This window comes from Monodelphis domestica, chromosome 6, assembly GCF_027887165.1.
Source record: "Monodelphis domestica isolate mMonDom1 chromosome 6, mMonDom1.pri, whole genome shotgun sequence".
Classification (NCBI taxonomy): Eukaryota; Metazoa; Chordata; class Mammalia; order Didelphimorphia; family Didelphidae; genus Monodelphis; species Monodelphis domestica.
The window spans coordinates 235,597-366,627 of NC_077232.1; the positions used below are offsets into that span (position 1 = coordinate 235,597).

A 131,031-nucleotide genomic window follows, 5' to 3' on the forward strand; every position below is an offset into this window, starting at 1 on the left:
AATTTGTGTGGAAGAACAAAAGGGAACGGGGAGGGTGGCCTGGCAGGGCCACATCTTAAACTGGACCAGGAAGCAGCGACCGTCAAAACCATCTGGTAGCGGCTAAGAGACAGAAGGGCAGCTCAATGGCTAGACGAGGGGCGAATGACCTCAGCAACCTGGGGTTGATAAACCCAAAGAGCCTGGCTTTGCGGCTCAGCCAAAAGCTGCAAAACCCAATGGGAGTAGTTCGGTAGAGACCACCATCTCTCGCCTTATGCCAAGATGGGCTCAAAGGAGTGTATAATTTAGACAAAGGGCAACACGCTAAGTAAATTGGGGAAACAGTCATTGGGCTGCCAGGTCTGTGGAGAATGGAAGAACTGATGACCAAACACGAGAGAGCATGACAAGAATGAGGGTTCGCACAAACAAAACCAATGTCAGATTAGAAAGGAAACAGCACGCGGGGACTGACTCTCCCACAGGGGTCTCATTTCTCAAATCCATCAAAAACGAACTCAAATGTGCTGGAATCCAACTGACAAATGGTCCAAGGACAGGAATGTGCCATTTTCCAATGAAGAAATCAAAGCTACCAATAACAGTTTGTTCCAAAGCAATCTTGATTGGAGAAATGCAAAGGAAAACAGCGCTTGAGCAAGGGCCTCCCTGGGCAGATGATATGACAGTGAAGTGCTGGGGGGATGCGGCAAGATTGGCCCATTAAGCCATTGCTGTGGAGCTGGGAACTGGTCCAGCCACTGCGGAGGGCAATGTGGAACTCTGCCCAAAGGCCTATAAAACTGGGCAGACCTTTGATGCCCCGACTGGGTCTGGGGGGCTACTTATACCAAAACTGAGAGCAAAGAATCGGAAATCGAGGCATTGCGGTCTACGATGGTCATGGAACAGTGTGCTAGAAGAAACGAGGATTTCAGAAAAGCAGGAAAGATGGACATGAACTGCTGCCAGCAGAAGTGGGACATTGTCCACAGTCACAGTAATAGTCTGTGAACTGTGACAGACTTAGCTACTGTCAGCAAGACAATGATCAGGATAGCTGGAGGGCCTTGGGCCGAGGGGGGCTCCCACCTCCAGAGAGTGCGATGTCGGAGTCGGGATCAGGTCAAAGCAGCCCATTTTTCACTTTAGTTTATTTGGGGTCTTGGGTTTGAGTCGAGTATGCTCTTCCGACCAAGGCCGATAATATACGTAGATAACCCAGATCAAACCACTTACCATCTCCAAGAGGCAGGGAGAGACAATTCAGACCTTATCATTTCAGAAAATATTCTGTGGGAAATGGTTAGTGCATGGAACTGGGAGACGAAATCTCTTCTTAAAAAGGGGGCTTGGCGACTGCAGGGACTGACCTTGCTGTCTCGGATGTCCAGCCTGTTTCAGCCACCATCACGGCCCTGCAACAGATTGTTCTCATCCACTCATTCCATGGGGTAAGTGTTCATGTCACGTGGCTGCTATACACGCTAGGTGCAAGCTGGGTGGCAGGTGGACCCCAAAGGAGACCGAGTAGCCCAGAAAAGGGCACAGCAAGCCCACCCACTAGAGCTACTGATCTTCCCCCCCCAGGAAGTGATTTCCAATGGATTCCTCCCTCCTCATCCCTGACATGGAAGATCCCTTTGGACTGAACACCACGGGGGAAGTCACGTGACCCTTGAGTGGCCCCCTCCCTCCTTCTTCCTATCCCCCGCCCATGGCAGCTGCTCACCCCTCCTTCTCCCTTGCTCCCAGGCCCCAGGCCCTCCCTCATCCAGCACCTTTGCCTGGCTGCCCCTTGGTTTGGTCTCTGCTCCCCTCCTTCTGGGGAGATCTGTTAGGTGAGGGTGAAGTGGCTGCCTGCCTGCAGGTGGGCAAATGGCGAAGGCAGCTCCGAAGCAGAGAGGAAAGGGTCCATCTGCTGCCAGGACTGGCTGGGGATGGAGGGTGGACGTGCCCTCTGCACACTCCAATTCCCGCCACTTCCTTGGGTCAGCTTTGGAAGCCACTGCCTACTGAGCAAGCCCTGGGAATGCAGCCTGGGAAAAAGGCCAGCCGCCCTCCAGGAGCTCCACGTCAATGGCCAAAGGGGCAAGTAAGGAAAGAACACCAAGACACGCGAGTGCGGCCACGTCGGAACCCCGGGCTTGGTCGCAGCCCTCAGAGCGGGAAGTCAGGCTGCACAAAGAGCCCCCTCCTGCCTCTGGCCGCTCTTGCAGCAGACTCCCAGCCACGGCATCCCCAGCAGTTCCCACCACAGGCGCTGAAGGAAATGCTTTGGACTAATGTTCTGGGAGGAGGCCAGCCAGCGCCTCCCTGGAAGAACTCTGGCTGCCCCCTCAAGCCTCCAAAGGGCTTTTCCAGGCCAAGAAAAGAAAGGTGGCGAACCCCAGAGCCCTCCCTGCCCTGGAGCCCATCAAGGCCAGGCTGCTGCCCCAAGCGGGGTTCGAGGGAAACGAGAAGCCTTCCAGCCACTGGGCAGAGCCAGCCAAACATGCAGGCTGGGAAGGTGGAAGCTGCGTGCCAGGAACGGGGATGTCCGATGCCTGTGGGCTCCTTGGCAAAGGTGGCCTGCCACGTCCTTACCCAAGAGGAAACTTACCAGCGTCACACAGCTGGAGTGAGCGCCAGGGCTGGCAGGCTAATCGCCGCAGCTCCACCTGGCCACCCTCCGAGGGAGCCCGGAAGTCACATCCCTCGAGCTGGGCTTGGGCCACTGGAGAAAGCCACGGCTGCTCCAGAGCCGCCGAGGTGGGGGCAGTACCAGAGGGGAGAAGGGGCCCATTGGCCAGAGGCCCCACAAGGCCACCCCCAATACGCCACTGTTCCCGGGGCGCTCTTCGTGAAGGCAGCACCCCGGGGTGAGGATGGATTGGCTGCTCCCTCCTTCAGAGCCCTCACAGGCCCCTGCCCTCCCCCCCACAAGGCTTCCCGTCCTGACTCCCGCTGGCTTGGAGGCCCCTCCGTTACTCCCAGCCTGGGTAGTCCCTCCGCCCATGCTAGGGTTTCTGTGATCTTCCATCATCAATGATCAATCCACATTTATTAAGAGCCTACTGTGTGCCCAGCCCTGGGCCTTAGTTGCCGAGGCGAGTGCTATTGTCCCCATTTTGCAGATCCAGAAAGTGAGGCTGAAAGTGACTTGCTCAGGGCCAGCGAGTTAATGATCTGGGCAGGATTGGAACCCAGACCTTGACTCCGAATCTCATCCTACCTTGGAATAAAGCCTAAAAATGCTGAGATCCCAGGACAGGGCCAGTTCCTCCAAGGGGTGGTCTTCTACCTTCCTCCCTCCAGATGGCCCCGGCCTTGCCCAGTCCTTCCCCAGCCCTCAAGGACTTAGCTTTTGCCCATCCTCTCTGCCTCCCCTCTGACCCCGCCCCTGCTGGTTCTCCACATCCTGCCGCCTGGGGGTCTCCCACAAGGCTCTGCCCAGCCCCATCCTCACCTTGCTGGGTCAGCCTGCTCTCTCCTCCCTGATGCCCAATGTCTGCATCTCTAGGGAGGGGAAAGGAAGGAAACCAGCATTTATTGGGAGCCTACTATGTGCCAGGCATATTCTCCGGTCTTCCCAGCCACCCGTTTTCTTCCAGTTGAGGAAACTGAGGCAGCACGGTGGGTCACACAGAAAGTGCCTGAGGCTGCATTTGAGCCCAAGTTTTCCCGACACTGCCACGCTTGCAATCGCCCAGGTCATGAATCTCAGTGTGGTCTCTTCCCCGTGTCTCCTCCTGGTCCATCGCCCTTCCTCAATCGGGCCTCCACCCAGCTCTCCCAGAGCTCTAGGCTAGTTTCTGCCTCTCTCCCCTCAAAGCAGAAATGGTCAAGAGCAGCACTTAGGAGTTACCACCTCCATGTCTTTGCCCAGGCCCTGCCCCTCCCTGACACACAAGTGCTTTGACTTACTTTGGACAAATTCTGCCTGCCTTGATTGTGCCCCATTTTGCTCCTGCTCTGTCCCTCCCTCCGCCGCTTCCCCCCTCCATCTCCCTGCCAGCCAGGACACATCTGTGGGAATCCCTCCAATCCCCGGAGCTCACCGATCCCTTCTCCCTCCCACTTCAACCCCCCCCCCCCCCAGAGGGACAACTTTTGGTCCTGGCCTCCCTATCTCCCCTCTGGCCCTTCCTCTGGTTCCACAGCAGCCTCGCCTTTACTGAACAGCGGCTGCATTCAAGGCTCCAAACCCCTGTTCTGGGGCCTCACTGCAGCCTCCCGGAGGCCAGGCCCGGCTGCCCCCTTCATCTTTGCCTCCCAGGGTGAAGCAGCCCTTGGGCTTTCCAAGGACAAGCCCTTTGGTCTCCTCCAGCAGACCTCCCTTATCTTTGGTCTTCTCTGCTGCCTCAGCCATCTCCGCTGGGCCTTCTCCCTAGCCTCCCTCCTGGGCTGGGTGCTGCCCCAGCCTGCACACCTCCAACTGCCCTTCTGCCATCTTGAACCGGAGGACCAGAAGCTGCCAGCCATTGGGCAAGAGGGACACTGAACTCTCCTTTCCCCTCTTCCTAACCTGCCTATCCTCATTGACAGCAACCCTGCCGGGCTCTCCAATGGCCCCTCCATCCGTCCTGTCCCGGGGCTTTCCCCAGGCCCTCGTCCCTCCTCTGCCACTGCCCTGCCCTGAAGCCTGGCCTCCTGCCTCCAGGCCTGACCAAGTCACCTGGCGCTCCAGAAGCTCCCCTGGCTCCTTATCGCCTCCAGGATCACCCCGACTTTCGTGGCCTCCACCCTCCACCTCTCCAGTCTTGTGGCATCGGGCAGATTGGCCTGCCTGGGTCCCCTGCTCCACAACTCCGTGCCCGTGTCTCTGTCTCCTTTTCTCAGCCCCCCCAGCGCACCCCCACTTAGCACCGAGACTCATTCTACCCCCAGTGCCAAGCACAGAGCCCCAGAGGGGGAGGTACTTGTTGGGGCTCCCAAGCGCAGCCCATCTCAATCTCCACCTGGGGCAACCCTCCTCTTCCTTCCGTCCAGGCTGCGCCCCTCCCACTGGGCCTTCATTGTCTTCATCTTTGTATGCCGCTGCGGCCACCGCGGGGCTCAGGCTAGGGACAGATCTCCAGGCGGAAACCGCAGGCCCAGCACAGGGTAGGGACTAAGCCACGTGGGCAGGACTGCATCCAGTTACCTGCCCGACATGGGGCGGACCACTGCTGGCGGGACTTGGGACTCGGCAGCCCAGCGCTCCTCCACACACGGGCTCCGTTCCCTGCTGATGCAACACGCCAAAATGCGGGTCCTGTTCCCCGAATCCCGGGCATGCTGAGCGGGAGCGGTCGAGCACCGAGCGGAGGCTTCTTGCCCCGCCGTGCTTGGAAAGGCCGATGGGGAGCGCTCAGCAACCAGCAACCTCCATCCTCCATCCTCCATCCTCCATCCTCCATCCTCCATCCTCCTCCCTCCTCCCTGGTCCATCCTCAGCATCCCTCCCGTCGCCCGCAGCCACCGCCCCTCAGGCCCTCCGGGGAGAGACCATCTGTGACGAGGGGGAAATCTCCTATGCCACCCTGCCTCTGGGCCGGCCGACTCCTAGGCCCGCCGCCGCGTAGGTGCGCAGCCACACGGATGTAGTCAGCATCTCCTCTGCCCGCAAGGCCCAGGACCGGGGGCACGAGGTCCGAGCCACGAGAGGCCGCGCTGCCAGACCTCCCCCCGCATCCAGTAGTCAATGGTTCCGTCCGCCAGGTGGATGTTTGCGCGTTGGCGTGGAGATGAACGCTAGGTGCAGCCTAACGTCCGCGGGCTCCGCCCCCGTGAGCCGATCATTGGCTGCTCTGGAGATGACGGCCGGTGATTGGCCGAGCGCCGGCCGCCGGCCCTTGGCCCGTTTCACGGTGGGTAGCATCGCAGCGCGGCCGCCGCTATTGCTGCCGCCGCTGCCGCCGCTGCTGCTCCCGCCGCTCTCGGTCCTACTCCGGCTGCGGCTCCCACTGCGAGAAAGCGGCTCGGGCCGCCGGGGCTAAGGGCGCGCAGCTGGGCCCGCCTGGGGAAGCCCCATCCCGGGCAGCTACGAAGGACAAAGGCGGGGAGTGAAGAGGAGGAGGAGAAAGAGAAGGGGGGAGAGAGGAAGAAGAGGGGGAGGAAAAGGGGGAGAATAGAGGAGAGGGAGAAAGGGGAGGAGAAATCGAGGAGGAGGAGGAGGGGGCGCCATGCCCTGGCCCCTTGCCAGAGCCCTCGGCCCGCTGCGCGAAGCCCAAGCCCGAGCCCGGGCCCTGGGCCGCGGGCGCTGAAGTGGCTGTGGGTCCGGCTGTTCCCAGAGGGAGCGCTGGCTCCGGCCAGTCCAGCCTTGCAAGGCCTGGCCCTGCCCAGCCAAGGCTATTCCAGCCCTGCCCAGGGCCCGGGAAGCATGAAGCTGGGGGTGCCCGTGGCCCGAGGCCGCTAAGGACAGCAGGACCAGAAGGCAGGGAGGGCAGGAGAATAGGCCGGCAGGCCTGGGGAGCCCTGGGTGGGCCAGCTCAGACCCCAGACCTGACCATGCTGCGGTTCCCAGTGAAGAAGCTTCGCAAGCAATTCCGCCTGCTGCTGCTCCTCGTGCTGCTCACCTGTGCTGCGTGGCTCACCTACCTGCACCTGAGCCTCGTTCGCCAGGGCCGAGCCCTGCGGCTTCGCCTCAGTGGGGGCTCCGGCCCAGGTAGGGTCCCCTAGCTGCCTCAGTTTCCTCTCCACATCTCCCCCCCCAGGCGGTTTCTCTCCCTTGCTCCAAGATCTTCAGAGGCTCCCCACTCCCCAACCTCCAGCTGTGAACGCTGTCCAGCAGTTCCACGCTCCTGGCTGCCCCATCCAGGCTGGGGTTGTCCACTGGGTGCTGGGGAGAAGGGGCCTGGCCCTCTCTTCAGCAGGCATTGGAAATGAAATTCCAACCATTCCCCCTCCCAGAATGCCAAGCCCCTCAGACCACGGGGAGGGTTCCTTTCCTGCCCTGGGTGCACTGTGGAGGGGAGCCTGTGTTTGGGTGGGTGGGTGGGGCCAACATGGGAGCCGGCAGATGGGGGAGGGGAGGGGGCACTGTTATTGCTGGTTGGCTCTTCCCTTCCGTAGGTTGTGGAGTGGAGACTGAGGCTCCGAGGCTGGGGAGGGCAGGACTAGGGACTTCCCTCAGCAGTGTCTAGAACCTGGCCCTCCCCTTAGTGCATTTGGGGCCCCTCGGCCATCCCTCCATCCCCTCCCCTACTCAGTTTCCTTCCAAGGGCTGGGGCTGTGCCCTCCTCTCTCTCACACACGCACAGAGCATCCCCTCCTTGGAGAGCCCCCTCCTAAAATCCAGGGTTCCAATGACAAGAGTCTAGCCCAGTTCTGGCCTGGGAGCTGGGGGTGGCAGAGGTTCCTGGAGTCGTTCTGGGGGCATCGGGGAAAGGGGGGGGGCAACTGCCACCTGGGCAAGAGACAGATGTGTGCAGGGAGGGAGGCCCCTTACGCCCCCAGCTGCAGAGTTCAGACCTCCCAGTAGAGGCCAGAGGGAGCCATGGAAGGTTTCTGAGCAGTGACCTGCTTAAGGAAGATAATGCGGGACGGAGGTGAGGAGATCACAAAGGTGAGATTCCAGTGGTCCAGGAGCTAGTGAGAGACGGCAACCTGTATTTTTCTCACACTTGGGGCCCCTGAGCCCCCCTCCCCTAGCAGGCAGTCTGTGTGAGCGTGACTTAAGGGCCCCGCAGGAGAACGGGGGTGGGAAGGCGTAGAACCCGGGGATCGAGTTTCTCAGAAGCCTGGGGAAGTCAAAACCTCAGTGTCTGCTCGTTGCTCCCCCGGAAACCAACCTGGGGAACTGCTGAATCAGACAGAGAGAAAGCAAGATGGACCCCAAGACCAGCCCCTGGACTCCTACCATCCATCCCAACCTCTCCCTCCCATCAGACACTCCGCGTCGCACACAGGGTGCCGTGGAGGAGACACTTGGCCCAGGGCCTGGAGATGGGAGGTTCCCCAGAGACCAGATGGGGTCTCTACAGGCCTAGCAGGAGGAGGCCTTGAATGCCAGAATTCGGAGTGAGTGTTCTATCCCGAAGGTAGCGAGATCCAGTGTAGCTCTTTGGTCAGAAGCACCTTAGTTGTGTGCAGGTTGGGCCTGAGGCACGACTGAAGGCTGAAGCCCAAGTCAGAGGCTCAGCCAGGAGACAAAGGCCCCAGCTAGGCTGGCAGCCCCGCCAGTGACGGTCCCCAAAGGGGCTGAGGAGAGGCCGGAGCCAAAGGAAGTGTGGCCACGTCGCTGCTCAGTGGCCTGCCCTCCCTCGTGGCTATGAAGTTCTGGGATGCTGCCACTCCCGTGGCCAACCTGGATGGCCAGGCGGAATTCTGGGAAGCTGGAAAGGGGGCAGGGGAGGGCACAGGACAGGGTGCCTGCTGGGTGTGGCACGTGCCAAGTTTGAGGTGCAAAGTGGTGTCTAAGCGGAGGGCCCAGGCATGACGCTAGTGTGGGGCCATCTTCAGGCAGTAGCCAGCCAGGTTGGCATGCAGTGCTGGGCTGCTCCCCTCGATGGCATGGACACACATACCCCCGGGGGGATCTCTCTCCCCCTCTGGACCTCCTGGGCCTGGGCCTGGAGAGCCCCCTAGCTGGGCTTGGACCCACCAGATTCACCGGAGCCCAGGGAGCCTCTCCCTTTGCCCAGAAGCTCTCAAGCCACCGAGGCCTCTGGTTTCCTGAGAAGTTTTAGTGGTTGAAGCTCTGTGGGAGCCAGGAGTAGCTGAGGGGGCTCCATCCTCTGGCCACCTGTCCCTGCCCAAGTGCAGCTCTCAGAGCCCAGGCCACCCCTGGAGGGTCCAGGGCCGATGGCGGGGGGGGGGGGGACCTCCGTGGCACCAGCTGGAGCCTCCACGTTCTGTGGAATGAGCAGCTTTGTGATTGGGCCAGGGTCACCCTGGCGGTCAGGGCTGGAGATGAGCCCCTGCCCTTTGGCTCTCGTTGGCTCTGCAGAGTCAGGGCCTGCCCTCCCTCCGGCTCTTAAAGCCCCCTCCTCACCAGCAAGCCTGTCTTCTCCCTGAGCACCACTGGGGGGGGCCAGCCCTTTCCCCCTCAGTGGTTCCTTTAGAAGCTCCTTCCTGGCATTCCTCTTCCCCGGACTGTCTCTCCTTGGGATCTGCCGGGCCCACATCTCTGCTTCTTCTTTGGGCGCTTTGGCCAGGCCCTTGAGTGGAACCACCGTGCCCCTCGCCTCGGCCTAGAGACAAGCTGCTGCTTTGGGCCAAGCCCGCCATCGTCACGCCCATCCCATCCTGTCCGGCTCCCCAGCGCTTGGCTATTGCCCCTGCCGCCCGGGGGTCTCTTGGGCAATAGGAAGAAGCCTTGCCTTGGGCTGCAGGCCTTGGCCCCTGGTGCCCCCCCCCCCGAGACTCGCCTCCCCACGGGGTCCCTGTGGTCGTCTCCTTTGCAGCGAAAGTCTTTGCCCAACCCCCCCCCCCCCATCTCCCCGTTCAGCTTCACGGCCCGAAGCTTCCATGTGCAGACCTGCAGGCAGGCACGGCCAGCCTCTCGCTGTCAGCTCCTACCTCCCTGCTCCCCGGCAGGGCTGTCCCACACTGGGGGAGACCGTTGGGAGAGCCCCCCGCAACGTCCCCTCCGTGTGCTGCCCTCTTAGATGGAGAGAAGCTGAGTGAAGTCACCGATGCCGGGAAGGGGGTGGGGGGACCCCAGGCCGTGTCCCCCCCAAAGAGAGGAGAGGACTCCAGCGAGAGTCACGAGGAAGAGCAGCTGGTAAGTGATCCCGAGGCTCCGGGTGCTGCCTCTGTCCCGTCTCCCCCCTGAGCCGAGCTCCCTTCCGCAGGCCGAGGGGCGGGAGCCGAGCACTTTCTGTGGCCTGAACCTCACCCGGCGGGCCCCAGCGTGGCAGGAGGAGGTGAGCGAGCGTGGCCCGGGGCAGGGGCTTGGAGGGGGCCGAGCTCACCGCAGCCTGCGGGGTGACAGGCCCGTGGGCTTCTCTCGCACACAGTACAGGGGGAAGGCCAACCTGCACGTGTTTGAGGACTGGTGTGGGGGCGCCGTGGGGAGCCTGAGGAAGAATCTCCATTTCCCACTCTTTCCCCACGTGAGTGCGCTGGGGGGATGAGGGGAGGCAGGACCCCCGGAAGAGGGAGTCACTGGCTGCCCTCCCCTCCCCCCAGACCCGCACCACCGTGAAGAAGCTGGCCGTGTCCCCCAAGTGGAAGAATTACGGCCTCCGGATTTTTGGCTACATCCATCCCAGCAGAGACGGTAGGGCGGGCGCGGAGCCGGGAGGGAGGCCTGGGCCAGAGGAGCCCCCCGCGCCCCGGTAGTAGAGTGTGTGCCCCCTGCCTGGTCCCCAGGTGATGTCCAGTTCTCTGTGGCCTCCGACGATAACTCCGAGTTCTGGCTGAGCCCGGACGAGAGCCCGGCGGGCGCCCAGCTGGTGGCCTACGTGGGCAAGGTACGGCCCGGAAGCCTTTGCCAGCAGGCCCAGCTGAGGGGGGAGGGCCCTGCAGGGGAGAAGACTGGTAACCACCGCCTTCCCTTGTGCCCCACCCCCACCCCAGACCGGCTCCGAGTGGACAGCGCCCGGAGAATTCACCAAATTCAGCTCGCAAGTGTCCAAGCCAAAGCGGTGGGTGACTGTGGGCCCCCCTCCCCCAGCCTGCCCAGGCCAGGCGCACAGACCTCTGGGAATGGGCGCCCCCTCCTGGGCCGAGGCCCCGGGTCCTCATCATCCCTCCCGGGGATGCCACGTCCTGGGGGGAGCCTGTGAAATGCGAGCGCTGATCCCCCCCCAGGCTCTCCTCCTCGCGACGCTATTACTTCGAGCTGCTCCACAAGCAGGATGACCAGGGCTCGGACCACGTGGAAGTGGGGGTGAGTACTGAGCCCCGAGACCGAGGCCGAGGCCGAGGCCCGCCGCTGCCCGGCTCTGACTCGGGGCCGTTCGTTCCCTTCCTCCCCAGTGGCGAGTTTTCCTTCCAGGCCTGAAGTTCGAAGTCATTGACTCCTCCCACATCTCCCTCTACGCAGGTTTGAGGGGGCGGGGCGGGGCGGGGCTGGGGGCGGGGCGGACCCGGCACAGATTGCTGGCCTGGGGAGATGCGCCACCTCCAGGGTCCTTCCTCCGCCCTCCCCAGACGAGGCAGCCCTGAAGATGGATCACGTGACCCACATCCCCCAGTCCCTGGCCAGCCACGTGGCCCGCCCCGGGCCGCAGCCCAAGGAGCTGGGAGCGGACATGCTGAGGCCCGACGCCAGGGACACCTTCTTCCTCAGTGAGGAGGGCGGGGCGGGGGCGGGGCTGGAGGGCCGCTGCTGGGCCAGGCGGCTCATGGGGGCCTCCCTCCGCCCGGCAGCCCCGAGGATCGAGCCATCCCGCCTGGAGAACGTGCTGGCCCCCTGTGCCTACGCCCCCACCTATGTGGTCAAAGACTTCCCCATCGCGCGCTACCAGGGCCTGCAGTTTGTAAGTGGCGCCCCCGCCCGCCCCGCCCCGCCCCGGGCCCAGGCGCGCCCTGTGACCCGGGGCCTCTGTGACCCTCCCTCCAGGTCTACCTGTCCTTCGTGTACCCCAACGACTTCACGCGACTCACGCACATGGAGACGAGCAACAAATGCTTCTACCGCGAGTCCCCGCTATACCTGGAGAGGTGGTACGGGGGCGGGGCGGGGCAAAGGGAGGGGCTTCTCCCGTGGGCTGACCCCACCCCCTCCCTGCGGCTCCAGGTTCGGATTTTACAAATATATGAAGATGGACGATGGCGAGGAGGAGGAGGAGGAGGAGGAAGAGGAGGAGGCCGGGCGCCGGGCCTTCCTGTTCCTTGATCCGGACAGTGAGTGTGCCAGCCTCTTGGTCAGGCAGGGCCCCCCTCTCCCCTCAGCAGGGCGCCGCTGGGCTCTACTGGCTCTTGGACAGCTCCTGGATCATCAGTCCCTTTCCCCTAGGTTTCCTGGAGGAGGAGGAAGAGGAGGAAGCAGAGAGCCCAGAGCCCACGGGAGCCCGCCCCTCCCCAAGCAGGACCACTCCGGACCACCGAGGAACCCCAAGCAGCAGCCCCACCGCCCGTCCCAGGAGGGAGACCCGGCTGATGCGCGCCCTGAGCTGGGCCCCCACTGCCCCGGCCACACCCCGGAATGGTGCTGCAGCCCAGGCCACTCCCCTGTTTCTGGGCCGGCCACTGCCAGCCAGGTCTTCTGCACAGGGGGCTGCCCCCCGGGCACTGAGGAAGCCACAGAAAGTGTATGTGACAAGAGTCCGCCCAGGACAGCGCCGGCCCCCTCGGACGAAGCCCCCACGGCCCCGGCCCTGGCTAGCCCACGGTCCCTGGCAGCCCCCCCTGCCTGGCATCTTTCTGTACCCCCGGCCCCTTCAGAGGGTGCATCTGCGGGCCCTTCGCCAGCCTCCAGGCCGCAGAGCCCCGACTGTCAGCGCCACCCCAGCTCGGGCTCGTAGGACCCACAATTCTCTCAGGAGGCCGTCCAGAGCCAGCTTCACCCAGCAGGCCCTGGACCTGACCACTGGGCTCACAAGCCCCACCTCAAATGGCTCCTCGGAGGGCGGTGAGCCAGTCACCTCTTTCCTGCACGTGTCTGAGGTGGCCCAGGCCAGGCCTCAGGGGGAAAAGCTGGGGGCGGGGGAGGCTGGGGGAGGCCCAGAGGAGACAGCCACGTCCCAGGACAGTGAGGAGGAGGAGGAGGAGGAGGCGGAGGCGGGGGCCCAGCCCAGGGGCCTCTGGCCTGAGGATGCCATCAACTGGCAACGGACCTTCAGCGTGGGTGCTATGGACTTTGAGCTGCTCCGCTCAGACTGGAATGACCTTCGATGCAACGTGTCGGGGAACCTCCAGCTGCCCGAGGCCGAGGCCGTGGACGTTGTGGCCCAGTACATGGAGCGCCTCAACACCCTGCACGAGGGGTACCTGGGGCTGGCGGGAGGGCTGGGAGAAATAGCTCAGCAGTAGGACGGGAGGATCACCTTCCAGTGGTGAGACTGAGGCTGGGTGCTGAGGGGGGGACAGCTGGTGCGGATCATCTCCAGAGCCCTCTTGGGAGCTGGCCAGCTCCTGGGACTAAGAGAGGGCAGGCCGCATGCCTGGGGGGAGGGGAGTCGGGAAGAGGACGGACTGCGGCTCCATCAGCATTGATTGACTGCCGACTGTATGCTGGGTCCTGAGCTAGAAGGAGCCAGAAGGCACAGGGTGGGGGGACTCTGGCTGCACTCAGAGTTAAAACGGTCCTGGAGGGAAGAGGGAGCCACCAAGGGTTTCAGAGCAGCACAGTGACCCCTCTTCCTTGGGAAAATGATCTTCACTGCTGGACCCATTAGGGAGCTGTCCCAGGTGATGGGTGCTGCTGGCAGGAGTAGAGAGATGAGGAGGCACAGTGGGGGTGAGAAGCGAAGAACAGAAAAGTGACCCCCCCCTTCTCTCCCCCTCCCCAGTCCTCCTAGTTCCGCCCTTCAGGGCCAAAGTAAATTGGGCTCACCCCCAGGGAAGGGGCGCCTCCAGCCTCTCTCTGAGCTCTGGGGCACCCGGAGAGCTGTCGTCCTGTAGCCCAGGGTCAGAGGCGGAACCCGCTTCCCAAAGGTGCTGCCTCATGGCTGGGTCCACTGCGCTGGCCCCTTGGCCTCCCCGTGCCATCCTTCCATCCTGGCTTCTCCTGCAGATCCCTCGAGGCTCCCCCTTTCTCCAACCCCTCCTCGGCCCCGCCCCCGTCTCTCTCCGCCTCCCTCTTGTGGCCAGAACCCTTCCGAGGGACACCCAGGAGAGGCGCCTCCATTCCCCGTCTTTTGGGCCAGCGAGGTGGGGGCGCGCCAGCCTCAAACGCTTCAGGGTCGTCCACTCCGCACCGAGGCCTTATTAGCCCTGCCCGTCTGGCCACGGATCAGCCTCCTGGGCTCCATGTTGGGGGGGGGGGTCCTCTGCTCGCCTCTCTGGGCCATTTGGATTCGGGGCCCCCCCTCAGTCAAAGGCACTCGGGCTCTGCCCCCGTCTGGCGCTCTTCTCCCACCTCCTCCCTCTGCGGAAACCCCGTCGCCTCCTGCCTGGCAAGGTCGGTCGGTTGGTCGGTTTCCCTACCGCTCGCCACACTTGGCCCCGCGGGGCGCTCTCTCCTTACCGTCATCAAATAGGCAATCTCTTCCGCTGGCCCGGGGAGTGCCTGCGGCCGAGGGCGGGCATTTTCCCCGGCCGCCTCTGAAGGCATGGCTCCTCCAGTGGCGCCGCGGCCGGCCCGGAACTAGCGGGCTTCTGCAGAGCCGTTGGCGCGCGCGCGGTGGCCTCCCCGTTGGGGCGCAGGGTCAGGGCAGGGCGCGCGCTGACAGACCCCCTCCCCCATCCCCCGTCTGCAGGCGCTTCTCGCTGCTGCGCATCGTGAACGTGGAGAAGCGGCGGGACTCCGCGCGGGGCAGCCGCTACCTGCTCGAGCTGGAGCTGCAGGAGCGGGGCGGCCGCGGGCGCCTCCGGCTCTCCGAGTACGTCTTCTTGCGGCTGCCGCGGGCGCGGCCCGGACCCGACGGGGATGCCGAGGGCGACGGCGACAGCGATGGGGACGGGGACGGGGAGGCCCCGGGCCAGACGCCGTCCGGGGCCCCGAGCCGCTCCCCCGAGCCGCTGCTCTGCCGGCCCGTGCGGCTGGCCTGGCGCCAGGACGTGATGGTGCACTTCGTGGTGCCAGGTGCTGGGGGGCTCGGGGGTCGGGCCGGGAGGGGGGGCGCCTGGCGCCGCGCTCACCCGCGCCTGTGGCCCCCCGGCAGTGAAGAACCAGGCGCGCTGGGTGAGCCGCTTCCTCGGGGACATGGCCTCGCTCCACGCGCTCACGGGAGACGCCCATTTCAGCGTGGTCCTGGTGGACTTCGACAGCGACGACATGGACGTGGAGCGCGCGCTGCGGGCGGCGCGGCTGCCCCGGTAACGAGCCCCAGCGGGTCCTGGGCGCCCCTCCCCCCGGCCCCGCCCCGCGCCTCCCTGACGGCCCCCTCCCCGCAGGTACCAGTACCTCAAGCGCACCGGGAACTTCGAGCGCGCCTCCGGGCTCCAGGCGGGCGTGGACGCCATCGAGGTGACCGGGCTGGGGCGGGCCGGGCTGGGGCGGGCCGGGACGGGAGGGGCGCAGGGCCTGGCCGGGGATCAGCCCTCCCTGTGTCCCAGGACGGCAGCAGCATCGTATTTCTGTGCGACCTGCACATCCACTTCCCGCCCAACATCCTGGACGGCATCCGCAAACACTGCGTGGAGGGCAAGCTCGCCTTCGCGCCCGTGGTCATGCGCCTCAGCTGCGGGAGCTCCCCGGGAGACCCCCATGGTAGGCCCCGCAGCCCCACCCCCAACCCCCTGCCCTCCCACGGCCCCTCGCGGCCTCCCCACGGCCCCTCTCTGGCTCCCCCTGCCCGCAGGCTACTGGGAGGTGAACGGCTTCGGGCTCTTTGGCATCTACAAGTCGGACTTCGACCGCGTCGGAGGCATGAACACCGAGGAGTTCCGCGACCGCTGGGGCGGCGAGGACTGGGAGCTGCTGGACAGGTGGGCGGTCGCGTCCCGCCCCCTCCCCTCTGCGTCGGGCCCCGCCCCCGGCTGGGCGGCTTCCGGACTCCACTTGGCCCCTCCTCTCCCCACAGGGTCCTGCAGGCCGGCCTGGAGGTCGAGCGGCTCCGGCTCCGGAACTTCTACCACCACTACCACTCCAAGCGGGGCATGTGGGATGCCAGGAGCAAGAGGGGCCCCCGGGCCTGAGCGCAGGCCCCCTCAGGGAAGCTCTTCTCTCCGAGGGGAGGAGCGAGGCCCCGCCCGCCAGCCGTGCGGGCCACGTGGGAGCTCCGGCCCCGCCCCGCCCCCCACACTGTGCGAGCTGATTTCTGTGAAATTGTGTCCTAGAGGCGAAGCGGCCCTTTGAGTTTTTTATTGCGAATTAAAGAGACGCCGTTTTTTTTCCTGACGTGGCCTCTCCGCCCCAGTCCTTTGTGTGTGGCCAGGAGGGGCCTGGCGAGGGACTGAGGTCCCGGACATGGGGAGGAAGGCGTGGTGGGGGAGCGCTGGCCCCGCCCCCTTAGCGCGCACCCAGGCTGGTGAAGGGAGGGGAGGGGAGCAGCTCCGCCCCCCTCCCTCCGCCTTTTTAGTAACACTTGGAGGCAGGGTGGGCGGCCCGAGGCCCCTAGGTTTGCCAGCACCGGTGCAGGCTGTGAGATTCGGATCTAGAAAAGAAAGCAGGTGTAGTCCAACAGCTCCCGCCCGGCCTGCCGCAGGCAAGGATCTGGCTCCAAGTGTGGAACAGCTCCCCAGGCAGATCTGTGGGGAGGGGCAGGGCTGGGGGGGAGTGAGGGACATCCCTGGGTGGAAGATGGAGCATTTTACCTACCAACATCACAAGGGGTTGCACGGACGCAGCCAATGCAGGCGCCATTAGAAGGGGAGCCACCAGCTGGGAAGCAGGGTTTCTAACCAAGGCCTTGATTGTCACAACCACAAAGAACTCGGGCAAATGTACGTGAATCCAAGGGATCAGAACAGGTGCTTTTCAGCCCTCGAAGAGATCAGAGTCGGCTACAGTCAAAGGAAATGCAAACTAAAACAACTGTGCGGCCCACCTGACACCCAGCACATGGGCCATGAGGGTTCACTGCAGGAGGGAGGTGACAAAGTTGGGCCACTGAGGCACTGCTGCATCCAGCCATCCTGGAGGCAATTGGGAATTGCCCAAAGGGCTAGAAAACAATGCAGACCCTTTGGGCTGGGGCTGGGCTCTTTTTAAGCAGGGGAGAGACCTACTTGCCCCCCAATCTTTCCAGCTGCTCTTTCTGTGGTGGCAGAGGACTGGAAGTCAAGGGGACGTCCACCCGTTGGGGAATGGCTGGCCAACTGTGGTACGATGGTTGTGCTGCCTCCGAAAGGGCTGGCCAGACCTCCGTGAACGGATGCCGAACCAGGAAAACACTCTGCAGTACCCATCCACTGTGAGAGGCTTGGCTTCTTTCTGCCATCCACCGACCCAGGGCCAGCGGGGGGACGAGGCTGACCACAGCAGGCGATTGTTCGCTCGCTTGTTTGGCTTTTAGCCGCTCACTCGCACAAATGAACAATATGGAGCCAAAAGAAGCTTCAGTCAATTGAAAAAAGAAAAGCCAGAAGCGTGGTTATCCCGAAGGGGCCCTGAGTGCTCGCTGAGCCAGGTGTCATGGCGGGCTGCCAGAATGGAGGCTTATGGACTCTCGGATTTCACTGGCTCGGGGATCCTCCAGTGACCTCCCTCCAACCGTGGGGAGTCACCTAGAACCCGAGCAGCTTGTCTAGGACCACACAGACAATGCGGCTGGTGGAGGAGAGGGAGGACTCGTATCACAATCGTCCAGCGATTGCTATATACATTTATAACTTGAGAAGGAGAAGGGAGCCGGAGGAAAATGGGTGATAAATGAAGACTCAAAGACAAGTTAGAAGTTATGGGGAGCAGCGCGAGCTCCTGATAATGTTTTCCTTGAAGGAAAACATGACAACCAAGAGAACACGTGGAAGTAGGAATTCCGAGATAGAAAGCGCGTGGCCAAGAGTGGCGCGAGGACAGATAAGGAGAGACAGCAGGGAGAACTCCAAGGCTGCAGGGATCAAGAGGAGGAGCAGCGCGCCTCACCCCAGCCTTTATTGTGGACTGGGAGGTGATCAGTGGACACGGAACACGGCACGCGGGTCTTAACATGGTTGAATGACAAGATCAAAGCGGTGGGGATCCCCGACATGCGCTTTTCAGAGGAGCGAGGTCCGACCAGGTGAGGGCTCAGCTCAGTGTCTGGCGGCCCAGGGATTCTCTTGCCCTTGGACTGTAGCTTCTCATACAAAGAGTGCTAACTGATCTGCCCAAGCATCTGATAAGTGAATATATGTAATACAATAGCAACGCATCAACCACACTTCCAGATGCCAACGTGCCTGGTATGCCCCCACTCGCATTCAATTCTATCTGGTTCTCAGAGCAGCAGTTTCTTGGCTGTGCCAGGCCGCTGGGCAAGACGGGACCCAGCCGTGCGAATCACACGTGTGGCCTCGCTGTCACCATGGATTCAGCCAGTAAACCGTAGGGAGCCAAATCTTTACCAGAGGCCAAACTCTTTCCCACAATTGCCGAGACCTGGAGATGAGCAAGCAGACCCGAGAACGAGGTTTTTAGACCGACAGGCAGACAAACAGACAGATGTATGCACACGTGCACACACACACACACACACACAGTACATATACCGGGGGAGGGGGGAAGGCCAACTATTCAGTCTCCAGACTTCATGGAGAGATGAGGCCAGGAGGGTAAAGCCCCACAAGGACAGGCCGGGTCCCCTCCCTCCACCCTTGGGTCTTCTGGGAGGTGGGAGGGGTGATCTTCCACTTCAGCTACTAACAGCAGTTATTGGAACCCTGTGGAAAGACCCTAAAAGAACCCCCAAAGGAAAGGCACTGGTCCTGGCGCCATTTCTATTGGAACCTCCTGTAAAGAACTGGAGGGAGACAATGGTGGCAGCGCCCATAAGCAGCATCAGCCTCGCTTTCTCGGTTTCTCCAGATATCCAGAATTGGTGGAATGTTTCCTCTGGGCCAGACACCATGCAAACACCAGGGATACACAAGGCTAGCCCAGGCTCCCTCTCCCAAGGAGCTGCCCACCTTGATCTAGAGCCTTAGAGACTGGGCAGCACTTGACCCAGAATAACTCATTTGCTCCCAGGAAGAACCCTCACGTTTCCCCTCACTATGAATCTGGGGTAAACTCTCCCTTAAAACAGCATCATGAGGAGGAGGTCACAGAAGATCCGAGGAGGGAAACTTGCTTGGAGCTGACCTCTGCTGCTCACCGTTTGCCTGTGGTCACCATGGCCCTCTACTTCTGAAGGAGGGGAAATACCAGATAGTTCTGTGTTTCTGGTGGAACACTGCCAGGGAACAATATGGAGAGTGGCACTGGTGGTCAGTCACAGGGGATGAGGGGCCCTGGTCACAGTACCAAAGCATGGAGGAGTACCAACACATGAAGCTGCAGAGGATCAGAGGTCCTTCTTTGGTAAAGACCAGGAGAGAAGTGGCCATCCCCCTCCTGGGATCATACCACCTTGGAAACAGGAGAAACTGGCAGATCCCCAGAACTCACTCTGAAAGCAGCAGCACAAAAGCCCAAGGCTTGGCACAGCACCCTTCCACCTCCAGGTGAGTCAAGCCCTACATTACTATAAAGTCCAAAGTTGACAAGTAGGCTGGGAAAATAAACAACTGACAAAAAGAGAACTTGTTCATAAAACGTTGCTGTGGTGGCAAGGAAGAACAAGACAGTGTAAAAATTGCTACAAGCAAAACCTGGAAGAAAAATGCTCATTGGGCCCAAGTCCAGCAAGAATTCCTGGAAGCATTAGTGGCGGTGTAATGTCCCTGAACAACTTGCAGGGATCCAGGAGAAAAAAACACCATTCATAAGCAAAGGAGAAACTATGGGAGTGGAAACACCGAGAAAAAGCAACTGCCTGAATACAGAGGTTGAGGGGACATGACAGAGGAGAGACTCTAAATGAACACTCTAATGCAAATACTATCAACAAAGCAATGGGTTCAAATCAAGAAAACATCTAATGCCCAGTGGACTTACGCGTCGGCTATGGGGGGTGGGGGGGGGAGGAAAAGAAAATGATCTATGTCTTTAACGAATAATGCTTGGAAATGATCAAATAAAATATATTTTTAAAAAAAAGAATTCCTGGAAGCTTTAAATAAAGAGATTAAGAAGGGTAGATGAAAAACTGGGGAAAGAAATGAGGGTGATGCATAAGAGAAAATTATAAAAAAGATAATTAACAGTCTGGTAAACAAGGCATAAAAAATGCTGAAGAAAATAACATCTTAAAAACCCGAATTGGCTAAAGAGAAAAAGAGGCACAAAATCTCATGGAAGAAGTTAATTTCCTAAAAGTTAGAATTGGGCAAATGGAAGTTAATGATTCCATGAGACATCAAGAAACAATAAAACAAACTTAAAAGACTGAAAAAATAGAAGAAAATGGGAAATATCTCATTAGAAAAACAACTAATCTGGAAAACAGATTGAGGAGAGGAATTTAAAAATTGGTGGGCTCCCTGAAAGCCATGATTAAAGAATCTAGATATCATATATCAAGGAAAAACTTCCCTGATATCTTGTAACCAGAGAATAAAATTAAACTTTAAAGAATTCACCAATCACCTCCTGAAAGAGATCACCAAATGAAAACTCCCAGGACTATTAGAGTTAAATTCCAGAGTTTCCAAGACAAAGAGAAAATACTCCAAGCTGTCAGAAAGAAACCAATTCAGTGTTGTGGAGCCATGGTATTTAGTGAAACAGAGGACTTTTCAAGCATTCCTAATGAAAAGACCAGAGTTGAATGGAAAACTAGAAAAGCCTAAAATGATAAACAGGAAAGAGAAATCATAAAGAAATCTATGATAAAGATCAACTGTTTGCATTCCCATATGGGCAGATGATATATGGAACGCTTAAGAACTTTATCATTATCAGGGCAGTTCAAAAGAGTCTACATAGACAGAGGGCATGAGTAGGAATTGATTATGTTGGAATCAACTCCCCAAAGGAAATGAAGGGCTGCCAAAGAGGTCTGCATTAAGAGAAGGGAGAAGGGACATATTGACTGAGGACATTCTCTTGCATAAAAAAGACATGCAAGGAAGAGTGTTAACACTAGAGGGGAAATGTGGGGGTTGGGGTGGCATGGCAAGAAGCTTGAGCCTCACTCTTATTGTAATTGACTCAATCAATAGAGAAACACACACAAAAAATAGGACTTGGCCAATAGAGAAACAGAAGGGAAAGAGAATAAAAGAAGGGGTTAGAAATGAAGGGGGCGTCACGTTTTGGAGGAAAATTGACTTTCAAGGAGGGACAGGACGAACTGAAAATAACGGGATGGAGTTAGTTGTGCTAGTCAGTGCTGTAAGTGTGAAAGTGAATGCGATGAGCTCATCCATCAAACAGAAGCAGATTACAGAATGGATTAGAGACCAGAATCTACCTGTATATTGTCTCCAAGAGACACACACAGGCTGGAGCAGAATCTCCTATGCTCCCATTGAAGTAAAAAGGTAGGTGGGGGGCAGCAATCATGACCTTAGACAAAGCAAAAGCCCAAACAGACCTAATTTAAGGAGATAATTGGAGCAACTACATTGGGCTGAATGATGAAGTCATCTCAACCATTTTTATAGAAAGCTCCCCTGATTTAGTTTTTCTTTCTTTTTTAAACTCTCACCTTCTTGCAGAGTGAAAGGAGCAGAACCAGGAGAACGTTGTACACAGAGCCGGATACACTGCAGTACAATCGAATGTAGTGGACTTCTCTACTAGCAGCAATGCAAAGATCCAAGACAATCCCGAAGGACTTAGGAGAAAGAATGTATTCATATCCAGAGGAAGAACTGTGGGAGCGGAAAGTCAATAGAAAAACATAGGATCAACCGTGTGGTTCGATGGGGAAGTATTGAGGTTTGGCTTTGAAAAGATCACTCTCCTGCAAATATGAATAGCCTGGAGATGGGTTTTGAGCAACGATCCATGCATACAGTGTGCAGTGAACCTTCCATGACCTCATGGGAAAGAGTTCCTCTTCCCAGGTGTTTGTGCCATACTATTCCTGCTGAGTGCCAAAACATAGAGTTCTCAGTTCAAGGCTGCATAAACAGTTCCAAGAACTCCCAAGAGCAGGAAACTCCCCTGTTCCCTCTCTGGGGAGGGGAGGTTGTTCCTCTGAGGAGAGCTTTAAATCTTGGGGGCTGCACACAAATGTTCATTATCCCTCTTTGATAATGCTCCAGGCTTTCTTTCTTGGACTCCTAAGCATCCCCTATCATGACTCCAAAGATGTCCCTGGCAACAGTGGAATTCCTTGTCAGCTCCGGGAGGGGGAGGGAAAGATCATGAATCATGGAACCATGGGAAAATATGCTCAATTTATTCATAAAAAAGTAAAAATAAACTGTTCTCCTCTGTCCCAGGGTCCCTTCTAAGACAGGAGAGGGGCAAGGGCTGGGCAGTTGGGGTGAAGCGATTTGTCTAGGGGCACACAGCTGGGAAGTATCTGAGGCCAGATTGGAACCCAGGTCCTCTTGACTCCAGGCCTGGGGCTCTATCCACTGTGCTACCTAGCTGCTCCTGGAGCTCCTTGTTCAAGTACATGCCGAGTGCATGACTGCATGGGCTTGGTTAAAGTAAGAGTCATTCCCGACTGGTACACAGTGGGCAGGCAGCAGCGGGCACTTGGCTTTATCTTCTTTGTTTTTATTTTAGAGAAGTGAGTTATGTGGGCACAAACTGATTCCCGACACAGTGGCAGAGACTTGGGCCAGAAAAGCAAGGCTGACTGCCAGCCTGATGTTGCAGGGGAGTAGGAGTGGGAAAGCCAAAGGCTACTCCTGACCTTAAGCCTGAGGAAGCTTCTTGGGCTGCTAGAAGCCAGCCAGGAATGGAGTGATCCATCCATCAAGGGGCTCCTTCTCCGCCTGATCATCCTGCTTGCCCCAGAGGAGATGGGACATACTGACCCTGTAGGACTGCGCTGTCCGCCCTCTGACAGTCTGAGCTCCCACCTCACCCCTGCAGGAGGGACCCATGCTGAGGAGATCCGGGGACCAGAGAGGCCACTGGCAAGGTCGCCCACCCAAGGAACAGGGAAGAGCCACTGTGGAGCCCTAAGGAGTGATGGGGACCAGGCCAGAAGACAGACATAGGGAAGGACCCAAAGGAACCCATTAAAGTGGAGTGAGGAGCACCCGACATCTCTGGCCACCCTGACAGTAAGGACAGCCAAGGCATGGACGGCCCACGAATGAGCGACGACGCTCCAAAGGCTGCAGGACCAAAGTGTTCTCCACTTCCAGACAGAACCGGTGGGCCCTGAGTGAGAATTCAGGGAGAATTTGCTCACCTTCTTGCTTGCTTGCTTTTGGGGGGAAACATGGCTAATTCGAAAGTGTTTGCATGATTTCACTTATGTGACTGACATCACGATGGGGGGAAGGGGGAGAAGAAAGGGAGAGAGAAAGAGGGGGAAGGAGGGAGAGGGGGAAAGGCTGAGGGGAGAGGGAGAGAGTTAAGACTGTGACACTTAAGTACCTTTCTGGTGCCACATGTTAACGTATTATAGACCAAGAGAATGCAACAGTTCAGTTCCCCGCCAGGTGGCACTCCATCCCAACCACCAGATCCTGGCTGAGTCGAGTCTTCCTGCACATTTGTTAAGGCCTTTCCTCGAAGGCTGCAATAACCCCACTGCGCACCAGAGGGCGCGCCGCAGCTTCAAGCTCTGGGTCTCCGCGGTCCAGAATGGGTCACTCACAGAATGAGGAGGAGCCCGTCCCCTCCCCCTCCCCCTCCCCCTCCCGAGTGCCCACTCTCCGTGGATCCAGAGCCTTGGCGGGCGGGCGGGTTACTGAACACGCGGAAAACCGGGCGTGGAAAGCAGGCCAGGTGTTCCGTAGGAAGACATCGGACGGGCGCGTCTCCCCAAGCTCCTCCGGTCTGCCCTCCTCCCCGGCTCTCGGAGGCGGAGGGACGGCCACTTCAGCTCCCTCTCGGGATCGCGGCTGGAAGGCGGGAAAGCCGAGAGAGGAAGAAGAGGAAGAGAGTTCGCGCCCCCCGTCCAGCTCGCCAGGCCCGGGGCTGGGAAGTCTGGACCCAGCATGCTCCGGGAGCCCCTCGCCTCCTCGGGTCCGCCTCGCGGAAGCCTGGAGGACCCGAGCCCGGGGTAGAGAGCCCCTTGCCAGCTGCCACCCCCGGCAGTCAGACTAGGGCAGCCGCCCTGCCGTGTGCAAGCGGGCTGCACCTCTGGCGGCTCCGAGACCTCCTCTCGCCTCTTCCCGACTTCTCGTCAGCCCACAGCCGAGAGGGGAACCGGGAAAGGCCGAGCGTGAGCGGCGTCCAAGGCGGACGTCCCCAGATCTGACGGACGGCTCCTTGGGCGGAGCCAGAGATAAACCTTCCGAGCTGCGCCCGGAGCCCGCTCAGCTGTGGCGCAGACTGACGACCTCCTCCTGCCTGTGGCCCGGTGGCTGTTGTCGGGCTGCGACGCCGCACGCTGGGCAGATCCAGTCCGTCGCTCACGTGTTCCATTAGCCTGCTGGAACCCGCTTTCTTTTCTCTTTCCCAAACTGCAACCCTAAAGAATGCAGAGGCGGATCGAATCCTCCGTCCCCTGCCTAATTTGGAGTTATTCTGCACCGCTCTTCCCACTCTCCTGCGCGCCGCCGCTGCTTCCTCGGTGCCCTTCCCTTCTCTTCTGTGCAGGAAGAAGTTTCTCCGATTCGCTTAGCTTTCCTTCCTCCTCCTCCTCCCTCTTTCCTTTTTTCGTCCTTTTCCTTTCCTTCCCTCCCCCCTCTCTCTTCTCTCTCTCTATCTGTTTTCAATTTCAAATGAGTTTGTTATGGTGTGACTCTGCCGAGCACTGAGGCGAGCCCCGGGTTTCCAGGCAGTGACGTCCAACATAGTTCCTGTGCTGCTCAGGTCCCGGTTTCTGACTCTGCGTCACTCCTCCTAGTTGGAAGTTCATAATTTAGTTAGTCGTTGAACAAGCTGCACTTCAACCTTGTAGTGAGCGAGTGTGCCCTGGCTCCCTCTCCAAGAGCCAGGCAGGCTACATTGCCCCCACCGTTTGGGTTCACAGCCCCCCTCCAGCACTTTGGTCTGTGGGGTCATAGCCTGGTTCCTGCCGGAGGAGTGTCCCGCCGGGGACCCTCATGATCTCTCCCAAAGATGCCCTTGGGATATTGACTTTGGAATGGCTGCCAAGCCCAGCCTCCATTCAGACTCTGGGATTCCAGGGTCTCCAGGCCTTTCAAAAATCTCCAGGCAGGAGATGCCACTCCTCACCTGGAACACAAAAGAGCCACAACCATCACCAAAGGCCAAGGACGTCTGTTTTTAGGGTCCCAGTCATCTCCCTGAGAACCCCAGAGGAGAACAGAGGCAAAAGAGGAGGGAGCGGATGCTGACTGAATGCATCCAAGACAAATCAGAAGAGCTCCACCTCACGGAGGGGAGAAAGGGGGCCGCAGAAAATCTTTGCATGCTCCAGGGTGTCCCCCCAAAGTTCATCATCATGACTGTCTCAGAACCAAGCTCCCTAGAACCCTCCCCTTGGACATGTTGCATCAGCTGAGCAAGCCAGTAGGTGCCAGACCCCCATCATATAGCTATCACATGCCTAGAGAGCTGGGCCTGGAGGTCAAATGTCCCCAGAGTGACTCTGACCAGAATAACTGTCTGCCTCAGTTTCCTCATCTATAAAACATGGATAAAATGCACCCACCTCCCAAGGTGGTTATAAGGAAAAAATGAGATAATACTTGTAAAGTGCTTAGCATAGAGCCTGGCACATAGTAGCCACTAGAGAAATGTTAGCTCTCTTCATCACCATCTGTTCAGCCATCCTTCCATTGTCTAAGAAGCAACCTAAGTCCAAGCTCTTTACTTTTCTTTCCCCTCCCTCCTCAGCATTAAGGTTTTTTTTTTTCACTCATGATTATTCTTTCTCTCTGGGATTATCCTTGATCTTAACCTCCCCCCACCATCCCCACTTGGTTCCCTGTTGATTTGTGTGTGTGTTTGTGCACACAACTCTCCTTGGAGAGTTTTTTTCTGATAAGAGTGAGAGGTTCATCTGATGGCTCCACACTGGCATCCTCTGAGACTCAGGCATCCCATCAATGAGAGACATAAGTTCACTCCCTTCTTCCTCCTTTCGGTTCTTGTTCTTGCTATTCCATTCCCTTCTCTTTCCTCTTTTCAAACCCTCAGAAGTAACCCACATCTAGCTCTGCCCATTTCTCATTTAACTCCCTCAATACCTTTTATTATCCTCAGTATCTACCTCAATTGCATTAAGGTTTCAATGTTAGCACCACATCACTATATAGCTCCTTCCAACTGCTCACATTTCTCTTCCTAGGTTTCTAAAGTTGTGTTTGGGTTTGAGAGTTCCTGCCCAGCTCTTGGCTTTTCACTGGCTATGCCTGGAAGGCTGCTGTTGCATTAAAGATCCATTTTTCCCCCTTAAAGATTAACATCAGCCTTTCAAGATGAGCTATAATCTTGGTTTCTAGCCCGATTTTTCATCTTTTTTTTTTTTTTGGAAGATTATATTCCAGCATCTCCTTGCATTTCAAGCAGAAGCTGCCAGGTCTTGAGTGATCTGGAGTGTAGTTGCTTGGTATATGACCACCTTCTTTCTGGATATTTGCACTCTTTTTTCTTGGACACAAAGACTTTTGGATTTGGGCTACAACATTCTTGTGACTGTTCATTATGGTGGATTCTATCTAGCTCTACTTTGCCCTCTATTTATTTAGTAAGTCTGATCTAATAGATCCATCCAATAGGCAGTTTTCATTTACTGCTTCTTGACTCATTTTCTAGGTTTGTTGTTTGTTTTTGTTATTTATATATATATATATATATATATATATATATATATATATATATATATATATATATATGCACCAGATGGCTTACATTCTCTCCTATTATTTTTTAGTCTTTTGATTTTGGCAGAATCTTTTTTGCAATCTTGAGAAATCATTGATTTCTGTTTGGTTTGTTCTGGTTTTTGTTTCTTTCATTTCATCCATTTCTTGGGTCAGATTTTCCACCTTCTTTCTTCTGAAGGTCCGATGTCCATGTGGGTTTTCTTTGATTTCTTTTCCACATTCCTGTGAAAAATCCATTCTGTGGTCAGCCACTGTCCTTCTTCTGAAGGTTATCTGGGCCTACGAAACTTCTTTTCTCAGACTGGCCATTGTTTTCTTTGCTGGCTGTAGTTCTGGGATAGGCTGGGCTTTGGGGCAGATGGCTCAGTCAGCTCTCAATGGTACACTGGTTCCTAGGCTGAACTTCCACCTCCTGGCATCAGGGCCCCCTGGATCCTTGAGCTTCAGGCATTGGATCTTGTGGTTCTCTCAGCCCCTCTGCACAGTGTTAGGAATCCTAGCCTGCCCTGGGCTTGAGGGGTGTCTGGCACCATACTGGTGGTTGAAACACATAAAAGTGTTCTAAATCTCTTATAATCAGAGAAATGCAAATCAAAAGAACTCTGAGGTATCCCCTCACACAGAAGATTAGCTAACATGACAGCAAAGGAAATTAATAATAAGTAAATAAATAAATAATAATAAATTAATACATGTTAGAGGGGATATAGGAAAATTGTGACACTAATGCATAGCTGGTGGAGTTGTGAATGGATCCAACCATTCTGGAGGGCAATTTGGAACTATGCCCAAAGGGCGCTAAAAGACTGTCTTCCCTTTGATCCAGCCACAGCACTGCTGGGTTTGTACCCCAAAGAGATCAGAAGGAAAAAGACTTGTACAAGAACATTCAAAGCTGCGCTCAGTGGTGGCAAAAAATTAGAAAATGAGGGGCTGCCCTTCAATTGGGGAATGGCTGGACATTATGGTGTCTGGTGGGGAGGGAATACTATTGTGCTCAAAGGAATGAGGAACTGGAGGGATTCCACAAGAACTGGGATGACCTCCAGGAGAAGGTTGTACACAGAGACTGATACATTGTAGCACAATCCAGTGTAACTGACTTCTCTACTGGGACTCAGGAGAAAGAATGTATCCACACCTGGAGAAAGAACTGTGGGAGCAGAAAGTCAGAAGGAAAACACCTGCTTGATCACATGGTTGGTGGGGATAGGATTGGGGATGCAGACTGTAAACAATCATCCTAGTGCAAATATCAATGGTATGGAAGTTGGTCTGGATCACTGACTGACACATGTAAAACCCAGTGGAATTGCGGGTTGACCATGGGGGGGGGGGGAGAGAATGTGAATCATGTAACCATGGAAAAATATTCTAAAAAAAGAAAAGAAAACCCCGAGAGCTAGCTGTGTGCTGTTAGACAAGCCGCTAAGCTTCCATCATCTTTCTCAGTATCCTCAACTACAAAACAGAGATCATCAATCATACCCACCACGCCAGCTCGTTCTGAGGACCTGACTGGATCTTGACAAAGTGCCTCGTGCACAGTAGGCTCTAGAGAAACACTTATTCCCTTCTCTGCCCAACATTGACATTGGCAGCGCTTCTGGGGGTGGCACACGCCACACACTGTAGTTTCTTTTCAAAAAACCACCTTTCCCTTCCATCACAGAATCATACTGGATATTGGTTGCAAGGAAGAAGAGCAGCAAGGACTGGGCAATGGAAGTTAAATGACGAGTCCAGGGTCACACAGCTAGGAAGTATTTGAGGTCACATCTGAACTCAGAACCTCCCATGTCTAGGCCTGGCATTCAACCCACTGAGTCACCTAGCCACCTTCTCACTGTAGTTTCTCAGGCCTTCTCTGGGGAGAACTGCAGCATTAGCAGGCCACACGGACTGGGGCCCACCTCCCTCCTGGCCCTTCTCCCGCCCCAGTGCGTCGTCACATTCTTTGCTAAAATCCTGGCAACAAGAACCCTGGTGTCTCCCTGTTGCTCTGCCAGTCTGGTGAGCTTGTCAGGAAGGGAAATGTGGCTCAGCTGGCAGGACCTGTTCTCGCCAGCGCCTTGCTGTGGCTGCCACCTGCCCGCCCGGCCATGGTATTTCCCAAATGTCACCCTCTCCTAATGTCTTCTGCAGTGGTGGTGGCTGTTGGGCTCAGACTTCCTGCAGGGCAGTTCCCGCCCGCATCTCTTACCCACACGCCAGTGAGGGGCTGGCCGGAGGCCCTCCTCCCAGCACTGCCCCCCCCACCGGGCACTCTCATTTCCCCTTCCTTCGGTCTGCTCAGGCCCCGTGGGGTGGGGGGTCCCCAGGGCCAACCATCCCTTCCCTGGCAGGCCCCAGCTTTCCCAGATGGGGGTGGGAGGAGGCCTAATCCAGGAGCAGGTAGGATCCACCCAAGGGAGGCTGGCACGATTCAGACAGTGGGGCCAGGCTGTGGTTCTCCCAGAGAGTTCAGAGCCGCACAAACTTGTCTCCAACACTTTTTCCACCAGAAATACAAAGTCTCTGATGGAAGCAACTGGTTGAATCAGCAGCAAGGAAGGGGAAGGCAAAGGGCGTTTCCCGACTGCTGGATCCACCTTGGTCCCACCCAATCGATTCCCCCCAGTCCAAGCAACTAGAGAGCCCTGGATTCGAGGCTGGGCCCGCTTCGGGAGAGGAGCTGCAGCCAGCCGAGGATGGACAAAGGGATGATGAGCAGATTTCGGAAGGACAATGTAGGTCCTCCCCCACCTGGCCCTCCCCCTCCCCCTCCCCCTCCCCTAGAGCTTTCACTCCATTCTGAGATGGGGGGGGGGGGGGGCAGCCCATCGCTCTGCTGCCAGGAAAGATCAAAGTGCTCCTGCCAGGCCAGTCTGGGCCCAGGTGGGGCCTGGCGGGCATCCCTGGTGGACAGCTGAGGAAGCTCCGTCCAGCCCCAGGCTGGGGGGCATCTGCCAGGGCCGAGGGGCAACGAGGTCAGACGGCTGGGGAGGCCTGCGGGGTTGGGAGATCAGGCTGGCCGCCCTGGCAGCGGGGTTCCTGCCAGCTCTGCTCCACTCCCATAGTGGGGACTCCATTTCCCAGATGAGGAAACTGAGTCTGGGAGAATCTGAGACTGCCTGAGCCTAACGGCTGCAGCCTTCACACATCATTGGACCTCAGAGGGCAGATTAATCTAGGATCTGGGCCTCTCTGCAGGCAGCCTGACCCCCAAAGTGGGAAGGAGCAGCCCAGGGAATTTCTGGGGCCTGCCTGGGCTCCGCCTGCCCAGCCCAGCCCCAGCTAGTGTGGACTTGTGCTCCGCTGCTCCCTGAGTCAGCCTCCCGCTCCTCCCACCCATGCCCACGTCACACCCAGCAGCAGAGCTGGCACCAGCCTCAGTTTGGAGGTGAGGCCTGGGGCTGGGCCAAGAGGCCTCTTGGAGAGAATTCCAGAGCCCCCAAACCTGCCCAGGCCTGTCTCTGTCTGTGTCTCCCTTTTGCTGTCTCTCTCTGTGTCTCTGTCTATCTCTCCCTGTCTCTGTCTCTCTCCCTTTTGCTGTCTCTCTCTGTGTCTCTGTCTATCTCTCCCTGTCTCTGTCTCTCTCCCTTTTGCTGTCTCTCTCTGTGTCTCTGTCTATCTCTCCCTGTCTCTGTCTGTGTCTCCCTTTTGCTGTCTCTCTCTGTGTCTCTGTCTCTATCTCTCCCTGTCTCTGTCTGTGTCTCCCTTTTGCTGTCTCTCTCTGTGTCTGTCTCTATCTCTCCCTGTCTCTGTCTGTGTCTCCCTTTTGCTGTCTCTCTCTGTGTCTCTGTCTATCTCTCCCTGTCTCTGTCTCTCTCCCTTTTGCTGTCTCTCTCTGTGTCTCTGTCTATCTCTCCCTGTCTCTGTCTCTCTCCCTTTTGCTGTCTCTCTCTGTGTCTGTCTCTATCTCTCCCTGTCTCTGTCTCTCTCCCTTTTGCTGTCTCTCTCTGTGTCTGTCTCTATCTCTCCCTGTCTCTGTCTCTCTCCCTTTTGCTGTCTCTCTCCCTGTCTCTGTCTCTCTCCCTTTTGCTGTCTCTCTCTGTGTCTCTGTCTCTCTCCCTTTTCCTGTCTCTCTCTGTGTCTCTGTCTAGCTCTGTCACACAGCCTGAGGAGGAAAGCCCGCGGGGCTGTCTAAGATGGCCGCCCCCTGTCGGACAGAGGGTGGCAGCCGTACCAGCCCAGGACATGGGGGGGGGGGGGGAGGGTCCCAAAGGAGAAGGAGGAGAGAGCCGCAGCGCCCACCCTGAGCCTCTGGCCAGCACTTCCCTGCAGGTGCCGCCAGGCCGGTGCCCAGACAGGGGGCGGAGGCCACTTTGACCCTGAGCTCCCTCCTGCTAAGCCCCGAGGGAAGCGTCGACTCCCTGCCCACCGCGGCCGCCTCTAATAAGCGGGCACCTCCCAGCCGGCCGTCGGGCTTCCGGAAGTGTCCCGCCCCTCCCCCCAGAGGCCGGGCTGTCAGCAGGAATTCCACCTTAAGGCGGGGAGGGCTCCCCCTCCCTCCCCCCAGGTGTCCCCGCCCCCAGGTGAGCTCAGGCCTGGGCGGGCCCTGCTGGCCGTCTCCCAGCCTCCGTGGGCTCCCGGGCAGGCGCGGCCGGCTGGCAGGGACCGAGCCAGAGGAGGAGGCGGCCATGCGGGACGGGGAGCCCCTCTGAGCCCCGCGGCCGTCACCATGCAGGACGGTAACTTCCTGCTGTCGGCCCTGCAGCCCGAGGCCGGGGTCTGCTCCCTGGCGCTGCCGTCGGACCTGCAGCTGGACCAGAGGAACAAGGAGGCCCTGGAGACGGAGCGAGAGCGGCTGAAGGTGGCCCGGGTGCAGGAGCAGGTCCGGGCCAGGATGCTCCAGCTGGGCCAGCCCTCGAGGATCAACGGCGCCCTGCCCGACTCTGCGGACGGCGCCCGAGGTACCAGCTGCTGCCCGCCTGCCGCCGGGGAGGGGGGGCTCGGCTCCGGGGCCGAATGAGGCGGGCCGCAGCAGGCTGGACGCCTCCACTCCGGGCTCGCTCTCCGCCTCAGCCAGGGGCGGGGTGGGGGGATGGAGCTCCCGGGGGTCCCTGCGCCCCCCCCCCCCAGCCCCAGCCAGGCTTAGGAGGCTCCGCCCCCAGGGGGCGGGGCCTGGCCGGCTCCGCTCAGCCTTCTGGAGGAGATGCGGCCAGGAGTGGTCCCTGGGGCTGCCCCCTGCCCCACGGGGATGCCCTTGCTGGGCCGCCATGGGGGGGGGGGGCGGCGGCACCCGGCAACGGCCTCCGGCCCAAGCTGGGCCCCGGTCTCTGACCTCGTCTGCCCGCCCTCTTCCCCGTCCCCGTTCACGCGGGCACGCCCAGAGGCAGGTGAGGAACAGGTCTTTACAGGAAGTCCCGGCCCCGGGACCGCTCCCTGCCCTGGGAAGGAGGCCCCTCCCGCTGCCGGCGGCCCTCTCTGGGGCCCGCGGAGCCCTCAGCTCGGGAACTTCCACGCTAGGCAGCCTGGGAAAGCCGGGGGCCTGGGCCGTCGGGCACCTCCTCCTGCCCTAATGGGGTGACCTCCTCCCTAGGGGGGAGGAAAGAGGCGCCCAAATATGGGCATTAATTACAGTTTGTAAAACGCATCGGGGTGGCCCCCCGGCAGCCCCGCCAATTAGGCGGGCGGCTCCCCTTTGGGGGGAGCCTCTCTGGCGTCAAGGGGTTAATCTCCCCACCCAGGAAGCCTCATTAACCTGGGCTGGCGGGGCCTGCGGCCTGGGAAGGCCCGTGTGAGCTGTCTCTGAGCAGGCAGCAGGGGGATGCCCGGTGGGCCCTGTAAGTGCTCCACCCCCAGGCAGGGCAAGGGCTCCCTGCCACCACCCAGGCATCTCATTAGACCACCAAGTGTTTGGGAAGTCCGTGGCATGTGCCAAGCACTGGGCCAGCCCCCTCCCCTTGGAGGCTTGGAGAAGGAGCCGGACCAAGGTGCTGTGGTCAGAAAGGGCTCTCAATGCCAGCTGTGTGTGTGTGGGGGGGGGGGGGCTTCTGGCCACAGACTCAAGCCACAGCGAGGTGCCCTACGGAAAGGAAGCTTCTGGGGATCCCAGGAGAGGAGGGCCTGGCTGCTGGCCTGGGGCCTCTCCACACGCCTGGCTCAGGTGGGGGCCGGCCTCACAGATAGGATCTCCCAAGATGGAGCCCACATGAGCCTCGTCACTCCAGGGTAGGCCAGGTAGAAAAGGGCTGGCCCCTTTCTCTGCCACTGAACATTCCCACATGCCATGGACTGGGTCACTGGAGTAGTCTGCCATTTCCTTCTGAAGCTTGTTTTGACAGAAGAGGAAACTGAGGCAAACAGGGTACAGGGACTTGGCCAGGGTCACACAGCTAGGAAGTGCCTGAGCCTAGACTGGAACTCACAAAGATAAGTCTTCCTGACCTGTTCCCTGTGGCACCCCCTAGCTGCCCCTTGGGGCTCAAGGCCCTTCACCATCCAGGTAGCCCTCTGGACGTGCTCCAGGGGTTCAACATCCTCTCCAAAAGGAAGCCAGCTGCAGGAACAGTGAACCTGGGGACCACGAATGGCCCACGTGGTTTTTAACCTTCGTGTTGGCGAGCCTTTGCATCTTTCCCTCTCGAGTTTGAGCAGCTGCCGAGGAGGTCTTCTCTATCCTGGCCCCGTCCCCCCAGTCCTGGGAGGTTTGCTAGTTGGATGCACCGGCCCTCTGTGCCTTTGCTCGGAGGCCCTCCACCCTGACACAAAGCCGTGGAAGAACCCACTGATTGTTTCCCTTTCCACAAACTAGGTGAACCCTTCCAACAGCCTGGAAATGAGCTCAGTGCTGGCTTGAGCCATGACGATTCTTCTGCTTCCCTTTCTGTCTGTTGCCCAACTGTCTCTTCCACAATCTTTTCTGGAATCTGTCCAGGAAGCCAAGTCCAGTTAGCCTACAGACTCCAGGGGCTCCCCTTTTGGGATAAGCAAACCTGCATTTGTCCTTCTGCAGTGCAGGGCCCCCTCCTTTAGGAAGTCTTCCGTGATCTTCCAAAAGTCACTGACACTGGCTCATCCAGGGCAGGAAGAGGCTGTGTCCTTACTGTCTTGGGGAGAACTCCCGGGCAGCCCTTTTTGGTTAGCTGGCACTGCTCCATCCACCCTCCATCCACCACGAGCAAAGGTCTCGTCCCTTCTTTTTTCTCCCAAGGGAGCTTAAATCAAAACAAAGCCTTCCGTCGTCTTGGCAGCCTCAGCTCATGCTGAGATTTGGCACACCTCCTGCCATTTGTGTAGGACACGGGAGTTCCACACTCTCCAGTTTGCCCACTCTCATTGCTGTCTTCTGGACAAACTCTTGACATCCCCAGTTTCTCTCCTCGTTGGAATTTCTTTTTGGATCTTCAGAATTTCATTCCTGGTCACTTTCCCCCCTCCAATGACTTGCTTAGCACAGTACCTCACACAGGGCAGTGGGTAAATGCAAGGTGACTGTCTGCAGCCAGGGAGCTCCTCGGGGATAGGGACCGCCTTTTCCCTTTCTTTCTATCCCCAACCTTTCCACAGTAGCTGGGCACTTTGTAAATGCTCACTAACTCCTGACTTGATTTCCCCATTGTGTTTTAGCCCCAGACTCCCTCCCATCTGTTCTTCTCTCAGAAACCTGGGGAGATCGTAGCTGCCCCTCTCTGCAGGGACTCTAGGAAAAGTGGGCCACTCTCTCCATCTGTCCCGGGAAAGTCATCTCTCGGTGTGGCCGCTTTTGGAAGGGCGGAAGGAAAGGCTTTGGATGAAGAGGGGCGCCAGTGTTGAGTTCGGCAGGAAGCTCTTAGAGGTGGGGTGCTGAGGGGGGGCATTCCAGGGATGGCGACCCCCTCAGAAAAGGGGCAGAAGGGAATAGGAGAGGCCTGAGGATGTGCTGCTGCTCCCTGCTCCCCCTGGGAGAAATCACTTCGTTCCCTCCATATGTTTCCTCTTGTGCACGGTAGCAGGTTGAGACCACGGGGCCCTGAACATCCTTCCAGCTCCAGCTCCAGCTCCAGCTCTAGCTCTAGCCGTGCTAAAAGGGAATGGGAGGCAAGGGGAGCCACGTGAAGTAATCCAGGAGACTTTGAGCTGGGCCAGGCCCAGGGGGCTGCATTCTTCCTGGAGGAATTGGGTTGGGGCAGGGAGGGGGGAGTGTGGTCAGACCCACGCCTTGGGAAAATTCCAGCGTTGACCGGTGAGGGAGGGATTGGAGAGGGGAGACAAGGAGGAGCCACGTCAGAATCTGTGCAACAGTCCAGCTGTGAGGTGATGGGAACCAGCAAGACTTGGCAACGATGACATCTGAGGTGTGAGGGAGAGGAGAAGAAGGAAGGTGGCCCAGAAGGACGGTGGCATCAGTCTAGGGAACAGTGGCTTTAGGGAGGAAATAGGGTTCTGCTACGGATGTGCTGGATTCAAGATTAGAGTCAGGAGCTGGTCTGCAAGGAGGGAAGGGATGTGAGGAAGCGGAAGCAGGCGATTAACTGGAGTCCGTCAGAAAGGGAAGAAGGATCCGAGCTGAAGGCTGGCGTAGAGGGCTGGTAGGGAAGGAGCTGGCATGAAGGGGAGCTCCTGAAGGAGAGAGGCAGGAGGCGAACCGCTGGGCTGGGCTACGGTGTGGAAGGGATCGGGCTGGTGGCCTCCATTTTCTCAGCAAAATATCTAACAATCGAGGTCCTTGAGGGCTTGGAGGGGCTTAGAAGCTTGAAGAGCTGCCCCAGAGGCATTCAGCAGCACCCATGGGGGGAGGAGGAAGAAGGCTGTCCATGGGTGGTGGAGTTGGGCCAGGTGCGAATGGCTCAAGTTCCCCAGGGCCAGACCCTTAGGGGGAGAAGACCTCCGAGAGTTGGGCTGGCCAAGCTGAGGGCAAGACTGTGCAGGGCCCAGGGGAGAGGTGCCCCCCATGGCACAATGTGGCCCCAGCAATGAGCCTGAGTTGAAGCTGAGGGTGCCAGAGGGCACGTCCTCGGGCACCCAGAGGAAGAGGGAAAGGGCATTAGGCGCATACTGGAAGAAAGGGAGGCCACTGGGACCATCCGTGCTACTGCGAGTGTGGCTGGCAGAGAGCGAGCGGAGCTCCTGCTGGGGGTGATCGGGAAGAGGACGGTCTCCCCACACTGCCCCCCCTGCTGCTGCCAGCCTGTGGGGTCACACACTCCCCAGAGCACAAGTGAGGACAGAAAGAGAGGAGCAGGGGGCAGCTGGGTGGCTCAGTGGATAGAGAGCCAGGCCTGGAGGCAGGAGGTCCTGGATGCCAATCACATGCTTCCTAGCTGGGTGACCCTGGACAAGTCCCTTCACCCCCATTGCTCAGCTCTTCCTGCTCTTGTGCCTTGGAACCTGTACAAAGTATTGATCCTAAGAAGGAAGGGAAGGGCTCTTAGCAAGGAAGAAGGGAGCACTGGGAGAGAAGGAGATGGGGGGGACCATGGGACACCCCAGAGGACGAGGGGCTTGGCCAAGGGAACCAGAGTGGCGTGGGGGGAGGGGCAGCCCAAGTAGCAGAGAAGCAGGGCCCTGTGGCAAAGGATGAGGACCTCAGAGGAAGGGGCTCTGTGGGCAAAGATGCCAGCCTGGGCATCGCAGCCGCTCGAAGTGGTAAGCCATTGGTGCCAGTTAGTTCCTTTGCTTCCTCCCAAGCCAGCGGGGGCCAACGGCCTCCATCCCCCTGGGCTCAGGTGCCGCCTGGCAGGTTGGGCAGGGCTGAGGGTGGCGCCTGGAGAAGGCAGTCAAGGGAGGCCCCATTTCAGTGGGCTAAGGGGAGGGAGGGGCATCTCAGGCCTCGGACCAGCCTGGCAAGGGTTGAGGGAGAGGAGCTGGGAGAGGTAGGTTGGGACCAGACTAGGTGGGTGGAGGGCCTTGAATGCCAAACCAAGGAATCTTATTATGAGATTTTTAATCCAAGTGGTGGCAGCCGGCCAGCCTCGGGCTGTAGGGAATCGCTGGCTGCCTGGAGCTCCAGGCAGGTGCCCCTTCGGTTCACTGCCTGCCAGGGTGGGTGTGGGGGGGGACCTCCTTGGGAGGGAGAGGAGGGAGCTGAGGGTGACTCGGGGGTGGGGGTGGGGGCATGACCAGTGGGCCCCACTGGGTGCTGAGGGTGCCAGGCAATGGCTGCCCAGAGCCCAGGGGAGGTGTGTGCCTACCTGTCTGCCCCTCCCCCGCAGGTGTCTCCAGGACTCAGTTCCACACCCTGCAGCCCGCCTCGTCGGCCGGCTTCAGCTCGCGCTCCCAGGGCCTGAGCATGGACAAGAGCTCGGTAAGCCTTTCCTCGGGGGCTGGGGGGAGGGCTGCCGCGGCCCGGCCCCGCCCCGCCCCGCCTCACCTCCTCCCTCCCCCCGCCCCTGTCCTGCAGACTTTCCGGCCCATCTCCAAGCCCGCCTTTGGGGCGCCCGCCTGGTCCTCGCGCTCCGCCGTGGACCTGAGCTGCGGCCGGAGAGCCAGCTCGGTGCACAACGGAGGGGGCACCTATGGGTCCGCGAGCTACCTGGGCGCCCAGCCGGCCGCGCTGCCAGCAGCCCCCAGGCCCGTCTCCTACCACGAGCGCGCGGGCCCCGGCTCCAGGGCCGACTACGACACCCTCAGCCTGCGCTCTCTCCGCCTGGTGCCCGGCGGCCCAGCCGGAGGCCTGGACGACCGCTACAGCGTGGTGTCCGAGCAGCTGGAGCCGCCGGCCGGAGCGGCCTACCGGGCCTTCGCTTACGAGCGCCAGGCGAGCTCCGCCCCCAGCCGGACGGGGGGCCTGGATTGGGCCGACGCCGCCGCCGACGGGCCCCCGGGCCGGCCCATCCGCGCCCCGGCTATGCGGACCCTGCAGCGCTTCCAGAGCAGCCACCGAAGCCGGGGGACGGCGTCATCCGTGGGAGCCGGCGGGGGGCTGGAGCACGTGGCCCGAGCCCCGTCGGTGCGCAGCCTCAGCCTGGCCGACTCCGGCCACCTGCCGGACGTGCGGGGCCTGGACAGCTATGGGGGGCACCGGACTCTGCAGCGGCTGAGCAGCGGGTGAGCCCCGGGAGGGAGCCGGGGGTGCGGGGGAGCCTGGGGCCGCCCCTCCCCTCCGCACGCTCACGCCCCGCCCCGCCCCGCCAGGTTCGACGACATCGACCTCCCCTCGGCTGTCAAGTACCTCATGGCCTCGGACCCCAACCTGCAGGTGCTGGGCGCCGCCTACATCCAGCACAAGTGCTACAGCGACGCGGCCGCCAAGAAACAGGTGCGGGCGGGGCGGGCGGGGCGGGGAGGGGGCCGGCCGGAGCCAGGCCCTAACCGGCGGTGCTCCGTGCCCAGGCCCGCAGCCTCCAGGCCGTGCCCAAGCTGGTGAGGCTCTTCAACCACGCCAACCAGGAGGTGCAGAGGCACGCCACGGGGGCCACTCGGAACCTCATCTACGATAACGCCGACAACAAGCTGGCGCTGGTGGAGGAGAACGGCATCTTCGAGCTCCTGAGGACGCTGCGGGAGCAGGACGACGAGCTGCGCAAGAACGTCACCGGTCAGCCCCGCCCCGCCCCGCCCCGCCCCGCCCCCAAACTGCCGGCCCCGGGAGTGACCCCGGCCCTTCCTCTGCCCGCAGGAATTCTCTGGAACCTGTCATCCAGCGACCACCTGAAGGACCGCCTGGCCCGAGACACCCTGGAGCAGCTGACGGACCTGGTGCTGAGCCCGCTGTCGGGCAGCGGGGGGCCGCCCCTCATCCAGCAGAACGCCTCGGAGGCCGAGATCTTCTACAACGCCACGGGCTTCCTCAGGTGCGGGGCGGGGCGGGGCGGGGCGGGGCCCAGCGCAGGGGGCGGGGCTCAGGCGGCAGAACTGCCCCTGAGAGAGCCCCATTTCCTTGTCCCAGGAACCTGAGCTCCGCCTCGCAGGCCACGCGGCAGAGGATGCGCGAGTGCCACGGCCTGGTGGATGCCCTGGTCACCTACATCCATCATGCGCTGGACGTGGGCAAGTGTGAGGACAAGGTCAGCGGGGCCTGCGTCAGGGAGGGCCCGCCCCGCCCCCGTCCCCGTCCAGCCCCGCCCCCTCCAGCCCTGCCCCTGGCTGTGAGCTCCTAACCCTCCCCATCCCCCAGAGCGTGGAGAATGCTGTGTGTGTACTCCGGAACCTGTCCTACCGCCTCTACGATGAGATGCCGCCATCCGCGCTGCAGAGGCTGGAGGGCCGAGGCCGCGGGGAAGCCGGGGCCGGGAGGCCCGGGGAGGTCGTCGGCTGCTTCACCCCCCAGAGCAGGAAGCTGCGGGAGGTGGGTCGGGAGGGTTCTCCTCACCGGGGAAAGTGAGGCAGGTAGAAAGAAGTCTGAGGAGCCCGGGCAGGACCAAGGTGTAGTCCGGGGGGGCTGGGGCGGGGCTTCCCGGGCTCACGGCCCCTCGTGTGCCCCCAGCTGCCCCTGGCCACGGATGCTCTGACCTTCGCTGAGGTCTCCAAGGACCCTAAGGGGCTCGAGTGGCTCTGGAGCCCCCAGATTGTGGGGCTCTACAACCGGCTCCTTCAGCGGTGTGAGCTGAACAGACACACGACTGAGGCTTCGGCCGGAGCCTTGCAGAACATCACCGCTGGAGACCGGAGGGTGAGGCCCGGGGGGATCCGATGGCAGGGAGCACGGGAGCCGCGGGCCGCGAGCGCCCCCTGGCGGAGTGCAGGACCTCCTGCCCTGGGGGGAGCGCAGCCCGCAGAGCCCTCAACCCTTCCTTGCCCCTCAGTGGGCAGGTGTGCTGAGCCGCCTAGCCCTGGAGCAGGAGCGCATCTTGAACCCCTTGTTGGACCGAGTTCGGACAGCCGATCATCACCAGCTGCGCTCCCTCACTGGCCTCATCCGGAACCTGTCACGGAACGCTCGGAACAAGGATGAGATGTGTGAGTCTCCTGGGATTTCCCGTTGGGGGGGCCTCCTCACTCTGGGCAACGGGGTGGGGGGGCAGCCCCTCTGACTTGTGCCCTCTGGTCCTGAGGGAGGTAGCCACCAAGGTGGTCAGTCACCTGATCGAGAAGCTGCCGGGGAGCGTGGGAGAAAAGCCGCCTCCCGCCGACGTGCTGGTCAACATCATCGCGGTGCTCAACAACCTGGTGGTGGCCAGCCCCATCGCGGCCCGGGACCTCCTCTACTTTGATGGTCTCCGAAAGCTCGTCTACATCAAGAAGAGGCAGGATGGGTGAGTACCAGCCCCCAGCGGAGGAGCGGAAGACCGGAGCTTCGGGGGCTTCTGGGACTAACTCCCGGCACCCTCCCCAACAGGCCCGACAGTGAGAAGGCCTCCCGGGCTGCCTCCAGCCTTCTGGCCAACATGTGGCAGTACAGCAAACTCCACCGGGATTTCCGGGCGGTACGTGAGCACGTGCTGAGCACGCTGAACTCTAGCCAAGACGAGGGAGGAACAGGGAGGGGGCAGGATGCCGCTGTTGGGCCCCATTAACTCATCCTTCTCCGTATTGCAGAAAGGCTATCGGAAGGAGGATTTCCTGGGTCCATAAACAATCGGAAGACGAAGAGTTCTATTGGGGGGCAGCGTTAATGAATGCCCCCCCCAAGCTGCAAGGGACTATCTTGGCTTGGCTCTGCCCTTGCCTCGTGGCTCCTGGCCAGGTCTGGCCTCTTGGCCCCTGGCACTGCCATTTTGGGTGGAGCATGGAAGCAGGCTGACTGCTTACAGGATGGGCAGGGGGGGGCAGGCACCAAGAACAGGTCCTGGCTTCAGGGTGAGCCTGGCTATCGGGACGGGGCAAGAGCCCCTGGCTTCTGGGTGTTGGGATGCTTGGGAATCCTTTGGTGTTTCAGGGTCCCCCAGGGCCCCGGCCAGTGCTTGCTAAAGGAAGTGGCTGGAAGCAGCCAGACAAGCACACACACATCACAGCGGGCTGAAGGGCCGGGGGGGGGGGGGAGCACAATAAAGGAGGCATTGCTCTGCTAGCTGTTTGCTTTGCATTCTCTGGGACTCACCAGAAGAAGCTGGGCTTGGTGAGGGCCCCCCATGAGACGCGGCCCCTAGCGATCCCCCTGAAGTCAGAGCTACCACCGTGGGGCTCTGCTCTAGCGAGATGTGGTGGTTACCCCCCCCCCCCCGCCACACACACACACACACACACACACACACACACACACACACACACGCTCGCTCACAAAGGATGAACAGAGCTCTGGACAAGCAGGGAGAGGGGCCGCAGAGCTCGACTCCCCACCCCCACCTCAAGCAAGAGCTGGTGCTCAAGTCCAAAGAGGGGAACGTTCACTTTATTGTGAGAAAACAGGAACAGGAGGGAGTCCTGGGTTCGAGGACCCCAGACCGAACCATCCTGTGGTTCTCGGTGGCCCCACGCCCAGGCACGGAACCTGGGGGATTCCCGATTTCAAGCTGGAAGGCCAATCTCATTCTACAGCACAAGAAACGGAGGCAGCAGCGTGCTTGGGAGGGAGGAGGTCCTGGGAAGTCCTGGGCGGCCTACACGTCGTCTTCAGTTACCAGGCAGTAGAAGTCAGTCCGGGCGCCATAGTTGCGAGAGCCCAGGTCAGAGACATCGAGTTCATTCCGCTGCGATTCCCCACGAGGAGCCGGGAGGCCCGGCAGCTGGGGGCCTGGGTTCAGGCGTGGCGGGGGGACGTCTTTAAAGATGGGCCCCCTGACACCTGTGGAGAGGCGAGGTCAAGGAGACAAGCCGGCCCGGGCCGGGAGAGAGGAGGCCCGGCAGCAGGCTGGGCCAGGGCCTGCTTCCTGCCTTGGAGGGCCTCCCCGGCCAGGTGGGCCAGGGCGACCGCGCACTCGCGCCCGCGACATCGGGTGCACCAAGACCTGGCGCGGAAGAGACTCCTCCCGTCCAAAGGGCCCAGCAGGGGCTCTCACCCAGGTCTCCCTCGGGGTCGGGGTCCGGGTCGGGGCCGGGCCTGCCCTCCAGGAAGCCGCCGTGGAGGGTCAGCATAGGGTCCTTGTCCTCCTGCAGCTGGGTCTGCGGATCGCCCCTCAGGGCCCTGTAGTGCACCTTGCGTGGCAGGGCCAGGCGCAGCTCCTTCCAAAAGTCAGAGGAGGGCGTCTGCAGGGGCACAGGCGGCCTCAGATATTGGCGAGCCTTGGCCTCGGAGGGCTTGAGCGACTGGCCCAGGGTCACACCGCCAGGAGGGGTCTGAAGCCAGATCCGAGACCAAAGCCAGGGGGTGAGGGAGTTCCCGAGGCACTCCCAAGTGTGGAGGCCAAATGGTACGTCACAGGGTCCAAGGACGGCCCGTGGCCTCCATCGCCGCCTCCCCGGCCTGCTCTGCCTCTCACTGTCCAGGGAGCCCCCCCCCCCAGCCTCACCCCGGAAGGACCGGGTGCCCCTCCCCCCCTACCACAGAGCCCGGCCTCCACAGCAGCAGGGTCACGAGGTGTCGGTGCTGCCGAAGCAGGCGGAGAGCAGGGTGGGAGGGGCTCCGGCTCTGGCCCTCGAAGGCGATGAAGATGGGCTTTCGGGACAGCTCGAGGAGTCTCCACAGGCCTTCCCTGCAGCGGCCAGAGGGAGGGGCGGGCGTTCAGGTGGGGAGGTCCGAGAGGCCGCCCGCCCGCTCAGAGCTCTCCCAGCCCGCCGGTACCAGTACCTGAAGGTGTGTCGGCACCAGGCCTGGGCCAGGAAGGTGTCTGAGAGAACCACGATGAGGCGCCGGCAGCGGCTAAGATTCATGATCAGATCCGCGGAGGGTTCTGGGGGGCGAGAGGAGAGGAGAGCCTGGCAGGGAGGCGGAGAAGTGCCTCAGGGGAGCCCATCCCAGAAGGCCCTGGGCGGAAGGAGGGGCCTCCCTGCGCAGCCCCTTCTGCTCTGGTACCCGAGTTGGGGAGGACATCTCTGTCGTCAAGGAGGAGCTTGTAGCCATGGCGATTCTCCAGCTGAGGTTTCAGGATGAAGTTCACAAACTTCCTGTCCTCGGGAGAGCAGGTGTAAGAGATGTAGGCGTCGTAGAGCTTCCCGTCTGGGTATGGCAGGGAGGAGGGGAGGAGAGGGAGGGGGGAAGGGGGAGAGGGAGGGGGGAGGAAGGAGGTGAGGGAGGAGGAGAGGAAGGGAGGGGGGAGAGGGAGGAGGGAAGGGGAGAGGGAAGAGGGAGGGGGAGAGAGGGAGGGAGGGGGGAGGGAGGAGGAGGGAGAGAGGGAGGAAGAAACAAGTATCTATTAAATGTTTTCTACAGACACTGTGGCTAAGCACTTTACAGATATTACTTCATTATCGGATCCTTGCAACAACCCTGGGAGACCGGTGCTTTCACACTTAAGGAAACTGAGGCAGACAAAGGTGAAGCGATGGGCTCAGAGCCACGCAGCTGGTAGGGGTCTGAGACTGGAACTCGGAGCTTCCTGCCTCCCACCCCCCAGTTCCGCCCCGCCCCCGCTCACCGTTCATCTCCACGTCCCCATACTTGTCTCGGTACCAGAGCAGCACCCGGAGGCGACATCTCACGTAGAGCAGAGCAGCCAGCAGCAAGACGAGCAGGACCAGCAGGGAGGCCAGAACAGCCAGGATGTGGCCTGCAGGGTCTGCGGAGGGGGACAAGGGGCCGTCCTGGAGCCGGGCGCTTCCAAGGCGGTGCTGGGTGGGCCCTCGGGCGCCAGCCCCCCTACCTGTCTTCTGCAGCGTGAAGGTGGCGCTGAGATTGCGCAGGGAGCAGCTCAAGGCGCCATAGTCCTGGGCGCTCGTCAAGTTGGCCTCCAGGACGCTGGACACGAAGCCTTGGGACGCGTTGGCTCCGCCCCTGAGGACACCCATGGGAGGGGCCAGGTAGGGAGGGTCCTGGCTCCTCCCTGACGTTCTGCCTCCATCCCAGGGGCCTCCCCTCCCTCCAGCCCCAATCCAGGCTGGGCTGCCTCTCCCTGGGGCTGGGGGAGGCTCAGCATTCTTACCAGAAGACCTCCCGGATGTCATAGAGGCTGTGGTTCCCCAGCAGGTGGCCGTCCTTCAGCCACTGGACGGTGGGGGGGCAGCGGGCCTCGAAGGCCACCGAGAACGTGCAGTTCAGCGTGACGGAGCTGCCCAGGGCTGGCGCCAGAACCTGATCCTGCCCAGGGCTGAGGGCGGTGGGGGCCGCCGTGCAGAGATCTGTGGGGAAGAGGCCGGCATGAGGCCAGGGACAGCCTTGGAGACCCCGCTCCGTGGCCCCTCTCTCCCGTGGCCCGTTGGTGACACGGTCACAAGCCTGGGCCCCTGGTCCAAGCCCCACCTGCCTGCTGCCACGGGCCAAAGGGCGCTGGGAAGCCCCCCCCCCCCCCCAGCCTGGCCCTCCGGAGGCCGCAGGAGGAGTTTCCTCCCTTCCTCAGGAAGTGGGGCGGCCCAGGCCTACCTGCCATGGCTGCCGGCTCTGCCCGGGGAAGGAAGGCGGCCAGTCAGACCCTGCAGAGGCAGAGGAGCGGACGCTGCACCCAGGGGAAGGGAGCCAGCGGCCGCCTGGGCCTGACCTCTGCCCCTTCCGGAAGGCGGGCGGCGGGCGGGCGGGGGAGCCCTTGGGTGGGCTGGATCTCGCCTCTCCCTCTGGCTTCCTGGCTCCCCGCTCACATCCTCTCCTCGGGTGAAACCCCACCCAGACACTGTTAGCCCCTGGCGGGCCCCACGGAGCCCCGAGGCCCGGCGCCCCCCACCCCTGCGGCTCCCTGGGGCGCGGCGGGGGAAGGGCGGCTCCGGACGGAATCCACAGGCCGCTTTCCTGTTTGGGCCCAGATCCGGCTGGGTCCGGCGCGGGCGGGAAGCTCCCGAGGAGGCACCCCTCCCCCTCCCTCCCCCTCCCCCAGGCCCAGGGCCTCGGCCCGACGGCTCGGCTCCTCACCCCCCGGGCCGGGGGCAGACCTGACTCCCGAAGTCCGTCTCATGGCTCTCCCGGCTCCCTCTTCCCGGGGCGGGCAGTTCACTCCCTCCTCACCTGGACAGGTGCGCAGCAGAGGCGGCGGCGCGGTAGCGGCGGCGGCAGGTGCGGCTCCGCCCTCCCCCGGGCCCAGAGAGGGGAGGGGCAGGCTCCAGGCGGACCTGCCCCTCCCCCCGCCCCCAGAGGAGGGGGGATCCTCCGGCCGGCCTGGGGCTCCGCGAAGCCAGAGCAGCTCCTCCATTGGTGCCGGCTCTGCCTTCTCTGGGGAGGCCGGCCCGGGCGGCCCCGCCCCTAGGGAGAGGGTCAGGTGACGTATCCAGGGTCACCCAGCCAGGAAGTGGCTCCCAGAGAGATGGGCTGTGAGTGGTGGCGGGTTGTTGGGATCCCCGGCGTCTGCTGTGTACTGCGCTCCCTCCCCTTCTCGGGCTCCCGTGGTTCCCTATTACCCCCAGGAGAAAAGCCGGTCTCCCGCCTCCCCGCGCCCAGCAGGCCACGTCCCCGAGAGGCAGCACAATCGGCCGTCCGGAAGCTAAAACCACGCCTTCCTTCGAGGCCTGGTTCTGGGGAGCCCCGCCCGCCCAGTAGCCCCTGGCCGAGTCAATTCCCCTCGGCCTCAATGTTCCCTTCTGCCAAACAGGAAGAATCGCTAAGGCCGGGAGGCAGGCGGGACGTCCTAGTTGGAAAGTGCTTTGGGGCGCTCCCTCAGCTTCCCCCCTCATTTGCATAGGGCTCTCCTCATTGGTGGAGATCGATGACTCGGAGCTCGGCACCTCGCGGCACCCCCCCCCCCGGACGGCGCCGCCTAGAGCCCGAAGACCCGCTTCACCGAAGGGACCTCGTCCGTGCCCCTTGGGCTCGGCGGGCCAAGGATCCTGGGGCGCTTTGCCATTGCCTGCGGCGGCTAAGTGGTCCAGGGACTTGCCCGGCCTATCAGGGCGCCACCTAGCGGCTCATTCGCTCTCGAGAAGCCGGAAGTCTTGCTCCCGGGAGTTTAGAAGCAAAATGGTGCCGCTCGGCATTCCGGGAGCCCAGCGAGGGCCTGTCCCCGGCCTCTTCCTGCGCCGCTTCGATGCCCTCCAGAAGCCGAGGCCGACTCCCGGCCAGCCCCCCCTCCCCGGTCTGCGGCCCGAGTGGGCCCCAAGCCCAGCAGAGGGAGTGGGGCCAGTGGCCGAGGCCTTGCCCCACTGCCGCTGCGCATCTCCGTGGGGGGAGGGGGGAAGGTGCCGACCCTGCTCTGGCTGCACCCAAGGGTGCCCTTCGTGGGGCCTCCACGCCCTCCTCATTCTCGCACTCAGACCCGAGCTTTAAAAAATGGCTTTATTATGGGATGCAGAACAGGGAGAAGAGGGTTGGCACCCAGGGACCCCTCGGAGGGAGGGGTGCCCCATTTCCCAGGCCCCCAGCTGGGCACCCGCACCGGGCAGAGGCCGCTTTGGGCACCCTTAGGTGCGTCCAACCCTCCTTCCGGCCTCTACACGTCTGTGACTCTGGAGCTGAGGCTGTGGAGAACAGAGAAGAGGGGAGGGAAGGGGGAGGCTGAGGGGGGCTCGCACATTGGGGCACCCCCACCCCGAGGGAGGGGCCAGAGGGGGGGTCACCTACCGCAGTTTCTCACAGAGATTCTCAAATTTGTCCTCCAGGACTGTGTTTTTCACTGACTGGGGCACATCCGGGACAAACCAGGCAGCCACGAGCTTCCCGCACAGGGCCACGTGCTGAGGGTGGGAGGGGTGGGTCAGGGTGTGTCGGGGCGCCCCCCCCCCCGCGCCCCCGCCCCCAGCCTGCCTCACCTCAAAGAGGATGAGGAAGGCCAGCCTGCAGGCCAGGAGGAACCAGAAGTGCGCCGAGTGCTTGTATTCCACCTGGTCTCGGTAGTCCCGGTACCTGGGAGAGAGGCGGTCTGAGGGGGCCAGGAGCCCCGCCCCGCGCACACCCCCTCCGGGCCCTGGCCCTGGTGCTGACCTACCTGCACTGGGTCACGTTCTCCCGCCCCAGGCTCGGAACCGGGTCCTGGTAGTCGGCGGTGTGGAACACGGACAGGCTGTGGTTCACGTACCCGGTCAGACAGCTGCGGGGGGGGGGGGGGGCCGGTCATTTCCTGCTGGGCTCCGCGTCCCCCCCAGCAAGCCGCGCCCCGCCCGCCCGCCCGGCCCGCTCACTCGGCCGTGGCGTTGGCCGGCCGGCTGCAGGGCCCGTACAGGTGCCTGTACACGAGCCGCGGGATGAACTCGGACGTGAAGGAGATGATCATCCCGTTGGCGATGACCGCCAGCACCCCGATGGCCTCGAGCACCAGCAGCCAGGTCCCTGCGGGGGGCGGGGGGCGGGCGGCCGGGTGAGGGGCGGCTCGGCCCCCGCCCCCGCCCGCCCCCCCGCGGAGCCGGCCGCACCGATGTCCTTGGCCTTCCGCGGCACCAGGCGGCGCTGCAGCCGCACCATCTTGATGGCGTCCAGGCGGATCTCTATGAGGTTGCTGAAGAGCGCCAGGAGCGGGGCCAGCGGGAAGGCGGCCACGAAGATGGTGGTGAAGCCGTACTGGATCACTGCGCGCCCGGGCGAAGCTGCTCAGCTCGGCCTCCGCGGCTGCTCTGGCCCCCCCAGCCCCCCCCCCAGCGCCAGGCGCCCCTGAGCGAGCCCCGCCCCCCGCCCCGCCCCCACGCACTCATCTCCATGAATTCGTCAAACAGGCTGAAGACGTTGACTTGGTTGAGGCAGTAGTTGTGCAGCCACTGCTCCAGGCTCGGCTCTGCCGGCCTCCTGGCCTGGGGACACTCTCGGACCCTCCTGAGGCGGACCTTCAGCCACCTGGGGGGCGGGTCAGGCGTCGGGCCGCGCCGGAGGGCCCCAGGGAGGGGGGGGCGGGGGGGCACTCACGGGCTCAGGTACTCCACGCAGTTGCTGAGGGTCTGCTTCAGGCCCATGATGACGGCCATTTGTACAAACAAGTCCATCATGCAGCCGCTCGGGTGGCACTGGCAGAGGCAGGGGGCGGCCCTCAGGGGGAGCAGCTCTCCTCGCTCGGCCCTTTGTTCTCCATCGCCCGAGCCCACCGAGAGCCCCTCCACCAGGGAGCCCTCCTGGACTGCCTTTAATGGACAGACACTGAATCTCCCTCCAGGGCCCCCTTGGGGAGGAGGCCGGGCCCACACTGACCTCTTCCAGCCTCCACTGGCCACCGATCCGGACCTGGTTCCCCGGGTGCCCGTTTATCCTGGAGATGGGGGGGGGGCAGAGGAGGGACTGAGGAGGGGGAAGGGCCCCCACAGGGCCCCTGGAGAGCAGCGGCGGCAGCAAAGATGGCCGGAAGGCCCCTCCCCGCACCCAGGACGCCTCACCTGCCCAGGAAGAAGGCGATGTAGAAGAGGGAAGAGAAGTGGGCGAAGAACTGGAACGTGAAGAACTTGATGGTGAAGTTGCTCTCCCGCTCCGAGAACGTCCGCGGCTTCTCTGGGAGGAAGAGGAGGAGCCCGGCCGAGGGAGGCCTGAGGACCGACCCCCAAGCCTCGGGGCCGCAGCCCCCCCCCTCCTTGTCCCCCCCAGCTCACCGAAGTCGCACAGCTTCAGAGCCACCATTCTGTTCACCTGGGGAAGGGCGGGTGGGCTCAGCCTGGGCCCACCCCCACCCCGCCAGGCCCCCAAGTCCGGGAGCAGCTCCCCTCCCCCTCCAGGTGGGCCACCTTGGTCATGATGACGATGGTGACGTAATGCACCAGGGCTCCGGTGACCACCACGGCCGTAGTCAGCTGCCGCTCCAGGAAGGGCAGGGCCGAGTGGCTGAACAGGAAGGTGGCCATGACCCGGTAGACCACGAGGGCGTGGGCCACGCCGATCAGCAGGCAGATCTGGGGGGCGGCAAGATGAGCCCCGCCCAGCGCCCCCCCCCCCGCAGGCCCCCCGCCCCGCCCAGCGCCCCCCCCCGCCCCGCCCCCCCCCGCCCCGCCCCGCCGGTACCATGAGCAGGGAGAAGACGAGGATGGCGCCGCTGTGCAGGTAGGAGTGCTGGTGCTTCTGCAGCTGGTGGCCGGGGTTGTTGATCAGCTCCAAGGCCAGCTCCTCCTGGGGGTGGGCAGACGGACAGAGGGACTGGCGGTGCCCCCCCAGGAGCTGCGGGGGGGCAGGGGCGGGGGCGGGGCCTCACCTGGTCCTCGTCCCAGCCGTAGAGCTTCCAGCTGGAGGCCGTCCGCGCCCGCTCCCGCTTCCAGAACTCCAGAAACACGGTGGCTGGGGGGGAGGAGGGGCGTGAGCGGGCGGGGCCGGGCGGGGCCGGGCGGAGCCCCCCCACCCGCAGGGCGCTGGCTCACCCCACAGGGCCATGAAGATGGCGAAGACCACGGTGCCCTCGTTGTCGAAGAGGTGGGTGAGCTGCGGGAAAGAGGCACCGAGCCGCTGGCGGGCCCTCGAGCCCAGGCTGGCAGCCGCCCCACGTGCCCGGGCAGGGGCCCCCGCCGGTACCTTGGCGAAGGTGCAGATCTCGGACAGCCTCCAGTACTGGCGCTGATGGTCTTGCAGCGGGCACATGATGACCTCTCTGGCCTCACAGACCTCTTTGCTGGGGGGGGGCAGGGGGGGAGAGGCTGAGGGTCCTGCCCCGCCCACCCTGACGCCCCACCCGTCCCCTCCCTTCTGCCCGCCTCCTTCCCCACCTGATCTGGCTGGCGTCGAAGAGGGAGAAGCCGCTGAGGAAGACGAGGAGGCCGGCGCCGGCCGCGGGCACCAGCATCACCGTGTACCAGCCCAGCCAGGCGAAGTACAAGGCCACCTTCTCCCCGAAGTAGGCCCTGCGGGCACGCCGGGAGGCGGGGCCTCAGCGGCGTGCCCGCCCCCCCCCCCCGCCCCCGCCGAGCCCCCTCCCCCGTACCTGATCTTGTCGATGGGCTGTTTGTGGAAGAGGCCCCTCCAGCGCGCCCAGTGATTCTGCAGCAGCTCTGCCCTCTGGACACACGAGTGGTGCCCGTCGGCCCGTGCCCGTGCCGCGCCCCACCCCCACCCCGGGCCTCCCCGGCCTGCCTACCTCGTGGAGAGGAAACATAGCCTCGAACACGTCGTCCCTCATCAGATCGTCGAACTTCTCTACGAGAGACGGCCGGGCTCAGGGGGCACCCGGGGGACCCGCCTGCCCCCCCCCCACCGAGCCCGCCTGGGAGCGAGGGGGCCGGGGCACCGCTTACCCCCATCCACCTCCTTCTTCCGCAGGATGAAGTAGACGATGCGGATTCTGAAAGAGAGGAGTCCGGGCAAAGGGCCGGAGGGGGGAGATGCAGGGCGCTGCCGCAGCCGCCCCCCCTCCCCCCCAGCCTCCCGGTGTCTCCCAGGGGCAGCTCACCGGTCGGCGGTGGGGTACGCGGGTCCCCGCAGCGCTGCCTGGGCCGAGGAGCAGCCGGCCTCCTTCAGCAGCAGCCTGTATCGGCGGAAGATGCTGCCGGGCGCCCTGAGGCCGTAGAACAGCTTCTTCCTGTCCTCGATCTCCTGGGGAGGCGGCAGGGTGGGTCCCCCGCCCCGGCGCCCCCCCTCCCCCCCTCCCGGCCTTGGAGCCCAACCTTGATGGTGAAGCCCGAGTGCTTGAGCTCCTGCAGGAAGCGCTTCCGGCGATAGGCCCGGCCGGGGTTGCTCTTCTCAAGGTCCGACACCAGGACCAAGTCCCAGGCCTCTGAGGCCTGCCGGAGGGAGAAAGAAGGGGAGCGCGCATCCAGTAAGCACCTGCTGCCTGCCTCACGCCAGCCCTGGGGAAACGGAGGCGGCTGGAAACGGACTCGAACTCGCGGCTGCCCTTTCCTGCCACTCTATAAACGAGGAAGCAAGTCCGGGCCTGGCCGCCTCCGGCCCCCTCCACGCCCCGGACGAGGACGCCCAGCTCAGAACTTGCCTGGAGCTGCCCAAACTCCTCCAGCGGGAAACTGTCGGACTCGGACATGGTCTGGGCCTCCTCCTCAGCCCCCTTGGGAGACAGAGCGAGTGTGTGAACACTGATTAAGCGCCTGCTGTGTGCAGGCCCCGAGCCCAGGGCGAGGACGCAGAGGAAGGCCAGGCCAGGCCTCCAGGAGCTCCCGGCCTAAGGGCCGAGCCTGGGAGAGGCTGGAGGCTGCGGGGTGGACGGCGCGGGGCCCGCCGGAGCCCCGGCATTCACGTGGTTCCTTGGGGAGGGAGGACGAGGCCAGCTGGGAGGCCGCCAGTGGCTGAGGGTCAGGGAAGGGGAAGAGGCCTGGCCCGACGTGCCACGGATTCGAGGTGGAGGGAACTGGGGGCGACGCTGGGCTGGGCCTGCACACAGCCAGGGACTCGGGCAGAAAAGGTTCCGGGGAGGAGGCCGAGCCTGAGCCGGGAGGAGTGAGCCCCCTGCAGACGGAGGCACAGCCACGAGGGCGCCCGAGGCCCAAAGGACCTCAAGCGTGCAAGGGCGGAGCCAGCCTCGGCCACCACCAGGCTGCCGACCTCCCGCCTCCTCCCTCCGTGGGTCCCCCGGCCAGCAGGTGCCAACCTTTCCCGGAACTCGGAGAGCAGGTTAAGCCGCCCTCCAATCTCCCAGCAGCCTCGCCTCCACGCCCAGGCCGGCCCCTCCCCTGGCCTTTGTTCCCGGGGCTCCCGAGGGGCCGCCTCTGCCTCCGTCGCGCCCGTCGGGGAGCTCCCGGGGCCTCCCACGGCCACCCGGGTAGGTGCTGGGCTTCTCGCCTGGCCGAGCCTGGAAGCGCTCCCAGCATCCTCTGCCCGCCCTGGGCGGTGGGGCCGCAAGTTTCGGTTGCATCATCTCATCTCTGGGCCGTGATCGCTCGCTCGCTCGACACCTCCCTACTGAGCCCGACTCCCCGTGCAGAGCTTCCCTCCTCGGACCTCCCGCGGCCCCCCCTCTCCGAGGAGACCCCCAACCCTCCCTCTCCCCCCACGGGAGGCCACGTGCCGCCAGCTCCCTCCTCCTCCCCGCCTCCGTCCCTGGCCTTCTGCCTGCTCTGGTGGTCCTCTTCCTCCTCCACGTGGGGGAAGCCCTGGAGGAGCCTCCTGCCCCGGCCGGCTCTCTCCATCCTGAGCTCCCCAGAGCGACCCCGGCACGGGCCACGGCTGTCCCCTCCCGGACGTCCCCTTCTCTGGAGAGCATCCCCTCCCCGTGCTGCCCGGCCTGGGGGGCTGCCTGGCCTGGGGGGCTGCCTGGCCTGGGGGGCTGCCCTGGCCTGGGGGGGGCTGCCCTGGCCTGGGGGGCTGCCCTGGCCTGGGGGGGGGCTGCCCTGGCCTGGGGGGCTGCCCTGGCCTGGGGGGCTGCCTGGCCTGGGGGGCTACCCTGGCCTGGGGGGCTGCCCTGGCCTGGGGGGCTGCCTGGCCTGGGGGGCTGCCCTGGCCTGGGGGGCTGCCTGGCCTGGGGGGCTACCCTGGCCTGGGGGGGCTGCCCCAGCTGGGAGAGCTACCCTGGCCTGGGGGGCTGCCCTGGCCTGGGGGGCTGCCTGACCTGGGGGGCTACCCTGGCCTGGGGGGCTGCCCTGGCCTGGGGGGCTGCCTGGCCTGGGGGGCTGCCCTGGCCTGGGGGGCTGCCCTGGCCTGGGGGGCTGCCTGGCCTGGGGGGCTGCCCCGGCCCCTCTTCTCTCCTCCCTCTCCGCATCATCATCATCATTAAAATCCTGACCTTCTGAGCATCGCTATATGGATTGCTTCCAAGGCAGGAGGGCCGGAAGGGCTGGGCAGTGGGAGTCAAGTGACTTATCCAGGGTCACCCGGAGGAGGTGTCCGAGGCCTGGCTTCCCATCCTTTCTCCCCAAAGCCTCTGCTCTGCAGCTTTCCCCAGTGGTGTGGAGGCCCCGCCCCCCTCTAAGCCACGTGGGTCTAAAATGGTGGCCTCCCCATTCATCCCGGCACTAAGGGCACCTACTACGCGCCAGGCACTGTGCTGGGCCCCTCATCCCAAGGGGGGGCGCTACCTATTTCTATCCTCATTTGACAGGTAGGGAGACTGAGGCAAATAGAGTTCAGGGAATATCCGGCGCGGATTTGGAACTCGGGTCTGCCTGCTCTGGCCCATCCCCCATTGGGCCCCTCCCAAGTCCAGGATCCCTGGCCCCTGGCCCCGCCCAGGCCCTTCCCTCCAGCCTTTCCCTGCTCCCCACCTTCCATTGGCCCTCCTCCGGGGAGCCAGGCAGGGGCCGGGGCTGCCCCCCATGGAGAACAGGCAGGCCAAGCAGGAAGGAGGCTGGGGGGGCGCTCTTTCCTTTCCAGGCCCAGGAGCCCCCCCATTGGAGTGGGGGAGGGTGCCCAAGCTCTGCTCTGCCCCCTCCCCCCACCAGCCAAGGGCGGGGGGGGGGGGGGGGGGCGCCCGCCCTTGGATCACCTGGCAGGATTCTCACCACAGCCCTGATTATCCCCAGTTAACAGGTGAAGAAACTGAGGCAGACAGGCTGAAGTGCTGCTAGAGGAGCATCTCGGGCTTCCTTGCTGCAGGCTCCCGGTACGGGGAGGCCCTTCTGCCCAGGCCGGCCTCACCTGCATGATGGGGGCCTCCTCAGGTGCTTCTGGAGCTCCGAGCTGGGACTTCCGTGTGAGCCTCCCTCCCTCCCAGGAGCCCCAGGCACGAGGGGAGGGGCGGGGACAAGGGGAGGGGCGGCCCCCCTCAGCCCCGCCCTCCCCAGAGAAGGCACCTGCCCCGCGGGGGCGGGAATGTGAGGAATGCAGTGCTTGGATGCGCCCATTGCACAGGCCCCCAAACTGAGGCTGAGCCTGGAGCTGGAATCCACCAGCACCGAATTCAAGTCCCTCCACAGACACCCACTGGCGGAGATGCAGGACTTATTTGCCACTTCCTTCTCCAGCCCATTTTACAGAGGAGGAAACTAAGGCAAACGGAGCTGTGCCTTGGCCAGGGTCTGCAGCTGACTGAGGCCCACTTCTAGCCGCACTGTGAAGCCCAGCCCTTAGGAGGCGCTACAGCCACGCTGGGAGGACCGGCTTTCCCCGGGGGCCTCCCAGGCTCCCTCCCGGTGCCTTTCCTGCCCCGGAACACGCTTAGAACACGCTTAGGCCCCAATTCTTTCCTCCGTCCCCCAGAAGGACATTCCGCAAGCGGGTTGTAAAGGACCTACTATGTGCCGGGCAGCCCCAGCCACGGGGCCGGCGTACCAGGCAGAGGGCAGCCGGAGCCGGAGCGGCCAGCAGGGGCCGAGGAAGGCGGCCTCCGCCAGCCGGGCCAAAGCGCCTTCCCCGGCTCCCCCCAGACCCCAGCAGAGCCAGGAGGGTTCTGGCCTCAAAGGGAGGCCAGAGAGACCGCGGGCGAGGGCGGTCCTGGCTGGAGGGACCCCTCCCCCGGCTTCTCGCAGGGCTTGGCACAGTGCCCGGCATGTTCTACGCCCCGTCCGTCATGTCCCCTTTGGGATATTCATGGCAGTGACACTAGGGTGGTTCAAATGAGGAAACTGAGGCAAACAGAGTCAGTGACTGGCCCAGGGTCACCCAGCTAGGAAGTGTCTGAGCCTGAATTTGAACTCGGGTCTTCTTGACTCCAGGCAACATCGGGACCATTTTACACAGGAGCAGACGGTGGTTGGTCCAGTCCCTCCGCCTGCCCAGCTCTGTGCCCCTTCCTCCGTGAAGCCTGCCACGATCTCCCCGCCCAGTTGTCGGCCATCTCCCTCCTCTGGTCGGCCAGCCTCTTCTCCCCCCTGCCTGCACAGGGCTGTCTCTAGAACGCAATCCCCGAGAGGACAGGCACCGCCCCGTGCCCAGCACAGAGCCTGGCACCCCGGGACTCATCATTGGCACCCAGTGGGCTCCTGAGGCGCCCCCCAGCAGGCGGCCTGTAGACCCAAGTCTTTTGCAAAGGCCCCATAAAAGGATAAAAAGTATGGGCAGGAGACATTCTTCTGAGAGGCCCACCCCCGCCCCATGGCATCCTGGGACAGTGAGCCCAGAGGCAGACACGGAGGTAACCACGGGATGTCGGAGTCCTCTGCTGCGCCCTCACGCCCGGGCGGCTCTAGCTCGCTTCCCTCCCAGTTCCATCCCCCCGAAGGAGGCCGAGTCCCTCCTCTGGATCCGTGCGAGGCCCCCAAAAGCTACACTTTTCGACTTTTAATGGTATTTCATTTCCCCAAATCACGTGCCCAAACAGGCTGTCCCTGTCTCTTCCTGATCTTGAGCTCCAGATTCGAGATGGTGCGGGAGGGCAACGGCGTGAGCAGCACACGCGGCTCATCCTGAATCTGGCTGCACCACTGAGAGGAGCGAGGCCATCCCCCGCGCGTGGCTGCCCAGGAGTGCCGTGGCGCCATCCCACAGGCTGGTTCTTCTCGCTTCACTTTGCCTCCTCCATCCAGGCTTTTCCGAAATCAGCCTCTCCGTCATTTCTAGAAGCACAGCCACGGGCCACGGTTCGTGTGGCCGCCCCTCCGTTTCCGATTCGTTGCCAGCACAAAAAGCTGCCAGATCTATACTTGTCCAAACAGGCCCTTTTCCCTTTTTCTTTGATCTCTTTGGTCCAGCCCCAGTAGAGGGATTGCCCAATCAAAGGGATGCACAGCTTTGGAGCCCTTGGGGCGCAGGTCCAAATTGCTCACCAGAATGGTTGGCTGGGTTCCCAACTCCACCAACAATGCACCAGCATCCCAATCTTCCTCAAATTTCCTCCAACATTTCTCATTTGCCTTTTCTGTCACATGGGCCAATCATAAGGCGGTCAGAGTGATTTAGAACCTCTTTTTCTCACAACTACAGCCAGCTTTGATCTCTTCAGAAAACTGCCGTTCAGATCCTTTGACCATTTATCAATTGGAAAATGCCAGATTTTTCTAAATTTGACTCAGGTGGTCACCTGTTTGAGAAAGGAGGCCTGGAGCAGAGATACTTGCTGTACAATGCCACCCCCCTTCTGCTTCCCTTCCCTTCCCTTGTTTCAATTTGAGTCAAACCGGTCCATTGGACATCCTCTAATGCTCTCCATCTCTTCTTTGGTCTTAAATTCCTTCCTGCTTCCGGGATCACACAGGGAAACCGTTCTGGGTTCCCCTGTTTGCTTATGGTAGCACCTTTCATGTCTACATCCTGTACCCAAGTTGTCCTTCTCTTGGGACTGTCCTTGGGTGCCTGTGGAGAGGGGGAGGGGAGCAGCCCAGCCCCATGGCCCTCTGGCTAGTACTGAACTCTGAGCTGGGGCATCACGGAGAGGGCCCTGTGTGCCTCTCTGGCAGGTGTGCTGTAGGTTCACCACCACAGGCTCATCCCAGCAATTCCTTGAACTTCTCATCGGGCTGAATTTTCTTATCATCACCAGACCTGAGACTTTGGAGGAAGGGGCCCAGGGTGGTGGTGTCTTTCCAGGGAAGGGAGCTGTCACCCTGGAGGGTCTGAGGAATTACTCTGGCCCAGGGGCCCGGAACAACTCTGCAAGCCTCCCCTCTCTCCTGGCCAACTTCCCTGGGGCAGGCCCTCATCACCTCCAGTCTGATCTATAGGAAGGGCATCCTGGGGGTCGGCTTGCCTCAGCTCTCCCTCCTTCCCCCCCCTCACTCCCTAGCACCCCCCAGGAACAAGGGCTGGGCCTGCCCCCTCCTCCCTCCCTGGGCTCCCAAGGCCCTCCAGCCCCGCCCCATGCCAGGATCCCTTGCCCTCAGAGCCTTCGTAGTTTACCCTGCCGGCATCTCAGCAGGTGGCGCCCCCTGCAGACGGCTCTGCTCCCCTCCCACCCGCAACCCTTCAGCCAGTCTTTCCAGAGCTGCTGGGGCCCTGCTCCTGCCTGGGGCGGCTTGAGGCTCTCCCCGGCTCCACCCTCTCTCTGTCCCCTTCCTGGCCCGCCTGCTGCTGCTGCTGCTGCTGCTGCTGCTGCTGCTGCCTCCTAGCATCCCTGGGCACACTGGAGCCCTTCGGGTCCCCCCTCCCCCTTGGGGTCCAAGAGCAGCGGAAGCCCCGCTGGTGGCGGCAGCGCCACCTGCAGACGCGACACTCCCCATGCCAAGGGATTAAAAGCAAGCAGCAGTTTAATGAGAGCCCCCCGGGCGGCCCCAGGTGGTCAGTGGCCTCGGGTGGTGAGTGAGCAGCCTGGCAGGCCTGCCCGCAGGGCGCTTCCAGGGTGGGGGGTGGGGGCCGCTCTCTGTGAGCTCCCTAAGCCAGGGTGGTGTGGGGGGGAGTCACGGTCAGAGGCGGGGGGGTCACGGTTAAAGGAGGCAGGTTCAAGGTTAGGGGGGGCAGGTTCACGGTTAAGGAACTAAAGCCCTGGGGGCAGGGAGGCGGGGACACGGTCAAGGAGGGCGGGGAGATCGTCAGAGGGGGCGGGGTCACGGTCATGGGGGGCGGGGTCACGGGGGCCAAATCATGGGAGGTCAGATCGATGGGGGGCGGAGTCACGACGAAGGGGGGCACGTTCACATTCAGGGGGGGCGGGGTCAAGGTGAAGGGGGCCACGTAGAGGGTGTCCTTGGGCGAGCCCGGAGGGGGCGGGGAGAAGGTGAAGGTGGGAGGGGTCACGGTCAGGGGCGGTGGGACGAAGGTATAGGGCGGTGGCGTTACGGTGAAGGGAGGAGGGGTCACGGTAAAGGGCGGCGGGGTCACGGTCAGGGGCGGCGAGGACGCGGGCGAGGGCGGGGGCGGCGAGATTAGAGTGGCCGGGGTCGCCGCGGCGGCCCGGATAGTCGAGGCCGAGCCGACGAGAGCCGCCTGGCTCTGGCTCTGGGGTTCTTGGGGCCTGGGGAACTTCTTCCAGGAGTGGACGCGGTATGTGGAGGCGGAGGGCTTCGGGGTCACGATCAGGGTTTTGAGGGTCGGGCGGAGGAAGTTGGAGGTCAGCTGTTGTTCGGAGGTGTTAGGCGGAGGCTGCGGGACCTGGTGCCCGGCGCTCGGGCCGGCGATGCCCGACTGCTGGGAGCGGTCGTGGGCCCTAGAGGACAGCTGCCGCGAGCGCGTCGTCGCGGGGGAGCTGATGATCATCCCGGCGGCGACCGCGGGGCCTGGACGTTACCCTGGCAACCGATACTCCGCGGGGTTCCGGAAGTGCTCGGAACTCCGAATCCCAGGATGCCGTGAGGCCCGGCGGCTGCGCGAGGGGCGGGGCGCAAATGAGCTTCCCAGCGGGCTGGGCGTTGGAGGCGGGACCAAGGGTTACCTTGGCAACCGAGCCGCGTCTCCCCGGCCCACGGCTGGAGACGACAAGCTTCGACGCGCCGTGCGGCCTGGGAGCCGCGTCCAGTAACATGCGCCGGCCCTCCCTGCGTGTAGGGCGGGGCCTACGTGCGGGGCGGGACGGGGGCGGGGCGCACCGGGCGGCCTGAGCCGGAGCCTGAGGCGAGCTGAGCCCAGCTCCGCGAACGCCATGCGTAGGGCCGAGCGCCGGGGGGCCCCGGGCCCGGGGCCGCAGGGCAAGGCCTTGCTGGAGGAGCCACCGGCGGAGCCCGGGCCCGGGGCTGGGGCTGGAGCTGGAGACCGGGCCGAGGCCGGGACCGGGGGCCGGCGCAGCACCGAGTCCGAAGTCTACGACGACGGCACCAATACCTTCTTCTGGTGAGCGCGGGTGGGCGGGCGCGCGGCCGTCTGCGCGGGCGTGGACACGGGGAGCGCGCGCCCCCGAGCCGGCCTGGCCCCTCCCTCGACCACCCGCCGGGGAGAAGTCGGGAGCCCCTTACGCGTCTGACCCCGTGACCCCCGTTGACCCCTGCAGCGGCGTTGGGTGGCCTTCCCCCTGACCTTTCTTTGACTCTGGCAGTGCCCGCGCTGGCCCTGGGCCTCCCGGGGGCCTCGGCTGAGGGAGTCAGGGGAAGGCTTCTCGCAGAAGGTCAGTCCGCTGGCCTTGATTAAGTGCCTTCTCCTCCGTGCCGAGCCCTGGGCACAAAGTAAAGTAATGAACTGCGCCTGTCCTCGGGAGCCCCGAGGCCCCCTGGGTCTGCTACGGGCCAAGGAGAGGGGATTCGGGAGGCAGGGGAGGCCCCGGCGTCTCGAGGGATCAGGAGCTAGGGGCCTCGGAGAGCCTGGAAGCAGAGGGCAGCCCGAGAAGCCAGGAGAGCTGGTGGTGGGACGGCCAGGAAGTCAGGGTCACTGGATCCAGTGGAGACCAGTGGGAGAGGCCTAAGAAGGCTAGAAAGGGAGGGCTTCCAATGCTCCTCGAGCCTGAGAGCTGTAGTGGCAGTGGCTACGGGATGGGCCCCACCTGTATCAACTGGATACCCGAATGGAGGATGAACCCCCAAGCAGGCCCGAGGGGATGAGGGCCAGCACCACTGGGGTCTCTTTGAGGGGAGAAGGGACAGAGGGGAAATGGACCAGAGGTGCAGCGCAGGGGAAATGGACCAGAGGTGCAGCGCAGGGGAAATGGACCTGAGGTGCAGCGCAGGGGAAATGGACCAGAGGTGCAGGCAGGGGAAATGGACCAGAGGTGCAGCGCAGGGGAAATGGACCAGAGGTGCAGCGCAGGGGAAATGGACCAGAGGTGCAGCGCAGGGGAAATGGACCAGAGGTGCAGCGCAGGGGAAATGGACCAGAGGTGCAGCGCAGGGGAAATGGACCAGAGGTGCAGCGCAGGGGAAATGGACCAGAGGTGCAGCGCAGGGGAAATGGACCAGAGGTGCAGCGCAGGGGAAATGGACCAGAGGTGCAGCGCAAGGGAAATCCCCAGATGCTCCAGACAAAATGGACAGCCTCGGCACTAGAGTGAGAGAGAATGGAGAATCCAAGATGACTCCTAGGTTGGGAGCCTGAGGGACTGGCAGGCCCCATGTTCCCTGGACAGTAATAGGGAAGGTGGCACTCCCAGCTTAGCACTCCAGGGTGCTGCCCAAGCCTGGATCACCAGTACACACTGGTTGCCCTAGCTCAGGACCACTAAACAGCTATGGGATTACATGTGTCATCTCCAGTCTAGAAGGGAAGAAGCTGGCCTCAGAGAGGTCGATGATGATGGTGGTGACTTGGCCCCCACTGCTGCCCTGGGAAATGGGGGCTAAGAGCTCCATTTTATAGGAAGGGAATCTAAGGCACAATAGTGAAGGGCCTTATCCTGTATCCCAGAGCTGGTAGTGCCTGGCTTTGATTCGCACCCAGGTCTTTCTGGCCCTCTGCCCCAAGTGTGCCCAGAGCTGTGCCCAAGCAGATGACCCCACATCTCCCCACCCACTTCATGAGTGTGAGGGGACGGAGCCGAGCGCCTAGAGTCACTCCACAGTTTAACCAGCTACTAGAGGAGAGCCCTGTGGTTAGTCCCTATCCTGCCTTGGGCACTTGCTGTGGCCAGATCTCAGTCTCCTCATCTGTAAAGTGGGAATAAGAGTTTTCTCTGCCTCCTGGGGAGTAAGGAGCCTCATATTAGGCAGTGGCTGGAAAAGCCTGCTGTGGGATGGCAAGCAGGTGTTCTTGTTGACTGGATTTGGAATCAGACCCTGAGGGGGCCTCCCCAACGGCCCTGCTGCTCCCCTCACTCCATCCCTCTCTGTGAAGTCTTGCCAAAGGGCTCCTCCGGACCCCGGGAGCCTTCTTAGGCTCGGGGCACTCCCCACGTCTGCCTGGGTACTCTTGGGGCAAGTCTTATGTGAGAAGCATCCAGACCGGCTGGGCAGAGATGGGGGAGCCTCGCCCTCCTTTCCGGAGGGTTTCCTTGGGGTGCCTGAGCAAATGCTGACCAGGCACCTTCTCGGTGGAGAAGGGCTTGGGAAGGCTGGCAGGCCTGGGAGGCAAAGGTCACTCTGGGCCGTTTCTCCAGGGCCATCTCCCTGTGATGAGAGGGTGGGGGTTGGGCAGTCGTGAGGGGAGAAACAGGAGTTTGGGAGAGGGGCACGACGGGCCTCAATCACCTGGAGGAGAAGGAGAAAGGGCGGCACCACTGGAGACACTGGGTGAAGAAGCGGCTGGGCGGCCATGTTCTGGGGGGGGCGGCCTGGGAGACCCCCCAGGAGGCCCCGCCCAGCTTTGTGCCCTCTGAGCCCCGGAGGAAGGATGACAAAGCGCTGCTTCTTGTTGGGGTTGCCCTGGAGAGACATTCCCCCTCCCTTCCCCAGGGAACTCGAGCTGACCCGTTCGGGCGGGCACACGGCCTATCTGCCTGTCTATCTGTCCATGGAGGCTGAGCCTGCCGTTGGCCGGCTTTCTGGGGCCCCAGCCGAGGCCGCCGGGGGAGCCTCTCGCCTGCTGGGCTGGTCCGAGATCTTGGAAAGACGCCCCAAGCCAGGAGGGGGCGGCAGGGCTGGTGGGACGGATGGGGGAGGGGCCTTCTTAGGCGGGGCCAGGAGCCCAGCCGCCTGTCCAGGGCCTGTGGGGGGTCGGCGGGCTCTGGGGCTGTTGTCATGGGCAGGGCTGGCCGGCCCGGCCGAGGGAGGCACTTTCCCCAGTGCCTGGGAGGAGGCAACCCTGCGGGTCCTCTAGGAGTGCGCAGACGGCCTCTGAGGACCCGACTTCAAACCTCCCTTCTGACCCTGGGTCTCCCCAAGCCTGTGGGTGGGGGGAGAATTGCTCCCCCCTCCTTTCGCCCCCTGCTGAGGCTGCCTGTGACCTCCGGTCGGTCCTCGTCGCTCAGAGGCTTCCTGAGGCGGCTTGCTCGGGCACAGGGGTGGCATCGGGCCAGGACGCGGCTGGCGTGGGGAGGAGGCGCTTCCCTGGCTTGCCTGGGCCTCGGGCCAGTTCAGCGGCCGACACGCGCTTTTCCCCTGAACTGGATCCCCCCCCCCCCCCCCCCGCCCTCCAAGAACCCTCCCGTAGGGCCGGCCTGCACGATGCCCGGCTCCCAGCTTCAGTCTTCCAGGCTCCGCCCATATTTGGGTCCCCTTCCGGGTGGGGTCAGAGGTCAAGGGTCAGGCCTTGGAATGGTTTCCTCTCTAAATCCTTGTCTTCCCTTCCCACGTTTGCGAGCAGCGTTCTGAGCCTCAGCAGGATGCCAGGGCGTCCTTTGTGCCAGGAGCGGTGCCGGGGGCTCTCATGGACCCTGCGTTCCCACGGGGGAGACCTCACGTAGAAGGAAGCCCAGACGCCGGGGAGGGGGGAGAAAGGTAGATACCCCCCGCCGGGCGGGACCTCGGCCCTCCCTCTGCCCCCCCCCCCCCCCGGGGACAGGTGGAAGATCCCTGCTTGGGCCTCTCGAGCCCCCCCCGGCCCGGCCTCCCTCATCGGCGCGGCTCTCCTCCCTCTCCGTCTGGACCCTTCGTGTGCGCGCTGCCCGGGTGCGGTGGACGGGCCTCCGGGGGGCATCGGCGGGCGGCCCCCATCGGGCCCTCCGCGCTCGGCTCCGGCCCTTCCCGATCTGCAGAGCGGAAGCCCCAGGAGGGGGCGCCCGAAGGGCGAGGCGCCTCTGTAACGGCGTCCCTCTGCTTGGCTTTCAGGCGGGCCCACACCCTCACGGTCTTGTTCATCCTCACCTGCGCCCTCGGCTACGTGACGCTCCTGGAAGAGACCCCTCAGGACACCGCGTACAACACCAAAAGGTAGCCGGCTGGGGGGGGGGCCTCGGCCCGCCCCCTCGGCCCGCCCCCCGCTCTAGGGTCCCGCGTTCAGCCTCTGGCGCACCTCAAAGACCCTTCAGGCAGGGTCTTCTCGCCGCTTTATGGCCAGGAAAAGGCCTGTCGATGGCTGCATCTGCGTTTCTTGGACGTTTTTGGGCCCTCCACAGTCCGTTTTTGCCACGGTGCCGAGCACACAGGAGGACTAGGCAGACTCCTTCGTGTTCCCATCGAGGATGCTCTGAGCCTCGGGGCAGGCAGGGCCGGCCTTTGTCCCCAGCCTTGGCCCTCAGGGCAGCTTCTGGTGGCTCAGAGCCCCCGTTGTTGACAGATGGAGGGCAGCCGCCAGGCACCTCACTGAAACCACCGGCTGGGCCCTTGGTCTCGGGAGCCCCTCAGACGTTGGCCGGAGGCTCTCCCCAAGCCGAAATCGGGCGGCCTCTCGGCAGGCTCCAGGAAGGGGCTGCAGGAGCATTGATTCCCAGGCGCGCCCGGGGGCAGTCCCGTGCCGAGCATCCTCGTGGGATCCCTGCCACGGCCCTGGCAGGTGGTCGGGCTCCTTTTGTCGCCCCTTTCCCAGATGAGAACTGAGGCAAGCGGGTTCAGTGACTTCTCCAGGGTCACCCGGGGGTCAGCCTCCAGGGCTCCACGTGACCGCGACGCCCTTCACAGGGCCTTCAGGCCTTCCTCTGAGGGGGGCCTCTGGCACAGGAGGGCCCTGAGCCCGGGGCAAGCGCCGGCCGACACCCAGGGCAGCTTCCTTCTTTGTCCGCAGAGGGGTTGTGGCCAGCATCCTGGTGTTCCTGTGCTTCGGAGTCACCCAAGCGAAAGACGGCCCCTTCTCCAGACCGCACCCAGGTAACTGGGGGGGGGGGGGAGAGACAGACAGACAGGCAGACAGGCGGACGGACGGGCCTGAGAAGGCTGGCCAGGCCCGGCGCAGCGGGGACGGTGTCTGGACGGGCTCCAGGGGCCGGGGGGGGCCCCAGCTCTGCTCTCTGCTCTCTCCGTCTTCGCAGCTTACTGGAGGTTCTGGCTGTGCGTCAGCGTCGTCTACGAGCTCTTCCTCATCTTCATTCTGTTCCAGGTAAGCCCTTGTGGGGTCTCTTGCGGTCAGCTCAGGCCTGGGGAAGAGGGCGGCCGCGGCTCTCTGAGATGACCGTTTCCGGCCACAGAGGGAGGGCCTGGAGGTGTCCGCTTTGTCTCTCCTGCCACAGGTGCCCCCCAAACTCTCCGGGGAGCAGGCCGGCCTCGGGGCTCTCTTCCCAGAGGGTCCCCTGGAGAGAAGGTGCCCCTCCCCTTTTGGGGGGGTCATGGGGCCCCTGCCCCACCCACAGAAGCACCAGCCCTTTTCAGGGGTCTCTTGATTCCCGGCCCTTCGGCTGCCTCCTCTTCGGGGCTGGCCTCCTTGATTGGCTTCCTCCCTCCCACGCCCCCTCCTCGCAGAGTCACACCAGGAGCGTCCCTGAGTTTGGTCGGGGGGAGCCCTGCGTGCCTGGCCTCGAGCTCGCCCGGGGGGAGAGTCGGAGGAGCCGGTGATGTCGGGACCCGTCGTCGCCTTGGTGGGAGCCGCAAGGGGGGCCGGGAGGGGGCGCAGGTGACCGCCGGGACTCTGGTCTCTTCTCCACCTCCGCGGAGGCAGCCTCGAGTGCGGTCCGGCCTGTCCAGGCCGCCGGCAGGCCCTTGTGCGTGGCGAGGGAGGCCCCGCGGGGAGCCGACGGGGCGCTTTGACCGTCGCTCTTAGAACGAGGCCCTCCCCGAGCCGGGATGCTCGGATGCAGGCGGCCGGCCCTGCGCCGGGTGCCGCATCCCGGGAGGCGCCACGTGGATGGAGATGTTGGGAGGTGTGACGGGCAGAGCAGACCAGCGCGGTCTGGTCCAGTGGGCGCGGGCACTGCGCCCCGAAGCGGGTCGTCCGTGGTGCCCAGAAAAGAGCCTGGCGACTCTGATGCCCGTGCCAGCTGGTGCCAGTGAGGTCAGCGAGAAAAGGGCCTCAGGGGCCGACCCCAAGAGACACCGGAGGCCCGAGTGAAGCCGGGAAAGGGAGGCCATCGAGAGACACCGGAGGCCCGAGTGAAGCCGGGAAAGGGAGGCCATCGAGAGACACCGGAGGCCTGAGTGAAGCCGGGAAAGGGAGGCCTTCGAGAGACACCGGAGGCCTGAGTGAAGCCGGGAAAGGGAGGCCGTCGAGAGACACTGGAGGCCCGAGTGAAGCCGGGAAAGGGAGACCCTCAGAGGCTGTTGAGAGATACTGGAGGCCCAAGTGAAGCCAGAAAAGGGAGGCTGCTGAGAGACACCGGAGGCCCGAGTGAAGCCGGGAAAGGGAGGCCATTGAGAGACACCGGAGGCCCAAGTGAAGCCGGGAAAGGGAGGCTGCCGAGAGACACTGGAGGCCCGAGTGAAGCCGGGAAAGGGAGGCCCTCGGAAGCCGTCAAGAGACACTGGAGGCCCGAGTGAAGCCGGGAAAGGGAGACCCTCAGAGGCTGTTGAGAGATACTGGAGGCCCAAGTGAAGCCGGAAAAGGGAGGCCCTCGGAAGCCGTCAAGAGACACTGGAGGCCCGAGTGAAGCCGGGAAAGGGAGGCCCTCGGAAGCCGTCAAGAGACACTGGAGGCCCGAGTGAAGCCGGGAAAGGGAGACCCTCAGAGGCTGTTGAGAGATACTGGAGGCCCAAGTGAAGCCAGAAAAGGGAGGCCCTCGGAAGCCGTCAAGAGACACTGGAGGCCCGAGTGAAGCCGGGAAAGGGAGGCCCTCGGAAGCCGTCAAGAGACACTGGAGGCCCGAGTGAAGCCGGAAAAGGGAGGCCCTTGGAGGCTGCGGGCACCGTGGTCAGTGTCGTGGGGCTCCTGGCTTCGTCTTCTTGGCCTTGCCGGTTCCCTTTTCCCGAGGGAGGTCACGGCCTCTTCTCTCGCTCTTGGTCTCTTCCAGGCTGTGGAGTGCCTGGCAGTGAAGGCGGCAGTGGGACGCTCTGGAGACCCCGTCTTGGCCCCGGGCTCACGGGACGGCCTGCCGAGGAGGGGCCTGAGAAGGGCGAAACAAGCGCGCGGAGGCCGGCTCTCCTGCAGGGCTGCGTCTGTCCGTCTGTCCATCACTGCTTTGTAGAAACAAAGGGAGGAGTGAGCGCAGCGGGCAGGGGGAGGCCGGAGGCCGGGCAGTGAGGCGTCGCCTGCCGCACTTTGGCGCAGGAGGGCCGAAGGAATGACCGTTGGCGGGCGCCATCCTCTGGGAGGAGCCGCTGGAGGCGGAGGCCGGGCCTTGCCCGGGGCCTGTGTCTGAGGCTGCATCGGAGCCTCGGGGGGAGAGACTGAGGACAGAAGCTGGAGGCGAGGCCTGGGCTTGTAGGGAGGCCGGAGGGGAGGCTGGCCCGTGGACGGGGAGGGTCCGAGCGCGTGTGTTTGGGGGCCGTCGGGCCGTAGGGAGGGGGCAGGACGCAGCCTGGTGGGAGTCCAGCCGGGGGGAGGCCGCGAAGGCCCTGCAGCGGGGCTGTGCCGAGGGCTGTGCCCGGAAGTGCCCCGGGGGAGGCAGAAGGCAGAGCCTTCAAGTCCGGGAGGACCCCCAGGAGGCGGCGCTCCCTGGGGGCACAGGTGGAGGCCCCGCCCTCCCCTCCTGGGGTGCTCCCTGGGGGGGGCCGTCTCGGCGCCCCCCTCAGCCCGCCTCCTGGTCCTGTGACTCTTGCAGACGGTGCACGACGGGCGGCAGTTCCTGAAGTACATCGACCCCAAGCTGGGCGTCCCCCTGCCCGAGCGCGACTATGGCGGCAACTGCCTGGTCTACGACCCCGACAACGCCACCGACCCCTTCCACAACGTCTGGGTGAGGCCCTCTCCACGGGGGTCCGGGCGGCCAGCCCTGGGGGCGGGGCTTGCTGGCCAACGCCTTCCCGTCTCCTTGCAGGACAAACTGGACGGGTTCGTTCCGGCTCATTTCCTGGGCTGGTACTTAAAGGTACGGTGCGGGGGCGGGGCGGGCACTGGGCGGGGGCGGGGCGGAGGAAGGGGGCGGGGCCCGGTGCCAGGCTGCCCGTGCCCGTGCCCGCAGACGCTGATGATCCGGGACTGGTGGATGTGCATGATCGTCAGCGTGATGTTCGAGTTCCTCGAGTACAGCCTGGAGCACCAACTGCCCAACTTCAGCGAGTGCTGGTGGGACCACGTAGGTGGCAGCCCGGCCCGGCCGCGGGGGGCGGAGAGGCGGGGCGGAGCAGGGCGGAGGGCGCGGAGGGCATACAGAGGGCACGGAGGGTGCAGGGGGCATACAGAGGGCACAGACGGTGCAGAGGGCATGGGGCATACGGAGGGCGCAGAGGGCATACAGAGGGCACAGGGCGCAGAGGGCATACGGAGGGCGCAGGGGGCATGCAGAGGATGCAGGACGCAGAGGGCATACAGAGGGCACGGGGCGCAGAGGGCATACAGAGGGCACGGGGCATACGGAGGGCGCAGAGGGCATACAGAGGACACGGAGGGTGCAGGGGGCATACAGAGGGCACAGACGGTGCAGAGGGCATGCAGAGGGCATGGGGCATACGGAGGGCGCAGAGGGCATACGGAGGGCGCAGGGGGCATGCAGAGGATGCAGGACGCAGAGGGCATACAGAGGGCACGGGGCGCAGAGGGCATACAGAGGGCGTGGAGGGTGCAGAAGGCACGGAGGGTGCAGGGAGCATACAGAGGGCACGGGGCGCAGAGGGCATACAGAGGGCACGGGGCGCAGAGGGCATACAGAGGGCACGGGGCGCAGAGGGCATACAGAGGGCGCAGAGGGCATACAGAGGGCACAGGGCGCAGAGGGCATACAGAGGGCACGGGGCGCAGAGGGCATACAGAGGGCGCAGAGGGCATACAGAGGGCACAGGGCGCGGAGGCCCCAGAGACCTCCCTCCCAGACACCTCCGGGCTGCCCCGGCTCTGTTCTGTCCTCAGTGGATCATGGACGTGCTTCTGTGCAACGGGCTGGGCATCTACTGCGGCATGAAGACGCTGGGCTGGCTCTCCCTGAAGACGTACAAGTGGCAGGGGCTGTGGAACATCCCCACCTACAAGTGCGGGCACCACCGAGGGCCCCCAGAACCCGGGGGGGCGTCTCTGTCCTTCCCCGGCTCCTTTGCGGGTCCCCTTCCCGACTGCAGGCCGGTAGCCCGTGGGCGCGAGGCCCCGCCTTAGAGGAGGGGGCAGGCTTGCTGCCCCCGCACAGCCCCTCGTGCCCGTCTCCGCAGGGGCAAGATGAAGCGGATCGCCTTCCAGTTCACGCCGTACAGCTGGGTGCGCTTCGAGTGGAAGCCGGCCTCCAGCCTGCGCCGCTGGCTGGGCGTCTGCGGCATCATCCTGGTGGTAAGGGGGCGGGCCGGGCGGGGCTGGGGCCGGCTGGGGCGGGGTCCGCAGGCCTCTCTGTCCCCCCCAGTTTCTCCTGGCGGAGCTCAACACCTTCTACCTGAAGTTCGTGCTGTGGATGCCCCCCGAGCACTACCTGGTCCTCCTGCGCCTCGTCTTCTTCGTGAACGTGGGCGGCGTGGCCATGCGCGAGATCTACGACTTCATGGACGACCCGTGAGTGGCCCCGTCTCGGCGGGGGGTCTGGGCCACTGTCCCCTGAGTCGGGGATGTCTGGGGGGGCTGGCACCGGGGCTGCCCCAAGACCGTTTTGGGAGGGCACCCCACTGCTCCCCCTCTCCCAGCATCCCATCCTTGGGGACCACCCAGCAGAAGCCCCCCACATCCCAAGAGATGCCCAAAGAGGTCAGGCCCTCCCTTCCCCTTGGGCTCCGGCGAGGCCGGGAGCGTCCCTGAGCCCCCCCCCCCCTCCGGGCCACTGCGGGTGGCTTTCAGGAAATTCCACAAGAAGTTCGGCCAGCAGGCGTGGCTGGTGGCGGCCATCACGGCCACGGAGTTCCTGATCGTGGTCAAGTATGACCCGTACACGCTGACCCTGTCGCTGCCCTTCTACGTGGCGCAGTGCTGGATCCTGGGCACCGTGCTGGTCCTCACCTGGACCGTCTGGCGCTTCTTCCTCCGGTGGGTGCCACTGCCGGGGCCACGGGGCCACGGGGCGGGGCCTGCCCTTCCTGCTGACCCCGCCCCTTCCGGCCTCTCCCCGCAGGGACATCACCCTCCGCTACAAGGAGATCAGGAGGCAGAAGCAGGAGAGCAGGAGTGAGGCGGAGCGAGCGGCGGGCGGCAGCGAAGGCCTTTCTCCGCCGCAGGAGGAGCGGGCCAGAGACGGGGACCTGTGAGCAGCCGCCCGCCCCCCACCCTGGGTGTGCGCTGCCCCGACCCCCAAGGGGGCTGAGGCCGGGGGAAGGAGGCGGCTCCCGGCGGCCCACAGGAGCCAGGCCTGCCGGGGCCTGCCGGGCCCCCGAGTCCACCCCATAGGAGGGGGAGGCCCCCAACCAGGGGCTCGAACCCAAGACCGGCTTCTCCGTTGCAGCCTGCACCCGGGCTGTTGGCGTCCTTTTGCCCAAACTGGGCCCCAATAAAGAAATGAAGGAAAGAAGCCACGTTGGGGCCTTCTATGGGCTGGGGGGGCGCTGGAGCCCCAAAGCCCCCAGGGGGGGTCCCGGCCCATCCCACCATTCCTTGGTGCCCCCCCCTCTGCTTGGGGGGCCTCAGCCTGTGGCAGCCTTCTCCCAGCAGGCCCGGCGAGTCCCGGGCACAGGCTGGGTGCTGCTGGGACCCCTCGCACTCCGCTCCTGCCCTGTATCCCCAGCACCGCCCCCTCCCCTTTGGCTTGGCCCTTCTGTGTGGCTTCTCCAAATGGGAACTCGTTTCCCTCCGCCTGCTGGGGGCTCCTCTTGGAGACACCCTTTTGGACAGATGGGGAAACTGAGGCAGGCAGACCGCCCGGAGTCTTGGGACCTTGCTTCAGAGCCGGCACCCCCAAAATCTGTTCTGTGGAAAACGGCCCCTGGCAGCAGGGAGTGAGCTCCCCATCCCTGCCGGGGAGGCTGGCATTTCACACACGAGGAAATTGGAGGCCTGAGCACAGACTGGGTGCAAAAGAGGTTTTATTGAAGTGGGGAGCAGCGTGGGGACCCCCACCCCGAGGTGCCCTAGCGGCCCCCTCAGCAGATGATGCGCAGGGAAGGCTTGGTGTCCTTCAGGGCGTTCAGCTCCTCGTCCACCTGCTCCGTCCAGTAGATGTCGAATAGCCTGCGGGGGGAGGGGCGTCAGGCTCCGGGCCCTCCCGGCCCCGCCCCCGGCCCCGCCCCCGGGCGCCCCTCCCCCACTCACACCAGCTGCTCCAGGGTACAGGCCGGCTGCTTGAGGCTGCCCACCAGCCGCAGGATGCCCACGTCGCCCAGCCCGTTGTTGCTGAGGTCCAGCTCCTTGAGGGTGTGGTTGGCGAGCAGGACGGAGGCCAGCGCCGTGCAGCAGGCATCGGAGAACTCGCAGTCGCCCAGCCTGAAGCGGGCCGAGGGGCGGGTCAGGCGCCCGCGGCCCCCCCCGCCCCCCCCTCCCCCCCCCCCCCCCCCCCCCCCCCCCCCCGCGGCGCTCACCAGAGGCTCTGGATGGTGCAGTCGGGGTGCATCAGGCTCTTGGCCAGCTGCTCCAGGCCGGCGTCCTCCAGGGCGTTGTTGCTCAGCTGCAGCTCCTTCAGGGTCCGGTTCTTCTCCAGCACGGCGCAGAAGTGGGCGCAGCTGGCCACCGTGAAGCCGCAGGTCCGCAGCCTGCGGGGGAGGGGCTCGCTGAGGCGCTGGGGGGGCCCGGGGCGCGGGGGGGGGGGGGGGGGGGGGCGCGACACTCACCACAGCTCCTCCAGCCGGCAGCCGGGGTCCAGCAGCGCCTGGCACAGCTGCTGCGCCCCCTCGTCCCCGAGCTGGTTGCAGATGAGGCTCGTCTTCTTCAGGCTGGGCTTGCTCTTGAGGACCCGGGCCAGGGCCTGGCAGCCCTCGGCGGAGATGTCACACTCCCACAGCCTGCGGGCCGGGGGCGCGGGGGTGAGGCCCCCCCAGGCCGGTGCCCCCCCCCGAGGCTGGTGCCCCCCCCCAGGCCGGTGCCCCCCTGGAGGACGGTCTCCCCCCGAGGCCAGCGCCCCCCCCGCCCCGGCCCCCCCGGAGGCCGGTGCCCCCCCCGCGCACCACAAGGTCTGCAGCCGGCAGCTGGGGCTGAGGATGCCCTCGCAGAGCTGCGCCAGGCCGGCGTCCCCGAGCTTGTTCTCCCCCAGGCACAGCTCCAGCAGCGACTCCTTGGTCTGCAGCACGGTGCTGAGCTCCTTGCAGCCGGCGCTGGTGATGCCGCAGCCCTCCAGCCTGCGGCACAGACAGGGCCTCTGGGCGCCGGCTCCCCCGCGGCGGGGGGAGGGGCGCGAGGCGGCACCCACCTGAGCATCTGCAGCTTGCAGTTGGGGTCCAGGAGGCCCTGGCACAGGAGGGCCACGCCGGCGTCGCCCAGCTCGTTGTTGTTCAGGGTCAGCTCCTGCAGCGAGCCCTTGGCCTTGAGCACGGACGACAGCGCCTCGCAGCTGGCCGTGGTGAACTCGCAGTACTCCAGCCTGCAGGGGGGCCGCGGTCAGGTCCCCGCCCGCCCCGCCCCCGCCCGCCCCCCCCCGCACTCACTCCAGCTTCTCCATGCTGCACTGGGGGTCCAGCAGGCCCTCGCACAGCAGCCGGACGCCCTCGTCGCCCAGGTGGTTGTCGCTGAGCTGAAGGTCCTTCAGGGTGGACTTGGTGCGGAGCAGCGCCGGGATCAGCTCGCAGCTGGCGCCGGTGATGCTGCAGTTCTGCAGACTGGCACAGAAGGCGGCGGCGGTGAGGAGGACAACCCCCCGGGGGCGCCCAAACCCCCAAAGGAGAAGCGGCCTTGAGGCAAAGGCAAGCGGGGCGAGAAGGGGCGGGGGGCCCCAAGGGGCAGAGCGGGGGAGGGAAACCCCCCACGAAGGCACCCAGAGGCGGCTGGGGCTGTCCCGGGCCCCAGAAGGGGCCGCGCTGCAGGCCTGGAGCAGCGCCCCGAAAGAGACAAGGTCACGAGGGGAAGGGCCTCAAGGGACGGGGAAGATGGGAGTCCAGACTCGGAAAGGGACGCTCCAAAAGAGCTCCCGAAGTTACAAATCAAGAATGAAAGGCATGAAGAGAGACTCAACAACTTGGGAAAGTCACTGAAGAAAATGACTCCCCCAGAAATCAAGGCCAAGAAAGAGGAGAAAACGCTTGTTAGAGAGCAGCATGGGCCAAATGGAAAAGGAAACACAAAACTCAAGGAAGTAAACCCAAATCCAAAGGAAATTGAAACAGCACGTGGGAAAAACAAGTGACCTAGAAGCCGTGACCCAAAGAAGAGCCTGGATACCGTATTACAAGAAATCATCATGGAAAGGTGCCTTGACATCCTTGAGGAAGAGGAGAAAACAGAAATTGGAAGAATCTGCCCATCACCTTCTGGAAAAGACCCTAAAACAAGACTTTCTAGGACTCTTATAGCAAAACTCAAAAATTCCCAGACAAGGAAAAAGTACCACAAGCAACTGGAAAGAAACAATTCCAAAGAAAATGATCTATGTCTTTAACGAATAATGCTTGGAAATGATCAAATAAAATATATTTAAAAAAAAAAAAAAAAAAAAAAAAAAAAAGAAACAATTCCAATATGGTGGAACCTCTGTCAAGATTACACAAGACCTGGAGCCATCTACATTGAGGGACCAGAAGGCCTGGAATAGAAGTCTACCACCAAGAATCGCCAGCAAAACTGAGCATAGTCCTCTGGGGAAGGAAGGGAGGGTGGGGGGGTGACATTTAATGAAATAGAGGACTTCCAGCTATTCCTGACACCCCCCCCAAAAAAAAAGCTGAAAAGAAAATCCAACACTCAAAAAGAAACAGAAAAAGGCAAACAGAATATTGAAAACTTAAGGGGTTTTGAGTGCATTCATACCGGGCGAGGTGAGAATGAAATATTTAAGTTATCTATGATCTGTGAGATATTTAAGGTATTTAAAGTATTCAGGATTCTTTAAGCAGTTGAGATACTTAAGAACTTTCATTATTAGCACAGTGACAAGGAACATGCATAGAAAGAAGGAAGTAGAACAGGATGGGTTGAGATAAGAAATAATAAAGGAATGGGAAGAGAAAAGGGGGAGAAGAGAAGAAAAAAGGGTAAAAAGAGGTACATAAGACAATACAGTGGAGGAGGAGATGAAGGCAGCCAATGCTGGAAACTTACCACCACCAAGGTTAGCTCAAAGTGAGAATAATAGCCACACTCAGCCAGCTTCAGAAACCTACCTTACTCTATAGGGAAGTAAGGGAGAATAAGGGAAAGGAATGGACAAAAAGGAGGGCAAACTGGGAGAAGTGGTTGTTGAAAACAAAACATCTGTGAACAGGGAAAGGCTGAAAGGAGAGAGAAAAGTAAATGGAAAAAATAAGATGGAGAGTAACACAATTAGTAATTGGAACTGTGAATGCGAATGGGATGAACTCACCCATAAAATGTAAAAAGAATTGAGTGGATTTAAAACCAGAATCCCACAACATGCTGTCTATAAGAAACATATTTAAAGCAGGAAGATACCCAGAGTAAAAGTGAAAGGCTGGAGAAGAATCTATTATGCTTCAACTGGCAAAAAAAAAAGGGGGGGGGGGTAGCAATCATGATCTCAGTCAAAGCAAAAGTAAAAAGTGATCTAATCAAAAGATAAAGGAAATTATAAAAAGCACCACAGACAATGAAACTAAAATCAATATTACACAAATATGCACCAAATGGCATAGTATCCAAATTCTTAAAGGAGAAATTACATAAGTAATGGGAGGAAATACAGACAGTAAAACTTTATTTGGTAGAAAACCTCAAACTTACACAATCAAAAGTAGAAAAATCCAACCAAAAATTAAATAGGAAAGAAAGTAAATAGAACTTTAGAAAAGTTTGACATGCTAGATTTCTGGAGAAAACCAAATGGGAATGGAAACTATTATATCTTTTCCCAGCAGCACATGGCACCATGTATAAGGGTATAAGAACTTCACAACCAAATGCAGAAAAGCAGAAATAGCAAATGCATCCTTTTCAGACCATAATGTAATAAAAATTATATTCAACAAAGAGTAGCAGAAAAAAGATTAAGAAATTAATTGGAAACAATCTTATCCTAAAGAATGAATGGGCCAAAGAACAAATCAATTTCATTGAAGAAAATGACAATGAGGAGAGAACATATCAAAATTTATGGGATGCAGTTAAAACTACTTGGGGAAAATTATGTCTCTCAATGCTTATATCAATAAAACAGAGAAAGAGCAGATCAATGAATTGGACATGCAACTTAAAAAGGAAAAAAGCCAAATTACCAGTATTGACAATTAAAAAGATGAAATCACAACCAATGAAGAAGAAATTAAAACAATTGTTGGGAGTTAATTCACCCAACTATACATGCCAACCTAAGAGAAATAGCTGAATACTTACAAAAACACCAGACAAAAGAGGACTTAAACTGCACATCCGCAGGTCCTCAAGAGAAAGGCCGCAGGGCCAGATGCATTCACAAGTGAATTCTATCCAACATCCAAAGAACAATTAGCTTCCACTCTAGATGAAACTTTTTGGGCAAAGTCTTCCAAATGCCTTTTATGACACAGATAGGATACTGATTCCAAAACAGAAAGAAAACCACAGACCAACGGCCCCAATGAATACACTGATGGGAAAATCTTAAACTGCCAGCAAGGAGAACGCAAGCTTCCATCACAAGGCTCAGACACCATCATTATCAAGAATGCAGGGATTGTTCCATATTAGGAAAACGATCCAAGGCAGAATTAACATATCAGTACCGAAGCCAGTGCAAAGCACACGACTGACTATCTGTAAAACGAGGCTAAACTGAGAGCCTTGCCCAAGAGCAGGAGGGACGCAAGGACGCCCGCTGTGGCCACTCTTCAATGCTGTTCTAGCATCAAAGAGCCAAAAGAGAGGCTGAAGGAAGTGGACCGGGTGGCGAGGAAACAAACCTGTCACTCGTTGCAGAGGACTATGATGGCGGATGTAGAGAACCCCAGAAAAGTGGCAGAAGCAAGTCACCGCTTTAGCGGAACCAAACAGCGCAAGATGAAGGCCTGCGAAATGCGCAGCTTCGTTTACCAACATCGTCAGGAAACTCCATCTAAAAGAACTAGACCATATCACTTCCTGCCAACGCAAAGGAGCAACCGTGGGAGCACAGTTGTGCACTGATGGAGTCAGACCTAACTGCTCGTGGACAGGCCAATCCTTTGTAAACTAATTTACCACAAACTTCCGCCAAACTAGAAAAAATACCCAAACTCCTGTGGAACCTTGAAGGCCAGACTATGGAGGGAATCACTGAAAAACAGGAAGGCAGGAGGCCTGGGTGTGCCATGGAAGCGACCTGGCCCTGGCTAAAGGGAATCCGTGGCACAAATCCAGGCAGTCGGCACGTGGCCCTTCGTGTCCATGGCCACGTGGATCTACGCTTTGGGGGAAGAATGCAGAGCCCTAGCTGGGCCTGGAGCGAAGATAACGGGGCTACCTTGGATGCAGAGTTCTCATAGCCCTTTTGGAGGTGGTGAAGGGAGGGGAACGGTAGGATAAGCTGGAGTGTTGGATGGTAAGAAATGATGAGCAGGAGGAGCTCACAAAAACCTGGGAAGACTTTTCTAGTAAGCAAGGCCAGAAGCAGAACCGGGCATCCGGGGACAGAGCTGGGAAGGGCTGAACTTGAGCCAAGGCCAAAGCCGGTCCGGTCGGAGTCCGACCGAAGCAGGCCACTTTTCCCCCACAAGCTTTTTCTCCTGTGTGAGCGTGTCTTCTGTCAGGACGTGGCTGCCCACAGAGGCCCAGGGCTGGGGACTCACCTGAGCTTCTGAATCTTACAGGCCGGGTTCTGCAGACCCTGCAGCACCAGCTGGGCCCCCTCGTCTTTCAGCTCATTATTGGGCAGGCTGAGCTCAGTCAGGGACGCGTTGGCCTGGAGCACGGAGCTGATGTTGGCACACATGGCATTGGTAAGGCCGCAGTCATCGAGCCTAGAAGACATACCACTGAGCTTGCAGGGCTCCACGAGAACCCCTTGGGGCACCCGCAGGGAGGAGACTGCGCAATGGGCCCAAGGACGGGGGGGGGGGGGGAGAGGGGGGCTCCCTACCGAATGACGCCATACTGCTTCATGGACGGAAGGATCTCTGTCCAGCGGGCACTGCTCAGGTCCTCACACTGGATCTCCAGACTCATGGTGGGCAAGAGAGTGGCACCTGGAGAGGCAGAAAGGGGAAGCTGAGTCCCACGAGGAGCCCACACACTTCACCTGACTGTGTCTGGGAAGAGGAAGGCAGCATGGAACCCCAGGGGGAAGAAGGGCCCTGAGATTTGGGGAGGAGCTCCTTCCCACTCATCCGGATGGACGAGTGATGCTGGGGTTGGGACCCCTTCAAGGCCAAGCACAGGTGCTCAGCTCTAGGGACATCTAGGGCTCTGCCATTCTCCCAGTGGCCACACTGGAGACTGGCTCAGACTTGGGCCCAAGGACTAATGGCAGTGAAGGGCTGGTGGGGCTCCCCAAACCTCCTGCCCCAAGTCTCTACTGAGGCTCCAGAGGAATCAGGTTGCGGTCCTCTGGGCCCCCAGGCTCCCTTGAGCCAAGAGCATGGACGCAGGGGAAAGTTTAAAAAGCTGGGCACTCAGGGGCAGAGAGCAGGTGTGTTCCACTCTGGGCCTCCACAGCCTCCAGGCTAACCTGGACCTCAGTGCCCTTCCTAGTTCTGCCCAGCAGGGGGCCCCATCTGCCCACCCTGAAACTGTAACCTCCCCTCCCCCCCAGTGCTTTGGGAGGAACCATGGATGACACCAGGGGAACTCCAGAGGTGGAGGCGCTGCCCATCCGGAGAGCCAGAGCGGCCACAGAGTGAACACGGCCTGAGAAGGATGCAGACAGATGGGCCTGGCAGTGCCCAAGGAGAGAAACAGGTCTGGCCAGGAGGCAGTGCAAGCTGGGCAGATCCCAGTGACATCACAAAGGGGCAGAAGACAGAAAGTCCACTGAAAAGCAGCCCAGGCAGGAGGAAAGGCCAGGCAGGCAGGGCAGCAGCAAACAAGAACCCACCCAAGGAAAAAGGATGACTGGACCCACCCAGTGATCAAAATCCTTTCCTGGAGCTAGAAAACCCCCCACAAAATCCATTGGGGAAGACATTGAAGGGATCCACGAAAATGGGAAGCAGCAGATTGCATGGGCAGTGGCCAGCGCCAGATGAGGCCCGAGAGGGAGGCTGCATGGCTGTTGCCAGCTAACCTCTGAGGAACCCAGAGACACCCCACCCCCCACCCTGGGCCCAAACTGGGCTAAAGCTGGCAGCATCCAGCACCAGAGGCCAAAGCTCTTAAACAGGCTGTAGTTCCTCTGGGATCGGCTCCAGAAAGGGTTGGTTACATAAAGGGTTTGCGTAAGCGGCAGTCCAAAGACTGGGAAGGGCCGGCGGGGGAGCATCTGCGCCCTCGGGAACACTTGGGAACAAGAAGAGTCCCGGCTAGATTCCACAGCAAAATGGGAGGTTTGTGCACTTTGGCTATTGGAAACATCTGTCCCCACCCCTGAAAAAGACTTAACTATGCTAAAAACTGAAGCTAATCTCACAGGAGGCCAGGCCAAAGCCCAGCTGAGAACAGGCGATCACTTGCTCCATCACCCAAGGTAGGCCACAAGGCCTGGCCAAACTCTGCTGCCCTCTCCCTCCCCCCAACAGGCCCTGCCAAAGTGCTATGTAACTCAGAACGAGGCCTCCCCCAACCTCCCAATAGCTCCCCCTATTTTAGGAGCAGCCTCGGACAGTTCACAGTATGCTTTAACAATAGCAAGATGAGCTCAAAAGCAGGATGACTCAGACAGGAGGGAGGGAGGCACAAAAGCCAAGCGGACAGGCATGTGGCACAGCAAAAGGGTCTCAGTGTGGGTATGCTGACAGCATGTGCCCATGGCCCAGCCATCCCCGGGAACTTGGGCTTGGGAAGGAACCCTGAGTGAGAACGGGACCTTGTTACACAGGGGATGGGATCAAAAGGGACTGCAGGAAAATGAGGTCGCCCCTCAGTCCTGCCCAAGCTCCCTTCCTCCCCCAGCCCTTGAGCTGCTTCACTCCCAGAAGAGGAGAAATGCCCTCAGCTGCAGGGTAGAAGTGGCCTGGGGAGACTGAGTCAAAGACCAAACATCAAGTCCCCTACTAAAGAGATCCAGGGCCCCACAAATCGTGCTGTCTTCCTCTTGCCTGAGCAACAGGGCCTGACCCAGATCTGGGCAGGCTTCCCTCCCTCCTGGCCCCCCACCCCCTCCTCCTGTCATGGGCACTGACCCTTGGGATCCAGTCAGCAGCACCCCTTCCCCCCAGCATCCCTGGGGGGGGGGGGCATCTCGCCATGAGCAGCCCAGCTCCAAACTCCCTTCCCAGACATCTGTGTCTCTCCCAGCACAGGGACGGAAGGCCCCTAACCTGGTGTCCCAGCCAGGGAAACTCTTCCTTCCTGGTCCAGCCCCAACCCCAGACATCATCAGTCTTCCAGGGTCCCCCCCAGGGCTGTCACTCCCCAAACTCTCTGGGCTGGCCTTCAAGGCCTCCCTAGTGTGGCGATGGCTTACCTGATGCTGGAGAGACTAGCCCCCAAAGGCCCAGCAGGCAGCAGCTGCTACCACCCTCTAGGCCAGGGCCTGACTCAAGCCCCATGACTCAGGCAGCCCCGCCCACCAGCCCTCCCCCAAGGCTCCACCCAGGGACCTGGCCCCAGAGGAGGGGGAGGGGGCAGGCATTGGCTCTAGCCAGCAGGGCTAGGCTGGGGAAGGATCTTGGCCAGGGATGGCCGGCACCCAGGGTCCCAGAGTTCAAATCTGACCTCGGATGCTAAGCAGCTGTGCAATCCTGGGCAAGTTCCTTAAACTCTGCCTCAGTTTCCTCATCTGTAAAATGGGGCTCACAGCGCCTCAAAGGGAGGAACTACGATGCTAACTAAACGCTGGTTATGATTATAGCTGAAGGGGCCTCGGAGGTCCTTGCGCCAAACTCCAATCGTTTTACAAAGGGGGAAACTGAGGCCGGGAAGGGACAGATCTAGAGCACCCACAATCAGGAAGCCCTGGCCCCCGCAGAGACCCTTCTCTTTGATCATCCCCGATAAGCCCCGTCCAGACCAGCGGCCAGCGCTCAGGGAGGGGCCTGGACTGGTCCCACTTGGGCCCCGCCCTCTCGCCAGCCCAAACAACTGGCTGGTTACCATCAGAGAAGCGTCTGGCCTGCCGGGGAGGCGGCCTCGGCCACCGCCGCCACAGCGCCCGCAGCCCCCGCATGGTGCCCGCCGGGGGGCATCGGGTCACGGTCGCGCGCCGCTCCTGCCCTCACCCCCGGGTGCCGATCAACCCACAAGGGCCAGAACAGGGCAGTCCCACCTCCACTCCCCGCCGTGCAGAGGCCGACGCCTGGGCGGCCGGAAGAGTCCGGGCTGCCGCAGGAGCACGCAATGGGCTCACGTGGGCACGGCGTGTGCGTGCCTGAACATGGGAAGGAAGGAGAGGCCTCGCCCCGGCCGCTCTGGCGAGGGATGGGGGGGGCGAGGAAGAGTTGGGGAGCTAAGGGGGGGGCTCCCCGCGCCCCGGACCCGGGTCCGAGCCTTCCGAGGGGACCCAAGTGTCCTGGCAGACCCCTTCCCGGCTGGCGGACTCACCTCCACCACTCTCTCCCTCTGGCGCTGGCCGGGGTGGCCGAGAAGCGGCAGGAAAGAGTCGAGCGGAGGCCCTTCTGGGTCAGTTAATCAGGCGACAGGGGCGGGGCAGGGGGCGGAGCCTGGCGGGGCGGGGAAGGAAGGGCGCTGGGCCGGGCTAGAGCGGGAAGGGGCGGGGCCAAAGCTTGGCACCTGCAGCCCGAGCCCAGAGTTACGGAGTATCGCAGCTCTCGGGGAGCGCCCCCAGGACTGTCAGTCAGCTCCCACTCTCTGGGCTGCCTTGGATCCTGGGGACTCTCCTGCCCGCCTGACGGCCATGCTCCGCGCCCAGGCTCTCCCCGGGCTCCAACTGCACCTCGCTCCGGGCAGGGTCCCTCTCCCTGGCGGTCCCTTTCCAGCCTTTCCCTGCACTCCCACCGCCCCCAAAGCGACAGTCACGGCCCTGCTCAAGCAGCTCCAGTGGCTCCCGGCGGCCTTTCGGAGAAGCGCCGCCCCTCGGTCGGTTTAGCTCCGAACGCCTTTCCCAGGCTCCCCTCACCCCGGGCCCTCTCAGCCTTCCCGCCCTCCGTGTCCACGGGCAGGTGCTTTGACCAGAGAGGAACGCCAGCCTTTGGAGGCTTCCTGCTCGTTTGGTCTCTGTACACAGCAGGCGTTTAATTGCTGCCGCGAGACGAACTGATCTGCGTTTCGGAGCGTGCTGTCGGGGCCTTCGTCGGTCCCGCATTAAAGCAGCCTGGGAGAGGACGGCGCGCAGGCGCAGGCGCTGCAGCTGCACTAGAACTCCCTGCAGGCCGCCGAAGCCCGGCCTTGCTGCGACTTCACAGGGTGGCGCTGTTGCTCCGCTGGTGGGGGGACCGGGAGGAAGGGAGGGGGTCGAGGGAAATGGGGAGAGGGAGGGAGGAAGGGGGCGGGGAGGCTGCTGCTCCGCCCACACGCTGGAGGGGGAGGGGAGCGGGGGAGGAAGGGGGATGCGGGGCTGCCCCCAGCCTTCTCTTCTGGCTCGGCGGGAGCCTTCCGAGCTGCATCCTGAGCGGCCGCGGCTGCGGCCGCCTCTGCCTCCGCCTCCGCCTCCGCCGCAGGTAGGGAGCCGGCTGGCCGGCCTGCAGGGAGGGGGCGCTGCGGGCGGGGCTGCCTAGGGAGGGGCTCCCTCCCTCCCGCGTGGAACAGCTGCCACGGAGCTACGTGTGACCCTGCATGGCCCCGGGGGCCTGGGGGATGAGGATGCCGGGCCTGGTTCCGCCGATGAGCCCGGGCAGGGCACACACCTTCCGGCAGGCCTGGGCTCCGGCTAACTTTGCCTCGGACCCACGTGCGGCCCTCCGAGGGGCCCGCCTTCCCCTCCCCCTCCCCCTCCCCCGGCGCTGCCTGCAGCCCGGCCGGCCCAGCCCAGGGAGGGCCCGTTTGGTCCTGAGCCTCGGGGCCCAGGCGGCGCTGCCTCCCCCGCCCCGTTCCTGCCCCCTCATTGGCCGGGCAGCCAGCCCAATCCAAGCAGTGAGCCCCGTCCTCAGCGCCGGGGCCCCTTCTGGAGCCAGCCGGGGGCTGCCTGCCTGCCGACAGCCATAACACAAAGGCCAGTTGGGCTGGGGGGGGGGGGGGCGAGGCCCGAGGACTATTCTGGCCGCTCACGTGACAGCCGGGGACCACGTGTGGCTCGGTGGTTAGGGCTCCGAGGCGGCGTGGGGGTGGTTTCTTTGCCTGCGGCTCCCTCCCCCCTTCATGCCTCGATCTCCCCTTTTTGCTCAGCTATGGCCCCCCCCTGGGGGATGAGCATAGACCTTGCGGGGCTTGCCTGGCAGGCCTGGGGGGCCCAGAAGGCCTTCTCCGGGAGGCGGAAGGTGGTGAGCTCCCCTTCACTGTCAGAGGCAGTGTCCGCTTGCCTGGGGGGCAGTGGGAGGGGTATGGGGGGGCTGGCAGAGGAGGAAGGCTGCCTCCCCCTCCGAGGCCTCAGTGGTCTCCCCTGCTCCATGGGCCTTGGTGCTGCCAGGGAGGGTGAAGGCCCCAAGTGGCGGGCCCAGCTGCTCTCCTGCCCACCCATGGCCCCTCTGAGCTTGGGCCTGGGCCTCGAAGGAGCGCAGGACAGAGTGGGGGGAGAGCCGGCCTCCCCAGGGCCACAGGGATGCGGAAGCCTCACACCTTGAGGCGGACACACACTCCCGATGAGGAAACTGATGTGACTTGCCCAGGGTTCCCCAGTCAGTGCGAGAGGCTGGATTTGAACTCGTCTCCCTGACTCTGGGCACTGTGGGCCCAGGCTAGGGCACTTGGATTCTGAGGGTGAGCCTGGAGGCGGTCGGAGTGTGAGTTTCCTGTGGCCGGTGGTGTTCCCTGACCTGCTGTCCTCTGCTTTTTTCCGCCATTCCCTCACACCTTGCTTCGAATCCTTGGGTCTGGGGGCGCAGGCGTGGCCATCTTTGTGTCCTCCTCCTGTAGATCCTGGGCTGGGCCGGCTGAAGAAGCGGCCGCTCCACCGACCATGTATGAGCGCTGCTGTCCTACCCCCTGCGCTGTTTGCGCCCCCCTCAGGGCTGCTCCGATGCCACCCCTTCCCTGTTCCACCCGCGACCTGCTGTGTGACCCCGGGGGGGGGGGGGCGGCTCTTTCCACCGCACTGGGGAGCTTGTCTGTAAATTGTGGAAGCGGCCTGGCGCCCCGCACTGATTCTGGGGTCGTCTCCGCCCCCCTCTGCCTGCTCTTCCTCTTTCTGTCCTTCCGCCCTGCCCCCGCCCCCACTTCCGGCCTGAGGAGCCCCCTCCCCCCTCTTCCAGCCGCCCGGCAGGAGCTCTGCGGGCTTCTTGGCCGCCTGGCCGGGGCTCCTCTGGTCAGCCTCTGCCATCCCTTCGGGGCCCGGGGAGGGGGCAGCTGCCGCCTCCAGCAGGCTCCTGCCCTGGCTGCCAGAGACGTCGGGCAGAAGCTACCCCGGGAGATGCTGCCGCGGACAAACGGCCCTTCATTCATCCTCGGGGAGCCCGCGGCGTCGGCAGGCAGTGCCAGGCCGCCCTGGGGGGTGGGGGAGGGGGCACAGACTGGACAGGAAATGCTCCCTGCCCAGGGCTGGCGGGGGAGAACTGCCGGGGGCAGGGGTGCCAGGGCCGCCTGGGGGGAGGGGTGCGGCTCCGGCAGACCCGAATGACCGCTGGGGGGTTCTTGGGCGGCGGCAGGGGCCCCCCAGACCTTTCTTGAGCACAGTCTGCCCTCCTCAGGCACCCACCCCCGGGGGCTCCCTTCCTGCTCCCTTAGCTGTCCCGCTTGTCTACCCTGAAGCCTTCACGCGGTGGGCGGCCAGCCTAGGGGAAGGGAGCCACAGTGTGGATAGAGCATCACAAGGCCCAGGTTCAAATCCTGCCTGAGAGCCTTCCTGGCCTATGACCCTGGACAAGTCACTCCCCCTCCGTTCCTCACGTCTCTGGTCCCTTCCAGCTCTCGACTCCTGCTAGGGGGCCCGGCTGGACCCTCTGCTCAGCAGGGGACAGGCTTGGGGGGCTGCCAGCGCCCTGGAGCCTTTCTGGTCCTCCGTTCAGCTGGGGAAGCCTTGCACGCCAGACCCCGAGACGGGCTCTTGGCCCTTCCGCCCCGTCTGCAGCAGCCCGCTGGGCTTGCCTTGGGTCCTTCTGTCGGGTCTGTGCACCATCAGAGCGAAGGTGGGCCACGGGCCGCCCCCACCCTTCTCACCGACATCAGCATGTCTGACTCTGTGTGCCTCGCTGTGTACTCGTAGGCTCCCCCCCCCAGTCCCGCTCGCCTCCCTCAGCGCCACTCCCCGGCCCCGGCCCTGCTGCTCCCCCCACGGTGCCCGGCCCGTGGCTCTCCTCAGACACGCAGCTTCCAGTCAGTGGCTTTCTATGCCAGACCTGGTTCCCCCTGGCTTTGCACCCCTTGCTTGGGTCAGGGGCCTCCCCGCTTCATAAAAGGGGACCAACCTTCCTCGCAGCTGGAGACGCCCCCTTTTCCGAGGAGTTCAGACAGTACTGTGAACCTCTCTCCTTGGCGGACTGGATCGGGGCATCGTCTGTCCCTCGCTCATAGGAAACTGCATCATGGGAGTGACAGCCACTTCTGACTGCGCTCGATGCCTAGCAGTGACCCTCTGGCGGGGCCCCTCTGACCGCTGGGGGGCTTCTTTTCTGCCATCTTTGCCTCCAGCCGGCTCAGACCATCGACAGATATTTACTAAGTCCCAACTGGGTGCCAAGCTCAAGGGAAGACGGCACAAAGACAAAGGGGACAGTTCTTGCCTGCAGGGAGCTCGTGTTCTACTCCAGAATAGCACATGCACAGAAGTGCCCACCACAGTCAATCAGGAAGTCATGTGCAACAAAGTGGAGGGGGGGGCAGGGCTAGGTGGCCCAGTGGATAAAAAGCCAGATAGGGAAACGGGAGGTCTTGAGTTCAAGTTCAGGCACCTCCTGGCTATGTAATCCCGGGCAAGACAATCCCTTGGTGCTCTTCTGCCTTGGGACCAGTGCTCAGCATTGATTCTAAGAAAGTAGGTTTTGAATAACCAGCTATGGAGGTCTCTGAGTGCTGGACCGGGAAGGGTTGGCAATGGTCATACTCATGGCTTGAGAAAATCACTGTGATGGCTGAAGAGAGGGTGGACTGGAGGGAGGAGGCCTGGGGCACACAGACCCCTCCCCCCAGCAGCTATTGCAGTGGTCTAGGTGGGAAAGGATGAGGTCTATGGGGGGGTACTTTGCAGAGGTGAAAGCAACTGGCAGAAGTGAAATTGATGAGAGATTGCTCTGGAGGTGAAATTGGTGAGATGCTCCAGAGGTGAAATTGATGAGAGATTGCTCTGGAGGTGAAATAGACAGACACTGGGATGCTGGGCATCCTGGTGTGAGCCTGGGGGCCTGCAGGGATGATGTTGCCCTCTGCATCATAGGGAAGGGAGGAGGAGCAGGGCAAAGGGCAGTGTGCTCCATTTTGGTATTGTCAAGTGTAAGATGTCTATAAGGCAATCAGTTGGAGGTCAGCAGAGAGATGAGGGCTGAAGAAGTCAGGAAATTGGGGAGTGGAGAGGATTCCGGGATCCCTGATGTGTTCCGGAGCACACTCAATCCAGATATTCTGGGGTGTGTCTTCATGTTCTTTGCCAAAGTCCTGTCCAACTTTTCATAAACCCATTGGGAGTTTTCTTGGTAAGTGTCCTGGAGTGGTTTGCCATACCTTTTCCAGCTCATTTGACATGAGGAAACTGAGGCAAATGGGGCAAAGTGACTTGCCCAGGGTCATACAGCTAGGAAGCGTCTGAGGCCAGATTTGAAGTCAGGAAGATGAGGTTCCCTGACTCCAGCCCAAGTGCTATCCATTGAGACAGCCAGCTCTGCTGAATAGTAGGAACTTCGTAAATGCCTATTGACCAATCGGTTGTACGGAGCCTCCCTGGACCTCAGTTTCCCCATTTAAAATGAGCACGAGGTCTTTAAGGTCTCTCTGGGTCTCTGGTCAGACAGAAGGTGCCATTTTGACCAGCAGAGTAGGCTGATACTCCAGGCTTGTGGGGTCAGCAGTAAGAGGCTCGAGGGCTGGTCCACTGCCCAGACACACTGGAGAGGCCTCCTGCATGCCAGCCTTTGGCAGGGCCATGGCCTCCGCTCCCAGACGGTGCTGACCGTCACGGCCTGGCCCTGCACCAAGGGCTGCCCACAAAGGTTTCTGAATGAACGAATTCCTCTAGAGGAGACAAGGGAGTTCTGGCAGCTCGTCCCCGCCCGTAGGCCAGGAGCACGGCTGTGATTGGAGCGTCCAAAGGCCCGGCGTCATGCCTGGGCCCTCGGAGGCGGGTGGGGGACGTGGGCCCCACGGTAGGTAGCCTGGCAGGAGCGCGTCCTCGGAGCAGCAGGGAAGGGACCCCTTGGGTGCCCCTTCCTCTGAGGAGGATCCTGGAGCTCCGCTGCTCTGGCGGGCTGCCCTCTCTGTGCCGACCGCCCTTTGGGCTCTCGCCGTGCTCGCCCTCCTGCCCTGCCAGGGGCTCCGAGACTCCTCATTCCATGGGGAGGAGAGCAAGGCCGCCCAGAAGGCCAGATGCTTGCTGCAGGCCCCCCTTGAAGCCAAGTCATGTGGCCGCCGGGCCGCCTTTTCCCGCAAGGCCTCGCAGCCCACGTGCTGAGAATCCCCTCTTCTGGCCCAGGCCAGGCGGGGGGCACCCAGGGCAGTGCCGGACTAGTGCAGGCAAGGCCACCAAGAGGCAGGCGCGGTGCCAGGGGGAGCATTGAGCACGAGGCAGACACTGGAGGGGGAGAGAGGCTGCCCGTGCCGGACGGAGGACTTCCCTCGTTCTCCACAGGGTGGCCTGAAGAAAGGCTCCCCTGGGCCCGGAGAGTGGCAGCAGAGCCCCCTTGCAGCCATTATCCAGGGACGGGGCTCCCGGGAAGAAGGCTCTGGCCATCCTTCCTGACGGCCGCCCACAGACGAGGCCCCCTGAGGAGAGGCAGGTCCAATGGTCCCTGTTCCCTGCAGACCCTGACGGATAGGCCAGGCTGCTGAGCCTCGTGGAGCTGTCGCCTGGCAGGAACTGCAGCCGTGGCTGCAGAGGACCCAGGAAAGAACGTTCTCGTCAGCGAAGTCCGTGGCCCTGCCTAGTGGCGCGTCCTCAGAAATGGCTGTGGCTTTGTCCGTGGCGTCGTGGCCATCCGAGCCCGGAAGGCCGTGGGGCCTTTGCAGGCGACTTGTAGCTGAGAGCTCCATTGGAATGTGAGCCGTGGGGAGCCAGGACAGTCGGATTGCTTTGAGAGAGAAAGAAGTTGAGGGCAGACGATGGCTGACCACAGACCGAGCCTCCTCACCTGTGCCGGGAGTGACTCGTAGGGGACCCCCTCCATGGACTGGCCTGGAGCATCTGGGATCCTCCTTGGAGAAAGAAGCACCAAAGTTCAGTCTCTTATGCACCACGACGGTGTCCACCGAGCGTGGATGCCGCTTCCTGGGCTCTGCATCCATTCACACGGACCTTTCCAGGCTTCTCTGTACCCATCGCACACCTCATGCTGACAGCTTCATCCCTTTCTGGGCACTCACGGACCACATTTATTTGGTCCTTCCCCACTCAATGGGCATCGGCTTTGTCTCCAACTCTTAGCTATCCCCAAAAAGGGCTGCTATAAATGTTTTGGAGTAAGGACGGACTTTCTTATGGCAGCCTTAGGGTTCTTGTTCAGTCTTCTTTGGGACCCCATTTCTGGTTTTCTTGGCAAAGATACTGGAGTGGTTTACAATTTCCTGCTACCGTTCACTTTACAGATGAGGAAACTGAGGCAGAGTGAAGTGGCTTGCCCCGGGTCACCCAGCTAGTAAATGCCTCAGGTCACAAGAGTCTTCTTCCTGTCTCCAGGCCCAGCATTCTATCCAGCTGTATAAGCCCAATAATGGAATCTCTGGGTCAAAGGGTAGGGACGACTTCATCACTTCCTTTACATAAATCAAGGTGCTTTCCAAAATGGCTGTATGGCTCCACTAGCAGGATACAAACCCTCTTTCCACAACCCCTTCAGTATTGATTGTTGCAAGAGCCCTTCTCTTCCATCGTACAATCTATGCCATGTGTTGCTTCCAAGGTAGAAGAGCAGTAAGAGCTAGGGAATGGGGGTGAAGTGACTTGCCCAGGGTCACACAGCTAGGAAGAGTTGGAGGCCAGGACTATTTCCTCATTTTGGCCAGTTTTCAGGGCATGAGGTAAAACCTCAGGGTTGTCTTGAGTCGAATTTCTCTGTTATGTTTTGCAGGGCTTCTTTGGAGAACCATTTGTTCATATCCTTTCACCAGTTACCTACTGGGGAATGGTTACCAGTCATATGTGTGTGTCTATACTTACCATCAATTGTTTATGTCAAATACCAAGACCTTATCAGAGAAATCTGATACACAGATTCCACCCTTCCCCTGGCCACCATTTGACCACTTCCTTTTTATGTGCCCCACACGATGGGTCTTATCTTTTGTCCATTGCCAAAGTCTTCTTTCTCTTCCCCATGGCCCCCAACGATCCAGGACTCCTTTCTTCTATCCCATCACGTGACCTTTGTATGAAGGCTCTATTAGACTTGCTGCGGAGTGTGGTGTAAAACGTTGGTCTAAGCCCATTTTCTGCCCAACTGCTTTCTCCTTCTCCCAGTGCTTATGTTCCCAGGGCTTCATAAGCACTTAAGGAATGCTTCATTCGGGAGCTCTTACAAACATGGAGGCCAGAAGCAGAGTGACGTGGACTTGGATCAGGTGAAGCCCGTGCAGCCTTCATTCCAGCGATGCAGATCTCAGCCATCTTGGGCATTTCTCATTTGTGATCTCCTGCAGGTTCACCACAGAGTGTGGATGGCCAGCCCTGTGAATCTCTACTGCCTTTCCCAGGGCTCCTCTGGACAGGCAGCTTTTCCTGATCTTCCTGCTGTCGTGTCCCCACAGAAAGCTCAGAGGCTGCCTCTCCCAGGGCCTGACACTGAGCAGGCACCTAACAAGTCCACCTTCGGGTGACTGTTGGCCAGTTGTCCTGGATAGTTGCCAGCAGCAACCCTTGGCTCCTGCCCGAGACCTCTGGCTTTTCTTGGCATAGTGATCGGTCTGTCTGCTAAATTCAGTATAGCATAGTCGGCATCAGGGTCATCTCCCTGGGTCAGCGCCTCAGCTAAAGAGCCTGCGCTTGAGCTCTTTCCACTCCACAATGGACACTCTTGACTTTCCTTCCAACGTGCCGCAGCTTACCCAACCCCCTCCTGTGGATTCTGTTGGGCAGTGATACTAGTCTCCTTGCCCTTCCTGGGACAGGACGCTCCATCTTCTGACTCCAGACCTCAGAAAGCTCTCCCTACCCTTCCTGGCCGCCTGGCTTCTACCTCGCCTTCTCCAGGACCCCTTTCCCAACCCCACGTACTTCTAGAGCCTTCCCTCCAATTTGTCCTCATTTGGACTCTCCCCACTCGGCTGGGGGCTCCTTGAGGCCAAGGGCTGCCTTTTTGGTCCCAGCACACGTGATCGGTGCTCGACAAAGATGGTGTTTTTCTAAAAACTGGCCCACTCTGACAAATCCGTGGGAGACCATACACGAGCTGCAGCTTTAAGAGTGAACCTCCATCAATGAGCCCACTCCAGGTCTTTTCTCAGAGGCAGCATCCCTGAGACTTCTGGGATTCTACAAAACTTGGGCACCTCTTGTTCCCTCCCTGAGCTGGCCATGATGGATCCTCACCCCTTTCCCCCTTTGCCCAGAAGTCGGGGAAGACCAGTGTCTGTTAGGGTAGTCCAGAGGCACCTGTCAGGGAGGCCTTAGAAGGATTTCTCTACCTTCTCATGCTCTGTGAAAGAGCACACAGGTGTGTGTAAAGGCCAGACAGAAATGGCCAATATTCAGGGAGCCAATACTCAGAGCAAGGAAGAGAGCACCTGGCCGCCTCAGCTGGGGTTCAGTCCCATCTGGGAGTGTGGCTGGCCTGGAGAAAATCCTCTGAAGGAGAAGGAGCCAGCCCCCTCTTTCCCTTCCCTTTTCGCTTTCAGCACAAGGGAAGGCTCTCTGGTTAACCGCCAAAATGAGAGTTTTGAAGAAGGAAACTCCCAGAGGACCAGCAGGGCTCCATCAGAAACACGTCATGCCAAACTAACCTTCCTTCCGTTTTGGTTGGGATTAGTGGCCTGGCAGATTCAGAGCCTGCAGGTGATGTCAGCAAGGCTCCTCCTCTCAGATGTGGGGACCCTGAGGTCCGAGAGAGGACGAAGGTCGGCCAAGGGCTCACAGAGTGGGTGGCAAGACTCTGAGTGCCCATGCCTGGTGGTGGGCCTGAGAGCCAGGCAGTTTGCGGTCTTGGCACCGCTGGGCACTGGGACAAGGGCATCGGTCGTCTTCCCAGCATAATGCCCTCTTCTCTGGTGTTTCCCTTTCTAGTGAGTGGAGCCAACAGAAGGAGGTCTGTATGTGGGCAGAGAAGGGCCAGAAGAGAGGGCAGGACTGGTACTCGGTCTCCCTCCCAGAGCAGAGGAGGGAGGGGCACAAGGCCTGGGCCACACCACGGCTGACCCATGCACCATGCCCAGGGCTCGACCAGGGATGCTGAGGCAGGTGCACCCCCCTGCGGCCTGGCACTCTGACATGGACTCCCGGGCCTGAAGGAGGGCCATGGGCCCTCCTGTCCACTAGCTTGAGGGCACCGTCTGGATGCATTTAGAGCTGTGAAGGCCTGCTCAGGTAAGCGCTCGCCCAGCTCCCAGGACCTGTGGGTCTTCCAGGGATGCGGGAGGGAGGGGCTTGCCCACCTCTGCCAGGGCTGTCCACTCGGTGGCAGCGATGCCAAGGCTCAGGCTGGCCTGCCTCTCCCAGACTCCTGCCCCCACACCCAAAGGGGGCACAGAGGGGGGGCCGCACACTGTGCCCTTCCCTGCTTGGCGAGGGTGGGCACAGCTCGGGGCCGCAGTGAAGCAGACTGTCAGAAGCTGGCATTGGAAGCCACAGCACAGGGCCTGGGAAAAGTGTTTTACAGACATTGCCTCATTTGATTTTCACAGCAACCTTGGGAGAATCTTTTTACCCCCATTTTGCAGAGGAGGAAACTGAGGCGTGCTTGCCCTGGGTCCTCTAAGGCTGCCTGCCTGCTGATACTGTGGCAGCCCTGAGCAGGGCATCCCGGATGGCGAGAGGCCCTGGGATCCCGCCATCTGAGGGTGGCCATATTTAGTGGGAGCATCGGAGGCGGGGGGGCCGGTGGGTGGCCTTCAGGGGTTCCAAGAGCTCTCTGGGCCCTGGGGATGGAGGCCAGAAGGCGGCAAAGGCAGGAGTGCCCCGTCTGGCCAGGCCAGCCCCTGCCCCTGGAGGCCCCCCGCCAGGAAGCAGGCCCTTGGGTGTCTGCCGCCTCCTCCCTGGGATTGGGCTGGGATCATGGCACTCGAGGAACCACCTCAGGGCCTGTGCAGGGCTCCTGTCCCTGGGGCAAAGCCAGCCCAGAGGCCTCTCTGTGACCTGGGCACCCACCACACTAGTGCAGAATGTGGGTCAGAGGCCAATGTCCTGAGTTCAAATCTTGCTGCTCCTCAGTCACTGGATGACTTTGGACCAGTCATCACCCTTCTCTCCCAGCCTCAGTTTTCTCATTTGTAAAAGAAGGGCTCGGACGCGATGTCCATCAGCATTCTGAGGCGGGGGGGGGGGGGGTGCCACAGGGCCCAGAGCAGTGACTCTCAAGCCAGGAAGACCCGAGTTCAAGTCCAGCATCAGTTTACCTCTGTTTCCTTATCTGTAAAAAGGAGATGTCAGCCTCCCAGGGTGGTTGGGAGGACCAGACAAGTGCTTGGCATACCGTAGGCGCTCCATAAATACTGTCAGCATCATCCTATGGAGCCCCCATCAGGAAGTCCACCTTCCCCCTAGCCGTGGTCGCCAGCTCTCGATACCCAGGCTGGGAGGGGGGCGGGAGGGGGCCCAGCTAGATCAGGGAAGGACACACGGGGGGAGGGGGAGACACCAGCAAGAGCCTCCCCCAAGGACCCCCCCACTCCCCGGTTCTCTCGGTCTGTCTCGACCACTCTAGGGGTGCCTGTGAGCCCAGAGCGGGGGGCCTCTCCTGCCTCCCCACTCTGGACATGAAGAAGGACATCGAGGCTCTGGTGGCAGAGGAGAAAGCCGAAATCATTGCCAAGTACCGGAGGGTGAGGGCCAGCCTCCCCCCAGATCCCCTCGTGCCCCCTCCTTTTGTGACTGGGGAGGGCGACAGGAGGTGCCCGGTGGCACAGAGGGCCCTCACCCGGCACCCTGGACTCCCCTCTCTGTGCAGGGGAGACAGCACGGGGCTCGCATTGACCCATGGGAAGATGCCGACTTCTCCCTTTACAAAGTCACAGATCGCTTCGGGTTCCTGCAGTACGTTTTGGGGTGCCCCTGCCCCCCCCCGGGGCTGGGAGGGAGGGAGGGAGCCAAACGTGGGCATGAGGAAGGGGCCTGGCCCTCCCCCAGGCCACAAGAGCAGGCCTCGTTGCTCACCGTCTTCTTCCTCTGCCCTCCCCCTCCCAGTGAGAGCGAACTGCCCAGCCGGAGCGCCCAGGAGGAGAAGGTGAGTCAGCCGTGGGGGCCCCGAGGCTTCCCTGGTCCTGCCTCCCTCCCTCTTCCAGCTTCTGCCCTGCCCCAGTGGGTCCAGGAGCCCCGGGGCTGGGGGCAGGAGCAGAGCCAAGGCAACCCCTGCTGTTTCAGTGCCGCTGTGCCAGGGCTCGGGGCGCAGGCGGGGGGCTCCGTTCTGAGGGGCCCGCATTGACTTCTCAGCAAAAGGTCCAGGAGATCGAGCGGGTGGACAAGTGGCTGAAAATGCTCAAGAAGTGGGACAAGTACCGGGCTAGCGAGAAGGTGAGAGGCGGAGTCTGCCGGGGACCATCTCCCACCCCATCGTCCCCCAGGCTCCTCCTTGGCCTCTCTGTAGCCTTTGACGCTGTTCTCTCCCACCTCCCGGTGCCCCGGATGTCCCGCGGGGCTCTGGCCTCTTCCCCTCTCCTACTTCACTGGGTGACCCTGATGCCGTCCATGGATTTAGTGACCGCCTCGATGCGGATGATTCTTAAATCTAACTTTCCTGCTCCCCGGTCTCTGCTGACCTTCCGTTTCCCATCTCCAGCCACCTTTCCCAGGGATTAAACTGCCAGGAACCAACATAACTCACTATTTCTGAAGCAGAACCCATGATTTTGCCCCCTAAACTTGGCTCTTCCTATTTCATCATAAAGGACAATACTGGGCTCCTAGCCCCTAAGAGTCATGGGGGGGGACTTTCTCCCCTCCCCCCTTCCCATCCAAGGTGGTGCTAGGACCTGTTAATTTCCCCTCTGGACCACCTCTTGTCAATCTCTCCTCCACACCACCTCTTGTTGATTTCTCTTCCCCAGTACTCTTCCTTCTCTCCTCTGACTCTGCCCCCAGCATGGTGCAGCCAGTTAGTTATCACTTCCCAGCAGGACTAAGCTAGCTGGGGAGTTGGTCTGCCTCCAGTCTCTCCCTGTCCCAGTCCACCCTCTGTTTAGCCCCCGAAGTGACTTCCCTAAATGCAGGTCCCACCGGGTCAGCACAGCTCAATAACCTCTTGTGGCTCCCTGTGGTGTCCAGGAGCAAATGTCCTTCTCTGGCATTCAGAGCCCTTTGCCCAGCCCCTCCTCCCTTCCAGTCTTCCTTTGCCTTTGAGCCATTCCTGGTGGTTCCTCAAACAAGACCCTCCATGTCTGGCTCCCCCCTTGCCTGGAATGCTCTCCCTCCTTCGCTCTGCTTACTGACCCCTCTGGCCTCCTTGGGGTCCCAGTTAAAATCCCGCCCTGTACAGGAAGCCTTCCCTCTCATCTCTTCGGTCCATAGCCCGTTTGCAAGTTAGATTGGGAGTTCCTTGCTTCATTTCAGTTCCTTGGAGCTTAGCGCTGTACCTGCATCCAGTAGGAGCCTACTCAATGCCTGTTGGCCGACTGCCCAGGAAGCCCTAGCTGCACTCCCAGGCGCTGACTGCCTCTCTGCTTCCCAGAGGCGGGTGGGGTGCTGGGCTCTGCCTGTCTGTGTCACCCACTGACATGTTCACTCATTTCTCCCCCAACTCCCTCCCTGTTAACCAAGGCTTTTTATTACATCTCGCTGTGCTAATGCTGGGGACCCTGGAACAACAGGGAGAACAGCCCTCCCCTGGGAGGAACTCATTTCCGGAAAATTGGGAAGACTTCCCAGGAAGATTGGGAGGAAGGGGGATGGCTGCAGTGGCTGGTGCCCTAGGGCACGAATGGGGCTGTAGCTGGGAGCCTGGCTTCTATGCAGATCAGAAGCTGCCTCCTTCTGTTTATCCCTGGGGCAGTCGGGAGCCACAGCAGTCTCAGGAGCAGGAGAGTGACCCACTGCCCCAATAGCAGCCCCCACCAATCTGAACAGAAAATGGGAGGGAGCTGGCAGTGTAGATGGCACTTCTGAAGGGGCTCACAGCAGCACCTACTGTGGTGGGGGGGGTGTCAGTGTCTGTGAGTGGATCCGGCTGGCAAACACGAGGGGCCTGAGATGGGCCTGAGATGGGCTTCGAAGGATGAGAAAGCTGATGCAGGAAAAGGGGGTGCTGCTGTGGCCCTGGACACCGGGGATGGGCCAGTAGGTGGCTTCCTCTCCCGGCAGATGGCTCGGAGGGTCTACAAAGGGATCCCCCTGCAAGTACGGGGCCAAGTCTGGGCCCTCCTCCTGGATGTGGAAAAGGTGAAGACGGAGAACCCTGGCAAGTACGAGGTAGGCGCCGGCCGGGCCCTGGCCACGGAGGGCAGGACCCCGGGGGGCCTCCCTGCACCCCTAGGACACCGACAAAGCCACAGCTCTTCCCTCCCCCCCCCAAATCCTGAACTCCCCTCCTAAGGCAGTAGGCCGATCCCCCGGAGAGGGGCTGCCACGCTGGGCGGGCACCCCTGTGCCAGGCTGGGAGGCCCGTCCTTGCTCCCCAGGGCCTCCCCCCTCCCAGGAAATGAAAGAGAAAGCCCGGAGCGCCTCGGCCGAGATCAAACAGATCGACCTGGACATCAACCGCACCTTTCGGAACCACATCATGTTCCGAGAGCGCTACGGACTGAAGTGAGTGGGCGGGGCGGGGGCGGGGCGCGGGCCGGCCAGCTGCCCCTCCCACCTCTGTCTCTCCCCAGGCAGCAGGCCCTGTTCCACGTGCTGTCGGCCTACTCCGTCTACAACACGGTGAGCCCCCGCTTGTGCCCTCGGGCGGCCCAGGCTGGGTGGGGCGGCCCCTCCCCTCCCCTCCCCCCACGGACCCTGCGTGTGCCCTCGCGGCCCCCGCAGGAGGTGAGCTACTGCCAGGGCATGAGCCAGATCGGCGCCATCCTGCTGATGTACCTGAACGAGGAGGACGCCTTCTGGGCGCTGGCCCAGCTGCTGGCCGACCAGAGGCACGCCATGCACGGTGAGCGCCGGGCGGGGGGGCGGGCGGCCGGGCGGGGCCCCGGGCGGCCGCTGAGCCCTCTGCCCTGGCGGGCTCCCCGCAGGCTTCTTCATGCCCGGATTCCCCAAGCTGCAGCGCTTCCAGGACCATCACGAGCAGATCCTGGGCAAGGCGCTGCCCAAGCTGAAGAAGCACCTGGTGAGCCCCGCGGGGGGCGGGGCGGGGCGGGGCGGGGCCGAGGGGGCGGGGCCGGCCGGCCGCCGGGAGCTGTCGCCCCCCTCTGGCCTCTCTCGGCAGGACAAGGAGCAGATGGCCACCGGCATCTACACCACCAAGTGGTTCCTGCAGTGTTTCATTGACCGGGTGAGAAGCTGGGGCGGGGCGGGGCCGCCGGGGGGGGGGGGGGGCTCGGCCTCTCCCTGGGCCCCTCTCAGGCCGCCTGTCCTCCGCAGACCCCGTTCACCCTGACCCTGCGCCTGTGGGACGTGTACATCCTGGAGGGCGAGCGGGTGCTCACGGCCATGGCGTACACCGTGCTCAAGCTGCACCGGAGTAAGGCGGGGCGGGCGGGGCCGCGGGGGCTGGGCTGGGGGGGAGCCCGGGGCGCTCATGGGCCCGCCCCCGCCCCCCCAGAGCGCCTGCTGAAGATGGCCCTGGAGGAGCTGCGGGAGTTCCTGCAGGAGAAGCTGGCCGGCCCGTGGCCCCACGAGGACGACGCCGTGTTGGAGCAGCTGCAGGCCTGCATGGCGGAGCTGCGCAGGATGAAGTGCGAGCTGCCCCCCCCAGGTGGGCCCCGCTAACACCCGGGCAGGGAGGGCCAGCGGGGGGCCGCGGGCCGCTCCAAGCTGTCGCTGTCCTCTTTCCTTTGAAGCCAAACCGGACGAGCTTCCCAAGAAGCCGCCGCCGCCGGCAGCGGAGCTCTCGAGCAAGGCGGTGCCCCCCGTGGGTCCCTCCGACGGGGCACCCCCTCACGACAGCTTCTCTCGCGCCCAGGAAGAGCCTCTTCCCCCCGCCAGCACCCCTGAGCGGCCCCGCCGGCCCTGGACCAGCATGCCCAGCCTCGCAGGCCCCGCGCAGGTGGGCGCAGAGGATGGGGGCGGCCAGCTGCGAGACTGACCCCATGAGGGCAGCAGGGGGGACCCGGGCAGTAAAGTCGGCAAGCGCGGTCTGGACTCCTGTCTGCTTATTGCGAGGCCTCCCGCCCCGCCCCGCCCCGCCCCGCCCGGACAGGCACACCGAGGTCAAGACCATCCAATAATTTACTGAAACCAATAATTTACTGAAACCGCGCGCGCGCGCGCGCGCGAGCAGAGGGGGCGGGGAGGCGCGGGAAGCAGTGTGGGGCCGGGAGTCGGAGCCAGTCCGTGCAAAAGGCCTGCGGGGGGCAGCGGCGCGGGCTTGGCCTCCCTGGCAGGACCCGGAGCTCCAGCAGCAGCAGCGCGGCTTCCTCCTCCTCCGGCCTGGGGCTGTCCGGCGCCGCCCTCAGGTCCAGCACCTCCGAACCCCCAGCCTGGGCGGGGCGGAAGGCAGTGTGGGCGGGGCCCCGAAGCCCCGCCCCGCGCCGCCTCACCTCGGCCCCCGGCCCCGCCTCACCTCGGCCCCCTGGTCAGGAGATCACACACTTGCAGTTCAGACAGCCCGGGCCGCTCTCGTCCGGGGGGTTCAGCTTCCGGAGCTTGTGCTGTCGGATCTCCCGCACCAGCGTGTAGAAGGCGTCCTCCACCCCCTGCAGGGAGGGCGGCTCAGCCGGCGCCCCGCCTCCGCCGCCCCGCCCCGCCCCGTTCCCTCCCCGGACTCACCTGGCGGGTCTTGGCCGACGTCTCGATGTAGGGGATGCCGTAGCTGCGGGCCAGCTCCTGCGCCTGGCGGGTCTCCACCGTCCGCGCCGGGAGGTCGCACTTGTTTCCCACCAGCACCATGGGCACGTCGTCCGAGTCCTTCACCCGCTTAATCTGCTCCCTGGGAGGGGAGAGAGCCGGGGTCGTGGGCGGGGGCGGGGCCACGGGCGGGGCGGGGGCGGGGCCAGAGGGCGGGGCTCACCGGTACTGGTGGATGTCCTCGAAGGACTTGGTGTTGTTGATGGCGAAGACGCAGAGGAAGCCCTCCCCGGTGCGCATGTACTGGTCCCGCATGGCGCTGTACTCCTCTTGGCCCGCCGTGTCCAGGATGTCCAGCAGGCAGGTCTCCCCGTCGATGACCACCTGCTTCCTGTACGAGTCCTGGGGGGCCCGCGTGGCGGCCATTCAGGGGGCTGCGGGCGGGGGTGGGGGGCCCGGGGAAGGGTGGGAAGGAGCGAGCCCGGGCGCAGAGGGGAGTCTAGCGGAGGGGAAGGGCGGGGGCTCACCTCGATCGTGGGGTCGTACTCGTCCACGAAGTGGTTCTGGATGAGCTGGATGGTGAGCGCGCTCTTGCCCACGCCCCCAGCGCCCACGACCACCAGCTTGTATTCGGTCATCGTGGCGGGGGTCCTGGGGGGTAGGGGCTGCGCTGTGTCGGGGTCTCCGAGGCGCCCCTCTCAGATACGGGAGGGGCGGGACTGGTTCCCAGGTGGGGGACCCGCCCCCAGCAGCCCCTCCCCCACCCTCCCCCAATCCGGCCGGAGCGCCGAGGCCCCCCCACAGGGCCACCCCCCCCCGGGCGCCCCCTCCCGCCCCGATGACGTGCAAGTTTGCAGGAGGCACCCCCCCCCGACCGCGCCCTGCCCCCGCCCCCGCCAGAGAAGGCCACGGCCCAGCCACCAAGGCCACGGCGCTCCCGGGGTAGCCCAAGCCCCACCAGCGGCGGGGGCACCGCCTCCATCCACGACACCCTCCAGCCGTGGGCACACTTTACCGCCTCCCAGTCCTCCCTCCCCTCCGCCCTCCGCTCGGCTCTGCTCGCCGGGCCTCCCCCCAGGCTCACCGGGATCACAGCCTCCTCCACCGACTCCTCCTGCTCCGCCGCTGCTGCCCCCCCGGGCCGTGGGTTCCGGGCCGGGGGCTCCGGGGGGGGCTCGGGGGGCTCCGGGGCTGGGGCTGGGGCCGGGCCGGGCGGCTGACTCCGCGCATGGGCTCCTGGCGGCCCAGGGCGCGGGCGCGCGGGCGGGCGGGGTCGCGCGCCCCGGCCCCTCCCCACAGGGCACGTACGCGCACGCTGCCGTCCCTCATCCCCGTCCACCGTCTCCGATCGGCCCTTCCCATTGGCCGAGCCCCCTGTCCATCGGGTCCCGGAGCCAGCCCAGCTCCTAGTTGGTGCTCCGGTAGCGCGGCCATCCAAGGGCGCTGGCTTCCTATTGGCTGAAGCTTCCGCCCATTATGCCCTTGGCTCGCTCTCTTGACTGAGAGACCTCCAGGTACCGCCCACGCCAGGATCTCTCGCGCTGTTGGCTGGGAGGGGAGAAAGGAGGGTATTCCAAGTAGAGGAAACCGCTAGGGCAAAGGCCCCACAGCTGGAGATGCAGCGTTCTGGGGAAGCAGCCTGGGCCTAGCCAGTTCGTCTGGACCTTGGAGGGAGTCGAGGCTCCCAACGTTTAATGAATCGGAAAGCCAAGACTGAGCTGGGCTTGGTCCTGGTCTGTGGAGTCAGGAAGTCCTGGGTTCAGATCCAACCTTCAACCTTGCTAGTGAGCAGCACAGGAGCCCTCCCTCTCAGGGTTTCTGTGAGCTTCAAATGCAACAAGGTCTGAACAGCCCTCTGTAAAGGGAGGGGGGAGGTGCACACATGCTAGCCCAGTGACCCTGGGCAAGTCACTTATCCATTGCCTATCTCTTACCTCTCCCCTGCCTTGGAAACCACGAGCTCTGTGCAGAAATGCTTCGAGGCCAATGGGGAGTCCCCCCAAAGCCCAGAAACACTGTGGTCAGCCCCGGAGGCCGGGCCTGAAGCAGGGCTGCCAGAGCGGATGCCCAGCTACAAAGAGGTCTCTCAGACCCTGAGAGGCTAGGACGGAGCATGTGGAGAGCCTCCCCCGAACCTCCACCTGGGGTGAGCAGCTGCTGGGTCCCCCGACCCAAACACGCACCAGCAGCCTGAAGAGCTCAAGGCGGGGCAGAGACGAGCCTTCAGCAGGCAAACAGAAAGCCCAGAAACCTTTATCAGATACCTTCCAGCGCCAGGCTCTCTGCTAAGGGAGGTGCAGAGAGGAAAAACACAGTCCCTGCCCACCCCTCCCCCGCCCAGGGCAGCCCCCCCAAAGGGCTCGCTGGTGCCCCTCTGAGCCCTGCCCAACCCTGGATCCAGCAGCCTCTCTGGGGACACCCCCCCTAGCAGCTGGGGTTCAGGAGCCCAGCCTCTGCCTTGGACACCCTTGGCCTCTCCAGGGGGTCACTGGTCTGGGGGTCAGCTGTTGGGAAATGAAGAGCCGCTGCGCCCTCCTGAATGGCGCCTTTGGGGGGAGGCCTGAGATCCTGGAATAAGCCACCAGTCATTTCCCTGAGAGGAAGACGGCTGGCTGTGGCTCCCCATCGGCTTCCCCCTCCATCCCCAAAGAAGGAATCAACCCACCAACCACAAAGGAATCCCCCCAGAGACATGGACCTAAAGGACTCCTGGACTTGGAAGAGCAGCCCAGCCTGGGCATGAGGGGAACAAGAATCCCTGAAGCAAGACTTCAAAAAAGGAAACAAAATGATCATCTGCATGAGAAAAGGGAGCAGGAGGCAGAAAGCCGGCAACAGGTGAGCCAGGAAAGCAGGAAGGGGAAGGAGAAGGAACTGAACCAAGAGCTCCAAACCCGTCCCGGCCCAGACTCCTGGAACAAAGGCTACTGGACCAAAGAGAAGGTAATGACTTGTGAAGAGTGAATCAAACTCTTTGTCTATCAATCAGCAATTGATTGAAAGTTAATCAATCAAAAGCTGAAGTACCCCTACTTAGTACCCTACTAGGTACCAGGTCACTAAGTAGGAGAGTTCACAAATCACTTGCTAGAGTGGGTGGCAACTCCAGAGGCCACTGCCCTGTTCCTGGGCAGTGCTAGGTGTGAATCTTAAAACTGCTCAGACTCTACTTCAGAAGATTTGATTAAGCTCTTCCCCATTTTCTACAATGGAGGTAATTGATCAGGAGTGTATTGGGAATTTTAACATTACTCCACCCTACTCAGACAGTGCCTTAGGGGAAGATAAAGTTGTGAACTCCTGATTGAACAATGAAAAGTCCCCAACTCATAGTGAAGCCAACCTTAAGCTAGGTCTGTTTTTAGATCTAATACAAAAGGGTGCCAAGTACCTACAAAGGTTAAATTAATCACTAAAAGATCAAGCAACTTACAGAGGGCAAGCTTAGCAAAGAGGTGTGAAATACTCAGAAGATGTAATCTAATCAGAGAAGGTGAGAACAAAAGAAGATGTGAACTAAGAATGGACAGTCCTAGGAAAAGCGTCTGCTGTGATTGGTAGACATGAAAATTTAGGGGAGGTGACATAAGAGAAAATTCTTTAAAAAGAGAATTCAGTTCAGTTTGGAAGCTGAATTGGAGCTCTGAACTCAGTTCAGGAGTTCAGTGGAGGACTGGAGCTTGCTTGAGACAATCTTGTGGTGAGTGATAAAGACTGACTCGCTCTCCCTTAGGCCCAGGGATGGCCTAGGCCCTTTCCTACTGCTTGGCTACTCTCTCTCTCTCTCTCTCTCTCTCTCTCTCTCTCTCTCTCTCTCTCTCTCTCTCTCTCTCTCTCCCCTTCCCTTAATTCCTTCATTTGTATTAATTAAAATCTCCATAAAACCCTGCTGACTTGGGTATTTTCATATTTGGGAATTTTCCCATGGCGACCACTTAATTTTAGATTTTTAAATCAAGACGCTAAAAATTATCTTTACAGTTTGGCTGAAACCTTTATAGTTTTGGCAATTCACAGTCTTGGCAAACCATATTTTCATGGTTACATGGGCCAATTGAAAGACTGCAATTGGTTCCTGTAAAGTGGGCGAGAAAACTGCTTTAAAAAGGCCAGCTGGAGGATTCAGTCCAGTCACTGCTGGTGAGCTGGACTGGAGGAGGAGACTCTTTCCTTGGATCTCGCTTCTCTGTGGATTCTTCCTCTTCTCCTGGCTCTTCACATTTGTAGTCTGAAGACAGTAGGATTAAACTCAGGGTATTTGTAGCTAGGCAGTACTGTCTGTCTCTTTATCAACATTTTTCTACTTCCCCTCTTTGTAAATGAAGCCCCTTAAGGTCATTTTGACTTAAGCTGTAATATTTCTAAATCAGCGACCACAGTATTATTTTAGAATTCTCATATTTAGTATAAAACCTAAATTTAAATTCTTATAGATTTCCTCCTGAAGACAAGAGATAGGAAAACTAAATTAGGCAAAAGACTGGGGGAAAGAAGAAACTACAATGAAACCCATATTAAAAAAAAAAAACAACCAACCTTGGGGAAAATAAAAGACCAAGGAGAATTTAAGATTCATCAATTACCTGAACGCCTCGCCCCCACCCTCCCAAGAAGTTGGACCTCATATTTCAAGAAACCATAAAAGAAAACTACCAACACCTTTTAACTACAGAGGGCAAAGGAGAACTAGAAGGCAGTCACCTCCTGAAGTCATCCCCAAATGAATACTCCCTAGAACATTGGAGCCCAAATCCAGAGCATCCAAGTTGAAGAAAAAACACTGAGTAATCAGAAAGAAAAAAATTCAAGCCCAGAGGAGACCCGATCAGCATCATGCAAGATTTAGCAGCCACTACCACAAAGAAATGAGGAGCTTGGAAGTTATTTCTAAAGCTAAAAGATACAGACTTACAGTCAAGAATGGCTGTCGGAACAAGACCGAGTATGCACAATCTTATAAGAATGCAGCCAAAGCAGTCCTTATGGGAACATTTATGTCTGTAAGTACTTTCTTCAAGATGTTGATAGAGAAAAAACATCAACAAATTGAGCAAGCAGATAAAAAAACTCCAAACTCAACAGATTTAGAAATCCTAATTAAATATGAAAATGACACTACTTAAAATCCTTTCTTTTCTTTTCCAGCAGATTACGCCCCGTCATTACTCCTCTCTCATTTGTCATCTAGCAGCTGCTTCCCTGATGCCTACAAACACACCCTAGTCTCTCTGCTTTCTCAAAACCCTGATCCATCTATCCCAACTCCCTTTTGTGACCAAACTCCTTCAGTGAGTGCCTCCACTTCCTTTCCTGTCCCTCCCTTTTCTAAGTATTGAAAGTCTGGCTTCAGATTTCTGAAATGGCACTTTCCAAAGTTAAATGTTCAATCTTACAGCAATTCTCATCCTTCCTTGACCTCCCTGTAGGATTTTTATTTGACTCTTACTTTTCTGTCTTAGTGACCACTCTAATACAGAAGGGCAAACAAGAGCTAGGCAAATGGGATTAAGTGACTTGCCCACACAGCTAGGACGTGTCTCAGGTCACATTTGAACCCAGGTCCTCCCAACTCCAGGTCTCACCACTGTGCCACCCAGCTGCCCTGTCCCTGTATTGTACTATTTGACCCTCCCCTCCTTGATTCTCTTTTCTGTAGGTTTTCAGGACACCACTATCTCCTGGGTTTCCTCTTTCCTCTCCCTCCCAGTCTCACCCAGACCAGGTCCACTAATGACGATAAAAATACAGTTTCCAAAGTGTCATATAACACGTTTTCTCATCTGATCCTCAGTTTGGAAAGTTTCTGGGAGGTGCTTGCAAGGTGCTATTATCACCATTGTATAGTGAAGTCATTCTCTTTCTCAGTTTCCTCTTCTGTGAGATGGAGATGATATTAGCATCTCTCTCCGAGTTACTGTGAAAATCCAATGAGATAGCCTATTATGACGCTCCTCCTCCTTACACTAAAGCTCAGGTCTCATCATGTCATCTCTTCCCCATTCAGGAAACTCTCGAGGTTTCCAAAAATCGCCTTTTCCGGTCTTTATTTGGCTTTGTTGGCCCCACCCCAGCCTTTCCCATACGCTCAGCCCTTCTTCCTCCCCTCGACACACTCAGCAGAGCACTGGCACTGGCTTCCTTCCTGCTGTTGTTCGCCCTGGGTTGCTCTTCTTCCTCATCGTTCCAGCCTGGCTCTCCCGGCTCCCTACGAATCCCCGCTTTGATCCCAGGTTTTCCAGGAAGCCTTCTCCATCCAGCCCCCTTCATGCTAGCTAGCCCCTTCCTTCCTTCTGTTCCTCATCTCCACTTCTACCCGTCCATATCTCATGTTCAGTCATGGGCTGTGTGCCGTCTCCTCCAATTGATGAGCAACTCCTTGAAGGCAAGAGTGGGTTTTGGCCCTTCTTTACACTTAACACAGGTCCGGCTCATAGTTAGCCCTGAATAGACTTGCTGACAAAATCAAAGAAAAGGCCAAAGCCGTGGAAAGCAAATAAATCTCTTAAAGAAAAAACTGGGAGCTGGGTCGTTTGGGGGAGGGGGAGGCGGACGGGGAAATGACCGGAGAAGCCATTGTCCAGTGGAATTCTTAAGCAACCAGATTCCTGTTATCAGAAACGAAAAAGGCAAATTCCCACCAAATAGAGAAAACCAAAGGAAACGATCAGGAACTTTTCCCAATCCCATGCCATTGAAACAGATAATCTAACTGAAATGGCCAAGTATTTATAAAGCAAATGTGAAACGCCCCCATTTCCAGAATAAGACGTAAAGGACTTCAGCAGCTGGACGGGGCCCAAGAAAAGGAGGCCTGAAGGAAGGAATCCCTTGGCGCCCACGAGGGAGTTCTGGCCAACGCCAAAGGACAATCCATCTGATCCTACGCAGCTGTGTGGAAGAGGCGCCAAAGAGGTCCTGCCCGGCCTCCGGCCACTTCTGCAGAGGCCGTGAATGAGCTGGCCTGAGAACGCCCAAAAGCCAAGCTCCAAGCTACTTGGCGAAGAAGGAAAAGCCTTCTGTGGAATATCAGGAGGAAAACAAAGGCGGCCTCCACCTGGCACCAGGAAGCATCAAGCACGGCAGGGCAGACCAACAGTCCCTAAGGGTGTCCCCAAATGGCCTCAGGCTTTTCTTCCTGTGCTTTGGGGGATCTTGAGTGTAAAAGGGCTCTCTCTGTCCCTTGTCAAAGGCTTCTCCCACAGGTTACAGCTCCCGTTACTGGAGCTCGAAGATCTAGCTGGGATGGAGCGGCCGAGAGACCCTCCGCCTGGCAGTCTGACGTTCTAGTGCCTGGGAGTTTTTAAGAGGAATGAAGACCAGCTCGGGCGTTGGGCCTGAGTTCCAGGCCAAGCCAAGCCAATTCGGGTTTGGGGGACACGGGGCAGAACGGGCGGCCTCCCCTTGCCGGACCTCAGCTTCCCCATCTGTAGAAGGGTCCTTTTTAGCTTCTGATCAATGGCCCGAAGATCCTATTGGCTTTGAGGCTCTACGAGAGAAGCGGGGCAGAGACGAGAGGGGAGAATCTTCCTTGCCAGGGCAGGCTTTGCTGTCTTGTGGTAAAGAACCAGCATTTCTATTGGGCCTGGAGAGAAAACGGGGGAGTCCGAGACCTTCTGCCAAAGCTGCTTTCGCCTGTGTCTTGTCGGGGGGGGGGGGGAGCCCCGGGATGCCCCGGCTGCCGCGGTTCTTCCAAATACAATATCGCCAGTCCAGAAGCGGGGCTGACCCAGCGAAGCCCAGGATTTAAGCTGGGAGAATATGCTCTGTTTGACGCCAGCCCAAGGGGAAGGGCTTCCCCTCCTCTTCCTGTGACAACTTCCTGTGGCTGGAGACGGCGGCGACAACCCTGTTCATTGGCTGCTGAGTCCAGCTCTTAAGCATCCAGAGGAGCCGGAGTGATGGAGACAAGCGCAGCTGCTGCCGGGAGAGCCTCCAGGGATCTGGGAACGTCCTGGCCGCCCGTCTCTGTTGGGGCCCTTAGGCAGAGGCCACCCGGCGATGGGGGAGCCTTGGGGGGCTCCAGAAGATCAGGAGATGCCTTGGAAGCCCAACTCGGGCTGCTGACGGCCTCCTGGGAGAGCAACTTGCCCGAACAAGCCCGGCAGGAAATCATCTCAGCACACCAGACACGGGTTTTGTGATAAAGGGAGCAGCTCATCCACTGGCGCCACCGCCGCCGCCGCCACCCCCAGAGAGGGAGGGGGAGGGGGAGGGGCAATGTCAGCCACACAGTTTTGAGGAGGTTCTTCCTAGGGCCGGTGAGCGTGGAGGGGACCAGGGGCAGCCATCTGGGGCAGGCTTGGACTTCAGGCCTTGGTAGGCCTTTCCAGGAAATAGCCCTTTGCTGAAAGGAATCCATGTTAAAGGGCTGCTATTAGAGAGCTGCTGAGTGAGGCTGGGAAGAACATGCTTGAGGGACCCTTTCAAGGCCCCCCCCCCCCCGGCTCCTCAGGGTGCCTCCTGGAACCGAGGGAAGAAGAGAGCCCTGCGGCCAATGGGGGGTTGGCACGGTGACCCGGGAGCCCATGGTACAGTAGTCTGCCGCAGTTTTGTAGCTTATTTCATTTGTAATACATCATGGAGCCGACAGTTTAATCCAGTATTAGCCATGTAGCATCTAGATCAGATTGTTGGCCATCTCTGGGAGTGGGGGGGAGACTGCCAAAGGGACAGAGGGAGGGAGGAGTGAAGGAAGGAGGGAAGGAGGGAAGGAAAGAAGGAAGGAAGGAAGGAGGGAGGGAAGGAAGGAAGGAAGGAGGGAAGGAGGGAAGGAAAGAAGGAAGGAGGGAGGGAAGGAAGGAAGGAGGGAGGAAAGGAAGGAAGGAGGGAAGGAAAGAAGGAAGGAGGGAGGGAAAGAGGGAAGGAAGGAAGGAAGGAGGGAAGGAGGGAGGGAGGGAAGGAGGGAAAGAGGGAAGGAAGGAAGGAAGGAGGGAGGGAAGGAAGGAGGGAAGGAGGGAAAGAGGGAAGGAAAGAAGGAAGGAGGGAGGGAAGGAAGGAAGGAGGGAGGAAAGGAAGGAAGGAGGGAAGGAGGGAAGGAAAGAAGGAAGGAGGGAGGGAAAGAGGGAAGGAAGGAAGGAAGGAGGGAAGGAGGGAGGGAAGGAAGGAAGGAAGGAAGGAAGGAGGGAAGGAGGGAGGGAGGGAAGGAAGGAAGGAGGAAAGGAAGGAAGGAGGGAAGGAAGGAGGGAGGGAGGGAAGGAAGGAAGGAGGGAGGGAAGGAAGGAGGGAAGGAGGAAAGGAAGGAAGGAGGGAGGGAGGGAAGGAAGGAAGGAGGGAGGGAGGGAAGGAGGGAGGGAGGGAAAGAGGGAAGGAAGGAAGGAGGGAGGGAAGGAGGGAGGGAAGGAGGGAAAGAGGGAAGGAAGGAAGGAAGGAGGGAGGGAAGGAAGGAGGGAAGGAGGGAAAGAGGGAAGGAAAGAAGGAAGGAGGGAGGGAAGGAAGGAAGGAGGGAGGAAAGGAAGGAAGGAGGGAAGGAGGGAAGGAAAGAAGGAAGGAGGGAGGGAAAGAGGGAAGGAAGGAAGGAAGGAGGGAAGGAGGGAGGGAAGGAAGGAAGGAAGGAAGGAAGGAGGGAAGGAGGGAGGGAGGGAAGGAAGGAAGGAAGGAGGAAAGGAAGGAAGGAGGGAAGGAAGGAGGGAGGGAGGGAAGGAAGGAAGGAGGGAGGGAAGGAAGGAGGGAAGGAGGAAAGGAAGGAAGGAGGGAGGGAGGGAAGGAAGGAAGGAGGGAGGGAAGGAAGGAGGGAAGGAGGGAGGGAGGGAAAGAGGGAAGGAAGGAAGGAGGGAGGGAAGGAGGGAGGGAGGGAAGGAAGGAAGGAGGGAGGGAAGGAAGGAGGGAAGGAGGGAGGGAGGGAAAGAGGGAAGGAAGGAGGGAAGGAAGGAAGGAGGGAGGGAAAGAGGGAAGGAGGGAAGGAAGGAGGGAAGGAGGGAAAGAGGGAAGGAAAGAAGGAAGGAGGGAGGGAAGGAAGGAAGGAGGGAGGGAAGGAAGGAAAGAGGGAAGGAAGGAAGGAGGGAAAAGTGCCTCGAGTCAGCGGATCACCCCATGAGGGAAGGTTGAGGCCCACAGACAAAAGGAGGGCAGCCACTCTTTGCTGGGCCTGGGCGCTGGACAGATGCTGGGCGGGCGGAGCTGCTTCCGCCGAGGCGGGCCCAGAGCGGTCAGAGACGGGGAAGGAGCTGCTGAAGCAGCAGACCTTCAGTGGCTCCTCCTGCGGCTTTGTAATGGCCGCTGCCGGGCGAGAAAGCCTTGGCGAGCCGCTGAAGGGAACGCAGGTGCCAGCGGGCTGTGAGGCACGTTTCCAAGAGATCCCCAAAGCCCAGACGCCAAAGAAAGCAGCTGGAGGGCGGAGCTGGCGGGCAGGGCACTGGCCGAGGGAGGACGTCAGCTTGGCGCAGCGCCCCCTCGTGGCAGGAAAGTTGACTCCGGTGGCCACCCTTCAGCTCCTGCTTTCTTCTACTTCAAGCGATTCCTAAGAAATCTTCTAAGATAGAATCCTGGGAGTTGCGGAGACTATACTATACTATTGTATAGGTGATGGGGGGGGGGGGGGCATGGAAATATATTCCCGGAAAGCACTGCCAGGACCTCTATTGGACTGTTTAACATGTTGAGGAAGGGGGGAAGGAGGGAAACTGAGTCACAAAATGTCCAAAAATAATTGTCAAAACTTGTTTCTTTGTGTCACTGAACAAATACAATTTAATAAAAAATCAAGTCAGTGTGGCAAGAGGCAGTGAGTGGGCTCCGTGGACAGGGCCAGGCCTACAGACAGGAGGTCCTGCATTCGAATGTGACCGCAGGTACTTCTTGGCTGTGTGACCCTGGGCAAGTCACTTAACCCTAACTGCCTAGCCTTCCCTCTCTTGCTTTAGAACGGATACCTAGCCCAGATTCTAAGGCAGAAGAGAAGGTTAGGAAAAGCCCTCCCAGTGGAGGGCTGAGAGCTGGCCAGAGTCCCCTTTGCACGTTCCTCAGGGAAAGGGCTCTTCCCAGCCCCGGAATGTCTCCCTCCGGCCCCAGCTCCGACCTCCCTTCTCCACATTCCTGATTGCTTGCTGGAGGTTGTCCGGGCACGTCTAGGACTTGCTTCCTCCTCCCTCCCTCCTTAGGAGGGGGCGGAGCTCCCCAAAGCTGAGGCGGGCTCTCCCGGTGTGGAGGGCCTTGGCCTCTCTTTCCATTTTGGGTTTGTTTTTGTTTCTAACCCCTCCCCTTCCATCTTGGAATCAATGCTATGTATTGGCCAGGCCATGGGGGTCGAGTGACTGGCCCACGGTCACCCAGCCAGGAAGTGTCTGAGGCCACATTGGAACCCAGAACCTCCCTTCTCTAGGCCTGGCTCTCCATCCCCTGAGCCCCCCAGCTGCCCCTCTCCTTCCATTCTGAAATGAACAAGGTTCGCTTTTCTGCCCCTCCCCCCCCAGCAGCAGGCGCGATGCCTCCCGGGTTCCTCTGCCCGCCGTTCTGGCCGGAAGGGAACGGGGCGTCCGGCACACTGCCGAATGGCAGCAGATCCCCTTCCCAGATCCCCTTCCGTGTCCCCAGGTCCGCCCGTGGCGCCCCAACCACACGGCCCTTCCCAGAAGCCCTGGCCCCCGCCACCTTCGGTCTGTTCTTCCAAGAACGTTCTCTGGCTTCCCGATTCAAGGGAGTTGGAGTCTCCCCTTCTGGTTCCCTCACAGCCACCCTGGAAGGAGGAAACAGAGGCAGATGCTAAATGACATGCCCAGGGTTACTCGGCTGGATTTGAACTCGGTGCCCCTGCCACGGCGCCCCGGAGAAGTCCCCGCTAAGAGCCTGGAAGCGAAGCCCCAACGGTCGGGCGGCTCCTGGCCCTTCCGGGCTGCCATTTCCCGCTTCAGTGGACCGAGGCTGGGGCAGTGAGCGCCGGAGGAGGGGCTGATTGTCACGTGGGGGCTTCTCGGAGCCGCGGCTGGCTTCGGGCCTCAGGTCCTGCTCTCGAGGCAACGCTCCGGTGTCCGGGCGGCCTGAGGGTCCTGGGAAGCCCCCCGCCCTCGAGTTCTCGGCCTCGAAGGAGACCGAACTACGCAGTAGGAGGAGGGGCTGCCGCGGGCGAATCCCCAGCTTTAGCGCCGGCCCGGAGCTCCTCCCCTCCCTGGCTCTGGTTCTGGTTGGCCCGAGGGCGGTGTCCTAGCAACCATGAATAGGGGAGGGCTGGGCGGGCGGCGGAGGCGGGGAGCCGGGGGCTCATGAATATGCAATCTCTGGGTAGCCCCGCCCCCGTCGCCACGGAGACAGCTCCCACGCGCTGCCTGAAGTGGCCCTGCCGAGGCTGCTCGGGCCCAAGAGGGGGCCAGGGGTGGGGGGGCCCCGCCCTGGGCTGTGAGAGGAGCTGAGGTGGCTGAGGTAAGGCGGGGCGCGCACCCTCCCACACCTGCCCCAGGGGACTCCCCCAAAGAGACAGCAAGGCCCCCCAGGGAGACAGAGGCCCTCCCAGAAAGCTCTGGGAGATCCTCAGAGACCCCGCCCAGTGCACCCCACGGCTCTAACGGGGGCCTAGAAATCAGCCCCCGGGACAGACTAGAACTCGGGGCCGAGGGCCCTCCCCCCTTCCCGTGGCCACACCTTTGCAGCCTTCCTGGCCGAGGGTCCCTTCTGTCCTCGAACTCAGAGCAGCTCCTGGGGCAGAATCGGGGCCTCAGCACTATGCGGGGCCTGGGCTGGGCTGGCGTGAGCCGGGGTGTTCCTGCTGCCTGTGGCTACAGCAGCTCCATCACACGGGCCTACATGAGCTGCGGAGCAGTTATTAAGCACCTACTGTGTGCCGCATCCAACAGGACCCAGAGGTGGCGCCGTCAAGGCCAGCCACGTGGGGCGGAGCCGCAGGGGGTGGGCACAGGGAAGGCCGAGGCCATGGAGGCGCCTGGCAAGAGGGGAGAAGGGGCACCCTGGCACAGCAGAGAAGGCTCAGAGGCAACGAGCTGTGCCCATGGGCTGGGTCTGCGCCCCGAGCCACTGAGGGCCTGGAGGGGCAATGGTGGGGGCGGGGTGGAGGCAGAGCTCAGCTTGGGACCTGGGGAACCCACAGGGTCCAAGGCCCACACTGAGAGCACCCAGGGGCCCTGGTGGAGGAACAGTCTGGAAGGAAAGTCTGGGCTCCCCCTAAGAGAAATGCTAGGTGACTGGCTGACTGTCAGATGGCTCAACAAGAACTGCCAGGAGCTCAGAGACCCCCCAGATTATCAGAGGGTCTCTGGCAAAGGATGGGCTTGGCAGCTGGGCTTCAGCCGCTTAAGAAGGAGAGGAGGCACCTAGGTAGCTCAGTGGATAGAGAGCCAGACCTAGAAACACTGGGTCCTGGGTTCAAATGTGGCCTCAGCCACTTCCTAGCTGTGTGACTTTGGACAAGTCACATAGCCCTCTTTGGGGAGCCCTTACTGGTCTTCTGCCTTGGAACTGAAACTCAGAATTGATTCTAAGATGGAAGGTGAGGGGTTCAAAAAGCATCATGATGGTGATGAAGATGATGGTGATGGTGATGGTGATGATGGTGATGGTGATGATGTTGGTGATGAAGATGATGGTGATGGTGAGGTTGGTGATGGTTATGATGATGGTGATGGTGGTGATGATGGTGATGATGGTGATGGTGATGAAGATGATGGTGATGGTGGTTATGATGATGGTGATGAAGATGATGATGATGGTGATGAAGATGATGATGATGGTGGTGATGAAGATGATGGTGATGGTGGTTATGATGATGGTGATGAAGATGATGATGATGGTGATGAAGATGATGATGATGGTGGTGATGAAGATGATGGTGATGGTGGTGAAGATGATGGTGATGGTGGTGATGAAGATGATGATGATGGTGATGAAGATGATGGTGATGGTGGTGATGATGGTGATGGTGGTGATGATGGTGATGGTGATGAAGATGATGGTGATGGTGGTGATGAAGATGATGGTGATGGTGGTGAAGATGATGGTGATGGTGGTGATGAAGATGATGATGATGGTGATGAAGATGATGGTGATGGTGGTGATGATGGTGATGGTTATGATGATGGTGATGGTGGTGATGGTGATGGTGATCCTAAAGCTATTGCTGCAGACATTTTTCCTGGTTGATTCTGGGGTGTGAATCCATTTTGTCCCCAAGGATAATGTTTGGGGAGACCTTGCTCAGTGCCCGGCCCCCAGTAGGCATCGACTAACTGTCTGATTCCCCTCGTTGCCTCCCTTCCCAGGACGGAGAGCTTGCTATTCACGGTAGCCCCAGGTCCTCCTTTCAGTGAGTGGCCTGCTGGAACTGAGGGGGGTTCCATGGTGGGGATCTGACCCTTCCTGGGCCCCTGATTGGCTCTGGCCCCGCAGATCGGAGTTCCTTGGGGTTCTCTGGCCCGAAGGCTCTACTGACCCATTTCTTTCCTCTTCCGGATCGCAGGCGTCTCAGGCGTTCTTGCTTCACAGGATGTGGCAGAGGTCAGCTCCAGGGGAGGAACTGGCTGTTCCTGGCAGGGGCAGCCCCTCCTGCCCAGCTCACCCTCACCCACATTCCGGACTCTGACCTCACCTCCTGGCTGGCAGGCTGGCCCTGCTGTTGCCACCCTTTGTTCCCTCCCACACGGTCCAGGCCCTGGTCATGTCACGCCTGGAATGTTATTCGAGTGACTAACCAGAAGGGCTGTGTGTGTGCCTCAGGTCTCTGCCCTGGCCAGCCCACCTTTCTTCCATAGCTGCCAAAGCGACCTATTACACCAGCCACAGCCACGCCCCAAGTGCTTCCAGTTCCTCTGAGATCTGGTGGTAGCTCTCGCATTCAGAGCTCTTCCCTGGCCCCTGCCCATCTCCCTGCTGCTCCCCCTCCCCACTGCCTTTGCAGGCTGTGGTCCAACCACACTGACTCTTTCTCCCATTCAGGACTCCCCATGCCATCTCTGCACCTCTGCTCTGGCTATGCCCCTACCCGAAAGGTGCTCACTCCCCCCTCACCTAGGCCCCCTTTCCCTGGCTTTCCTCAAAGGCTCAGTTCGGATGCTCTCTTCTCTATAGGGTGCCACCCCCACCCAAGCTCACTTCATCTGGATCTCTGCTGTGTCTGTGGGTATGAACATGGGCTCCCAGAATCACCCAGCAACTGCTTGAGGTCACGAATTCATTTTGCTGCCTCTTTGTACAGTGCCTGCACACAGTAGGTGCTTGAAAAGTAAATGTTGCAAGTGTTTTGATTGCCAGAAAAATATCATATAGAGTAAGGGTCTCCAGAAGAGCTAGATTTGAATCCTGCCTTAGCACTTCCTAACTGGGTGACCTTGGGCAAGTCACATCGCCTCCGCTGCCTCAGTTTCCTCATCTGTCAAATGAGGATCATTGCAGCATCCCTTGTTGCAGGACTCAAATTGAGGGGAGGGCTGGAAAGTGTTTCGAGAACCTCAAGAGATCTGAGAAGTGATAAGCAGTTCTTGGTTCCCTGGTTCTTTCCCTCGGTCAGTTTTCTTTTTCAGCCTTATTCCTGATGTTCTTGGCTCTCCCCCCACCCCCGAATTTTGTTAGCACTTTACTTCTGTGGAAAAGTCTGTGACTATTTTGATTGGTGTGGAGGAAGCTAGTTTGGGCAGAGTTGCCACCTCGGAAATGTTCCTGCCCTCCCCACTTAGAGGGAACAAACCTACTGAATTCAATTCACCAGAAATTGATGAAATGCAGATTATGTGCCAGAAGCTGTGCTGGGCCCTGTGAACTGGAGGCAGAAATAAAAACCCAGACCCACCCTCTGGAAACTTCCATTCTCCTGGGGTGGAGTGGGCCAGAGAGGAATGTAGGGGAAACAAGGCTCCATCTGGAGTGGGAGGACTGGAATCCAAACCCCGTCCCACCACTAACCACTGGGACCTTGAGCAAGGAGACTCAGCTCTCCGGGTCTCTCTAGGTTTCTTCTTCTAGCTTAGGAGCCTCCCTCGATACCATATCATGGGCAAGAAGGGACCTGTGGGTAGGATTGAGAAGGGCACCTTTAAGACTGGACTGAGGAGCTGGACTTTGGAGGGAGGGAGCGACCTGGGAATGGGAGAGAAGAGCAGGAGATAGAATGTTGGGTGCTGGAGATCCAGGAAGTCCTTTTCCAACGGGGAGGGCATGGCGGGGAGGAAGGTGACCTTTTCCACCTTTTATTCTACACTTGACTTCTTTGATTCATGGCCCTTCTATGCCTTGGCACCTTCCTTAGTCTCTGTGTTCCTGTTTCCTCTTCTAAATGCTTCCTTGCTATTGTGTTGTCCGGCCCCCAGAAGGCCATAGGATAGAAGCATTGCCTCCCCCCCCCCCCCCAATCATGGAATCTTCTTTCCGGATCTGCGGCCTCCCAGGGTTCTGGGTGTGAGTTGTCCGCAAGCCGTCTAAATCTGATTCTCAGAGGTGGGATGCTGTCAGTGGAAGCACCATAAGCACTGTCTCAGAGGCAGTGGCCCCTCTCTTACTACTGGAAAGGTCCTGCCTCCCATTATGGACTGCGGCACCATGGGAACATTCTTCAGAGGGATCCCCCAGGATGAGGTTGAGGTTTCCTCCTTTCGGTCCCTCTGATTGCCACCTCTTCTTCCTGAGAGACTAACGAAGTTCTTTTTCCTCCCTTGTTAATTATTGACTGGGGCACCCCCACACACACACACACTCTCCCCCCTATCTGTCGTCCTTCTCTTCTCAGCAGCTCTCCAGCCCACCTTTCCATCCCACAGAAGCAGCGTTTCAGCTGTGGCGATTTCGGTCTCTTCTCATCTTCACTCTTCCCTTTCAGCTCCTCCTCCGGTGCTTGTAGATGTCTCTGTCACCTTCACAGGCATCTTTCTCTTTTTTACCCAGAGTGATCTCCTTCCATCCCTGAGCCTTCCTTGGTGGCTGGGTGGGTTTACCCTTCCCCGATCTCTGTTGTCTGGGGCATTTCCAAAGCAAACAATCTGCCGAGGTCCAGTTTTCTTTTCAGCAATGCTTCAAATGCCTCTTTTTCATTGAATGTCTCATCTTTTTGGTGGATGATTAGGCTCAGCTTTGTAGGCTATTTCACCTGGATTGTATCTTAAGCTCCTTTACTCTTTGGAACATAGTATTCCATTCCCTCCTATGGTTTCTGGTGGACGCAGAATAATCTTGTGTTATTCAAATTTCCTTTCCTTTATATTTGATGGTCTGCCCTCTGCAATGACATATACATTTCTGTTCCCAAGTATCTGGGTTGCACAGTGGTTAGAGAGCTGGGCCTGGAGTCAGGAAAACCTGAGTTCAAATTCAGCCTGAGATACTTACTAACTGTGTGGCCTTGGGAAAGGCACTTAACCTCTGTTTGCCTTAATCACTCTAATGTCTTTGGCAAGATAACCCCATGGGCAACATGGCAATAAAAAATCAGACACTACTGAAAGCCCAAACAACATTTGTCTTTTTTTTCCTTTTTTAAAAATTAAGTTTAATTAATTAATTTAGAACATTTTCCCATGGTTACAAGATTCATGTTCTTTCCCTTCCCCCACCCCCCAGAGCTGACAATTCCTCTGGGTTTACACGTGTCATTAATCAAGACCTATTTCCATATTATTGATGTTTGCACTAGGGTGATCACTTAGGGTCTACATCCCCAATCCTATCCCCATTGAACCATGTGATCAAGTAGTTGTTTTTCTTGTGTGTTTCTGCTCCTCTGGATGTGGATACATTCTTTCTCATAAGTCCCTCAGAATTGTCCTGGGTCATTGCATTGCTACTAGTAGAGAAGTCCATTAAGTTCGATTGTGCTACAATGTATCCGTCTCTGTGTACAATGTAGTCCTGGTTCTGCTCTTTTCTCTCTGTATCAGTTCCTGGAGGTTGTTCTAGTTCACATGGAATCCCTCCAGTTCATCATTCTGTTCAGGACAATCAAATTCCATCCCCATCAGATACCACAATTTGTTCTGCGATTCCCCAATTGAAGGGCATCCCCTCATTTTCCAATTTTTTTTAACCACCACAAAGAGTGTGGCTATGATTATTATCTCTTTGGGGTACAAACCCAGCAGTGCTATGGCTGGATCAAAGGGCAGACAGTCTTTTAGCACCCTTTGGGCATAGTTCCAAATTGCCCTCCAGAATGGTTGGATCCATTCACAACTCCACCAGCAATGCATTAGTGTCCTAATTTTGTCACATCCCCTCCAACATTCATTATCTTCCTTTGCTGTCATGTTAGCCAATCTGCTAGGTGTGGGGTGATACCTCAGAGTTGTTTTGATTTGCATCTCTCTGATTATAAGAGATTTAGAACACTTCTTCATGTGCTTATTGATAGTTTTGATTTCTTTATCTGAAAATTGCCTATTCATGTCCCTTGACTATTTATCAATTGGGGAATGGCTTGATTTTTTTGTACAATTGGTTTAGGTCTTTATAAATTTGAGTAATTAGGTCTTTGTCAGAGGTTTTTGTTATGAAGATTTCCCCCCCAATTTGTTGCTTCCCTTCTGATTTTGGTCACATTGGTTTTGTTTGTACAAAAACTTAATTTAATGTAATCAAAATAATTTATTTATTTTTGTAATTTTTTCTAACTCTTTCTTGGTTTTAAAGTCTTTCCTTTCCCAAAGGTCTGACAGGTAGACAGTTCTGTGTTCGCCTAATTTGCTTATAGTTTCCTTCTGCATGTTCAGGTCATTCCCCCATTCTGAGTTTATCTTGGTATAGGGTGTGAGGTGTTGATCCAAACCTAATCTCTCCCACACTGTCTTCCAATTTTCCCAGCAACATTTGTCTTTCCAAAAACCCTCCTACCTGGCATTTTCCTACCTTTCAACCTCCTTGTCCCTCAGGCTCTCCATGTACTTGTGATTCAGTGACCCTGGCCTCTTGGCTGCTCCACGAACAAAAAAACTTCATCTTCTGACTCCGAGCATTTTCTCTGACTCTCTGCCATGCCTGGAATGTTCTCTCCTTTGTCTCCTGACCTCCCTCCAGTCCAAACTGGAGTCTCACCTTCTTCAGGAAGCCTTCCTCAGTGTCCCTCAATCTTACCTAGTCTTTAGCATGTGGTTTCCCTCATGAGAGCTTGCCTCTTTCCCCTGGGCCAGATTGGGGGGGGGGGATGGGCAGCGTTGAATTCTGTTGCAAACCTGCTTCCTGCTTGCCCTGATGCAGGGTGGTAGTGGGGCCAGAGATGGGCAGGGCTGTGGCCTGTGGGGGAGTTCATGAAGCATTAGCCTTCTCTGCTCTTTGTCCTTTGGGTTCTCTCCTCCTCGGCAATCTTGGTGTCGGAGAACATCACGGAATTGGCTGTATCTCTTGGACGTGAGCCCCATGAGCTTGGGCCACGAGGCCTAGTCCGCCGCCATGTTGGACACATCAGAAAGGTGGGCTGACAGCAGGCTGGGACAGGCCTTAAATGCCAACAGTTTGCCAAGAGCAGTTCAGCAGGGGAGGGGAGGGGAAGGAGAGACAGAGACTTACCCAGAGACTCACATCCTTGCAGGTACTTGAGACCTTTCATGCAGGAGAGGGTCAAAGGGAGGGCTATGTGGGGAAGTCTACTAGACAGTGAGGGAGCAATCAGAAGCCTCACCCCAAGGGTGTCATGAGTGCAGGGGAAAGAAACTTGTCTCTAAAAGAAGAGATTTGGGTTCCAATCTTGCTCTGGCACAGAAACTCCCCAAGCCTCCACCTCCTCATCTTCAAATAAGGGCTGGACTCCCAGCTCCAGGGCTCTGATGGAAGTGAATGATGAGCTCTTATTGGCCAAGTCCGGTGGCCTTTTCTCCGTCCCCATTCTCCTTGGCCTCTCTGCAGCTTTTGGTACAGTGGATCCATCTCCTTCCCAGGAATAGTCTTTTCTCGGGAGGTTTTCAGGCCATTGCCCTCCCTTCCTTCCCCTCAGACCTCTCCTTTTCTGGACCCTCCTCCAAATCCCCCCCTTGAGCCAGAGGTGTTCCCTCAGGGTCCTGTGCTGGACCCTCTAGACTACTTCACTTGGGGATCTCATCAGCTCTCATGCATTAATTTACCACCTCTGCACTGATGATTCTCACATCTACCTCTGCTGCTCCATCCACCCTCTGCTCATCTCTAATCTCCCATGTCCAACTGCATCTCATATCTTCAACTGAACATCCAGAAGACATGTGAGATTTAAACGTGCCCCAAACATATTATCTTCCCCTGGGAGCCCTCCCCTCCCTTCCCCATTACTGTCAAGGGCAGCAGCTTTCTCCTAGGCCCTTAGGCACACAACCTAGGAGACCTCTTGAGGTCCTCATGTGCCCTCCAAGGCTCGCCAACTTCACCTTTGCTTTATCTCTCCAACACCTGTTTCTGTCTTCTGACACTGTCAGCCCCCCGCGTGAGTCCTTGTCACCTCTTGCCTGGACTACTGCAATAACTGCTGGGGGGGGGGCTGCCTCCTCAAGCCTCTCCCCCCTCCAGTCCTTCCTCCATTAGACCTCCAGAGACAGTCCACCAAGCCATCCTTTCCCTCCCTCTCTGCCCCCTCCTCAATCAGCTCCCTGGCTCCCTCCCAACTCCAGGATCAAATATAAAATCCTCAGCTTTCATCCTTCACCTCCCCACCCCAAATTTTCTCATCTTCTTCTGCTCTCCCCTCCCCCAACACTGCCAACAGAGACACTGGCCTCCTTGCTCTTCCTCAGGCAGGCGACCCTGCTATGCTCCTCTGGAATGCCTCACACACACACACACACACACCCCTCCTGGCTCGCCTGGATTTCTTCAGTTCTCAGTGAAAATCTCTTCTCCAGCTTTTCCTGCCCATAGCTTGTTTGACTCATTAGACCAGGAGCTCAGGGTGCTGGCATGTAGCAGGCACCGAAATGCTGTTGGATGGACTGAATGGCCACGCAGCCCCTACCAGTTACAGTTTAACCAGCAAGAAGACTGTAGCCTCCGGGGAGGGCGTCTGTGGTCATAACTGGGGAAAACCAGAAGAGTGGGGAGAAAAAGATAGGGCTGAGCAGACCTGGTGCTTGATTTGGGGCAGAGAAAGCCTTAGAGTCTAGCTGTCATCTTTTCCAGATGAATTCTTGCTGCATCAGATTTCCTCTCCATTTGGTGCTGACTTTTCCAAACCCAGATATGACTTTGTTTTCGTCTGTTCCTTTATCTCTTCTCTCACATTCCGACCTATTAAAAGCTTCCCAGAGTTTGATGGTCATTCAGTGTGCTCACTACCCTCCCTGCTATATAGCAACTGAAATTTGTCTGTAGTCCTCACTTGTCTGTTGGCAGAGATCACTTGGAAAAGTCGTACCCTTGAGAAGTTCCTGCTACATCATGACAGACTTTTGTACTCACCCGCCATTGCCTGTGTTTTCATCCATCTTCTCTGTATCTTTTTACAAATGAAACATGAGGGGCAGCGGGGGGGGGGGGGGCCACAGTGGAGAGAGTGCCAGACTTGGAATCCGGAGGATCTGGCTTCACTTGTGTGACCCTGGACCAGTCATTTAACTCCAATTGCCTTGTTTGAAACTCTTTTAATGCTTGGTTCCCTTGATGATTTCATTGCAATTGCTTCTTTTTTGTCTTCTTTCTTTTCTTTCTGTGAATGTGTTCCACAGTAGCAAAGACAGAGAGATGCCGCCTTTGACAGAGCACCCAGAGTGCCTCAGACATTAAGACTGCAGGGGTTTGTGGGAAGAAAAAGTGGGCAAAGAAAGCCACAGGAGGAAGGGAAATTCCAGCGGCGCCAGTGCTCCTAGATGACGGAGCCCGGTCTGAAGCGGGCAGCGCTGGGGATGATGCGGAAGGTGAAGAGGGAGCCTGTGATCCCTTGTGGGTGAGCACCAAGTCGGGAGAAAAAGGCCGCTCTTCAGCCCTCGTCCGCAGGAGGCAGATAGAATGTGGGCTCCGCTCGCCTCCCTACGAGAAGGCCAAGCTGATAGCTGGAGGTATTGGGGACTTGGCGTCCAAGCAGGGGCTGAGACCCTGGGTCAGTCCTGGGCAGGGCTGTGAGAGCACCGGGTTCTTCCTTTGGCTTGTTGCTTCTGCCTGGAGTATTCCAAGAAATCTCTAACTGCGTTCAAGGTGTGCTTGCCTCTGGGTTTCTCCAGATGGGAGTCACAGGAGCCCTCCAAAGCTCTCGGGGCCCTAAATGACGGCCTCTTATTTCAGCCTCCTCCCAGCTCCGACTCCCTGAAAATACCAAACATCTAAAGGGCTCGGGAGGTTGGGGAGCTGAGCCAGTCCTCCAAGAGCCCATTCCACCACCCTAGGGAGGTAGATGCGAAAGTTGCCAGAAGAATGCGGCTCCCGGCAGTATGAGGAAATGATGAGCGAGTTCCAAGTGTCCCGTCTCCTGGAATGTGGCTCCCGTCCTCCAGACACAGAGGCCAGTGAAGGGCAGAGAATGCCCCCAAAGGCTCCCCCAAATGTGCCTCAGGCTGTGTGCTCCTGAGCCGGTGGGAGTCTCACCATCATCCCCTGGAGGGTACACGGAGGAGGAAGGGAGAAATCGGCCCACCCTAACCTAACCCTGCTGGTGGGTCTGCAATAAGGCATAGCCCAAAGCTGAGAAGGGATGGAGACGGGAGGAGAGGGAGAGAAAGGAAAAGAGGAGTTGGAAGGATGGGAGAGGCCGGAGAGTGAGGAAGAAGAGAAGGAGTAGCATGTAAGACAGACGCCCGCCGTGGCTCAAATACCAGCGCAAGGCCAGCAACAGCGGAGTGCAGGTGTTCGTTTTACTTGGGGCTTCTTAAGGGAAGAATAAAGCAGTGTTTCTGCGAGTCCAAACAAGACAATTGAGTCGCACCAGGGCCTGAGCTGGGGCCACCCCTTCCTGTCCCAACCATCGAGACCCCAACTGGAATGCCCGAGCCTTTGACCTGCTTGTTCTCGAGCCTTCCCAGGGTGCCCTGGGTCAGCCCCCCTCCCGGCCACCAGCCTCTGCCTCTCTCCCCCACACCCCTGGGCTTTCTCCGGGCTGGACAGCCTGCTCCCCTTCAGGCCCACCCAAATTCCTGGCTCTTGTCTTCTGTCCAAACTGACTTGCGCCATGCTTCAGCACGCTCCAACCTGAGAGCCAGACCTGTTAGACTGCTCAGGAATCCCCATCCCCATCCCTTTCCCAAAGTGGGTCGGGGAGAGCCTTGACCAATTAAATCGCCGGCCTGCCTCAGCGGACCTCTCTGCCTGGACTCCTTCCTCAGTACCAGAACCTAGGCCTTGTCGTTGCACAAACCCATTCCCCACCCCCATGGCCTCCCCCCTCCTTTCAGTGGTGTTGCTCTCCTCCTCCTGTGCTCTCTGGCCCTGCCTGCTCCGTCCTTGGCAGGTTTGCTTCCCTTGTCCTACCCCTCCCCAACCCTTCTGGCTCATGCGAAGCCCCGGCTCCCCTTCCAGCGCTGGCTGCGCCTCCACTCCTTGTCGGGGCTCCCTAACCCAGGTGAAGGGTGTCAGGCTCTTCCTTGCTTTCCTGGGCCCTCCATGTCTGTGGTGATCTCCCCATGTCACTGTGCCCTTGCGAGCTTCTGCTACTGCCCAGGTGGGAGAGCCAGGAGCGGGTGCTGTGGTGGGGGGCGCATTCCTGCCCGACTTGCTGGGGTCGCTGGGCAGATTGTTTTTTTGGCTCTGCATGCATTCATCCAAACCTCTCCAGGCTTCTTTGTACCCAGGATGCGCTTCGGCTCTCCCTCATCCGTGGGCGTTGCTCAGCTTTCACAGAAAGTGCAGCTGGAACTGTATCTTGTTGTATGAGGGCCTTCTTCTCCCTGGTGGCCTCCTAACAGGGTCTCTGGAGCAAAGGGCGTGGGTCTTTTAGTCACTTTATTTCCACGGTTCCAGATTACTTTCCAAAATGGTTATCGTCATAGAAACAACTGGGTGGCTCAGTGGACACAGTGCCTGGCCTGGAGTCAGAACGGCCTGATTTCAAATTTCAACTCGGACACTTACCAGTTGTGGGCCTCTGTTTGCCTCAGTTTCCTTAACTGGAAAATGATCTGGAGAAGGAAATAGCAAACCATCCCAGAATCTTTGCCAAGGAGACCCCAAATGGGCTCAAGAAGAGTTGGCACACCCCCATGCAGATAACACATATGTGTATGGATATAGATACATGTATGTATTACCAACTCTTCTTTTAAAACCCCAACCTTCCGTCTTAGAATCAGTACTGTGCTAGGCAATGGGGGTCAAGGGACTTGCCCAGGGCCACACGGCTAGGAAGTGTCCGAGGGCAGATTCGAACCCAGGCCCTCCCCTCTCTGGGCCTGGCTCTCTATTCCCTGAGCCCCCCAGCAGCTCCCTTGTTACCAACTCAGCAGAGACAAGTGATGCGAGGTGGTCGGTCTTTCCCACTCGCCTGCGTCTCTCTGTTCTAGGGGCCTTCCTTTGATTTGGGCCTTTCTAGTTCCCAGAGTCCCAGAATCTGCCTCTTCTCTTTCCCCACCCGGCCCCGAGCGGGACCATCGCTTCACGGCTTCATCTGGGCCACGAGGGCCGCGAGCCCTCCACGAGGCTGCAGGCGCCCTTCGGTCTTCCTTCGCAGTTTTCTCTCCTCTTTAAGCCCCTCCAGAACCCCGGCGGGCGGGTAGGCGGGTAGGCGGGTAGGCGGCGCTTTCCTGGCAGTCCTCGGCCTGGCTAGCAGTCCATTCGCTTCCCTGCTTAGCTCAAGGAGCCCTTTTCCTTCTGTCGCTACTTTGTCCCGTCTTTGTGCTGCGGAAATCCTTTCCCTGATAGATCTGACACTTCCTTCTCCTCTGATGGCACAGCTGGGCCCTAGAGCTGCCTCAGTTTCCTCCCTCAGAAAGCAGTTCAGTCAGTCAGCTTGGGAAGATTCCCTTTTCACTGACCTGTGTCTCTCCTAAAGGATCATGGGAGATCGGTCTGGCCCCTGCTCTCTGCAGTCCCAGGTGGGGCCGAATGGAGCCACGTGTCCTGCCAGAGTGGTGGACCACGGAGGAGAGGATGCTCGCTTTGCTGCTGCTGCCCCCGCCCCCAAGGCTGGTCCTCAGTGGGGTTCTCAGTGCCTTATGTGTGCAGACAACCAGAATTGCCCCCTCTCCTCTCTCTGTCTCTGTCTCTATCTCTCTCTCTCCCTCTCTCTGTCTCTGTCTCTCTCTGTCTCTCTGTCTCTGTCTGTCTCTCTCTCTCTGTCCTCTCTCCGTCTCTCTGTCTCTCTCTGTCTCTGTCTCTCTCTCTGTCTCTGTCTCTCTGTCTCTCTCTGTCTCTCTCTCTGTCTCTGTCTCTCTCTCTGTCTCTGTCTCTCTGTCTCTCTCTGTCTCTCTCTCTCTGTCTCTGTCTCTCTCTCTGTCTCTCTCTGTCTCTGTCTCTCTCTCTCTCTCTGTCCTCTCTCCATCTCTCTGTCTCTCTCTCTGTCCTCTCTCCGTCTCTCTCTCTCTCTCTGTCTCTCTCTCTCCCTCTCTCTGTCTCTCTCTCTGTCTCTGTCTCTCTCTCTGTCTCTGTCTCTCTTTGTCTCTGTCTCTCTCATGCATAATGTGTATTTGGGGGGTGTTTGGGGGCCCTTCACAAGTCCGCCCTCACCTCCCTCCACAGCCTGAATGCAGGTGGCCCCCCTCCCTCGGCGCTCTGTGCCCCCGTGTCTATGCCGTTGCCCCGGCCAAATGCTCTACTTGCTTGGGTGGCCCCCAGAGCCTTTCTGTCCCTCACAGGCTCCTGTCGGTGGCACTTCCTGTCTGAGGTATTTCTTGGTGCGCCCCCTCCCCCCAGTTGCCCTGGATTTATTCTGCATTGATTTAGGTGTCGAGCACGTTCTATGTTTCCCCTAAGTCTGGTCCACGGTTCTGGGGGGCCCTGAGGGTGGGTCCCCACCCATTGTGCCCCCCCTTGTGGTTCGGTTGCATCTGATGGGTTTTGACCCCGCTGGGGATTTTCCTGGCAGACACTGGAGTGCTTTGGCCCTCCCTTCTCTAGCCCATTTGACAGATGAGAAAACAGAGACAGAATGGGATAAGTGACTTGCCCAGGGTCACGCAGCTAGCACGTGTCCAGGGCTGGATTTGAATCCAGGCGATGGCAGGGTTGGACCGGAAGCGGAGGAGGCGCCCTCCACGGCTGGGCAGAGAGCCTAGAGCTGCCTCCCTGCGCTGCTGCCTTTGGAGAAGAGGCCGGCGGGGCGGCCGGTGGGGAGGCCCTCACTCGGGCCCTTCAAAGCCACGGGTTTCCGCTGCTCTTTGGAGCCCTGAGAGCCGCCGGAGGGGCGGCATGCCGGGAGCCCTGTGGTCGGGGGGTACAAAGCTGCCCCGCGCCGGGAGGCTTCCTCGACAGCAGTGGGGAGCCCCGAAGCTGCCGGGCTTAGAAGGGAAGGTCACGAGCCCAGCCCGGGGTGGGTGGCCCCCCCAGATGTCCCAGAGGGCTTGGCTGGCCTCGGGGTGGTCAGCGCAGCGATGGACCTGACAGCCGCCGGCCAGTCCATGTCCGGGCAGAGGGGGGAGAGAACGAGGGCGGAAACGGCCCTTGGGGGGGCCCCCGATTTAGTCCGGCGCCCCTTCTGCGCCCTCCCCTTGTCCCGAGAGGCGCCGGCCAGCCCCCGCCCTGCCCCACGGAGGAGGAAGTGGCCGGCAGGCTCGGGCACGCTCGCGGCTCCTCTGGGAGCCCCGAAGGCCTCTTGTCGGGGAAGGAGGGCCCTGGAGGGGCTCCGCCCGCAGCCCCAGCAGCTTGTGCCCACCTCAGGCCATGCCCAGCCACGCCAGGGGCTTGTATTGGCCCTGTAAAGAAGAGCACTTGGGCAGCGCCAGGCTGTGCCAAGCACTCTATAAACAGGACGGGGTCTCCCTCGGGCCTTCCAATAGCCGTGTCCTGAGGTAAGCGCTCTTATTGCGCCCATTCTTCAGCAGAGGAAACAGAGGCAGACAGAAGTGCGGCGGCCCCCCAAGGTTACGCTGCTAGTAAATGCTGAGTCTGGATTTGAACTCGGGTCTTCCTGACTCCAGGCCTGGGCTCAAACCTCCCTTCCTCTCCTGCCAGTGCGTGATAGCACCTCCAGTTTGTGCTGTACGGATCTTGTTGTACCTAGTGGTGGGCACGTTGTATTGGGGCTGGGAACCCCTTGGAGGCAGGGATTACTGTTGCCCTTTTTATGCTGTCCAGCTGTCCCGGGTGGGTCTGACTCTTCCTGACCCCATTTGGGGTTTTCTTGGCAGAGGCACTGGGGTGCTTTGCAATTTCTTCCCCCAGCTCATTTTACAAATGAGGAAACTGAGGCAAAGAGTAGGAAGCAGCTTGCCCCCAATCACACAACTACTAAGTGTCTGAGGGAAGATTTGAACTCCAGGCCAGGCGCTTTATCCCCAGTGGCACCACCTAGTGGCTTCCTGTTGATGGAGGTCTCATTCTTGAATCTGCTTCCCCGGGCTTTGGGAACATCGTCCTTCCTCCTTTCCACCTCTTGGAATAGGCCCTGACTCTCAGCATCTCCTCCAGAGCCCTTTCCAGCCCCCCCCCCCCCCCAGCTCTAGCTTTGTTTTCTGGGTTTTGTTGGGGCCACAGAAACGCGCTGATACAAGCAGCAGTTCCAGGGACTTACCTGGGACGTAACTGTGCCACCCGCGGGTGGGCGGCGTTTCCTGAGTCTTTTACTCCTCGGGTTTCTTCCCATTTCCTTATGGCTTTGCCCGGCCTTCAGCCGCTAGTGGAGAAGCTCCCCCTCGCTTTGCACCTGGCTCGATTGAGAAAGCTTCTAGTGGGAGAAAGTCTGTTTCACAGAGTTCCCCCCTTTGATACCCTTCTACTTAGCGCTGTTCACAGACACAGGTACTACCAGGTCAAAGGTCATTCTGGATCCACTTTAGCCATGAGGTTCCGAGTTTTCCCCAGGAGTAATCACTGACTCTTGCCACAAATCCAATCTGGTCATAGCGGATACCCTTAAAAAAACCCTCCCCTTCCATCTTGGAGTCAATACTGTGTGTTGGCATGGTCAGGGCTAGGCCATGGGGGTCAAGGGGCTTGCCCAGGGTCGGCCAGATCGGAACCCAGGACCTCCCGTCTCTAGGCCTGGCTCTCCATCCACAGAGCCTCCAGGCTGCCCCCATGAATACCCTTTTTAATCTCTTGCTAGCGCCTCTTGAATGATATTCCTGATTTTTACATTGAGATTCAGGTGACGTGGCTCCATGACTTAGTCTGTTTTATCAGTTTTGAGCAGTGTCGAAAAGGTGACGACTAAAATATATTGAACAGACGTCATCATTCATTGCCATAGAATGCGGAATTCCAAGGCCAGAGGCTGTGGTTTCTGTTGAGAAGTGCCAGGTTGGCCAGATGACTTCTGACCTCTCTAGAACTGCTAGACAACCCGTGTCAGGCCGATGACCTCCGGACCCTAGACTTGCCGGCCCCGATCTCAATTCCAATAAACCCCAAACTCCAGACTTCCTCTGTTGAAGACTTGGCCAACAAGATCCGAGCTCGCCGTCTAGGCCCATGATGGCGAACCAGTGGCATGCGTGCCGGAGGAGGCACTCAGAGCCCTCTCTGTGGGCACGTGCCATCGTCCCAGCAGAGTTCTCCAGAGTTTGTTACTAGAAAGTCAGAGGGACACGGGGCCTGACTGCTCTGCTTCCCCTCTCCACGGGCACCTAAGGACATTTCTCATGCCACCTGCTTCTCTGAAAGGTTTGCCATCACTGGTCCAGGCCAGCTTCTGCTGACCATCCCAAGTGGATCTCTAGGAGGAAGTGCTTTGTGCCGTAGTGTCAGGCCTTGTTTCTTTAATAGGCTCTCACGTTGCAATTGGGAATGAGGTTTTGCTTCTTCAGCAGGTTTCGCCCCTGCTGTTTAACCCCTCGCCCTGCTCTCTCTGAGGGGCCGTGGTGGCGTTTCATGGGGGGGATTCTGGCCCGCAGTATCAGGACCGTATTTATTTCAGAGAAATTTGGCCTTGCTTTCTTTCTCTAGTTGTGTGAACAATTGAAGTCACAGCGGAGGTTTTTTCCCTAGAGATGTTTGAGAATTTGGGATAGAGTGAAAGAAACCCTGGCCTTGGAGACAAGAAGGTCTGAGTTCAAATCTTGCCTCCGACCTTGACCTGCTGCAAAACTCTGGGCCTGTCACTTAACCTCAGCTGCCTCTTCTGCCAAGAGAGACACAACATCTGTTCTTGCTTTGAATCCAAGATCCTAGGAATTTCCTTGGAAATCTCTGCAGACCCGCGGGCTGTGCTGCTACGTTGTGATTCCTGTCTGTTGTAGGGATCGAGCTATCAGCTGTGTGTGTAAATCCTCCTATTTGCTGGATCCGTAAATGTGTGTGCGAGTGTGTGCGTGCACGTCTGTGAGTGCGTGTGCATGCGTGTGCGTGTGTGCGTGCATGTGCGTGTGTGTGCATGCATGTGCATGTGTGAGAATCTGTGTGTGCGTGTGTGCGTGTGCAAGTGTGTGCCTGTGTGTGCGTGCGTGTGCATGTGTGTGTGCGTGCATGTGCGTGTGTGTATGCATATGTGCACGTGTGAGAATGTGTGTGTGTGCGCGTGTGCGAGTGTGTGCGTGCACGTCTGTGAGTGCGTGTGCGTGCGTGTGCGTGTGTGCGTGCATGTGCGTGTGTGTGCATGCATGTGCATGTGTGAGAATCTGTGTGTGCGTGTGTGCGTGTGCAAGTGTGTGCCTGTGTGTGCGTGCGTGTGCGTGCGTGTGCATGTGTGTGTGCGTGCATGTGCGTGTGTGTATGCATATGTGCACGTGTGAGAATGTGTGTGTGTGCGCGTGTGCAAGTGTGTGCATGTGTGAGAATGTGTGTGCGCGTGTGCGTGTGCTGGCTTGGGAGGGAGGGAGCCTCTGGCTGACTTTGAATGGCTCCATTTGGGGCTGCCACAGGCCTTGGGTTTGTTCGGAGCCTTTCCCAGCCCAAGCCGGAGTCAGGGCGGCCTCTGCTCTTCCGAGTGTGGCCGGCAGGTGGCGCTGGCTGCCCTCCCCGGCCGGGGGCCAGAAGGAGCCCGTCTGCCGGGACGAGGGCCTCCTCGGGATGGGGCTTGTCGGCCCATGGGGGGAGGCGAGGCCGGCTCCTCTGGCCAAGCCCCCCCGGATCGCTGAGGCCCTCTTTTCAGGGGTGGATGGGGATCTCTCCTGAGTGGGAGGCCATCCCGGTGGGCTTCTCGGAGGCAGGGGACGGGCTCCAAAAGGGGGCCCTTTGAGGCGTCTCTGCAGCTGGGTCCGTTCAGTTTGGGGAACCCAAACACACAGTTGGGTGGACGCCGCAGTAAGCTTGGCCCACTTCCAAGCCACGTGAAGCTAGTTCAGGCCCTGAAGGCCACCCCCACCTCCGCGGGACACCCTTCCCTGGGGAACCCCGTCGTCTTCCCGACTTGGGAGCCGATTGTCTTCTGACCTTCCGGTCCGGTGGCTCCCCTCCCCCTTCCCCGACGCAGTAAGCACTTTTGGGTGGGTCCTGTGTTCGACTCACGCGACACGTCTCCACACTGGTCACGTGGAGGAAGGGACGACAGGAAGAGGAGAGCAGGCGGGAAATGGCCGCCAGGGTCTGCCCGCAGGCCCTTCGGGGTCTTTGCTCAGGGCGTCCCCACCCTTGGGTGCTGCCTTCGCCCTGCAGCGTCCGCGGGCTCTTGCCTCTCCTGCCTCCTCGTGGCGGCCCGGCGGGGCCCCTCTGGACGGGCTTGGGCCCCCGTGACCCCGGGCTAAGGGGTTCTCGGCCATGCCCGAGGGGACGGCACCCACATCGGGCTGCTCTGACGAGGTGCAGAGTCCTGGCTGGAGGGGTGACGCTCCGGGTTCGAGTCTCGGGCAGGCCCTGGGCCGCGCTCCTGGCCTCCTGCTCCGGTTCTCCCGTGAGCCTGCTTCAGCCGGGGGGCGCCCAGGCAGGAAGTCCCCCCCTTGTTCCAGCAGAAGCCCAGCTCGATGGAGCCTCCTTGGGACGGCGGCCAGCGAGGCCCGCGGACGGGGGCCGCCGGCGTGCGGGTGACGGACGTGAGCTGGCGCGGCCGGCAGAACCCCCGGCCCCGGAGCAGGGCCGGCGGCGGCGCCGAGACGCTGATGGACGAGTACCTGTCGCCGGCTCGGCTGGTGAGCCCGGCTCGACGCCTCCCTCCCTGCTGCAGAAACCTGCGCCGGGGGCCTGGCCTGGGGAAGGGGGGAGGCCGGGAGGACACCCCCCCGTCCCATCTAGGAGCCGCGCTCGGACGCCACCCCGAGGAGCCTTTAGCCCGGTGCCAGCCGCCCCGCCTCAGCCAGCGAATCCCTGGAGCCCGGCTTGTCCGTGCCACGCTCGCTCCTCGGGGGCAGCCGCGGTCGGGGCCTTCTCCTGACCCATCTCCAGACGGGCTCCCGCCCGGCCCACAAGCGCCTGGGCCAGACAAGGGTGCATGAAGGAAGCCTGACTCGTGGGGGCACCCCAGGGGGCACTTGGAGCTCCACTCCCGGCAGCAGACCTCCTTTCGGGGCCGTGGCACCCCGAACGTGGCACCCCGAACGTGGCGCCCTGAACGTGGCACCCCGAACGTGGCACCCTGAACGTGGCACCCTGAACGTGGCACCCCGGGCTCCACCTGCCTCCTCTTTCCGTGGCAATAACGGAGACGCCTTGAGGCGTCTCCCAAGGGGCCACGGATGGGGGGGCTGCCGGAGTGGCGGCTTGACCCACCTGGGTGTCTGTCTGCCTCGAAGCAGAAGGCACCAAAGGGAGGTTGGGAGGAAACTTGCCCAAGGCAGGGTGAGTGCTGGGGGGTGTCAGGGAAGCCAGGCTGCCCGTCCCAGCTCCCCCTCCCCCTCCTCCTGGCTTTTGCAGAAGGCTCTGGCTCAGGTGGAGGATCTCCAGGACGTGACGATGCTGGAGATGTGTGTGGACACCCGCGAGAACAGCCTGGGGAACTTCGGTAAGCAGAGCCTTGGGTGCCCCTGAACCCCCCCTCGCACAGCCTCGGAGGCAGGGTGCTGACTCCTTGGCCCCGGGATCTTCTTCTTAGGCCTTCGCCTTCTATCTCAGAATCCATTAGTTCAGAGTAGTCATGGCCAGATTCGAACCCAGGACCTCCCCTCTCTGGGCCTCGCCCTCAATCTGCAGAGCCACCTAGCTGCTCCCCTGGGCCTTGGGCCCCGCCAGGGACCACTGGCTGTACATGTGTGCAAACCAGCACCTAGCCTGGCTCTAATGTGCACCCGGGTAGTCAGTCAACAGACAGTGATTACGCCCTTCCCAGAGCCCAGAAGGGGCGCGGCCCTCCCTGCAGGACCCACCTGGGGTTTTCTTGGCAAGGATCTCCCTCTCGGCTCATCTGACAAATGTGGAAACTGAGGCCGAGGGGCCTCGGGCTCCCCCTTAAGGCTTCCTGCCTCTGGGCCCAGCACTGCCCAGGAAAGGAGGCCAGGGAGCCTCAAAGCCCTGGGGGCCGCCCAGGCCCTCCCTGCCCCCTCCTGGGGCTGCCCCTGCTGCCTTCTAGCCTGGCTGGTCTCTCCTGTCCGCAGGTGTCCACGTGCCCAACCTGAGTCAGCTGAAACTGAACAACAGCCTGCTGTCTTCCATCAGGTAAGGCCCCCCCCACGGCCCGGCCCAAGCTTCTTCCCTTCTCCAACCTCCATCCCCGGGAACCCAGGACCGAGAGGCCCCTCTGCCAACCCCGGCTTCCCTGCCTGGCTCCGGCCTCCAGAGAAGCCCCCGCGGCCTCGGGTTCCCTCCAGAAGGGCTGCCACTCACCCACGTGACGGCTTTCCTTCCTTCCTTCTTTCCTTCCTTCCTTCCTTCTTTCTTTCTCTTTCTTTCTTTCTTTCTTTCTTTCTTTCTTTCTTTCTTTCTTTCTTTCTTTCTTTCTTTCTTTCTTTCTTTCTTTCTTTCTTTCTTTCTTTCTTTCTTTCTTTCTTTCTTTCTTTCTTTCTTTCTTTCTTTCTTTCTTTCTTCCTTCCTTCCTTCCTTCCTTCCTTCCTTCCTTCCTTCCTTCCTTCCTTCCTTCCTTCCTTCCTTCCTTCCTTCCTTCCTTTCTTTCTTTCTTTCTTTCTTTCTTTCTTTCTTTCTTTCTTTCTTTCTTTCTTTCTTTCTTTCTTTCTTTCTTTCTTTCTTTCTTTCTTTCTTTCTTTCTTTCTTTCTTTCTTTCTTTCTTTCTTTCTTTCTTTCCTCCTTTCCTTCCTTCCTTCCTTCCTTCCTCCCCCTCCCTCCTTCCTCCCCCTTCTTCCTTCCTTCCTTCCTTCTTCCTTCCTTCCTTCCTTCCTTCCTTCCTTCCTTCCTTCCTTCCTTCCTTCCTTCCTTCCTTCCTTCCTTCCTTCCTTCCTTCCTTCCTCCCTCCCTCCCTCCCTCCCTCCCTCCCTCCCTCCCTTCCTCCCTCCCTCCCTCCCTCCCTCCCTTCCTTCCTTCCTTCCTTCCTTCCTTCCTTCCTTCCTTCCTTCCTTCCTTCCTTCCTTCCTTCCTTCCTTCCTTCCTTCTTTCCTCCTTTCCTTCCTTCCTTCCCTCCTTCCTCCCTTCCCTCCTTCTTCCTTCCTTCCTCAAGTCCTGCCTGGGAACTGATGAGAAGTCTTGGCTCCAAGGCAGAAGAGCCTAAGGTCTGGGCAAAGGGGTTTGGTGACTTGTTCCCACTAGGAAGTGTCTGAGGCCACTTGGGAACCCAGGACCTCCCATCTCTGGGCCTGGCTCTATCCACTGAGCCTCCCAGCCACCCCCTGGAGCTCTTTCTTTGGTGGGGGGAGCCCCGGCCAGTGGCCCTGGGAGCCTGGCTGCAGGAGGAGCCGTGCTCTAAGAAATGAGGAAGGGCCGGGCTCAGGGAAGGCTTTAAAAGCCAAGCTCAGGGCTTGGCTTTGAGCCTGTGGGCCACAGGAGGCCCCTGCAGGTCAAGCTTGGACTCAGAGCAAGAGCAGCTGCTGCCGTGGCACACAGGGAAAGCAGCAGGGAGCCGCGGTGTCAGAGGACAGGGCAGGGGCAGCTAGGTGGCTCAGTGGATAGAGCCTGCGTTCCAATGTGGCCTCGGGCCCTGCCTAGCCCTTGCTGCTTCCGAAGGAAACAGGCTGGCTCCGGGCCGCGCTGAGACGCCTGGGTCCCGGCTCTCCTCAGCGGCAGCACAGAAGGGTGGCCGCAGGGAGGCTTGGGGGGAAGCGCAGCGCTCAGGTGGGCCATCCTGGGCTGAGGACGGCTGCAGGAGGCCACCAGAAGAGAGGCCGGGCTAGGCAGAAGTCTGAAGGGGGCTTGCAGAGACGGTCACTGGAACGGTCTGGGAGGAGGAGACGGCGCAGCCCGGAGCCTTCGGGGCTCTTCCTGGACAGCCGGCCTGCTCGGACCGGCATCCCCCGGAAGATGGAGGAGACGTGGGCGGGCGGGCGAGCAGGAGGAGAACCGGAAGGGAGCAGCGTCTCCAGCGCCCGAGAGAAGAGGCAGCACCAAGGGCTGCCTGGAAGAGGAGGCTCCCCAACAGGCCCAACCGTGGGAATCCCCAAGAACCCGGCTGCGTGGCCGAGAGGGAGCGGAGGCCCCGAATGGACGGGCCTTCTCAGAAAGGGAGGGCAGCTGGCAGCAGGGTGGGAGGGGGAGGCCAGGCTCAGAGGAGGAGCCGGGTAGAGCAGCCCTGCTGGAGCAGGAAGGAGCAATGGTGGCAGATGTATGTATGGGAGTGTTGCGAGGAGCAGAAAGAGTTCACAGCCAACGGCCTCCGTCTTCTCAGCTGAGCCGGCGGGGCTTGGGAGCCATGGGAGGTTGAGGAGGGATGAGGAGGTCTCCAAGAGCTGCTGGGGGGGAGGGGGAGTGAGAGGATGAGGCAGGACCCAGGTGAAATTCCTTATGGACCAGTGCAAACGCTGCTGTGGGATCAACTTCCGAAGTGCCAGGGCGGCGGTGGGGGGGAGAGGGCTGGCCATGGCCTGCTCCTTCCACACCACAGAGAGGGCCCTCCCCTTGACCCTGCCATTGCCCGTAGTGCTCCACCTCCGATCACACTCTGCTGTCGTCCCATCTCTCCCTCTGCTGTTTCTTCTTCCCCATGATGACCTGCAAACGCTAGGCCCTACCAAGACAAACTGAGGCCCGATATCCGTTAGGAAAGGCTTCTTAACAGAGAGAATTACCATTCCTGAGGTGGCTGCTGACGCCCGTCTCGGGAGGCCTTCAGGCACGGACCCCACCAGGGATCTCCCCGAGGGTTTCAAGTTTTCCTGCATGGGTTGGAGCAGAGGCCACCCTCCAAGCTCCCAGCTGTGCGCCTCTTACCCGTGACCTGTCATGCCTGTGCTTTCCTCCGTGGCCTATAAATCCAAATCTCAAATTCAGACCCCTTCTTCCTATCACAGCTCCCCTCCCGAATCTGCCTTCAATGGGCGGCAGCAATAAAACACCGCCCCCCCCCCCCCCGGCCCCTGCTGGTTTTCCTGCCCGGACGTGATCACCTCTGGCCAGGCTTACCCTATCCCTTTCCCAAGATCATCGGACCCAGCTGAATCCCTCAAAGGGGCCAATAGCCTTCTGTTGAAGTAGGTTCTGGGAAGTTCTCTGGGCCCTAAGGGGGCAACATCTCTCCTCAGGCAGCAGGCGATCCCTGAGCATCTCTCTTCTTGGAGGCAGCTGGGCCTGGATTAAAAAGATCTGAATTAGGGGCAGCCTGGTGGCTCAGTGGTGGAGAGCCAGACCTTGAGACGGGAGGTCCTGAGTTCAAATGTGGCCTCAGATACTCCCTAGCTGAGTGACCCTGGGCAAGTCACTTCACCCCCTTTGCATGGCCTTTACCGCTCTTCTGCCTTGGAACCAATATACAGTATTGAGTCTAAGGCAGAAGGTGAGGGTTTAAAAAAAGAAAAAGATCTGAGTTCAAGTTCACGGGCCTCAGCCACTTACTAGTGTGGCCAGTCACAAACCTCTGTTCGCATCCATTTTCCTCTCTGCGCCTGGAGGCTGAGAATTTGGGAGAGAAGGGCCTTGGCTCACTCACAGAGCTCCCTTCTCTGATCTCTTGCAAGGGACCTGGGCACATCGCTGGCTCGCCTGCAGATTCTGTGGCTGACTCGCTGCGGGCTGGCCGATCTGGACGGGATCTGCTCCCTTCACTCACTAAAGGTAGTTGGCTCTGACTTCCTTCCCATAGGCCGGCCAGGAGCCTCGGCGTCCCCCAGAAACCAAGGCGGGATGTGGGGTTCTGTGGTCTCCCGGTCTTGGCGCCCCGAGACCGTCTCTCTAAGCTAAAACAACAGAAGTCGGCGAAGATGCAGCCAACGCGCCACTCTAGGGCTTCCTCCCTCCCTCCCCCCGGGGTCCGGGTGCGAGCTTCTGCCAGGGAGGGGAGAGGCCACGTCCTCAGGAGGGACTCCTTGCTAAGTCCGAGGAG

General features: G+C 60.4%; 9 protein-coding genes and 1 long non-coding RNA gene across 35 annotated transcripts in view; 5 read left to right on the forward strand and 5 right to left on the reverse strand.

Annotated features, from left to right (window-relative positions):
- The first annotated feature begins 5,793 nt into the window (after positions 1-5,793).
- Positions 5,794-15,838, forward strand: B4GALNT4 (beta-1,4-N-acetyl-galactosaminyltransferase 4). 6 transcript variants are annotated; one of them, XM_056801031.1, is made up of 20 exons: positions 5,797-6,610; positions 9,555-9,670; positions 9,741-9,812; positions 9,906-10,001; positions 10,078-10,168; positions 10,261-10,361; positions 10,468-10,535; positions 10,702-10,780; positions 10,870-10,936; positions 11,044-11,181; positions 11,263-11,372; positions 11,456-11,559; positions 11,633-11,739; positions 11,852-12,821; positions 14,256-14,581; positions 14,661-14,814; positions 14,893-14,965; positions 15,063-15,208; positions 15,300-15,426; positions 15,522-15,838. In XM_056801031.1, exons 1-20 carry the CDS (start codon positions 6,454-6,456, stop codon positions 15,753-15,755), a joined length of 3,336 nt encoding a protein of 1,111 aa, XP_056657009.1. In that variant the 5' UTR covers positions 5,797-6,453; the 3' UTR covers positions 15,756-15,838. The 6 variants fall into 6 exon arrangements, with proteins under 6 accessions (XP_056657012.1, XP_056657009.1, XP_056657010.1 ...); XM_056801032.1 differs by having other exon boundaries at positions 9,741-10,001; positions 15,055-15,208; XM_056801029.1 differs by having other exon boundaries at positions 9,741-10,001.
- A 1,655-nt stretch (positions 15,839-17,493) lies between these two features.
- On the reverse strand, positions 17,494-37,836 carry LOC130454887 (uncharacterized). 2 transcript variants are annotated; one of them, XR_008912671.1, is made up of 4 exons: positions 37,478-37,836; positions 36,498-36,589; positions 21,174-21,339; positions 17,494-18,022 (listed from the first exon to the last, which is right to left on the reverse strand). It is a non-coding gene; the product is annotated as an uncharacterized LOC130454887 (long non-coding RNA). The 2 variants fall into 2 exon arrangements; XR_008912670.1 differs by lacking the exons at positions 36,498-36,589; positions 37,478-37,836 and having other exon boundaries at positions 21,174-26,364.
- On the forward strand, positions 28,843-40,255 carry PKP3 (plakophilin 3). Its single transcript, XM_056801035.1, has 14 exons — positions 28,843-29,129; positions 31,100-31,295; positions 36,519-36,610; positions 36,707-37,353; positions 37,441-37,564; positions 37,639-37,843; positions 37,925-38,099; positions 38,195-38,312; positions 38,423-38,593; positions 38,732-38,917; positions 39,051-39,204; positions 39,308-39,500; positions 39,584-39,671; positions 39,784-40,255. The coding sequence occupies exons 1-14, from the start codon at positions 29,091-29,093 to the stop codon at positions 39,817-39,819; spliced, it is 2,424 nt and encodes an 807-aa protein (XP_056657013.1). The 5' UTR covers positions 28,843-29,090; the 3' UTR covers positions 39,820-40,255.
- Positions 40,256-40,549: 294 nt separating this feature from the next.
- Positions 40,550-44,871, reverse strand: SIGIRR (single Ig and TIR domain containing). 8 transcript variants are annotated; one of them, XM_056801068.1, is made up of 10 exons: positions 44,213-44,869; positions 43,640-43,657; positions 43,203-43,398; positions 42,924-43,054; positions 42,699-42,839; positions 42,137-42,280; positions 41,912-42,014; positions 41,666-41,816; positions 41,184-41,346; positions 40,550-40,969 (listed from the first exon to the last, which is right to left on the reverse strand). In XM_056801068.1, exons 1-10 carry the CDS (start codon positions 44,394-44,396, stop codon positions 40,785-40,787), a joined length of 1,416 nt encoding a protein of 471 aa, XP_056657046.1. In that variant the 5' UTR covers positions 44,397-44,869; the 3' UTR covers positions 40,550-40,784. The 8 variants fall into 8 exon arrangements, with proteins under 8 accessions (XP_056657046.1, XP_056657044.1, XP_056657051.1 ...); XM_056801066.1 differs by having other exon boundaries at positions 41,184-41,370; positions 44,213-44,862; XM_056801073.1 differs by having other exon boundaries at positions 41,184-41,370; positions 43,640-43,689; positions 44,213-44,327.
- Positions 44,872-45,458: 587 nt separating this feature from the next.
- On the reverse strand, positions 45,459-55,625 carry ANO9 (anoctamin 9). 4 transcript variants are annotated; one of them, XM_056801045.1, is made up of 24 exons: positions 52,613-55,620; positions 50,019-50,090; positions 49,693-49,875; positions 49,479-49,621; positions 49,324-49,370; positions 49,167-49,225; positions 49,014-49,087; positions 48,799-48,933; positions 48,608-48,704; positions 48,457-48,517; positions 48,294-48,376; positions 48,107-48,211; positions 47,833-47,997; positions 47,701-47,737; positions 47,491-47,602; positions 47,309-47,366; positions 47,030-47,127; positions 46,818-46,960; positions 46,546-46,698; positions 46,315-46,462; positions 46,122-46,223; positions 45,946-46,039; positions 45,758-45,870; positions 45,459-45,654 (listed from the first exon to the last, which is right to left on the reverse strand). In XM_056801045.1, exons 1-24 carry the CDS (start codon positions 52,616-52,618, stop codon positions 45,627-45,629), a joined length of 2,316 nt encoding a protein of 771 aa, XP_056657023.1. In that variant the 5' UTR covers positions 52,619-55,620; the 3' UTR covers positions 45,459-45,626. The 4 variants fall into 4 exon arrangements, 3 of the variants coding, with proteins under 3 accessions (XP_056657023.1, XP_056657021.1, XP_056657022.1); XM_056801043.1 differs by lacking the exon at positions 52,613-55,620 and adding an exon at positions 51,762-52,400 and having other exon boundaries at positions 48,457-48,704; XM_056801044.1 differs by lacking the exon at positions 52,613-55,620 and adding an exon at positions 50,631-51,284 and having other exon boundaries at positions 48,457-48,704.
- Positions 55,626-57,330: 1,705 nt separating this feature from the next.
- PTDSS2 (phosphatidylserine synthase 2) lies at positions 57,331-68,012 on the forward strand. Of its 3 annotated transcripts, XM_056801063.1 has the most exons (14): positions 57,331-57,439; positions 57,508-57,610; positions 60,944-61,077; positions 61,408-61,509; positions 62,300-62,382; positions 62,544-62,611; positions 65,202-65,336; positions 65,418-65,468; positions 65,562-65,675; positions 66,446-66,564; positions 66,739-66,853; positions 66,924-67,069; positions 67,349-67,534; positions 67,620-68,012. In XM_056801063.1, exons 1-14 carry the CDS (start codon positions 57,423-57,425, stop codon positions 67,750-67,752), a joined length of 1,506 nt encoding a protein of 501 aa, XP_056657041.1. In that variant the 5' UTR covers positions 57,331-57,422; the 3' UTR covers positions 67,753-68,012. The 3 variants fall into 3 exon arrangements, with proteins under 3 accessions (XP_056657041.1, XP_056657042.1, XP_056657043.1); XM_056801065.1 differs by lacking the exons at positions 57,331-57,439; positions 57,508-57,610 and adding an exon at positions 57,759-57,881; XM_056801064.1 differs by lacking the exon at positions 60,944-61,077 and having other exon boundaries at positions 57,423-57,610.
- A 494-nt stretch (positions 68,013-68,506) lies between these two features.
- RNH1 (ribonuclease/angiogenin inhibitor 1) lies at positions 68,507-78,316 on the reverse strand. Of its 7 annotated transcripts, none has more exons than XM_056801061.1 (10): positions 78,185-78,316; positions 74,628-74,733; positions 74,338-74,508; positions 70,075-70,245; positions 69,840-70,010; positions 69,598-69,768; positions 69,265-69,435; positions 69,016-69,186; positions 68,750-68,920; positions 68,507-68,668 (listed from the first exon to the last, which is right to left on the reverse strand). In XM_056801061.1, exons 2-10 carry the CDS (start codon positions 74,711-74,713, stop codon positions 68,581-68,583), a joined length of 1,371 nt encoding a protein of 456 aa, XP_056657039.1. In that variant the 5' UTR covers positions 74,714-74,733; positions 78,185-78,316; the 3' UTR covers positions 68,507-68,580. The 7 variants fall into 7 exon arrangements, with proteins under 7 accessions (XP_056657039.1, XP_056657038.1, XP_056657040.1 ...); XM_056801060.1 differs by lacking the exon at positions 78,185-78,316 and adding an exon at positions 77,738-78,037; XM_056801062.1 differs by lacking the exon at positions 78,185-78,316 and adding an exon at positions 77,910-77,991.
- A 9,612-nt stretch (positions 78,317-87,928) lies between these two features.
- On the forward strand, positions 87,929-94,202 carry LOC100032924 (USP6 N-terminal-like protein). The gene is made up of 15 exons (XM_056803552.1): positions 87,929-88,048; positions 88,330-88,349; positions 89,686-89,803; positions 89,929-90,014; positions 90,165-90,204; positions 90,411-90,491; positions 92,274-92,381; positions 92,608-92,717; positions 92,786-92,834; positions 92,937-93,057; positions 93,140-93,234; positions 93,334-93,399; positions 93,489-93,588; positions 93,670-93,822; positions 93,908-94,202. Exons 1-15 carry the CDS (start codon positions 87,929-87,931, stop codon positions 94,150-94,152), a joined length of 1,512 nt encoding a protein of 503 aa, XP_056659530.1. The 3' UTR covers positions 94,153-94,202.
- Positions 94,203-94,277: 75 nt separating this feature from the next.
- On the reverse strand, positions 94,278-96,122 carry HRAS (HRas proto-oncogene, GTPase). Its single transcript, XM_007506749.2, has 6 exons — positions 95,938-96,122; positions 95,381-95,504; positions 95,077-95,255; positions 94,836-94,995; positions 94,630-94,762; positions 94,278-94,546 (listed from the first exon to the last, which is right to left on the reverse strand). Exons 2-5 carry the CDS (start codon positions 95,489-95,491, stop codon positions 94,643-94,645), a joined length of 570 nt encoding a protein of 189 aa, XP_007506811.1. The 5' UTR covers positions 95,492-95,504; positions 95,938-96,122; the 3' UTR covers positions 94,278-94,546; positions 94,630-94,642.
- Positions 96,123-107,026: 10,904 nt separating this feature from the next.
- Positions 107,027-131,031, forward strand: part of LRRC56 (leucine rich repeat containing 56) — a 53,790-nt gene continuing 29,785 nt past the window's right edge. The window contains exons 1-5 of one of the 2 annotated variants that reach the window (XM_056801055.1): positions 107,027-107,204; positions 125,633-125,809; positions 126,531-126,618; positions 127,208-127,268; positions 130,667-130,763. In XM_056801055.1, coding sequence (XP_056657033.1) covers positions 125,645-125,809; positions 126,531-126,618; positions 127,208-127,268; positions 130,667-130,763 — 411 coding nt within the window. In that variant the 5' untranslated portion in view covers positions 107,027-107,204; positions 125,633-125,644. The remainder of the gene's footprint in view (positions 107,205-125,632; positions 125,810-126,530; positions 126,619-127,207; positions 127,269-130,666; positions 130,764-131,031) is intronic. The other variant, XM_056801054.1, reaches the window with a different exon arrangement.

Excerpts from the sequence above, each read along its gene's own strand:
- SIGIRR (XM_056801066.1), bottom strand. The coding sequence starts at position 44,396 with ATGGAGGAGCTGCTCTGGCTTCGCGGAGCCCCAGGCCGGCCGGAGGAT. Across the intron at positions 43,055-43,202 it reads GACATCCGGGAGGTCTTCTG|GGGCGGAGCCAACGCGTCCC; the intron begins GTAAGAATGCTG and ends GGGTGTCCTCAG. Across the intron at positions 41,817-41,911 it reads TGGTGCCGACACACCTTCAG|GGAAGGCCTGTGGAGACTCC; the intron begins GTACTGGTACCG and ends TGGCCGCTGCAG.
- PTDSS2 (XM_056801063.1), top strand. Across the intron at positions 66,565-66,738 it reads TGGAACATCCCCACCTACAA|GGGCAAGATGAAGCGGATCG; the intron begins GTGCGGGCACCA and ends CCGTCTCCGCAG. Across the intron at positions 67,070-67,348 it reads TACGACTTCATGGACGACCC|GAAATTCCACAAGAAGTTCG; the intron begins GTGAGTGGCCCC and ends GGTGGCTTTCAG.
- PKP3 (XM_056801035.1), top strand. The coding sequence starts at position 29,091 with ATGGACAAAGGGATGATGAGCAGATTTCGGAAGGACAAT. Across the intron at positions 31,296-36,518 it reads CTCTGCGGACGGCGCCCGAG|GTGTCTCCAGGACTCAGTTC; the intron begins GTACCAGCTGCT and ends CCTCCCCCGCAG. Across the intron at positions 38,313-38,422 it reads TGGGCAAGTGTGAGGACAAG|AGCGTGGAGAATGCTGTGTG; the intron begins GTCAGCGGGGCC and ends CCCATCCCCCAG.
- LOC100032924 (XM_056803552.1), top strand. The coding sequence starts at position 87,929 with ATGCCTGGTGGTGGGCCTGAGAGCCAGGCAGTTTGCGGTCTTGGCACC. Across the intron at positions 90,205-90,410 it reads GGAGCGCCCAGGAGGAGAAG|CAAAAGGTCCAGGAGATCGA; the intron begins GTGAGTCAGCCG and ends TTGACTTCTCAG. Across the intron at positions 93,058-93,139 it reads CCAGAGGCACGCCATGCACG|GCTTCTTCATGCCCGGATTC; the intron begins GTGAGCGCCGGG and ends GGCTCCCCGCAG.
- B4GALNT4 (XM_056801029.1), top strand. The coding sequence starts at position 6,454 with ATGCTGCGGTTCCCAGTGAAGAAGCTTCGCAAGCAATTCCGCCTGCTG. Across the intron at positions 10,781-10,869 it reads CGGACCACGTGGAAGTGGGG|TGGCGAGTTTTCCTTCCAGG; the intron begins GTGAGTACTGAG and ends CTTCCTCCCCAG. Across the intron at positions 15,427-15,521 it reads GACTGGGAGCTGCTGGACAG|GGTCCTGCAGGCCGGCCTGG; the intron begins GTGGGCGGTCGC and ends CTCTCCCCACAG.
- HRAS (XM_007506749.2), bottom strand. The coding sequence starts at position 95,491 with ATGACCGAATACAAGCTGGTGGTCGTGGGCGCTGGGGGCGTGGGCAAG. Across the intron at positions 94,996-95,076 it reads GAGGACATCCACCAGTACCG|GGAGCAGATTAAGCGGGTGA; the intron begins GTGAGCCCCGCC and ends CTCCCCTCCCAG. Across the intron at positions 94,763-94,835 it reads CGTCGGCCAAGACCCGCCAG|GGGGTGGAGGACGCCTTCTA; the intron begins GTGAGTCCGGGG and ends CCCTCCCTGCAG.
- RNH1 (XM_056801056.1), bottom strand. The coding sequence starts at position 75,489 with ATGTCACTGGGATCTGCCCAGCTTGCACTGCCTCCTGGCCAGACCTGT. Across the intron at positions 70,011-70,074 it reads TGCAGCATGGAGAAGCTGGA|GCTGGAGTACTGCGAGTTCA; the intron begins GTGAGTGCGGGG and ends GCCCCCCTGCAG. Across the intron at positions 69,436-69,597 it reads TGCCGGCTGCAGACCTTGTG|GCTGTGGGAGTGTGACATCT; the intron begins GTGCGCGGGGGG and ends CCCGGCCCGCAG.
- ANO9 (XM_056801043.1), bottom strand. The coding sequence starts at position 50,066 with ATGTCCGAGTCCGACAGTTTCCCGCTGGAGGAGTTTGGGCAGCTCCAG. Across the intron at positions 47,128-47,308 it reads GCCAGTGGAGGCTGGAAGAG|TGCCACCCGAGCGGCTGCAT; the intron begins GTCAGTGTGGGC and ends TGCCTCTGCCAG. Across the intron at positions 46,699-46,817 it reads TGACGAATTCATGGAGATGA|TGATCCAGTACGGCTTCACC; the intron begins GTGCGTGGGGGC and ends CCGGGCGCGCAG.